Source organism: Dermacentor andersoni, chromosome 3, assembly GCF_023375885.2.
Source record: "Dermacentor andersoni chromosome 3, qqDerAnde1_hic_scaffold, whole genome shotgun sequence".
Taxonomy (NCBI): Eukaryota; Metazoa; Arthropoda; class Arachnida; order Ixodida; family Ixodidae; genus Dermacentor; species Dermacentor andersoni.
The window spans coordinates 147,398,835-147,543,013 of NC_092816.1; the positions used below are offsets into that span (position 1 = coordinate 147,398,835).

The window sequence follows — 144,179 nt, forward strand, 5'->3', positions numbered from 1 at the left end:
AGGTGTCCCCAGGACGGCTTCACCAAACCAAACAGAGCACAAACATCTCGAGGGTATATCCCTTTCCGGACACAGAAGCCGTAAAACCTGGCCCGGCATGTGGCTTCGACGATGTGGGAAACAAGAACTTCGGTGACAGAGGATTGCAGAGGATACACAGAAAAGGAGTTGCCCAGTGTACGAGAAATGAATTCTAGAAGAGTTGACTGTTGGGCTAGTTGGTCGTCCATATTTGAAGTAGTAGCTTAGCGCAAAAAAGCACAGACACAAGGAAGACAGACAAGGACAAGCGCTACTCACAACTGTTTAATGGAAGGAAGGATAGTACATATGTATATATATCCTCTTGTCACGCATGCGCCTACCAAGCAGAAGAGAAGCCAGTACATGCACATCAAAGGCGGTTGCGCAAGAAGTTAAATTCGGCATCCAGTAATGTGATCGAAGGCTCACTCACACATCTATTTCTATTCATCTTGATAAAGAAGGCCTCAAGTGCGAGCCTGGAAGACGCGTTGCCGCTCCTGCCAAGAATAGTTGTCGCAGAAAATCGAGCGTCGCAAACACACGCGGTGACATGAGCCACCAAATGTGCGCCCTTATCCTCTTTTTTCTTTAGTTTTTGCGCATGTTCCCTTAAACGGTCATTCACACAACGCTCAGTTTGTCCAATGTAAAGCTGCCCACAAGGGTGCAAGGGAATTGCATAAACAACCCCTCTGGAGCACTCAACAAAGGGCTTCTCATGCCTCGTGCGGCAGCCCCGCCTGCTCTTACAGCAAACTCGAGAACACAGCTTCGAAAGCCTGTTGGGTGCAGAGAAAACCAGAGGAATACCATGACGGTTAGCAACCTTTTTAAGGTTGTGTGACACCTTGTGTACATAAGGAATAGCCTCTGGTCTTACCTTCGGTCGTTCGACCTCTGCGCTCGCCCTTCGTGCTCCAAGCTTAACTTTTTGCAGAAGAGACTCTACTATAGCATTGACGACCGTCAAAGGGAAACCAGCTGCCAAAAGGCGTCCAACTTGGTTCGTAAAACTAGACCGCATTTGGTGTGCGCACGATTTCCGCAAAGCCGATTCCAAGCAAAGACTACCAACTGCTCGCTTCACCACTTTAGAGTGTGCGGAATCGTACGGCAGCAATTGCTTCATGGCTCGCGGTTGATAGGACCAGCAGACATGGCCAACTTCAAAAGACAGTTTTAAATCTAAGAACTGTAGGCCTGTGTCGTCAGGAAGTTCATGGGTAAATACAAGCCCTTGGCCTTGGTTGTTAAAAGCTTCTAAAATAAAAGCAAGGGATGTAAAGTCACCCTTATTGTTTAAAAGCACTAAAAAATCATCAACATACCTAAAGACTTTTAAAACCTGCCCCCCATTAAAAACCTGCTCTAAAGACCTATCAACAAAAGACAAAAAAATGTCGCACAAAATAGGAGCAACACAAGACCCAATACACACTCCCCGGCGTTGCAGATATGGCTGCTCGTTGTAAAGTATAAAAGTCACACTTAAATAAAACTCGAGCAATGTTAAAAAGCTGTCCTCTGAAAGGCCCGCCGAGTGCTGGAAGTCGACCACGTCGTTGTATTCAAAACATTCCCTTAAGGAAACGAGAAGCTTGTCCTGACGAATTGAGTAGAAAAGATCTTCTACGTCAACGGAAAAACCATACTTAATGCCGTCATTACACTTTACAAATTGCGCGACCTCCGAAGAACTTTTAACACGGAAAGGGTCATCCACTTGTAGCGTCTTAAGCTTATTCAAAAGAAAAAGGCTCACGCAATGCTGCCACGCCCCGCGCTCGCTAACGATAGTTCTGAAAGGAATATCGGGCTTGTGCGTTTTCGCGGTAAAGAACACGGTCAAACAGCTTTCTTTGCTATTCTTGATACCTTTAGCAAGGGTGGTCAAGTTCAAACTTCTGCAGAACTCGATGAAGTTCGACTTGACTCTAACTGCACTCTTACTAATGGGAACGAAATTCTTATTCACCGCTGCCTGCGCTTTTTCGTCAAACCGACCTTTTGGCAACACAACAAACCCTCCTTCCTTATCTGACTGCAACAGCATAAGCTCATTTTGCTTGAAATACTTTACGACACCTTCTAAGCTCTTTTTAGCATGAACGTCTGAAGCCCTGCTTGAACACCTTGAGATAGAGTAAAGTCCCTCCTTCAGACACTGGTCATGGTCCTCTTGGCTACACCTTGCAGAGACGTCTCGGTTAAGACCTACCAGGTCATGGGGCCGGACGGAGGGTGGAACGGCATACTTCGGACCTTTTTCCAGTAGCCTGGAAACGTCCCCGGGGAGTGAAACTTGGTCTAAAACGACCACCGGTTTTCCCTGTGCACGATTGGCGGTCGATGACCTCAGAAGGAAGCTCAGCATAGTCCTCCACCTTGTCTCCGTGATATGAGCCGCAAGTTTTCTAAACTCACGCAGCTTACTGCTTGCTAGCCAATCCGGATTACCGTAGTGGCACAACACGCGCAACCAGTCTTGCAGAAGTCGGACTTGGCGCCAGAGCTCAGACTTCAATAGTTTGCAAAGCCTCTTGAGGTGTCCCCAGGACGGCTTCACCAAACCAAACAGAGCACAAACATCTCGAGGGTATATCCCTTTCCGGACACAGAAGCCGTAAAACCTGGCCCGGCATGTGGCTTCGACGATGTGGGAAACAAGAACTTCGGTGACAGAGGATTGCAGAGGATACACAGAAAAGGAGTTGCCCAGTGTACGAGAAATGAATTCTAGAAGAGTTGACTGTTGGGCTAGTTGGTCGTCCATATTTGAAGTAGTAGCTTAGCGCAAAAAAGCACAGACACAAGGAAGACAGACAAGGACAAGCGCTACTCACAACTGTTTAATGGAAGGAAGGATAGTACATATGTATATATATCCTCTTGTCACGCATGCGCCTACCAAGCAGAAGAGAAGCCAGTACATGCACATCAAAGGCGGTTGCGCAAGAAGTTAAATTCGGCATCCAGTAATGTGATCGAAGGCTCACTCACACATCTATTTCTATTCATCTTGATAAAGAAGGCCTCAAGTGCGAGCCTGGAAGACGCGTTGCCGCTCCTGCCAAGAATAGTTGTCGCAGAAAATCGAGCGTCGCAACCACACGCGGTGACATGAGCCACCAAATGTGCGCCCTTATCCTCTTTTTTCTTTAGTTTTTGCGCATGTTCCCTTAAACGGTCATTCACACAACGCTCAGTTTGTCCAATGTAAAGCTGCCCACAAGGGTGCAAGGGAATTGCATAAACAACCCCTCTGGAGCACTCAACAAAGGGCTTCTCATGCCTCGTGCGGCAGCCCCGCCTGCTCTTACAGCAAACTCGAGAACACAGCTTCGAAAGCTTGTTGGGTGCAGAGAAAACCAGAGGAATACCATGACGGTTAGCAACCTTTTTAAGGTTGTGTGACACCTTGTGTACATAAGGAATAACCTCTGGTCTTACCTTCGGTCGTTCGACCTCTGCGCTCGCCCTTCGTGCTCCAAGCTTAACTTTTTGCAGAAGAGACTCTACTATAGCATTGACGACCGTCAAAGGGAAACCAGCTGCCAAAAGGCGTCCAACTTGGTTCGTAAAACTAGACCGCATTTGGTGTGCGCACGATTTCCGCAAAGCCGATTCCAAGCAAAGACTACCAACTGCTCGCTTCACCACTTTAGAGTGTGCGGAATCGTACGGCAGCAATTGCTTCATGGCTCGCGGTTGATAGGACCAGCAGACATGGCCAACTTCAAAAGACAGTTTTAAATCTAAGAACTGTAGGCCTGTGTCGTCAGGAAGTTCATGGGTAAATACAAGCCCTTGGCCTTGGTTGTTAAAAGCTTCTAAAATAAAAGCAAGGGATGTAAAGTCACCCTTATTGTTTAAAAGCACTAAAAAATCATCAACATACCTAAAGACTTTTAAAACCTGCCCCCCATTAAAAACCTGCTCTAAAGACCTATCAACAAAAGACAAAAAAATGTCGCACAAAATAGGAGCAACACAAGACCCAATACACACTCCCCGGCGTTGCAGATATGGCTGCTCGTTGTAAAGTATAAAAGTCACACTTAAATAAAACTCGAGCAATGTTAAAAAGCTGTCCACTGAAAGGCCCGCCGAGTTCTGGAAGTCGACCACGTCGTTGTATTCAAAACATTCCCTTAAGGAAACGAGAAGCTTGTCCTGAGGAATTGAGTAGAACAGATCTTCTACGTCAACGGAAAAACCATACTTAATGCCGTCATTACACTTTACAAATTGCGCGACCTCCGAAGAACTTTTAACACGGAAAGGGTCATCCACTTGTAGCGTCTTAAGCTTATTCAAAAGAAAAAGGCTCACGCAATGCTGCCACGGCTTCTGTGTCCGGAAAGGGATATACCCTCGAGATGTTTGTGCTCTGTTTGGTTTGGTGAAGCCGTCCTGGGGACACCTCAAGAGGCTTTGCAAACTATTGAAGTCTGAGCTCTGGCGCCAAGTCCGACTTCTGCAAGACTGGTTGCGCGTGTTGTGCCACTACGGTAATCCGGATTGGCTAGCAAGCAGTAAGCTGCGTGAGTTTAGAAAACTTGCGGCTCATATCACGGAGACAAGGTGGAGGACTATGCTGAGCTTCCTTCTGAGGTCATCGACCGCCAATCGTGCACAGGGAAAACCGGTGGTCGTTTTAGACCAAGTTTCACTCCCCGGGGACGTTTCCAGGCTACTGGAAAAAGGTCCGAAGTATGCCGTTCCACCCTCCGTCCGGCCCCATGACCTGGTAGGTCTTAACCGAGACGTCTCTGCAAGGTGTAGCCAAGAGGACCATGACCAGTGTCTGAAGGAGGGACTTTACTCTATCTCAAGGTGTTCAAGCAGGGCTTCAGACGTTCATGCTAAAAAGAGCTTAGAAGGTGTCGTAAAGTATTTCAAGCAAAATGAGCTTATGCTGTTGCAGTCAGATAAGGAAGGAGGGTTTGTTGTGTTGCCAAAAGGTCGGTTTGACGAAAAAGCGCAGGCAGCGGTGAATAAGAATTTCGTTCCCATTAGTAAGAGTGCAGTTAGAGTCAAGTCGAACTTCATCGAGTTCTGCAGAAGTTTGAACTTGACCACCCTTGCTAAAGGTATCAAGAATAGCAAAGAAAGCTGTTTGACCGTGTTCTTTACCGCGAAAACGCACAAGCCCGATATTCCTTTCAGAACTATCGTTAGCGAGCGCGGGGCGTGGCAGCATTGCGTGAGCCTTTTTCTTTTGAATAAGCTTAAGACGCTACAAGTGGATGACCCTTTCCGTGTTAAAAGTTCTTCGGAGGTCGCGCAATTTGTAAAGTGTAATGACGGCATTAAGTATGGTTTTTCCGTTGACGTAGAAGATCTTTTCTACTCAATTCCTCAGGACAAGCTTCTCGTTTCCTTAAGGGAATGTTTTGAATACAACGACGTGTTCGACTTCCAGAACTCGGCGGGCCTTTCAGTGGACAGCTTTTTAACATTGCTCGAGTTTTATTTAAGTGTGACTTTTATACTTTACAACGAGCAGCCATATCTGCAACGCCGGGGAGTGTGTATTGGGTCTTGTGTTGCTCCTATTTTGCGCGACATTTTTTTGTCTTTTGGTGATAGGTCTTTAGAGCAGGTTTTTAATGGGGGGCAGGTTTTAAAAGTCTTTAGGTATGTTGATGATTTTTTAGTGCTTTTAAACAATAAGGGTGACTTTACATCCCTTGCTTTTATTTTAGAAGCTTTTAACAACCAAGGCCAAGGGCTTGTATTTACCCATGAACTTCCTGACGACACAGGCCTACAGTTCTTAGATTTAAAACTGTCTTTTGAAGTTGGCCATGTCTGCTGGTCCTATCAACCGCGAGCTATGAAGCAATTGCTGCCGTACGATTCCGCACACTCTAAAGTGGTGAAGCGAGCAGTTGGTAGTCTTTGCTTGGAATCGGCTTTGCGGAAATCGTGCGCACACCAAATGCGGTCTAGTTTTACGAACCAAGTTGGACGCCTTTTGGCAGCTGGTTTCCCTTTGACGGTCGTCAATGCTATAGTATGAGTCTCTTCTGCAAAAAGTTAAGCTTGGAGCACGAAGGGCGAGCGCAGAGGTCGAACGACCGAAGGTAAGACCAGAGGTTATTCCTTATGTACACAAGGTGTCACACAACCTTAAAAAGGTTGCTAACCGTCATGGTATTCCTCTGGTTTTCTCTGCACCCAACAAGCTTTCGAAGCTGTGTTCTCGAGTTTGCTGTGAGAGCAGGCGGGGCTGCCGCACGAGGCATGAGAAGCCCTTTGTTGAGTGCTCCAGAGGGGTTGTTTATGCAATTCCCTTGCACCCTTGTGGGCAGCGTTACATTGGACAAACTGAGCGTTGTGTGAATGACCGTTTAAGGGAACATGCGCAAAAACTAAAGAAAAAAGAGGATAAGGGCGCACATTTGGTGGCTCATGTCACCGCGTGTGGTTGCGACGCTCGATTTTCTGCGACAACCATTCTTGGCAGGAGCGGCAACGCGTCTTCCAGGCTCGCACTTGAGGCCTTCTTTATCAAGATGAATTTCTAGAAATAGATGTGTGAGTGAGCCTTCGATCACATTACTGGATGCCGAATTTAACTTCTTGCGCAACCGCCTTTGATGTGCATGTACTGGCTTCTCTTCTGCTTGGTAGGCGCATGCGTGACAAGAGGATATATATACATATGTACTATCCTTCCTTCCATTAAACAGTTGTGAGTAGCGCTTGTCCTTGTCTGTCTTCCTTGTGTCTGTGCTTTTTTGCGCTAAGCTACTACTTCAAATATGGACGACCAACTAGCCCAACAGTCAACTCTTCGTCAACAGTTTCAGGGAAAGTAGAGATGTTGGATCCTAAGCCGATTGCGTAATTTACCGTGTCCCATCATTTTTTCTTGTATTTACATCCGCCTGCTTCAAGAGTGATGAATAACATTGTTTTTCTTTCCCTTTCCCTAATTGGAAACATAGATAGATTTAGATAGCGTTTAAATTGAGTTATGTAATGTTCCTTTGATCTCAACTGTTACCATTTGTGGCACCATTGATCCTTATCTTTTTACAACATTAATATTCCAGTATTCATCCAAGGACAATTAATTTGGCTAGCTGTATTTTTTAAGGGTCGGCATAGAGCGCCGTTCAACGGCATTTTTAATTATATCTAGAAATTTCATGTACTCGGTGTCAACGTGTTTATCACATGCCGTAATGAAATATGTTCGTTCTAATATTCCACGCAGCCGGACGTAGTCTATCGTACTCAGCATTTTACTCTGTACCGAATGCAGTGTTTTTCAATAGCAAAAATAATGGATGAATGGTCTGCAATCAACTCACCTCAAGGACCAGCCTGCGCACCTTATGTAATATGACACATGATGTGATCTACTGTGTAGTTGAGGTATTGGGGCGCGAGTTGCTTCTGTTTAAAAGTTTTCTCCGAAATTATTCATGCAGTTTTGAAAGCTTACACTTCTACACCACGCTGCAACGGATCTGTGCGCCGACAACGGCGCGCGCAGGGGCGCCTTACATTTTACTAACAGTAACGCTACTACGCTCAGTCGGCCATAGCGGTAACGCCAAATACCCTTGTTCATCGATATCTGCGTCACTGAACAACGTAAGTCTTCCTTTTGATCTCAATAGTAGGCCCTGCCCAAACGGACAAGGCCTCTCAAAAATTGGCCTATAGGCTCATTGGAGTGTCCCTCCCCACGGTAATCTTTAGTAAAAGGCGAAAGATTAATACGTGGATTTGAGGAGAGACCTGAGCGATGAAATTACCTATGCTTACCTTGGCTGGTCTCCAAAATGGGGTCGCTTACTTGGCCAAGCGAACGTTCAAGCTTTTCTCAAATTTGCATGCTTAAAACTCAACTCTCCTTATTCTTTAGCAAGTATATAGCTGACTGGGCTTTTCTACGTGTACTTCTTAATAGAGAAATATTACATATTGCCATATTCACGTTTAAAATCTAATAACATATTAAAAATAGCCCGGATTGCTTGCACTGCACGCCTGCCATTTTTCATGCGCAGCAGTTGCCATCTGGTGTTGAACATCGAAGTTTTAAACGCGTGTGGAGGACTTCTTTTTTAACCGAATACTTTTATTATTAGTTCTAAAAGACAATACACACGCAGTTGGTCCCACCCATAGCCTCCAAGGCTAGTGATGGGTCCGCAAACTAAACAAATACAATAATATTAGCAGACTTTTTGATGAATGGGCTCAATCACAACACACTTCAGTAAAACGCAAGAAAATTGGCAAGCTTAAGTATATAACTTTGTGGTATATTCGACCGAAGCAGAAAGTCCAAGGAATGTCCAACGCACCGACAGGGCATCAAAAATAAAAACGAGCTGTTTCTTGTTTTGTAAATTCATTTACACGCTTCTCCATTCCAACATATTTCCATAGAAATCAGGAAAAGATGTTTTAACGATGCGAATCATTCATTTCTTTCCATTACTTCGTTTGGAACTTCATTACACACGTAGGCTCCTTTATATTGTCCAGGTCTATGGATGTAGGTATTATGAGAAGGCGGGAAAGTAAATAGACTGTTTGTAGCGGCTCTTGTTTGTTTCATTGATAATCTGAATATAGTAAGGGACAGCTCGTTATTGGACCTTATTTATTGTATTTCCTACTTCAGCTATCTTGAATTTATATGAAATATGTACGGGTGACATGCATGGCTGCTCAAAAAGTAGCATACTGGCGTGAGTACTTCTTGAATAATTTATTATACGAAAAACACGTTACTGAAGGCGACAAACATGGTCTAAATATGTTTTGTATGTCCTGCCAGTCGTTTGCAGGCAATGGCATAAATCGCCGAGCACAAGTGAGAAATACAGAACGCGTGAAATCAAAAGTCCAAAGCACTCTCTAGCCCTTAGTAATACATGGCAGCCATGACTTAATTTGGAGCAGACATTAATAATTTGCTGTTTCCAGTGCATATCAGACTGAAACACAGCACCAAGATATTGCTTGCATTGCGACACGCTGAGCTCATTCTTGTTGTTAATAGTTGATGCAACGTGGTCATATATTTATGTTATTCGCGAGTGAAACACGGTGTACTTTATTTTCTGGTTATAGTCAGCTTATTACTTATGTACCATTGTGATACTTCGCTAAGTTCTTAATTTTACATTTCAGTTCCTCCAAGTTATCGCCTGTGGAAAGTAATCCAGTGTCATCGGCATGCATAATAGATTCAGAATCCTTCAGACCTGACGGAAGATCGTTATTATGAAAAAAAAAAAAAAAAAAAACAGAGGCTCAGCACGGAACCTTGCAGAACACAGAAAATAGTGCTCTGCGGTAGAGAGGTTAGATTGTTTACAGCAACATATTGTTTCCTATTTGAAAAATAACTTTTAATTAGATTAGAAATATTTCTTTTCAGACCCTAAGCTTCCGATTTCTGTTGCTGTATTGTCTGATCTACCGTATCGAAAGCTTTGGATACATCTAAGTAAACTACTATGGCAAGTTTGTTACCATTCAGTGCAGTATTTATGATTTGTGTACGAACAATAACTGCGGAAAACGTAGATGTTTAGGGCCTGAAGCCATGCTGATTAGCACAGATGATGTCATATTAGCCTTTAAAAATTTTGTATACGCTTTCAAAGTACCTTTACAAAAACTGTATTGATTGCATTTAGCAGCGATATCGGCCCGCACTTTTCTATGTCGGATCGTTCACCGCTTTTAAAGATAGGTATGACCTCCTTCACCTGCAGTCCGACAGGATACACTCCATTTCCCAACGTATGGTTTAAGATATGCAGTAGATGGATTCCCAGTATATCGAAGTTGTTTTTTATCAGCCTAACAGGTAATGCTTCTGCCGCCTTAGCGACTGAAAGGTTGCTTACTGTTGTAACTAATTCTTGAATTTGTATGTGAGGCAATGCAAAAGTGTTGTTGTCACGCTCTTACATTTTCCCTTAAGGAACGTCAGCATGTACCTTAGGCCCTACGGAGGCAAAATAGGCACAATATGATTCAGCTGTACCTTCGTCAACAGTTTCAGGGAAAGTAGAGATGTTGGATCCTAAGCCGATTGCGTAATTTACCGTGTCCCATCATTTTTTCTTGTATTTACATCCGCCTGCTTCAAGAGTGATGAATAACATTGTTTTTCTTTCCCTTTCCCTAATTGGAAACATAGATAGATTTAGATAGCGTTTAAATTGAGTTATGTAATGTTCCTTTGATCTCAACTGTTACCATTTGTGGTACCATTGATCCTTATCTTTTTACAACATTAATATTCCAGTATTCATCCAAGGACAATTAATTTGGCTAGCTGTATTTTTTAAGGGTCGGCATAGAGCGCCGTTCAACGGCATTTTTAATTATATCTAGAAATTTCATGTACTCGGTGTCAACGTGTTTATCACATGCCGTAATGTAATATGTTCGTTCTAATATTCCACGCAGCCGGACATAGTCTATCGTACTCAGCATTTTACTCTGTACCGAATGCAGTGTTTTTCAATAGCAAAAATAATGGATGAATGGTCTGCAATCAACTCACCTCAAGGACCAGCCTGCGCACCTTATGTAACATGACACATGATGTGATCTACTGTGTAGTTGAGGTATTGGGGCGCGAGTTGCTTCTGTTTAAAAGTTTTCTCCGAAATTATTCATGCAGTTTTGAAAGCTTACACTTCTACACCACGCTGCAACGGATCTGTGCGCCGACAACGGCGCGCGCAGGGGCGCCTTACATTTTACTAACAGTAACGCTACTACGCTCAGTCGGCCATAGCGGTAACGCCAAATACCCTTGTTCATCGATATCTGCGTCACTGAACAACGTAAGTCTTCCTTTTGATCTCAATAGTAGGCCCTGCCCAAACGGACAAGGCCTCTCAAAAATTGGCCTATAGGCTCATTGGAGTGTCCCTCCCCACGGTAATCTTTAGTAAAAGGCGAAAGATTAATACGTGGATTTGAGGAGAGACCTGAGCGATGAAATTACCTATGCTTACCTTGGCTGGTCTCCAAAATGGGGTCGCTTACTTGGCCAAGCGAACGTTCAAGCTTTTCTCAAATTTGCATGCTTAAAACTCAACTCTCCTTATTCTTTAGCAAGTATATAGCTGACTGGGCTTTTCTACGTGTACTTCTTAATAGAGAAATATTACATATTGCCATATTCACGTTTAAAATCTAATAACATATTAAAAATAGCCCGGATTGCTTGCACTGCACGCCTGCCATTTTTCATGCGCAGCAGTCGCCATCTGGTGTTGAACATCGAAGTTTTAAACGCGTGTGGAGGACTTCTTTTTTAACCGAATACTTTTATTATTAGTTCTAAAAGACAATACACACGCAGTTGGTCCCACCCATAGCCTCCAAGGCTAGTGATGGGTCCGCAAACTAAACAAATACAATAATATTAGCAGACTTTTTGATGAATGGGCTCAATCACAACACACTTCAGTAAAACGCAAGAAAATTGGCAAGCTTAAGTATATAACTTTGTGGTATATTCGACCGAAGCAGAAAGTCCAAGGAATGTCCAACGCACCGACAGGGCATCAAAAATAAAAACGAGCTGTTTCTTGTTTTGTAAATTCATTTACACGCTTCTCCATTCCAACATATTTCCATAGAAATCAGGAAAAGATGTTTTAACGATGCGAATCATTCATTTCTTTCCATTACTTCGTTTGGAACTTCATTACACACGTAGGCTCCTTTATATTGTCCAGGTCTATGGATGTAGGTATTATGAGAAGGCGGGAAAGTAAATAGACTGTTTGTAGCGGCTCTTGTTTGTTTCATTGATAATCTGAATATAGTAAGGGACAGCTCGTTATTGGACCTTATTTATTGTATTTCCTACTTCAGCTATCTTGAATTTATATGAAATATGTACGGGTGACATGCATGGCTGCTCAAAAAGTAGCATACTGGCGTGAGTACTTCTTGAATAATTTATTATACGAAAAACACGTTACTGAAGGCGACAAACATGGTCTAAATATGTTTTGTATGTCCTGCCAGTCGTTTGCAGGCAATGGCATAAATCGCCGAGCACAAGTGAGAAATACAGAACGCGTGAAATCAAAAGTCCAAAGCACTCTCTAGCCCTTAGTAATACATGGCAGCCATGACTTAATTTGGAGCAGACATTAATAATTTGCTGTTTCCAGTGCATATCAGACTGAAACACAGCACCAAGATATTGCTTGCATTGCGACACGCTGAGCTCATTCTTGTTGTTAATAGTTGATGCAACGTGGTCATATATTTATGTTATTCGCGAGTGAAACACGGTGTACTTTATTTTCTGGTTATAGTCAGCTTATTACTTATGTACCATTGTGATACTTCGCTAAGTTCTTAATTTTACATTTCAGTTCCTCCAAGTTATCGCCTGTGGAAAGTAATCCAGTGTCATCGGCATGCATAATAGATTCAGAATCCTTCAGACCTGACGGAAGATCGTTATTATGAAAAAAAAAAAAAAAAACAGAGGCTCAGCACGGAACCTTGCAGAACACAGAAAATAGTGCTCTGCGGTAGAGAGGTTAGATTGTTTACAGCAACATATTGTTTCCTATTTGAAAAATAACTTTTAATTAGATTAGAAATATTTCTTTTCAGACCCTAAGCTTCCGATTTCTGTTGCTGTATTGTCTGATCTACCGTATCGAAAGCTTTGGATACATCTAAGTAAACTACTATGGCAAGTTTGTTACCATTCAGTGCAGTATTTATGATTTGTGTACGAACAATAACTGCGGAAAACGTAGATGTTTAGGGCCTGAAGCCATGCTGATTAGCACAGATGATGTCATATTAGCCTTTAAAAATTTTGTATACGCTTTCAAAGTACCTTTACAAAAACTGTATTGATTGCATTTAGCAGCGATATCGGCCCGCACTTTTCTATGTCGGATCGTTCACCGCTTTTAAAGATAGGTATGACCTCCTTCACCTGCAGTCCGACAGGATACACTCCATTTCCCAACGTATGGTTTAAGATATGCAGTAGATGGATTCCCAGTATATCGAAGTTGTTTTTTATCAGCCTAACAGGTAATGCTTCTGCCGCCTTAGCGACTGAAAGGTTGCTTACTGTTGTAACTAATTCTTGAATTTGTATGTGAGGCAATGCAAAAGTGTTGTTGTCACGCTCTTACATTTTCCCTTAAGGAACGTCAGCATGTACCTTAGGCCCTACGGAGGCAAAATAGGCACAATATGATTCAGCTGTACCTTCGTCAACAGTTTCAGGGAAAGTAGAGATGTTGGATCCTAAGCCGATTGCGTAATTTACCGTGTCCCATCATTTTTTCTTGTATTTACATCCGCCTGCTTCAAGAGTGATGAATAACATTGTTTTTCTTTCCCTTTCCCTAATTGGAAACATAGATAGATTTAGATAGCGTTTAAATTGAGTTATGTAATGTTCCTTTGATCTCAACTGTTACCATTTGTGGTACCATTGATCCTTATCTTTTTACAACATTAATATTCCAGTATTCATCCAAGGACAATTAATTTGGCTAGCTGTATTTTTTAAGGGTCGGCATAGAGCGCCGTTCAACGGCATTTTTAATTATATCTAGAAATTTCATGTACTCGGTGTCAACGTGTTTATCACATGCCGTAATGTAATATGTTCGTTCTAATATTCCACGCAGCCGGACATAGTCTATCGTACTCAGCATTTTACTCTGTACCGAATGCAGTGTTTTTCAATAGCAAAAATAATGGATGAATGGTCTGCAATCAACTCACCTCAAGGACCAGCCTGCGCACCTTATGTAACATGACACATGATGTGATCTACTGTGTAGTTGAGGTATTGGGGCGCGAGTTGCTTCTGTTTAAAAGTTTTCTCCGAAATTATTCATGCAGTTTTGAAAGCTTACACTTCTACACCACGCTGCAACGGATCTGTGCGCCGACAACGGCGCGCGCAGGGGCGCCTTACATTTTACTAACAGTAACGCTACTACGCTCAGTCGGCCATAGCGGTAACGCCAAATACCCTTGTTCATCGATATCTGCGTCACTGAACAACGTAAGTCTTCCTTTTGATCTCAATAGTAGGCCCTGCCCAAACGGACAAGGCCTCTCAAAAATTGGCCTATAGGCTCATTGGAGTGTCCCTCCCCACGGTAATCTTTAGTAAAAGGCGAAAGATTAATACGTGGATTTGAGGAGAGACCTGAGCGATGAAATTACCTATGCTTACCTTGGCTGGTCTCCAAAATGGGGTCGCTTACTTGGCCAAGCGAACGTTCAAGCTTTTCTCAAATTTGCATGCTTAAAACTCAACTCTCCTTATTCTTTAGCAAGTATATAGCTGACTGGGCTTTTCTACGTGTACTTCTTAATAGAGAAATATTACATATTGCCATATTCACGTTTAAAATCTAATAACATATTAAAAATAGCCCGGATTGCTTGCACTGCACGCCTGCCATTTTTCATGCGCAGCAGTCGCCATCTGGTGTTGAACATCGAAGTTTTAAACGCGTGTGGAGGACTTCTTTTTTAACCGAATACTTTTATTATTAGTTCTAAAAGACAATACACACGCAGTTGGTCCCACCCATAGCCTCCAAGGCTAGTGATGGGTCCGCAAACTAAACAAATACAATAATATTAGCAGACTTTTTGATGAATGGGCTCAATCACAACACACTTCAGTAAAACGCAAGAAAATTGGCAAGCTTAAGTATATAACTTTGTGGTATATTCGACCGAAGCAGAAAGTCCAAGGAATGTCCAACGCACCGACAGGGCATCGAAAATAAAAACGAGCTGTTTCTTGTTTTGTAAATTCATTTACACGCTTCTCCATTCCAACATATTTCCATAGAAATCAGGAAAAGATGTTTTAACGATGCGAATCATTCATTTCTTTCCATTACTTCGTTTGGAACTTCATTACACACGTAGGCTCCTTTATATTGTCCAGGTCTATGGATGTAGGTATTATGAGAAGGCGGGAAAGTAAATAGACTGTTTGTAGCGGCTCTTGTTTGTTTCATTGATAATCTGAATATAGTAAGGGACAGCTCGTTATTGGACCTTATTTATTGTATTTCCTACTTCAGCTATCTTGAATTTATATGAAATATGTACGGGTGACATGCATGGCTGCTCAAAAAGTAGCATACTGGCGTGAGTACTTCTTGAATAATTTATTATACGAAAAACACGTTACTGAAGGCGACAAACATGGTCTAAATATGTTTTGTATGTCCTGCCAGTCATTTGCAGGCAATGGCATAAATCGCCGAGCACAAGTGAGAAATACAGAACGCGTGAAATCAAAAGTCCAAAGCACTCTCTAGCCCTTAGTAATACATGGCAGCCATGACTTAATTTGGAGCAGACATTAATAATTTGCTGTTTCCAGTGCATATCAGACTGAAACACAGCACCAAGATATTGCTTGCATTGCGACACGCTGAGCTCATTCTTGTTGTTAATAGTTGATGCAACGTGGTCATATATTTATGTTATTCGCGAGTGAAACACGGTGTACTTTATTTTCTGGTTATAGTCAGCTTATTACTTATGTACCATTGTGATACTTCGCTAAGTTCTTAATTTTACATTTCAGTTCCTCCAAGTTATCGCCTGTGGAAAGTAATCCAGTGTCATCGGCATGCATAATAGATTCAGAATCCTTCAGACCTGACGGAAGATCGTTATTATGAAAAAAAAAAAAAAAACAGAGGCTCAGCACGGAACCTTGCAGAACACAGAAAATAGTGCTCTGCGGTAGAGAGGTTAGATTGTTTACAGCAACATATTGTTTCCTATTTGAAAAATAACTTTTAATTAGATTAGAAATATTTCTTTTCAGACCCTAAGCTTCCGATTTCTGTTGCTGTATTGTCTGATCTACCGTATCGAAAGCTTTGGATACATCTAAGTAAACTACTATGGCAAGTTTGTTACCATTCAGTGCAGTATTTATGATTTGTGTACGAACAATAACTGCGGAAAACGTAGATGTTTAGGGCCTGAAGCCATGCTGATTAGCACAGATGATGTCATATTAGCCTTTAAAAATTTTGTATACGCTTTCAAAGTACCTTTACAAAAACTGTATTGATTGCATTTAGCAGCGATATCGGCCCGCACTTTTCTATGTCGGATCGTTCACCGCTTTTAAAGATAGGTATCACCTCCTTCACCTGCAGTCCGACAGGATACACTCCATTTCCCAACGTATGGTTTAAGATATGCAGTAGATGGATTCCCAGTATATCGAAGTTGTTTTTTATCAGCCTAACAGGTAATGCTTCTGCCGCCTTAGCGACTGAAAGGTTGCTTACTGTTGTAACTAATTCTTGAATTTGTATGTGAGGCAATGCAAAAGTGTTGTTGTCACGCTCTTACATTTTCCCTTAAGGAACGTCAGCATGTACCTTAGGCCCTACGGAGGCAAAATAGGCACAATATGATTCAGCTGTACCTTCGTCAACAGTTTCAGGGAAAGTAGAGATGTTGGATCCTAAGCCGATTGCGTAATTTACCGTGTCCCATCATTTTTTCTTGTATTTACATCCGCCTGCTTCAAGAGTGATGAATAACATTGTTTTTCTTTCCCTTTCCCTAATTGGAAACATAGATAGATTTAGATAGCGTTTAAATTGAGTTATGTAATGTTCCTTTGATCTCAACTGTTACCATTTGTGGTACCATTGATCCTTATCTTTTTACAACATTAATATTCCAGTATTCATCCAAGGACAATTAATTTGGCTAGCTGTATTTTTTAAGGGTCGGCATAGAGCGCCGTTCAACGGCATTTTTAATTATATCTAGAAATTTCATGTACTCGGTGTCAACGTGTTTATCACATGCCGTAATGTAATATGTTCGTTCTAATATTCCACGCAGCCGGACATAGTCTATCGTACTCAGCATTTTACTCTGTACCGAATGCAGTGTTTTTCAATAGCAAAAATAATGGATGAATGGTCTGCAATCAACTCACCTCAAGGACCAGCCTGCGCACCTTATGTAACATGACACATGATGTGATCTACTGTGTAGTTGAGGTATTGGGGCGCGAGTTGCTTCTGTTTAAAAGTTTTCTCCGAAATTATTCATGCAGTTTTGAAAGCTTACACTTCTACACCACGCTGCAACGGATCTGTGCGCCGACAACGGCGCGCGCAGGGGCGCCTTACATTTTACTAACAGTAACGCTACTACGCTCAGTCGGCCATAGCGGTAACGCCAAATACCCTTGTTCATCGATATCTGCGTCACTGAACAACGTAAGTCTTCCTTTTGATCTCAATAGTAGGCCCTGCCCAAACGGACAAGGCCTCTCAAAAATTGGCCTATAGGCTCATTGGAGTGTCCCTCCCCACGGTAATCTTTAGTAAAAGGCGAAAGATTAATACGTGGATTTGAGGAGAGACCTGAGCGATGAAATTACCTATGCTTACCTTGGCTGGTCTCCAAAATGGGGTCGCTTACTTGGCCAAGCGAACGTTCAAGCTTTTCTCAAATTTGCATGCTTAAAACTCAACTCTCCTTATTCTTTAGCAAGTATATAGCTGACTGGGCTTTTCTACGTGTACTTCTTAATAGAGAAATATTACATATTGCCATATTCACGTTTAAAATCTAATAACATATTAAAAATAGCCCGGATTGCTTGCACTGCACGCCTGCCATTTTTCATGCGCAGCAGTCGCCATCTGGTGTTGAACATCGAAGTTTTAAACGCGTGTGGAGGACTTCTTTTTTAACCGAATACTTTTATTATTAGTTCTAAAAGACAATACACACGCAGTTGGTCCCACCCATAGCCTCCAAGGCTAGTGATGGGTCCGCAAACTAAACAAATACAATAATATTAGCAGACTTTTTGATGAATGGGCTCAATCACAACACACTTCAGTAAAACGCAAGAAAATTGGCAAGCTTAAGTATATAACTTTGTCGTATATTCGACCGAAGCAGAAAGTCCAAGGAATGTCCAACGCACCGACAGGGCATCGAAAATAAAAACGAGCTGTTTCTTGTTTTGTAAATTCATTTACACGCTTCTCCATTCCAACATATTTCCATAGAAATCAGGAAAAGATGTTTTAACGATGCGAATCATTCATTTCTTTCCATTACTTCGTTTGGAACTTCATTACAGACGTAGGCTCCTTTATATTGTCCAGGTCTATGGATGTAGGTATTATGAGAAGGCGGGAAAGTAAATAGACTGTTTGTAGCGGCTCTTGTTTGTTTCATTGATAATCTGAATATAGTAAGGGACAGCTCGTTATTGGACCTTATTTATTGTATTTCCTACTTCAGCTATCTTGAATTTATATGAAATATGTACGGGTGACATGCATGGCTGCTCAAAAAGTAGCATACTGGCGTGAGTACTTCTTGAATAATTTATTATACGAAAAACACGTTACTGAAGGCGACAAACATGGTCTAAATATGTTTTGTATGTCCTGCCAGTCATTTGCAGGCAATGGCATAAATCGCCGAGCACAAGTGAGAAATACAGAACGCGTGAAATCAAAAGTCCAAAGCACTCTCTAGCCCTTAGTAATACATGGCAGCCATGACTTAATTTGGAGCAGACATTAATAATTTGCTGTTTCCAGTGCATATCAGACTGAAACACAGCACCAAGATATTGCTTGCATTGCGACACGCTGAGCTCATTCTTGTTGTTAATAGTTGATGCAACGTGGTCATATATTTATGTTATTCGCGAGTGAAACACGGTGTACTTTATTTTCTGGTTATAGTCAGCTTATTACTTATGTACCATTGTGATACTTCGCTAAGTTCTTAATTTTACATTTCAGTTCCTCCAAGTTATCGCCTGTGGAAAGTAATCCAGTGTCATCGGCATGCATAATAGATTCAGAATCCTTCAGACCTGACGGAAGATCGTTATTATGAAAAAAAAAAAAAAAACAGAGGCTCAGCACGGAACCTTGCAGAACACAGAAAATAGTGCTCTGCGGTAGAGAGGTTAGATTGTTTACAGCAACATATTGTTTCCTATTTGAAAAATAACTTTTAATTAGATTAGAAATATTTCTTTTCAGACCCTAAGCTTCCGATTTCTGTTGCTGTATTGTCTGATCTACCGTATCGAAAGCTTTGGATACATCTAAGTAAACTACTATGGCAAGTTTGTTACCATTCAGTGCAGTATTTATGATTTGTGTACGAACAATAACTGCGGAAAACGTAGATGTTTAGGGCCTGAAGCCATGCTGATTAGCACAGATGATGTCATATTAGCCTTTAAAAATTTTGTATACGCTTTCAAAGTACCTTTACAAAAACTGTATTGATTGCATTTAGCAGCGATATCGGCCCGCACTTTTCTATGTCGGATCGTTCACCGCTTTTAAAGATAGGTATCACCTCCTTCACCTGCAGTCCGACAGGATACACTCCATTTCCCAACGTATGGTTTAAGATATGCAGTAGATGGATTCCCAGTATATCGAAGTTGTTTTTTATCAGCCTAACAGGTAATGCTTCTGCCGCCTTAGCGACTGAAAGGTTGCTTACTGTTGTAACTAATTCTTGAATTTGTATGTGAGGCAATGCAAAAGTGTTGTTGTCACGCTCTTACATTTTCCCTTAAGGAACGTCAGCATGTACCTTAGGCCCTACGGAGGCAAAATAGGCACAATATGATTCAGCTGTACCTTCGTCAACAGTTTCAGGGAAAGTAGAGATGTTGGATCCTAAGCCGATTGCGTAATTTACCGTGTCCCATCATTTTTTCTTGTATTTACATCCGCCTGCTTCAAGAGTGATGAATAACATTGTTTTTCTTTCCCTTTCCCTAATTGGAAACATAGATAGATTTAGATAGCGTTTAAATTGAGTTATGTAATGTTCCTTTGATCTCAACTGTTACCATTTGTGGTACCATTGATCCTTATCTTTTTACAACATTAATATTCCAGTATTCATCCAAGGACAATTAATTTGGCTAGCTGTATTTTTTAAGGGTCGGCATAGAGCGCCGTTCAACGGCATTTTTAATTATATCTAGAAATTTCATGTACTCGGTGTCAACGTGTTTATCACATGCCGTAATGTAATATGTTCGTTCTAATATTCCACGCAGCCGGACATAGTCTATCGTACTCAGCATTTTACTCTGTACCGAATGCAGTGTTTTTCAATAGCAAAAATAATGGATGAATGGTCTGCAATCAACTCACCTCAAGGACCAGCCTGCGCACCTTATGTAATATGACACATGATGTGATCTACTGTGTAGTTGAGGTATTGGGGCGCGAGTTGCTTCTGTTTAAAAGTTTTCTCCGAAATTATTCATGCAGTTTTGAAAGCTTACACTTCTACACCACGCTGCAACGGATCTGTGCGCCGACAACGGCGCGCGCAGGGGCGCCTTACATTTTACTAACAGTAACGCTACTACGCTCAGTCGGCCATAGCGGTAACGCCAAATACCCTTGTTCATCGATATCTGCGTCACTGAACAACGTAAGTCTTCCTTTTGATCTCAATAGTAGGCCCTGCCCAAACGGACAAGGCCTCTCAAAAATTGGCCTATAGGCTCATTGGAGTGTCCCTCCCCACGGTAATCTTTAGTAAAATGCGAAAGATTAATACGTGGATTTGAGGAGAGACCTGAGCGATCAAATTACCTATGCTTACCTTGGCTGGTCTCCAAAATGGGGTCGCTTACTTGGCCAAGCGAACGTTCAAGCTTTTCTCAAATTTGCATGCTTAAAACTCAACTCTCCTTATTCTTTAGCAAGTATATAGCTGACTGGGCTTTTCTACGTGTACTTCTTAATAGAGAAATATTACATATTGCCATATTCACGTTTAAAATCTAATAACATATTAAAAATAGCCCGGATTGCTTGCACTGCACGCCTGCCATTTTTCATGCGCAGCAGTCGCCATCTGGTGTTGAACATCGAAGTTTTAAACGCGTGTGGAGGACTTCTTTTTTAACCGAATACTTTTATTATTAGTTCTAAAAGACAATACACACGCAGTTGGTCCCACCCATAGCCTCCAAGGCTAGTGATGGGTCCGCAAACTAAACAAATACAATAATATTAGCAGACTTTTTGATGAATGGGCTCAATCACAACACACTTCAGTAAAACGCAAGAAAATTGGCAAGCTTAAGTATATAACTTTGTGGTATATTCGACCGAAGCAGAAAGTCCAAGGAATGTCCAACGCACCGACAGGGCATCGAAAATAAAAACGAGCTGTTTCTTGTTTTGTAAATTCATTTACACGCTTCTCCATTCCAACATATTTCCATAGAAATCAGGAAAAGATGTTTTAACGATGCGAATCATTCATTTCTTTCCATTACTTCGTTTGGAACTTCATTACACACGTAGGCTCCTTTATATTGTCCAGGTCTATGGATGTAGGTATTATGAGAAGGCGGGAAAGTAAATAGACTGTTTGTAGCGGCTCTTGTTTGTTTCATTGATAATCTGAATATAGTAAGGGACAGCTCGTTATTGGACCTTATTTATTGTATTTCCTACTTCAGCTATCTTGAATTTATATGAAATATGTACGGGTGACATGCATGGCTGCTCAAAAAGTAGCATACTGGCGTGAGTACTTCTTGAATAATTTATTATACGAAAAACACGTTACTGAAGGCGACAAACATGGTCTAAATATGTTTTGTATGTCCTGCCAGTCATTTGCAGGCAATGGCATAAATCGCCGAGCACAAGTGAGAAATACAGAACGCGTGAAATCAAAAGTCCAAAGCACTCTCTAGCCCTTAGTAATACATGGCAGCCATGACTTAATTTGGAGCAGACATTAATAATTTGCTGTTTCCAGTGCATATCAGACTGAAACACAGCACCAAGATATTGCTTGCATTGCGACACGCTGAGCTCATTCTTGTTGTTAATAGTTGATGCAACGTGGTCATATATTTATGTTATTCGCGAGTGAAACACGGTGTACTTTATTTTCTGGTTATAGTCAGCTTATTACTTATGTACCATTGTGATACTTCGCTAAGTTCTTAATTTTACATTTCAGTTCCTCCAAGTTATCGCCTGTGGAAAGTAATCCAGTGTCATCGGCATGCATAATAGATTCAGAATCCTTCAGACCTGACGGAAGATCGTTATTATGAAAAAAAAAAAAAACAGAGGCTCAGCACGGAACCTTGCAGAACACAGAAAATAGTGCTCTGCGGTAGAGAGGTTAGATTGTTTACAGCAACATATTGTTTCCTATTTGAAAAATAACTTTTAATTAGATTAGAAATATTTCTTTTCAGACCCTAAGCTTCCGATTTCTGTTGCTGTATTGTCTGATCTACCGTATCGAAAGCTTTGGATACATCTAAGTAAACTACTATGGCAAGTTTGTTACCATTCAGTGCAGTATTTATGATTTGTGTACGAACAATAACTGCGGAAAACGTAGATGTTTAGGGCCTGAAGCCATGCTGATTAGCACAGATGATGTCATATTAGCCTTTAAAAATTTTGTATACGCTTTCAAAGTACCTTTACAAAAACTGTATTGATTGCATTTAGCAGCGATATCGGCCCGCACTTTTCTATGTCGGATCGTTCACCGCTTTTAAAGATAGGTATCACCTCCTTCACCTGCAGTCCGACAGGATACACTCCATTTCCCAACGTATGGTTTAAGATATGCAGTAGATGGATTCCCAGTATATCGAAGTTGTTTTTTATCAGCCTAACAGGTAATGCTTCTGCCGCCTTAGCGACTGAAAGGTTGCTTACTGTTGTAACTAATTCTTGAATTTGTATGTGAGGCAATGCAAAAGTGTTGTTGTCACGCTCTTACATTTTCCCTTAAGGAACGTCAGCATGTACCTTAGGCCCTACGGAGGCAAAATAGGCACAATATGATTCAGCTGTACCTTCTTCGTCAACAGTTTCAGGGAAAGTAGAGATGTTGGATCCTAAGCCGATTGCGTAATTTACCGTGTCCCATCATTTTTTCTTGTATTTACATCCGCCTGCTTCAAGAGTGATGAATAACATTGTTTTTCTTTCCCTTTCCCTAATTGGAAACATAGATAGATTTAGATAGCGTTTAAATTGAGTTATGTAATGTTCCTTTGATCTCAACTGTTACCATTTGTGGTACCATTGATCCTTATCTTTTTACAACATTAATATTCCAGTATTCATCCAAGGACAATTAATTTGGCTAGCTGTATTTTTTAAGGGTCGGCATAGAGCGCCGTTCAACGGCATTTTTAATTATATCTAGAAATTTCATGTACTCGGTGTCAACGTGTTTATCACATGCCGTAATGTAATATGTTCGTTCTAATATTCCACGCAGCCGGACATAGTCTATCGTACTCAGCATTTTACTCTGTACCGAATGCAGTGTTTTTCAATAGCAAAAATAATGGATGAATGGTCTGCAATCAACTCACCTCAAGGACCAGCCTGCGCACCTTATGTAATATGACACATGATGTGATCTACTGTGTAGTTGAGGTATTGGGGCGCGAGTTGCTTCTGTTTAAAAGTTTTCTCCGAAATTATTCATGCAGTTTTGAAAGCTTACACTTCTACACCACGCTGCAACGGATCTGTGCGCCGACAACGGCGCGCGCAGGGGCGCCTTACATTTTACTAACAGTAACGCTACTACGCTCAGTCGGCCATAGCGGTAACGCCAAATACCCTTGTTCATCGATATCTGCGTCACTGAACAACGTAAGCCTTCCTTTTGATCTCAATAGTAGGCCCTGCCCAAACGGACAAGGCCTCTCAAAAATTGGCCTATAGGCTCATTGGAGTGTCCCTCCCCACGGTAATCTTTAGTAAAAGGCGAAAGATTAATACGTGGATTTGAGGAGAGACCTGAGCGATGAAATTACCTATGCTTACCTTGGCTGGTCTCCAAAATGGGGTCGCTTACTTGGCCAAGCGAACGTTCAAGCTTTTCTCAAATTTGCATGCTTAAAACTCAACTCTCCTTATTCTTTAGCAAGTATATAGCTGACTGGGCTTTTCTACGTGTACTTCTTAATAGAGAAATATTACATATTGCCATATTCACGTTTAAAATCTAATAACATATTAAAAATAGCCCGGATTGCTTGCACTGCACGCCTGCCATTTTTCATGCGCAGCAGTCGCCATCTGGTGTTGAACATCGAAGTTTTAAACGCGTGTGGAGGACTTCTTTTTTAACCGAATACTTTTATTATTAGTTCTAAAAGACAATACACACGCAGTTGGTCCCACCCATAGCCTCCAAGGCTAGTGATGGGTCCGCAAACTAAACAAATACAATAATATTAGCAGACTTTTTGATGAATGGGCTCAATCACAACACACTTCAGTAAAACGCAAGAAAATTGGCAAGCTTAAGTATATAACTTTGTCGTATATTCGACCGAAGCAGAAAGTCCAAGGAATGTCCAACGCACCGACAGGGCATCGAAAATAAAAACGAGCTGTTTCTTGTTTTGTAAATTCATTTACACGCTTCTCCATTCCAACATATTTCCATAGAAATCAGGAAAAGATGTTTTAACGATGCGAATCATTCATTTCTTTCCATTACTTCGTTTGGAACTTCATTACAGACGTAGGCTCCTTTATATTGTCCAGGTCTATGGATGTAGGTATTATGAGAAGGCGGGAAAGTAAATAGACTGTTTGTAGCGGCTCTTGTTTGTTTCATTGATAATCTGAATATAGTAAGGGACAGCTCGTTATTGGACCTTATTTATTGTATTTCCTACTTCAGCTATCTTGAATTTATATGAAATATGTACGGGTGACATGCATGGCTGCTCAAAAAGTAGCATACTGGCGTGAGTACTTCTTGAATAATTTATTATACGAAAAACACGTTACTGAAGGCGACAAACATGGTCTAAATATGTTTTGTATGTCCTGCCAGTCATTTGCAGGCAATGGCATAAATCGCCGAGCACAAGTGAGAAATACAGAACGCGTGAAATCAAAAGTCCAAAGCACTCTCTAGCCCTTAGTAATACATGGCAGCCATGACTTAATTTGGAGCAGACATTAATAATTTGCTGTTTCCAGTGCATATCAGACTGAAACACAGCACCAAGATATTGCTTGCATTGCGACACGCTGAGCTCATTCTTGTTGTTAATAGTTGATGCAACGTGGTCATATATTTATGTTATTCGCGAGTGAAACACGGTGTACTTTATTTTCTGGTTATAGTCAGCTTATTACTTATGTACCATTGTGATACTTCGCTAAGTTCTTAATTTTACATTTCAGTTCCTCCAAGTTATCGCCTGTGGAAAGTAATCCAGTGTCATCGGCATGCATAATAGATTCAGAATCCTTCAGACCTGACGGAAGATCGTTATTATGAAAAAAAAAAAAAAAAAACAGAGGCTCAGCACGGAACCTTGCAGAACACAGAAAATAGTGCTCTGCGGTAGAGAGGTTAGATTGTTTACAGCAACATATTGTTTCCTATTTGAAAAATAACTTTTAATTAGATTAGAAATATTTCTTTTCAGACCCTAAGCTTCCGATTTCTGTTGCTGTATTGTCTGATCTACCGTATCGAAAGCTTTGGATACATCTAAGTAAACTACTATGGCAAGTTTGTTACCATTCAGTGCAGTATTTATGATTTGTGTACGAACAATAACTGCGGAAAACGTAGATGTTTAGGGCCTGAAGCCATGCTGATTAGCACAGATGATGTCATATTAGCCTTTAAAAATTTTGTATACGCTTTCAAAGTACCTTTACAAAAACTGTATTGATTGCATTTAGCAGCGATATCGGCCCGCACTTTTCTATGTCGGATCGTTCACCGCTTTTAAAGATAGGTATGACCTCCTTCACCTGCAGTCCGACAGGATACACTCCATTTCCCAACGTATGGTTTAAGATATGCAGTAGATGGATTCCCAGTATATCGAAGTTGTTTTTTATCAGCCTAACAAGTAATGCTTCTGCCGCCTTAGCGACTGAAAGGTTGCTTACTGTTGTAACTAATTCTTGAATTTGTATGTGAGGCAATGCAAAAGTGTTGTTGTCACGCTCTTACATTTTCCCTTAAGGAACGTCAGCATGTACCTTAGGCCCTACGGAGGCAAAATAGGCACAATATGATTCAGCTGTACCTTCGTCCACAGTTTCAGGGAAAGTAGAGATGTTGGATCCTAAGCCGATTGCGTAATTTACCGTGTCCCATCATTTTTTCTTGTATTTACATCCGCCTGCTTCAAGAGTGATGAATAACATTGTTTTTCTTTCCCTTTCCCTAATTGGAAACATAGATAGATTTAGATAGCGTTTAAATTGAGTTATGTAATGTTCCTTTGATCTCAACTGTTACCATTTGTGGTACCATTGATCCTTATCTTTTTACAACATTAATATTCCAGTATTCATCCAAGGACAATTAATTTGGCTAGCTGTATTTTTTAAGGGTCGGCATAGAGCGCCGTTCAACGGCATTTTTAATTATATCTAGAAATTTCATGTACTCGGTGTCAAGGTGTTTATCACATGCCGTAATGAAATATGTTCGTTCTAATATTCCACGCAGCCGGACGTAGTCTATCGTACTCAGCATTTTACTCAGTACCGAATGCAGTGTTTTTCAATAGCAAAAATAATGGATGAATGGTCTGCAATCAACTCACCTCAAGGACCAGCCTGCGCACCTTATGTAATATGACACATGATGTGATCTACTGTGTAGTTGAGGTATTGGGGCGCGAGTTGCTTCTGTTTAAAAGTTTTCTCCGAAATTATTCATGCAGTTTTGAAAGCTTACACTTCTACACCACGCTGCAACGGATCTGTGCGCCGACAACGGCGCGCGCAGGGGCGCCTCACATTTTACTAACAGTAACGCTACTACGCTCAGTCGGCCATAGCGGTAACGCCAAATACCCTTGTTCATCGATATCTGCGTCACTGAACAACGTAAGTCTTCCTTTTGATCTCAATAGTAGGCCCTGCCCAAACGGACAAGGCTCATTGGAGTGTCCCTCCCCACGGTAATCTTTAGTAAAAAGGCGAAAAGATTAATACGTGGATTTGAGGAGAGACCTGAGCGATGAAATTACCTATGCTTACCTTGGCTGGTCTCCAAAATGGGGTCGCTTACTTGGCCAAGCGAACGTTCAAGCTTTTCTCAAATTTGCATGCTTAAAACTCAACTCTCCTTATTCTTTAGCAAGTATATAGCTGACTGGGCTTTTCTACGTGTACTTCTTAATAGAGAAATATTACATATTGCCATATTCACGTTTAAAATCTAATAACATATTAAAAATAGCCCGGATTGCTTGCACTGCACGCCTGCCATTTTTCATGCGCAGCAGTCGCCATCTGGTGTTGAACATCGAAGTTTTAAACGCGTGTGGAGGACTTCTTTTTTAACCGAATACTTTTATTATTAGTTCTAAAAGACAATACACACGCAGTTGGTCCCACCCATAGCCTCCAAGGCTAGTGATGGGTCCGCAAACTAAACAAATACAATAATATTAGCAGACTTTTTGATGAACGGGCTCAATCACAACACACTTCAGTAAAACGCAAGAAAATTGGCAAGCTTAAGTATATAACTTTGTGGTATATTCGACCGAAGCAGAAAGTCCAAGGAATGTCCAACGCACCGACAGGGCATCGAAAATAAAAACGAGCTGTTTCTTGTTTTGTAAATTCATTTACACGCTTCTCCATTCCAACATATTTCCATAGAAATCAGGAAAAGATGTTTTAACGATGCGAATCATTCATTTCTTTCCATTACTTCGTTTGGAACTTCATTACACACGTAGGCTCCTTTATATTGTCCAGGTCTATGGATGTAGGTATTATGAGAAGGCGGGAAAGTAAATAGACTGTTTGTAGCGGCTCTTGTTTGTTTCATTGATAATCTGAATATAGTAAGGGACAGCTCGTTATTGGACCTTATTTATTGTATTTCCTACTTCAGCTATCTTGAATTTATATGAAATATGTACGGGTGACATGCATGGCTGCTCAAAAAGTAGCATACTGGCGTGAGTACTTCTTGAATAATTTATTATACGAAAAACACGTTACTGAAGGCGACAAACATGGTCTAAATATGTTTTGTATGTCCTGCCAGTCGTTTGCAGGCAATGGCATAAATCGCCGAGCACAAGTGAGAAATACAGAACGCGTGAAATCAAAAGTCCAAAGCACTCTCTAGCCCTTAGTAATACATGGCAGCCATGACTTAATTTGGAGCAGACATTAATAATTTGCTGTTTCCAGTGCATATCAGACTGAAACACAGCACCAAGATATTGCTTGCATTGCGACACGCTGAGCTCATTCTTGTTGTTAATAGTTGATGCAACGTGGTCATATATTTATGTTATTCGCGAGTGAAACACGGTGTACTTTATTTTCTGGTTATAGTCAGCTTATTACTTATGTACCATTGTGATACTTCGCTAAGTTCTTAATTTTACATTTCAGTTCCTCCAAGTTATCGCCTGTGGAAAGTAATCCAGTGTCATCGGCATGCATAATAGATTCAGAATCCTTCAGACCTGACGGAAGATCGTTATTATGAAAAAAAAAAAAAAAACAGAGGCTCAGCACGGAACCTTGCAGAACACAGAAAATAGTGCTCTGCGGTAGAGAGGTTAGATCGTTTACAGCAACGTATTGTTTCCTATTTGAAAAATAACTTTTAATTAGATTAGAAATATTTCTTTTCAGACCCTAAGCTTCCGATTTCTGTTGCTGTATTGTCTGATCTACCGTATCGAAAGCTTTGGATACATCTAAGTAAACTACTATGGCAAGTTTGTTACCATTCAGTGCAGTATTTATGATTTGTGTACGAACAATAACTGCGGAAAACGTAGATGTTTAGGGCCTGAAGCCATGCTGATTAGCACAGATGATGTCATATTAGCCTTTAAAAATTTTGTATACGCTTTCAAAGTACCTTTACAAAAACTGTATTGATTGCATTTAGCAGCGATATCGGCCCGCACTTTTCTATGTCCGATCGTTCACCGCTTTTAAAGATAGGTATGACCTCCTTCACCTGCAGTCCGACAGGATACACTCCATTTCCCAACGTATGGTTTAAGATATGCAGTAGATGGATTCCCAGTATATCGAAGTTGTTTTTTATCAGCCTAACAGGTAATGCTTCTGCCGCCTTAGCGACTGAAAGGTTGCTTACTGTTGTAACTAATTCTTGAATTTGTATGTGAGGCAATGCAAAAGTGTTGTTGTCACGCTCTTACATTTTCCCTTAAGGAACGTCAGCATGTACCTTAGGCCCTACGGAGGCAAAATAGGCACAATATGATTCAGCTGTACCTTCGTCAACATTTTTGAAGTAGTAGCTTAGCGCAAAAAAGCACAGACACAAGGAAGACAGACAAGGACAAGCGCTTCTCACAACTGTTTAATGGAAGGAAGGATAGTACATATGTATATATATCCTCTTGTCACGCATGCGCCTACCAAGCAGAAGAGAAGCCAGTACATGCACATCAAAGGCGGTTGCGCAAGAAGTTAAATTCGGCATCCAGTAATGTGATCGAAGGCTCACTCACACATCTATTTCTATTCATCTTGATAAAGAATGCCTCAAGTGCGAGCCTGGAAGACGCGTTGCCGCTCCTGCCAAGAATAGTTGTCGCAGAAAATCGAGCGTCGCAACCACACGCGGTGACATGAGCCACCAAATGTGCGCCCTTATCCTCTTTTTTCTTTAGTTTTTGCGCATGTTCCCTTAAACGGTCATTCACACAACGCTCAGTTTGTCCAATGTAAAGCTGCCCACAAGGGTGCAAGGGAATTGCATAAACAACCCCTCTGGAGCACTCAACAAAGGGCTTCTCATGCCTCGTGCGGCAGCCCCGCCTGCTCTTACAGCAAACTCGAGAACACAGCTTCGAAAGCTTGTTGGGTGCAGAGAAAACCAGAGGAATACCATGACGGTTAGCAACCTTTTTAAGGTTGTGTGACACCTTGTGTACATAAGGAATAACCTCTGGTCTTACCTTCGGTCGTTCGACCTCTGCGCTCGCCCTTCGTGCTCCAAGCTTAACTTTTTGCAGAAGAGACTCTACTATAGCATTGACGACCGTCAAAGGGAAACCAGCTGCCAAAAGGCGTCCAACTTGGTTCGTAAAACTAGACCGCATTTGGTGTGCGCACGATTTCCGCAAAGCCGATTCCAAGCAAAGACTACCAACTGCTCGCTTCACCACTTTAGAGTGTGCGGAATCGTACGGCAGCAATTGCTTCATGGCTCGCGGTTGATAGGACCAGCAGACATGGCCAACTTCAAAAGACAGTTTTAAATCTAAGAACTGTAGGCCTGTGTCGTCAGGAAGTTCATGGGTAAATACAAGCCCTTGGCCTTGGTTGTTAAAAGCTTCTAAAATAAAAGCAAGGGATGTAAAGTCACCCTTATTGTTTAAAAGCACTAAAAAATCATCAACATACCTAAAGACTTTTAAAACCTGCCCCCCATTAAAAACCTGCTCTAAAGACCTATCAACAAAAGACAAAAAAATGTCGCACAAAATAGGAGCAACACAAGACCCAATACACACTCCCCGGCGTTGCACATATGGCTGCTCGTTGTAAAGTATAAAAGTCACACTTAAATAAAACTCGAGCAATGTTAAAAAGCTGTCCTCTGAAAGGCCCGCCGAGTGCTGGAAGTCGACCACGTCGTTGTATTCAAAACATTCCCTTAAGGAAACGAGAAGCTTGTCCTGACGAATTGAGTAGAAAAGATCTTCTACGTCAACGGAAAAACCATACTTAATGCCGTCATTACACTTTACAAATTGCGCGACCTCCGAAGAACTTTTAACACGGAAAGGGTCATCCACTTGTAGCGTCTTAAGCTTATTCAAAAGAAAAAGGCTCACGCAATGCTGCCACGCCCCGCGCTCGCTAACGATAGTTCTGAAAGGAATATCGGGCTTGTGCGTTTTCGCGGTAAAGAACACGGTCAAACAGCTTTCTTTGCTATTCTTGATACCTTTAGCAAGGGTGGTCAAGTTCAAACTTCTGCAGAACTCGATGAAGTTCGACTTGACTCTAACTGCACTCTTACTAATGGGAACGAAATTCTTATTCACCGCTGCCTGCGCTTTTTCGTCAAACCGACCTTTTGGCAACACAACAAACCCTCCTTCCTTATCTGACTGCAACAGCATAAGCTCATTTTGCTTGAAATACTTTACGACACCTTCTAAGCTCTTTTTAGCATGAACGTCTGAAGCCCTGCTTGAACACCTTGAGATAGAGTAAAGTCCCTCCTTCAGACACTGGTCATGGTCCTCTTGGCTACACCTTGCAGAGACGTCTCGGTTAAGACCTACCAGGTCATGGGGCCGGACGGAGGGTGGAACGGCATACTTCGGACCTTTTTCCAGTAGCCTGGAAACGTCCCCGGGGAGTGAAACTTGGTCTAAAACGACCACCGGTTTTCCCTGTGCACGATTGGCGGTCGATGACCTCAGAAGGAAGCTCAGCATAGTCCTCCACCTTGTCTCCGTGATATGAGCCGCAAGTTTTCTAAACTCACGCAGCTTACTGCTTGCTAGCCAATCCGGATTACCGTAGTGGAACAACACGCGCAACCAGTCTTGCAGAAGTCGGACTTGGCGCCAGAGCTCAGACTTCAATAGTTTGCAAAGCCTCTTGAGGTGTCCCCAGGACGGCTTCACCAAACCAAACAGAGCACAAACATCTCGAGGGTATATCCCTTTCCGGACACAGAAGCCGTAAAACCTGGCCCGGCATGTGGCTTCGACGATGTGGGAAACAAGAACTTCGGTGACAGAGGATTGCAGAGGATACACAGAAAAGGAGTTGCCCAGTGTACGAGAAATGAATTCTAGAAGAGTTGACTGTTGGGCTAGTTGGTCGTCCATATTTGAAGTAGTAGCTTAGCGCAAAAAGCACAGACACAAGGAAGACAGACAAGGACAAGCGCTACTCACAACTGTTTAATGGAAGGAAGGATAGTACATATGTATATATATCCTCTTGTCACGCATGCGCCTACCAAGCAGAAGAGAAGCCAGTACATGCACATCAAAGGCGGTTGCGCAAGAAGTTAAATTCGTCATCCAGCAATGTGATCGAAGGCTCACTCACACATCTATTTCTATTCATCTTGATAAAGAAGGCCTCAAGTGCGAGCCTGGAAGACGCGTTGCCGCTCCTGCCAAGAATAGTTGTCGCAGAAAATCGAGCGTCGCAACCACACGCGGTGACATGAGCCACCAAATGTGCGCCCTTATCCTCTTTTTTCTTTAGTTTTTGCGCATGTTCCCTTAAACGGTCATTCACACAACGCTCAGTTTGTCCAATGTAAAGCTGCCCACAAGGGTGCAAGGGAATTGCATAAACAACCCCTCTGGAGCACTCATCAAAGGGCTTCTCATGCCTCGTGCGGCAGCCCCGCCTGCTCTTACAGCAAACTCGAGAACACAGCTTCGAAAGCTTGTTGGGTGCAGAGAAAACCAGAGGAATACCATGACGGTTAGCAACCTTTTTAAGGTTGTGTGACACCTTGTGTACATAAGGAATAACCTCTGGTCTTACCTTCGGTCGTTCGACCTCTGCGCTCGCCCTTCGTGCTCCAAGCTTAACTTTTTGCAGAAGAGACTCTACTATAGCATTGACGACCGTCAAAGGGAAACCAGCTGCCAAAAGGCGTCCAACTTGGTTCGTAAAACTAGACCGCATTTGGTGTGCGCACGATTTCCGCAAAGCCGATTCCAAGCAAAGACTACCAACTGCTCGCTTCACCACTTTAGAGTGTGCGGAATCGTACGGCAGCAATTGCTTCATGGCTCGCGGTTGATAGGACCAGCAGACATGGCCAACTTCAAAAGACAGTTTTAAATCTAAGAACTGTAGGCCTGTGTCGTCAGGAAGTTCATGGGTAAATACAAGCCCTTGGCCTTGGTTGTTAAAAGCTTCTAAAATAAAAGCAAGGGATGTAAAGTCACCCTTATTGTTTAAAAGCACTAAAAAATCATCAACATACCTAAAGACTTTTAAAACCTGCCCGCCATTAAAAACCTGCTCTAAAGACCTATCAACAAAAGACAAAAAAATGTCGCACAAAATAGGAGCAACACAAGACCCAATACACACTCCCCGGCGTTGCAGATATGGCTGCTCGTAGTAAAGTATAAAAGTCACACTTAAATAAAACTCGAGCAATGTTAAAAAGCTGTCCACTGAAAGGCCCGCCGAGTTCTGGAAGTCGACCACGTCGTTGTATTCAAAACATTCCCTTAAGGAAACGAGAAGCTTGTCCTGAGGAATTGAGTAGAAAAGATCTTCTACGTCAACGGAAAAACCATACTTAATGCCGTCATTACACTTTACAAATTGCGCGACCTCCGAAGAACTTTTAACACGGAAAGGGTCATCCACTTGTAGCGTCTTAAGCTTATTCAAAAGAAAAAGGCTCACGCAATGCTGCCACGGCTTCTGTGTCCGGAAAGGGATATACCCTCGAGATGTTTGTGCTCTGTTTGGTTTGGTGAAGCCGTCCTGGGGACACCTCAAGAGGCTTTGCAAACTATTGAAGTCTGAGCTCTGGCGCCAAGTCCGACTTCTGCAAGACTGGTTGCGCGTGTTGTGCCACTACGGTAATCCGGATTGGCTAGCAAGCAGTAAGCTGCGTGAGTTTAGAAAACTTGCGGCTCATATCACGGAGACAAGGTGGAGGACTATGCTGAGCTTCCTTCTGAGGTCATCGACCGCCAATCGTGCACAGGGAAAACCGGTGGTCGTTTTAGACCAAGTTTCACTCCCCGGGGACGTTTCCAGGCTACTGGAAAAAGGTCCGAAGTATGCCGTTCCACCCTCCGTCCGGCCCCATGACCTGGTAGGTCTTAACCGAGACGTCTCTGCAAGGTGTAGCCAAGAGGACCATGACCAGTGTCTGAAGGAGGGACTTTACTCTATCTCAAGGTGTTCAAGCAGGGCTTCAGACGTTCATGCTAAAAAGAGCTTAGAAGGTGTCGTAAAGTATTTCAAGCAAAATGAGCTTATGCTGTTGCAGTCAGATAAGGAAGGAGGGTTTGTTGTGTTGCCAAAAGGTCGGTTTGACGAAAAAGCGCAGGCAGCGGTGAATAAGAATTTCGTTCCCATTAGTAAGAGTGCAGTTAGAGTCAAGTCGAACTTCATCGAGTTCTGCAGAAGTTTGAACTTGACCACCCTTGCTAAAGGTATCAAGAATAGCAAAGAAAGCTGTTTGACCGTGTTCTTTACCGCGAAAACGCACAAGCCCGATATTCCTTTCAGAACTATCGTTAGCGAGCGCGGGGCGTGGCAGCATTGCGTGAGCCTTTTTCTTTTGAATAAGCTTAAGACGCTACAAGTGGATGACCCTTTCCGTGTTAAAAGTTCTTCGGAGGTCGCGCAATTTGTAAAGTGTAATGACGGCATTAAGTATGGTTTTTCCGTTGACGTAGAAGATCTTTTCTACTCAATTCCTCAGGACAAGCTTCTCGTTTCCTTAAGGGAATGTTTTGAATACAACGACGTGTTCGACTTCCAGAACTCGGCGGGCCTTTCAGTGGACAGCTTTTTAACATTGCTCGAGTTTTATTTAAGTGTGACTTTTATACTTTACAACGAGCAGCCATATCTGCAACGCCGGGGAGTGTGTATTGGGTCTTGTGTTGCTCCTATTTTGTGCGACATTTTTTGGTCTTTTGGTGATAGGTCTTTAGAGCAGGTTTTTAATGGGGGGCAGGTTTTAAAAGTCTTTAGGTATGTTGATGATTTTTTAGTGCTTTTAAACAATAAGGGTGACTTTACATCCCTTGCTTTTATTTTAGAAGCTTTTAACAACCAAGGCCAAGGGCTTGTATTTACCCATGAACTTCCTGACGACACAGGCCTACAGTTCTTAGATTTAAAACTGTCTTTTGAAGTTGGCCATGTCTGCTGGTCCTATCAACCGCGAGCCATGAAGCAATTGCTGCCGTACGATTCCGCACACTCTAAAGTGGTGAAGCGAGCAGTTGGTAGTCTTTGCTTGGAATCGGCTTTGCGGAAATCGTGCGCACACCAAATGCGGTCTAGTTTTACGAACCAAGTTGGACGCCTTTTGGCAGCTGGTTTCCCTTTGACGGTCGTCAATGCTATAGTAGAGTCTCTTCTGCAAAAAGTTAAGCTTGGAGCACGAAGGGCGAGCGCAGAGGTCGAACGACCGAAGGTAAGACCAGAGGTTATTCCTTATGTACACAAGGTGTCACACAACCTTAAAAAGGTTGCTAACCGTCATGGTATTCCTCTGGTTTTCTCTGCACCCAACAAGCTTTCGAAGCTGTGTTCTCGAGTTTGCTGTAAGAGCAGGCGGGGCTGCCGCACGAGGCATGAGAAGCCCTTTGTTGAGTGCTCCAGAGGGGTTGTTTATGCAATTCCCTTGCACCCTTGTGGGCAGCTTTACATTGGACAAACTGAGCGTTGTGTGAATGACCGTTTAAGGGAACATGCGCAAAAACTAAAGAAAAAAGAGGATAAGGGCGCACATTTGGTGGCTCATGTCACCGCGTGTGGTTGCGACGCTCGATTTTCTGCGACAACTATTCTTGGCAGGAGCGGCAACGCGTCTTCCAGGCTCGCACTTGAGGCCTTCTTTATCAAGATGAATTTCTAGAAATAGATGTGTGAGTGAGCCTTCGATCACATTACTGGATGCCGAATTTAACTTCTTGCGCAACCGCCTTTGATGTGCATGTACTGGCTTCTCTTCTGCTTGGTAGGCGCATGCGTGACAAGAGGATATATATACATATGTACTATCCTTCCTTCCATTAAACAGTTGTGAGTAGCGCTTGTCCTTGTCTGTCTTCCTTGTGTCTGTGCTTTTTTGCGCTAAGCTACTACTTCAAATATGGACGACCAACTAGCCCAACAGTCAACTCTTCGTCAACAGTTTCAGGGAAAGTAGAGATGTTGGATCCTAAGCCGATTGCGTAATTTACCGTGTCCCATCATTTTTTCTTGTATTTACATCCGCCTGCTTCAAGAGTGATGAATAACATTGTTTTTCTTTCCCTTTCCCTAATTGGAAACATAGATAGATTTAGATAGCGTTTAAATTGAGTTATGTAATGTTCCTTTGATCTCAACTGTTACCATTTGTGGCACCATTGATCCTTATCTTTTTACAACATTAATATTCCAGTATTCATCCAAGGACAATTAATTTGGCTAGCTGTATTTTTTAAGGGTCGGCATAGAGCGCCGTTCAACGGCATTTTTAATTATATCTAGAAATTTCATGTACTCGGTGTCAACGTGTTTATCACATGCCGTAATGAAATATGTTCGTTCTAATATTCCACGCAGCCGGACGTAGTCTATCGTACTCAGCATTTTACTCTGTACCGAATGCAGTGTTTTTCAATAGCAAAAATAATGGATGAATGGTCTGCAATCAACTCACCTCAAGGACCAGCCTGCGCACCTTATGTAATATGACACATGATGTGATCTACTGTGTAGTTGAGGTATTGGGGCGCGAGTTGCTTCTGTTTAAAAGTTTTCTCCGAAATTATTCATGCAGTTTTGAAAGCTTACACTTCTACACCACGCTGCAACGGATCCGTGCGCCGACAACGGCGCGCGCAGGGGCGCCTTACATTTTACTAACAGTAACGCTACTACGCTCAGTCGGCCATAGCGGTAACGCCAAATACCCTTGTTCATCGATATCTGCGTCACTGAACAACGTAAGTCTTCCTTTTGATCTCAATAGTAGGCCCTGCCCAAACGGACAAGGCCTCTCAAAAATTGGCCTATAGGCTCATTGGAGTGTCCCTCCCCACGGTAATCTTTAGTAAAAGGCGAAAGATTAATACGTGGATTTGAGGAGACCTGAGCGATGAAATTACCTATGCTTACCTTGGCTGGTCTCCAAAATGGGGTCGCTTACTTGGCCAAGCGAACGTTCAAGCTTTTCTCAAATTTGCATGCTTAAAACTCAACTCTCCTTATTCTTTAGCAAGTATATAGCTGACTGGGCTTTTCTACGTGTACTTCTTAATAGAGAAATATTACATATTGCCATATTCACGTTTAAAATCTAATAACATATTAAAAATAGCCCGGATTGCTTGCACTGCACGCCTGCCATTTTTCATGCGCAGCAGTCGCCATCTGGTGTTGAACATCGAAGTTTTAAACGCGTGTGGAGGACTTCTTTTTTAACCGAATACTTTTATTATTAGTTCTAAAAGACAATACACACGCAGTTGGTCCCACCCATAGCCTCCAAGGCTAGTGATGGGTCCGCAAACTAAACAAATACAATAATATTAGCAGACTTTTTGATGAATGGGCTCAATCACAACACACTTCAGTAAAACGCAAGAAAATTGGCAAGCTTAAGTATATAACTTTGTGGTATATTCGACCGAAGCAGAAAGTCCAAGGAATGTCCAACGCACCGACAGGGCATCGAAAATAAAAACGAGCTGTTTCTTGTTTTGTAAATTCATTTACACGCTTCTCCATTCCAACATATTTCCATAGAAATCAGGAAAAGATGTTTTAACGATGCGAATCATTCATTTCTTTCCATTACTTCGTTTGGAACTTCATTACACACGTAGGCTCCTTTATATTGTCCAGGTCTATGGATGTAGGTATTATGAGAAGGCGGGAAAGTAAATAGACTGTTTGTAGCGGCTCTTGTTTGTTTCATTGATAATCTGAATATAGTAAGGGACAGCTCGTTATTGGACCTTATTTATTGTATTTCCTACTTCAGCTATCTTGAATTTATATGAAATATGTACGGGTGACATGCATGGCTGCTCAAAAAGTAGCATACTGGCGTGAGTACTTCTTGAATAATTTATTATACGAAAAACACGTTACTGAAGGCGACAAACATGGTCTAAATATGTTTTGTATGTCCTGCCAGTCGTTTGCAGGCAATGGCATAAATCGCCGAGCACAAGTGAGAAATACAGAACGCGTGAAATCAAAAGTCCAAAGCACTCTCTAGCCCTTAGTAATACATGGCAGCCATGACTTAATTTGGAGCAGACATTAATAATTTGCTGTTTCCAGTGCATATCAGACTGAAACACAGCACCAAGATATTGCTTGCATTGCGACACGCTGAGCTCATTCTTGTTGTTAATAGTTGATGCAACGTGGTCATATATTTATGTTATTCGCGAGTGAAACACGGTGTACTTTATTTTCTGGTTATAGTCAGCTTATTACTTATGTACCATTGTGATACTTCGCTAAGTTCTTAATTTTACATTTCAGTTCCTCCAAGTTATCGCCTGTGGAAAGTAATCCAGTGTCATCGGCATGCATAATAGATTCAGAATCCTTCAGACCTGACGGAAGATCGTTATTATAAAAAAAAAAAAAAAACAGAGGCTCAGCACGGAACCTTGCAGAACACAGAAAATAGTGCTCTTTGGTAGAGAGGTTAGATTGTTTACAGCAACATATTGTTTCCTATTTGAAAAATAACTTTTAATTAGATTAGAAATATTTCTTTTCAGACCCTAAGCTTCCGATTTCTGTTGCTGTATTGTCTGATCTACCGTATCGAAAGCTTTGGATACATCTAAGTAAACTACTATGGCAAGTTTGTTACCATTCAGTGCAGTATTTATGATTTGTGTACGAACAATAACTGCGGAAAACGTAGATGTTTAGGGCCTGAAGCCATGCTGATTAGCACAGATGATGTCATATTAGCCTTTAAAAATTTTGTATACGCTTTCAAAGTACCTTTACAAAAACTGTATTGATTGCATTTAGCAGCGATATCGGCCCGCACTTTTCTATGTCGGATCGTTCACCGCTTTTAAAGATAGGTATGACCTCCTTCACCTGCAGTCCGACAGGATACACTCCATTTCCCAACGTATGGTTTAAGATATGCAGTAGATGGATTCCCAGTATATCGAAGTTGTTTTTTATCAGCCTAACAGGTAATGCTTCTGCCGCCTTAGCGACTGAAAGGTTGCTTACTGTTGTAACTAATTCTTGAATTTGTATGTGAGGCAATGCAAAAGTGTTGTTGTCACGCTCTTACATTTTCCCTTAAGGAACGTCAGCATGTACCTTAGGCCCTACGGAGGCAAAATAGGCACAATATGATTCAGCTGTACCTTCGTCAACAGTTTCAGGGAAAGTAGAGATGTTGGATCCTAAGCCGATTGCGTAATTTACCGTGTCCCATCATTTTTTCTTGTATTTACATCCGCCTGCTTCAAGAGTGATGAATAACATTGTTTTTCTTTCCCTTTCCCTAATTGGAAACATAGATAGATTTAGATAGCGTTTAAATTGAGTTATGTAATGTTCCTTTGATCTCAACTGTTACCATTTGTGGTACCATTGATCCTTATCTTTTTACAACATTAATATTCCAGTATTCATCCAAGGACAATTAATTTGGCTAGCTGTATTTTTTAAGGGTCGGCATAGAGCGCCGTTCAACGGCATTTTTAATTATATCTAGAAATTTCATGTACTCGGTGTCAACGTGTTTATCACATGCCGTAATGAAATATGTTCGTTCTAATATTCCACGCAGCCGGACGTAGTCTATCGTACTCAGCATTTTACTCTGTACCGAATGCAGTGTTTTTCAATAGCAAAAATAATGGATGAATGGTCTGCAATCAACTCACCTCAAGGACCAGCCTGCGCACCTTATGTAATATGACACATGATGTGATCTACTGTGTAGTTGAGGTATTTGGGCGCGAGTTGCTTCTGTTTAAAAGTTTTCTCCGAAATTATTCATGCAGTTTTGAAAGCTTACACTTCTACACCACGCTGCAACGGATCTGTGCGCCGACAACGGCGCGCGCAGGGGCGCCTTACATTTTACTAACAGTAACGCTACTACGCTCAGTCGGCCATAGCGGTAACGCCAAATACCCTTGTTCATCGATATCTGCGTCACTGAACAACGTAAGTCTTCCTTTTGATCTCAATAGTAGGCCCTGCCCAAACGGACAAGGCCTCTCAAAAATTGGCCTATAGGCTCATTGGAGTGTCCCTCCCCACGGTAATCTTTAGTAAAAGGCGAAAGATTAATACGTGGATTTGAGGAGAGACCTGAGCGATGAAATTACCTATGCTTACCTTGGCTGGTCTCCAAAATGGGGTCGCTTACTTGGCCAAGCGAACGTTCAAGCTTTTCTCAAATTTGCATGCTTAAAACTCAACTCTCCTTATTCTTTAGCAAGTATATAGCTGACTGGGCTTTTCTACGTGTACTTCTTAATAGAGAAATATTACATATTGCCATATTCACGTTTAAAATCTAATAACATATTAAAAATAGCCCGGATTGCTTGCACTGCACGCCTGCCATTTTTCATGCGCAGCAGTCGCCATCTGGTGTTGAACATCGAAGTTTTAAACGCGTGTGGAGGACTTCTTTTTTAACCGAATACTTTTATTATTAGTTCTAAAAGACAATACACACGCAGTTGGTCCCACCCATAGCCTCCAAGGCTAGTGATGGGTCCGCAAACTAAACAAATACAATAATATTAGCAGACTTTTTGATGAATGGGCTCAATCACAACACACTTCAGTAAAACGCAAGAAAATTGGCAAGCTTAAGTATATAACTTTGTGGTATATTCGACCGAAGCAGAAAGTCCAAGGAATGTCCAACGCACCGACAGGGCATCGAAAATAAAAACGAGCTGTTTCTTGTTTTGTAAATTCATTTACACGCTTCTCCATTCCAACATATTTCCATAGAAATCAGGAAAAGATGTTTTAACGATGCGAATCATTCATTTCTTTCCATTACTTCGTTTGGAACTTCATTACACACGTAGGCTCCTTTATATTGTCCAGGTCTATGGATGTAGGTATTATGAGAAGGCGGGAAAGTAAATAGACTGTTTGTAGCGGCTCTTGTTTGTTTCATTGATAATCTGAATATAGTAAGGGACAGCTCGTTATTGGACCTTATTTATTGTATTTCCTACTTCAGCTATCTTGAATTTATATGAAATATGTACGGGTGACATGCATGGCTGCTCAAAAAGTAGCATACTGGCGTGAGTACTTCTTGAATAATTTATTATACGAAAAACACGTTACTGAAGGCGACAAACATGGTCTAAATATGTTTTGTATGTCCTGCCAGTCGTTTGCAGGCAATGGCATAAATCGCCGAGCACAAGTGAGAAATACAGAACGCGTGAAATCAAAAGTCCAAAGCACTCTCTAGCCCTTAGTAATACATGGCAGCCATGACTTAATTTGGAGCAGACATTAATAATTTGCTGTTTCCAGTGCATATCAGACTGAAACACAGCACCAAGATATTGCTTGCATTGCGACACGCTGAGCTCATTCTTGTTGTTAATAGTTGATGCAACGTGGTCATATATTTATGTTATTCGCGAGTGAAACACGGTGTACTTTATTTTCTGGTTATAGTCAGCTTATTACTTATGTACCATTGTGATACTTCGCTAAGTTCTTAATTTTACATTTCAGTTCCTCCAAGTTATCGCCTGTGGAAAGTAATCCAGTGTCATCGGCATGCATAATAGATTCAGAATCCTTCAGACCTGACGGAAGATCGTTATTATAAAAAAAAAAAAAAAACAGAGGCTCAGCACGGAACCTTGCAGAACACAGAAAATAGTGCTCTTTGGTAGAGAGGTTAGATTGTTTACAGCAACATATTGTTTCCTATTTGAAAAATAACTTTTAATTAGATTAGAAATATTTCTTTTCAGACCCTAAGCTTCCGATTTCTGTTGCTGTATTGTCTGATCTACCGTATCGAAAGCTTTGGATACATCTAAGTAAACTACTATGGCAAGTTTGTTACCATTCAGTGCAGTATTTATGATTTGTGTACGAACAATAACTGCGGAAAACGTAGATGTTTAGGGCCTGAAGCCATGCTGATTAGCACAGATGATGTCATATTAGCCTTTAAAAATTTTGTATACGCTTTCAAAGTACCTTTACAAAAACTGTATTGATTGCATTTAGCAGCGATATCGGCCCGCACTTTTCTATGTCGGATCGTTCACCGCTTTTAAAGATAGGTATGACCTCCTTCACCTGCAGTCCGACAGGATACACTCCATTTCCCAACGTATGGTTTAAGATATGCAGTAGATGGATTCCCAGTATATCGAAGTTGTTTTTTATCAGCCTAACAGGTAATGCTTCTGCCGCCTTAGCGACTGAAAGGTTGCTTACTGTTGTAACTAATTCTTGAATTTGTATGTGAGGCAATGCAAAAGTGTTGTTGTCACGCTCTTACATTTTCCCTTAAGGAACGTCAGCATGTACCTTAGGCCCTACGGAGGCAAAATAGGCACAATATGATTCAGCTGTACCTTCGTCAACAGTTTCAGGGAAAGTAGAGATGTTGGATCCTAAGCCGATTGCGTAATTTACCGTGTCCCATCATTTTTTCTTGTATTTACATCCGCCTGCTTCAAGAGTGATGAATAACATTGTTTTTCTTTCCCTTTCCCTAATTGGAAACATAGATAGATTTAGATAGCGTTTAAATTGAGTTATGTAATGTTCCTTTGATCTCAACTGTTACCATTTGTGGTACCATTGATCCTTATCTTTTTACAACATTAATATTCCAGTATTCATCCAAGGACAATTAATTTGGCTAGCTGTATTTTTTAAGGGTCGGCATAGAGCGCCGTTCAACGGCATTTTTAATTATATCTAGAAATTTCATGTACTCGGTGTCAACGTGTTTATCACATGCCGTAATGAAATATGTTCGTTCTAATATTCCACGCAGCCGGACGTAGTCTATCGTACTCAGCATTTTACTCTGTACCGAATGCAGTGTTTTTCAATAGCAAAAATAATGGATGAATGGTCTGCAATCAACTCACCTCAAGGACCAGCCTGCGCACCTTATGTAATATGACACATGATGTGATCTACTGTGTAGTTGAGGTATTTGGGCGCGAGTTGCTTCTGTTTAAAAGTTTTCTCCGAAATTATTCATGCAGTTTTGAAAGCTTACACTTCTACACCACGCTGCAACGGATCTGTGCGCCGACAACGGCGCGCGCAGGGGCGCCTTACATTTTACTAACAGTAACGCTACTACGCTCAGTCGGCCATAGCGGTAACGCCAAATACCCTTGTTCATCGATATCTGCGTCACTGAACAACGTAAGTCTTCCTTTTGATCTCAATAGTAGGCCCTGCCCAAACGGACAAGGCCTCTCAAAAATTGGCCTATAGGCTCATTGGAGTGTCCCTCCCCACGGTAATCTTTAGTAAAAGGCGAAAGATTAATACGTGGATTTGAGGAGAGACCTGAGCGATGAAATTACCTATGCTTACCTTGGCTGGTCTCCAAAATGGGGTCGCTTACTTGGCCAAGCGAACGTTCAAGCTTTTCTCAAATTTGCATGCTTAAAACTCAACTCTCCTTATTCTTTAGCAAGTATATAGCTGACTGGGCTTTTCTACGTGTACTTCTTAATAGAGAAATATTACATATTGCCATATTCACGTTTAAAATCTAATAACATATTAAAAATAGCCCGGATTGCTTGCACTGCACGCCTGCCATTTTTCATGCGCAGCAGTCGCCATCTGGTGTTGAACATCGAAGTTTTAAACGCGTGTGGAGGACTTCTTTTTTAACCGAATACTTTTATTATTAGTTCTAAAAGACAATACACACGCAGTTGGTCCCACCCATAGCCTCCAAGGCTAGTGATGGGTCCGCAAACTAAACAAATACAATAATATTAGCAGACTTTTTGATGAATGGGCTCAATCACAACACACTTCAGTAAAACGCAAGAAAATTGGCAAGCTTAAGTATATAACTTTGTGGTATATTCGACCGAAGCAGAAAGTCCAAGGAATGTCCAACGCACCGACAGGGCATCGAAAATAAAAACGAGCTGTTTCTTGTTTTGTAAATTCATTTACACGCTTCTCCATTCCAACATATTTCCATAGAAATCAGGAAAAGATGTTTTAACGATGCGAATCATTCATTTCTTTCCATTACTTCGTTTGGAACTTCATTACACACGTAGGCTCCTTTATATTGTCCAGGTCTATGGATGTAGGTATTATGAGAAGGCGGGAAAGTAAATAGACTGTTTGTAGCGGCTCTTGTTTGTTTCATTGATAATCTGAATATAGTAAGGGACAGCTCGTTATTGGACCTTATTTATTGTATTTCCTACTTCAGCTATCTTGAATTTATATGAAATATGTACGGGTGACATGCATGGCTGCTCAAAAAGTAGCATACTGGCGTGAGTACTTCTTGAATAATTTATTATACGAAAAACACGTTACTGAAGGCGACAAACATGGTCTAAATATGTTTTGTATGTCCTGCCAGTCGTTTGCAGGCAATGGCATAAATCGCCGAGCACAAGTGAGAAATACAGAACGCGTGAAATCAAAAGTCCAAAGCACTCTCTAGCCCTTAGTAATACATGGCAGCCATGACTTAATTTGGAGCAGACATTAATAATTTGCTGTTTCCAGTGCATATCAGACTGAAACACAGCACCAAGATATTGCTTGCATTGCGACACGCTGAGCTCATTCTTGTTGTTAATAGTTGATGCAACGTGGTCATATATTTATGTTATTCGCGAGTGAAACACGGTGTACTTTATTTTCTGGTTATAGTCAGCTTATTACTTATGTACCATTGTGATACTTCGCTAAGTTCTTAATTTTACATTTCAGTTCCTCCAAGTTATCGCCTGTGGAAAGTAATCCAGTGTCATCGGCATGCATAATAGATTCAGAATCCTTCAGACCTGACGGAAGATCGTTATTATAAAAAAAAAAAAAAAACAGAGGCTCAGCACGGAACCTTGCAGAACACAGAAAATAGTGCTCTTTGGTAGAGAGGTTAGATTGTTTACAGCAACATATTGTTTCCTATTTGAAAAATAACTTTTAATTAGATTAGAAATATTTCTTTTCAGACCCTAAGCTTCCGATTTCTGTTGCTGTATTGTCTGATCTACCGTATCGAAAGCTTTGGATACATCTAAGTAAACTACTATGGCAAGTTTGTTACCATTCAGTGCAGTATTTATGATTTGTGTACGAACAATAACTGCGGAAAACGTAGATGTTTAGGGCCTGAAGCCATGCTGATTAGCACAGATGATGTCATATTAGCCTTTAAAAATTTTGTATACGCTTTCAAAGTACCTTTACAAAAACTGTATTGATTGCATTTAGCAGCGATATCGGCCCGCACTTTTCTATGTCGGATCGTTCACCGCTTTTAAAGATAGGTATGACCTCCTTCACCTGCAGTCCGACAGGATACACTCCATTTCCCAACGTATTGTTTAAGATATGCAGTAGATGGATTCCCAGTATATCGAAGTTGTTTTTTATCAGCCTAACAGGTAATGCTTCTGCCGCCTTAGCGACTGAAAGGTTGCTTACTGTTGTAACTAATTCTTGAATTTGTATGTGAGGCAATGCAAAAGTGTTGTTGTCACGCTCTTACATTTTCCCTTAAGGAACGTCAGCATGTACCTTAGGCCCTACGGAGGCAAAATAGGCACAATATGATTCAGCTGTACCTTCGTCAACAGTTTCAGGGAAAGTAGAGATGTTGGATCCTAAGCCGATTGCGTAATTTACCGTGTCCCATCATTTTTTCTTGTATTTACATCCGCCTGCTTCAAGAGTGATGAATAACATTGTTTTTCTTTCCCTTTCCCTAATTGGAAACATAGATAGATTTAGATAGCGTTTAAATTGAGTTATGTAATGTTCCTTTGATCTCAACTGTTACCATTTGTGGTACCATTGATCCTTATCTTTTTACAACATTAATATTCCAGTATTCATCCAAGGACAATTAATTTGGCTAGCTGTATTTTTTAAGGGTCGGCATAGAGCGCCGTTCAACGGCATTTTTAATTATATCTAGAAATTTCATGTACTCGGTGTCAACGTGTTTATCACATGCCGTAATGAAATATGTTCGTTCTAATATTCCACGCAGCCGGACGTAGTCTATCGTACTCAGCATTTTACTCTGTACCGAATGCAGTGTTTTTCAATAGCAAAAATAATGGATGAATGGTCTGCAATCAACTCACCTCAAGGACCAGCCTGCGCACCTTATGTAATATGACACATGATGTGATCTACTGTGTAGTTGAGGTATTTGGGCGCGAGTTGCTTCTGTTTAAAAGTTTTCTCCGAAATTATTCATGCAGTTTTGAAAGCTTACACTTCTACACCACGCTGCAACGGATCTGTGCGCCGACAACGGCGCGCGCAGGGGCGCCTTACATTTTACTAACAGTAACGCTACTACGCTCAGTCGGCCATAGCGGTAACGCCAAATACCCTTGTTCATCGATATCTGCGTCACTGAACAACGTAAGTCTTCCTTTTGATCTCAATAGTAGGCCCTGCCCAAACGGACAAGGCCTCTCAAAAATTGGCCTATAGGCTCATTGGAGTGTCCCTCCCCACGGTAATCTTTAGTAAAAGGCGAAAGATTAATACGTGGATTTGAGGAGAGACCTGAGCGATGAAATTACCTATGCTTACCTTGGCTGGTCTCCAAAATGGGGTCGCTTACTTGGCCAAGCGAACGTTCAAGCTTTTCTCAAATTTGCATGCTTAAAACTCAACTCTCCTTATTCTTTAGCAAGTATATAGCTGACTGGGCTTTTCTACGTGTACTTCTTAATAGAGAAATATTACATATTGCCATATTCACGTTTAAAATCTAATAACATATTAAAAATAGCCCGGATTGCTTGCACTGCACGCCTGCCATTTTTCATGCGCAGCAGTCGCCATCTGGTGTTGAACATCGAAGTTTTAAACGCGTGTGGAGGACTTCTTTTTTAACCGAATACTTTTATTATTAGTTCTAAAAGACAATACACACGCAGTTGGTCCCACCCATAGCCTCCAAGGCTAGTGATGGGTCCGCAAACTAAACAAATACAATAATATTAGCAGACTTTTTGATGAATGGGCTCAATCACAACACACTTCAGTAAAACGCAAGAAAATTGGCAAGCTTAAGTATATAACTTTGTGGTATATTCGACCGAAGCAGAAAGTCCAAGGAATGTCCAACGCACCGACAGGGCATCGAAAATAAAAACGAGCTGTTTCTTGTTTTGTAAATTCATTTACACGCTTCTCCATTCCAACATATTTCCATAGAAATCAGGAAAAGATGTTTTAACGATGCGAATCATTCATTTCTTTCCATTACTTCGTTTGGAACTTCATTACACACGTAGGCTCCTTTATATTGTCCAGGTCTATGGATGTAGGTATTATGAGAAGGCGGGAAAGTAAATAGACTGTTTGTAGCGGCTCTTGTTTGTTTCATTGATAATCTGAATATAGTAAGGGACAGCTCGTTATTGGACCTTATTTATTGTATTTCCTACTTCAGCTATCTTGAATTTATATGAAATATGTACGGGTGACATGCATGGCTGCTCAAAAAGTAGCATACTGGCGTGAGTACTTCTTGAATAATTTATTATACGAAAAACACGTTACTGAAGGCGACAAACATGGTCTAAATATGTTTTGTATGTCCTGCCAGTCGTTTGCAGGCAATGGCATAAATCGCCGAGCACAAGTGAGAAATACAGAACGCGTGAAATCAAAAGTCCAAAGCACTCTCTAGCCCTTAGTAATACATGGCAGCCATGACTTAATTTGGAGCAGACATTAATAATTTGCTGTTTCCAGTGCATATCAGACTGAAACACAGCACCAAGATATTGCTTGCATTGCGACACGCTGAGCTCATTCTTGTTGTTAATAGTTGATGCAACGTGGTCATATATTTATGTTATTCGCGAGTGAAACACGGTGTACTTTATTTTCTGGTTATAGTCAGCTTATTACTTATGTACCATTGTGATACTTCGCTAAGTTCTTAATTTTACATTTCAGTTCCTCCAAGTTATCGCCTGTGGAAAGTAATCCAGTGTCATCGGCATGCATAATAGATTCAGAATCCTTCAGACCTGACGGAAGATCGTTATTATAAAAAAAAAAAAAAACAGAGGCTCAGCACGGAACCTTGCAGAACACAGAAAATAGTGCTCTTTGGTAGAGAGGTTAGATTGTTTACAGCAACATATTGTTTCCTATTTGAAAAATAACTTTTAATTAGATTAGAAATATTTCTTTTCAGACCCTAAGCTTCCGATTTCTGTTGCTGTATTGTCTGATCTACCGTATCGAAAGCTTTGGATACATCTAAGTAAACTACTATGGCAAGTTTGTTACCATTCAGTGCAGTATTTATGATTTGTGTACGAACAATAACTGCGGAAAACGTAGATGTTTAGGGCCTGAAGCCATGCTGATTAGCACAGATGATGTCATATTAGCCTTTAAAAATTTTGTATACGCTTTCAAAGTACCTTTACAAAAACTGTATTGATTGCATTTAGCAGCGATATCGGCCCGCACTTTTCTATGTCGGATCGTTCACCGCTTTTAAAGATAGGTATGACCTCCTTCACCTGCAGTCCGACAGGATACACTCCATTTCCCAACGTATGGTTTAAGATATGCAGTAGATGGATTCCCAGTATATCGAAGTTGTTTTTTATCAGCCTAACAGGTAATGCTTCTGCCGCCTTAGCGACTGAAAGGTTGCTTACTGTTGTAACTAATTCTTGAATTTGTATGTGAGGCAATGCAAAAGTGTTGTTGTCACGCTCTTACATTTTCCCTTAAGGAACGTCAGCATGTACCTTAGGCCCTACGGAGGCAAAATAGGCACAATATGATTCAGCTGTACCTTCTTCGTCAACAGTTTCAGGGAAAGTAGAGATGTTGGATCCTAAGCCGATTGCGTAATTTACCGTGTCCCATCATTTTTTCTTGTATTTACATCCGCCTGCTTCAAGAGTGATGAATAACATTGTTTTTCTTTCCCTTTCCCTAATTGGAAACATAGATAGATTTAGATAGCGTTTAAATTGAGTTATGTAATGTTCCTTTGATCTCAACTGTTACCATTTGTGGTACCATTGATCCTTATCTTTTTACAACATTAATATTCCAGTATTCATCCAAGGACAATTAATTTGGCTAGCTGTATTTTTTAAGGGTCGGCATAGAGCGCCGTTCAACGGCATTTTTAATTATATCTAGAAATTTCATGTACTCGGTGTCAACGTGTTTATCACATGCCGTAATGTAATATGTTCGTTCTAATATTCCACGCAGCCGGACATAGTCTATCGTACTCAGCATTTTACTCTGTACCGAATGCAGTGTTTTTCAATAGCAAAAATAATGGATGAATGGTCTGCAATCAACTCACCTCAAGGACCAGCCTGCGCACCTTATGTAATATGACACATGATGTGATCTACTGTGTAGTTGAGGTATTGGGGCGCGAGTTGCTTCTGTTTAAAAGTTTTCTCCGAAATTATTCATGCAGTTTTGAAAGCTTACACTTCTACACCACGCTGCAACGGATCTGTGCGCCGACAACGGCGCGCGCAGGGGCGCCTTACATTTTACTAACAGTAACGCTACTACGCTCAGTCGGCCATAGCGGTAACGCCAAATACCCTTGTTCATCGATATCTGCGTCACTGAACAACGTAAGCCTTCCTTTTGATCTCAATAGTAGGCCCTGCCCAAACGGACAAGGCCTCTCAAAAATTGGCCTATAGGCTCATTGGAGTGTCCCTCCCCACGGTAATCTTTAGTAAAAGGCGAAAGATTAATACGTGGATTTGAGGAGAGACCTGAGCGATGAAATTACCTATGCTTACCTTGGCTGGTCTCCAAAATGGGGTCGCTTACTTGGCCAAGCGAACGTTCAAGCTTTTCTCAAATTTGCATGCTTAAAACTCAACTCTCCTTATTCTTTAGCAAGTATATAGCTGACTGGGCTTTTCTACGTGTACTTCTTAATAGAGAAATATTACATATTGCCATATTCACGTTTAAAATCTAATAACATATTAAAAATAGCCCGGATTGCTTGCACTGCACGCCTGCCATTTTTCATGCGCAGCAGTCGCCATCTGGTGTTGAACATCGAAGTTTTAAACGCGTGTGGAGGACTTCTTTTTTAACCGAATACTTTTATTATTAGTTCTAAAAGACAATACACACGCAGTTGGTCCCACCCATAGCCTCCAAGGCTAGTGATGGGTCCGCAAACTAAACAAATACAATAATATTAGCAGACTTTTTGATGAATGGGCTCAATCACAACACACTTCAGTAAAACGCAAGAAAATTGGCAAGCTTAAGTATATAACTTTGTCGTATATTCGACCGAAGCAGAAAGTCCAAGGAATGTCCAACGCACCGACAGGGCATCGAAAATAAAAACGAGCTGTTTCTTGTTTTGTAAATTCATTTACACGCTTCTCCATTCCAACATATTTCCATAGAAATCAGGAAAAGATGTTTTAACGATGCGAATCATTCATTTCTTTCCATTACTTCGTTTGGAACTTCATTACAGACGTAGGCTCCTTTATATTGTCCAGGTCTATGGATGTAGGTATTATGAGAAGGCGGGAAAGTAAATAGACTGTTTGTAGCGGCTCTTGTTTGTTTCATTGATAATCTGAATATAGTAAGGGACAGCTCGTTATTGGACCTTATTTATTGTATTTCCTACTTCAGCTATCTTGAATTTATATGAAATATGTACGGGTGACATGCATGGCTGCTCAAAAAGTAGCATACTGGCGTGAGTACTTCTTGAATAATTTATTATACGAAAAACACGTTACTGAAGGCGACAAACATGGTCTAAATATGTTTTGTATGTCCTGCCAGTCATTTGCAGGCAATGGCATAAATCGCCGAGCACAAGTGAGAAATACAGAACGCGTGAAATCAAAAGTCCAAAGCACTCTCTAGCCCTTAGTAATACATGGCAGCCATGACTTAATTTGGAGCAGACATTAATAATTTGCTGTTTCCAGTGCATATCAGACTGAAACACAGCACCAAGATATTGCTTGCATTGCGACACGCTGAGCTCATTCTTGTTGTTAATAGTTGATGCAACGTGGTCATATATTTATGTTATTCGCGAGTGAAACACGGTGTACTTTATTTTCTGGTTATAGTCAGCTTATTACTTATGTACCATTGTGATACTTCGCTAAGTTCTTAATTTTACATTTCAGTTCCTCCAAGTTATCGCCTGTGGAAAGTAATCCAGTGTCATCGGCATGCATAATAGATTCAGAATCCTTCAGACCTGACGGAAGATCGTTATTATGAAAAAAAAAAAAAAAAAACAGAGGCTCAGCACGGAACCTTGCAGAACACAGAAAATAGTGCTCTGCGGTAGAGAGGTTAGATTGTTTACAGCAACATATTGTTTCCTATTTGAAAAATAACTTTTAATTAGATTAGAAATATTTCTTTTCAGACCCTAAGCTTCCGATTTCTGTTGCTGTATTGTCTGATCTACCGTATCGAAAGCTTTGGATACATCTAAGTAAACTACTATGGCAAGTTTGTTACCATTCAGTGCAGTATTTATGATTTGTGTACGAACAATAACTGCGGAAAACGTAGATGTTTAGGGCCTGAAGCCATGCTGATTAGCACAGATGATGTCATATTAGCCTTTAAAAATTTTGTATACGCTTTCAAAGTACCTTTACAAAAACTGTATTGATTGCATTTAGCAGCGATATCGGCCCGCACTTTTCTATGTCGGATCGTTCACCGCTTTTAAAGATAGGTATGACCTCCTTCACCTGCAGTCCGACAGGATACACTCCATTTCCCAACGTATGGTTTAAGATATGCAGTAGATGGATTCCCAGTATATCGAAGTTGTTTTTTATCAGCCTAACAAGTAATGCTTCTGCCGCCTTAGCGACTGAAAGGTTGCTTACTGTTGTAACTAATTCTTGAATTTGTATGTGAGGCAATGCAAAAGTGTTGTTGTCACGCTCTTACATTTTCCCTTAAGGAACGTCAGCATGTACCTTAGGCCCTACGGAGGCAAAATAGGCACAATATGATTCAGCTGTACCTTCGTCCACAGTTTCAGGGAAAGTAGAGATGTTGGATCCTAAGCCGATTGCGTAATTTACCGTGTCCCATCATTTTTTCTTGTATTTACATCCGCCTGCTTCAAGAGTGATGAATAACATTGTTTTTCTTTCCCTTTCCCTAATTGGAAACATAGATAGATTTAGATAGCGTTTAAATTGAGTTATGTAATGTTCCTTTGATCTCAACTGTTACCATTTGTGGTACCATTGATCCTTATCTTTTTACAACATTAATATTCCAGTATTCATCCAAGGACAATTAATTTGGCTAGCTGTATTTTTTAAGGGTCGGCATAGAGCGCCGTTCAACGGCATTTTTAATTATATCTAGAAATTTCATGTACTCGGTGTCAAGGTGTTTATCACATGCCGTAATGAAATATGTTCGTTCTAATATTCCACGCAGCCGGACGTAGTCTATCGTACTCAGCATTTTACTCAGTACCGAATGCAGTGTTTTTCAATAGCAAAAATAATGGATGAATGGTCTGCAATCAACTCACCTCAAGGACCAGCCTGCGCACCTTATGTAATATGACACATGATGTGATCTACTGTGTAGTTGAGGTATTGGGGCGCGAGTTGCTTCTGTTTAAAAGTTTTCTCCGAAATTATTCATGCAGTTTTGAAAGCTTACACTTCTACACCACGCTGCAACGGATCTGTGCGCCGACAACGGCGCGCGCAGGGGCGCCTCACATTTTACTAACAGTAACGCTACTACGCTCAGTCGGCCATAGCGGTAACGCCAAATACCCTTGTTCATCGATATCTGCGTCACTGAACAACGTAAGTCTTCCTTTTGATCTCAATAGTAGGCCCTGCCCAAACGGACAAGGCTCATTGGAGTGTCCCTCCCCACGGTAATCTTTAGTAAAAAGGCGAAAAGATTAATACGTGGATTTGAGGAGAGACCTGAGCGATGAAATTACCTATGCTTACCTTGGCTGGTCTCCAAAATGGGGTCGCTTACTTGGCCAAGCGAACGTTCAAGCTTTTCTCAAATTTGCATGCTTAAAACTCAACTCTCCTTATTCTTTAGCAAGTATATAGCTGACTGGGCTTTTCTACGTGTACTTCTTAATAGAGAAATATTACATATTGCCATATTCACGTTTAAAATCTAATAACATATTAAAAATAGCCCGGATTGCTTGCACTGCACGCCTGCCATTTTTCATGCGCAGCAGTCGCCATCTGGTGTTGAACATCGAAGTTTTAAACGCGTGTGGAGGACTTCTTTTTTAACCGAATACTTTTATTATTAGTTCTAAAAGACAATACACACGCAGTTGGTCCCACCCATAGCCTCCAAGGCTAGTGATGGGTCCGCAAACTAAACAAATACAATAATATTAGCAGACTTTTTGATGAACGGGCTCAATCACAACACACTTCAGTAAAACGCAAGAAAATTGGCAAGCTTAAGTATATAACTTTGTGGTATATTCGACCGAAGCAGAAAGTCCAAGGAATGTCCAACGCACCGACAGGGCATCGAAAATAAAAACGAGCTGTTTCTTGTTTTGTAAATTCATTTACACGCTTCTCCATTCCAACATATTTCCATAGAAATCAGGAAAAGATGTTTTAACGATGCGAATCATTCATTTCTTTCCATTACTTCGTTTGGAACTTCATTACACACGTAGGCTCCTTTATATTGTCCAGGTCTATGGATGTAGGTATTATGAGAAGGCGGGAAAGTAAATAGACTGTTTGTAGCGGCTCTTGTTTGTTTCATTGATAATCTGAATATAGTAAGGGACAGCTCGTTATTGGACCTTATTTATTGTATTTCCTACTTCAGCTATCTTGAATTTATATGAAATATGTACGGGTGACATGCATGGCTGCTCAAAAAGTAGCATACTGGCGTGAGTACTTCTTGAATAATTTATTATACGAAAAACACGTTACTGAAGGCGACAAACATGGTCTAAATATGTTTTGTATGTCCTGCCAGTCGTTTGCAGGCAATGGCATAAATCGCCGAGCACAAGTGAGAAATACAGAACGCGTGAAATCAAAAGTCCAAAGCACTCTCTAGCCCTTAGTAATACATGGCAGCCATGACTTAATTTGGAGCAGACATTAATAATTTGCTGTTTCCAGTGCATATCAGACTGAAACACAGCACCAAGATATTGCTTGCATTGCGACACGCTGAGCTCATTCTTGTTGTTAATAGTTGATGCAACGTGGTCATATATTTATGTTATTCGCGAGTGAAACACGGTGTACTTTATTTTCTGGTTATAGTCAGCTTATTACTTATGTACCATTGTGATACTTCGCTAAGTTCTTAATTTTACATTTCAGTTCCTCCAAGTTATCGCCTGTGGAAAGTAATCCAGTGTCATCGGCATGCATAATAGATTCAGAATCCTTCAGACCTGACGGAAGATCGTTATTATGAAAAAAAAAAAAAAAACAGAGGCTCAGCACGGAACCTTGCAGAACACAGAAAATAGTGCTCTGCGGTAGAGAGGTTAGATCGTTTACAGCAACGTATTGTTTCCTATTTGAAAAATAACTTTTAATTAGATTAGAAATATTTCTTTTCAGACCCTAAGCTTCCGATTTCTGTTGCTGTATTGTCTGATCTACCGTATCGAAAGCTTTGGATACATCTAAGTAAACTACTATGGCAAGTTTGTTACCATTCAGTGCAGTATTTATGATTTGTGTACGAACAATAACTGCGGAAAACGTAGATGTTTAGGGCCTGAAGCCATGCTGATTAGCACAGATGATGTCATATTAGCCTTTAAAAATTTTGTATACGCTTTCAAAGTACCTTTACAAAAACTGTATTGATTGCATTTAGCAGCGATATCGGCCCGCACTTTTCTATGTCCGATCGTTCACCGCTTTTAAAGATAGGTATGACCTCCTTCACCTGCAGTCCGACAGGATACACTCCATTTCCCAACGTATGGTTTAAGATATGCAGTAGATGGATTCCCAGTATATCGAAGTTGTTTTTTATCAGCCTAACAGGTAATGCTTCTGCCGCCTTAGCGACTGAAAGGTTGCTTACTGTTGTAACTAATTCTTGAATTTGTATGTGAGGCAATGCAAAAGTGTTGTTGTCACGCTCTTACATTTTCCCTTAAGGAACGTCAGCATGTACCTTAGGCCCTACGGAGGCAAAATAGGCACAATATGATTCAGCTGTACCTTCGTCAACATTTTTGAAGTAGTAGCTTAGCGCAAAAAAGCACAGACACAAGGAAGACAGACAAGGACAAGCGCTTCTCACAACTGTTTAATGGAAGGAAGGATAGTACATATGTATATATATCCTCTTGTCACGCATGCGCCTACCAAGCAGAAGAGAAGCCAGTACATGCACATCAAAGGCGGTTGCGCAAGAAGTTAAATTCGGCATCCAGTAATGTGATCGAAGGCTCACTCACACATCTATTTCTATTCATCTTGATAAAGAATGCCTCAAGTGCGAGCCTGGAAGACGCGTTGCCGCTCCTGCCAAGAATAGTTGTCGCAGAAAATCGAGCGTCGCAACCACACGCGGTGACATGAGCCACCAAATGTGCGCCCTTATCCTCTTTTTTCTTTAGTTTTTGCGCATGTTCCCTTAAACGGTCATTCACACAACGCTCAGTTTGTCCAATGTAAAGCTGCCCACAAGGGTGCAAGGGAATTGCATAAACAACCCCTCTGGAGCACTCAACAAAGGGCTTCTCATGCCTCGTGCGGCAGCCCCGCCTGCTCTTACAGCAAACTCGAGAACACAGCTTCGAAAGCTTGTTGGGTGCAGAGAAAACCAGAGGAATACCATGACGGTTAGCAACCTTTTTAAGGTTGTGTGACACCTTGTGTACATAAGGAATAACCTCTGGTCTTACCTTCGGTCGTTCGACCTCTGCGCTCGCCCTTCGTGCTCCAAGCTTAACTTTTTGCAGAAGAGACTCTACTATAGCATTGACGACCGTCAAAGGGAAACCAGCTGCCAAAAGGCGTCCAACTTGGTTCGTAAAACTAGACCGCATTTGGTGTGCGCACGATTTCCGCAAAGCCGATTCCAAGCAAAGACTACCAACTGCTCGCTTCACCACTTTAGAGTGTGCGGAATCGTACGGCAGCAATTGCTTCATGGCTCGCGGTTGATAGGACCAGCAGACATGGCCAACTTCAAAAGACAGTTTTAAATCTAAGAACTGTAGGCCTGTGTCGTCAGGAAGTTCATGGGTAAATACAAGCCCTTGGCCTTGGTTGTTAAAAGCTTCTAAAATAAAAGCAAGGGATGTAAAGTCACCCTTATTGTTTAAAAGCACTAAAAAATCATCAACATACCTAAAGACTTTTAAAACCTGCCCCCCATTAAAAACCTGCTCTAAAGACCTATCAACAAAAGACAAAAAAATGTCGCACAAAATAGGAGCAACACAAGACCCAATACACACTCCCCGGCGTTGCACATATGGCTGCTCGTTGTAAAGTATAAAAGTCACACTTAAATAAAACTCGAGCAATGTTAAAAAGCTGTCCTCTGAAAGGCCCGCCGAGTGCTGGAAGTCGACCACGTCGTTGTATTCAAAACATTCCCTTAAGGAAACGAGAAGCTTGTCCTGACGAATTGAGTAGAAAAGATCTTCTACGTCAACGGAAAAACCATACTTAATGCCGTCATTACACTTTACAAATTGCGCGACCTCCGAAGAACTTTTAACACGGAAAGGGTCATCCACTTGTAGCGTCTTAAGCTTATTCAAAAGAAAAAGGCTCACGCAATGCTGCCACGCCCCGCGCTCGCTAACGATAGTTCTGAAAGGAATATCGGGCTTGTGCGTTTTCGCGGTAAAGAACACGGTCAAACAGCTTTCTTTGCTATTCTTGATACCTTTAGCAAGGGTGGTCAAGTTCAAACTTCTGCAGAACTCGATGAAGTTCGACTTGACTCTAACTGCACTCTTACTAATGGGAACGAAATTCTTATTCACCGCTGCCTGCGCTTTTTCGTCAAACCGACCTTTTGGCAACACAACAAACCCTCCTTCCTTATCTGACTGCAACAGCATAAGCTCATTTTGCTTGAAATACTTTACGACACCTTCTAAGCTCTTTTTAGCATGAACGTCTGAAGCCCTGCTTGAACACCTTGAGATAGAGTAAAGTCCCTCCTTCAGACACTGGTCATGGTCCTCTTGGCTACACCTTGCAGAGACGTCTCGGTTAAGACCTACCAGGTCATGGGGCCGGACGGAGGGTGGAACGGCATACTTCGGACCTTTTTCCAGTAGCCTGGAAACGTCCCCGGGGAGTGAAACTTGGTCTAAAACGACCACCGGTTTTCCCTGTGCACGATTGGCGGTCGATGACCTCAGAAGGAAGCTCAGCATAGTCCTCCACCTTGTCTCCGTGATATGAGCCGCAAGTTTTCTAAACTCACGCAGCTTACTGCTTGCTAGCCAATCCGGATTACCGTAGTGGAACAACACGCGCAACCAGTCTTGCAGAAGTCGGACTTGGCGCCAGAGCTCAGACTTCAATAGTTTGCAAAGCCTCTTGAGGTGTCCCCAGGACGGCTTCACCAAACCAAACAGAGCACAAACATCTCGAGGGTATATCCCTTTCCGGACACAGAAGCCGTAAAACCTGGCCCGGCATGTGGCTTCGACGATGTGGGAAACAAGAACTTCGGTGACAGAGGATTGCAGAGGATACACAGAAAAGGAGTTGCCCAGTGTACGAGAAATGAATTCTAGAAGAGTTGACTGTTGGGCTAGTTGGTCGTCCATATTTGAAGTAGTAGCTTAGCGCAAAAAGCACAGACACAAGGAAGACAGACAAGGACAAGCGCTACTCACAACTGTTTAATGGAAGGAAGGATAGTACATATGTATATATATCCTCTTGTCACGCATGCGCCTACCAAGCAGAAGAGAAGCCAGTACATGCACATCAAAGGCGGTTGCGCAAGAAGTTAAATTCGTCATCCAGCAATGTGATCGAAGGCTCACTCACACATCTATTTCTATTCATCTTGATAAAGAAGGCCTCAAGTGCGAGCCTGGAAGACGCGTTGCCGCTCCTGCCAAGAATAGTTGTCGCAGAAAATCGAGCGTCGCAACCACACGCGGTGACATGAGCCACCAAATGTGCGCCCTTATCCTCTTTTTTCTTTAGTTTTTGCGCATGTTCCCTTAAACGGTCATTCACACAACGCTCAGTTTGTCCAATGTAAAGCTGCCCACAAGGGTGCAAGGGAATTGCATAAACAACCCCTCTGGAGCACTCATCAAAGGGCTTCTCATGCCTCGTGCGGCAGCCCCGCCTGCTCTTACAGCAAACTCGAGAACACAGCTTCGAAAGCTTGTTGGGTGCAGAGAAAACCAGAGGAATACCATGACGGTTAGCAACCTTTTTAAGGTTGTGTGACACCTTGTGTACATAAGGAATAACCTCTGGTCTTACCTTCGGTCGTTCGACCTCTGCGCTCGCCCTTCGTGCTCCAAGCTTAACTTTTTGCAGAAGAGACTCTACTATAGCATTGACGACCGTCAAAGGGAAACCAGCTGCCAAAAGGCGTCCAACTTGGTTCGTAAAACTAGACCGCATTTGGTGTGCGCACGATTTCCGCAAAGCCGATTCCAAGCAAAGACTACCAACTGCTCGCTTCACCACTTTAGAGTGTGCGGAATCGTACGGCAGCAATTGCTTCATGGCTCGCGGTTGATAGGACCAGCAGACATGGCCAACTTCAAAAGACAGTTTTAAATCTAAGAACTGTAGGCCTGTGTCGTCAGGAAGTTCATGGGTAAATACAAGCCCTTGGCCTTGGTTGTTAAAAGCTTCTAAAATAAAAGCAAGGGATGTAAAGTCACCCTTATTGTTTAAAAGCACTAAAAAATCATCAACATACCTAAAGACTTTTAAAACCTGCCCGCCATTAAAAACCTGCTCTAAAGACCTATCAACAAAAGACAAAAAAATGTCGCACAAAATAGGAGCAACACAAGACCCAATACACACTCCCCGGCGTTGCAGATATGGCTGCTCGTAGTAAAGTATAAAAGTCACACTTAAATAAAACTCGAGCAATGTTAAAAAGCTGTCCACTGAAAGGCCCGCCGAGTTCTGGAAGTCGACCACGTCGTTGTATTCAAAACATTCCCTTAAGGAAACGAGAAGCTTGTCCTGAGGAATTGAGTAGAAAAGATCTTCTACGTCAACGGAAAAACCATACTTAATGCCGTCATTACACTTTACAAATTGCGCGACCTCCGAAGAACTTTTAACACGGAAAGGGTCATCCACTTGTAGCGTCTTAAGCTTATTCAAAAGAAAAAGGCTCACGCAATGCTGCCACGGCTTCTGTGTCCGGAAAGGGATATACCCTCGAGATGTTTGTGCTCTGTTTGGTTTGGTGAAGCCGTCCTGGGGACACCTCAAGAGGCTTTGCAAACTATTGAAGTCTGAGCTCTGGCGCCAAGTCCGACTTCTGCAAGACTGGTTGCGCGTGTTGTGCCACTACGGTAATCCGGATTGGCTAGCAAGCAGTAAGCTGCGTGAGTTTAGAAAACTTGCGGCTCATATCACGGAGACAAGGTGGAGGACTATGCTGAGCTTCCTTCTGAGGTCATCGACCGCCAATCGTGCACAGGGAAAACCGGTGGTCGTTTTAGACCAAGTTTCACTCCCCGGGGACGTTTCCAGGCTACTGGAAAAAGGTCCGAAGTATGCCGTTCCACCCTCCGTCCGGCCCCATGACCTGGTAGGTCTTAACCGAGACGTCTCTGCAAGGTGTAGCCAAGAGGACCATGACCAGTGTCTGAAGGAGGGACTTTACTCTATCTCAAGGTGTTCAAGCAGGGCTTCAGACGTTCATGCTAAAAAGAGCTTAGAAGGTGTCGTAAAGTATTTCAAGCAAAATGAGCTTATGCTGTTGCAGTCAGATAAGGAAGGAGGGTTTGTTGTGTTGCCAAAAGGTCGGTTTGACGAAAAAGCGCAGGCAGCGGTGAATAAGAATTTCGTTCCCATTAGTAAGAGTGCAGTTAGAGTCAAGTCGAACTTCATCGAGTTCTGCAGAAGTTTGAACTTGACCACCCTTGCTAAAGGTATCAAGAATAGCAAAGAAAGCTGTTTGACCGTGTTCTTTACCGCGAAAACGCACAAGCCCGATATTCCTTTCAGAACTATCGTTAGCGAGCGCGGGGCGTGGCAGCATTGCGTGAGCCTTTTTCTTTTGAATAAGCTTAAGACGCTACAAGTGGATGACCCTTTCCGTGTTAAAAGTTCTTCGGAGGTCGCGCAATTTGTAAAGTGTAATGACGGCATTAAGTATGGTTTTTCCGTTGACGTAGAAGATCTTTTCTACTCAATTCCTCAGGACAAGCTTCTCGTTTCCTTAAGGGAATGTTTTGAATACAACGACGTGTTCGACTTCCAGAACTCGGCGGGCCTTTCAGTGGACAGCTTTTTAACATTGCTCGAGTTTTATTTAAGTGTGACTTTTATACTTTACAACGAGCAGCCATATCTGCAACGCCGGGGAGTGTGTATTGGGTCTTGTGTTGCTCCTATTTTGTGCGACATTTTTTGGTCTTTTGGTGATAGGTCTTTAGAGCAGGTTTTTAATGGGGGGCAGGTTTTAAAAGTCTTTAGGTATGTTGATGATTTTTTAGTGCTTTTAAACAATAAGGGTGACTTTACATCCCTTGCTTTTATTTTAGAAGCTTTTAACAACCAAGGCCAAGGGCTTGTATTTACCCATGAACTTCCTGACGACACAGGCCTACAGTTCTTAGATTTAAAACTGTCTTTTGAAGTTGGCCATGTCTGCTGGTCCTATCAACCGCGAGCCATGAAGCAATTGCTGCCGTACGATTCCGCACACTCTAAAGTGGTGAAGCGAGCAGTTGGTAGTCTTTGCTTGGAATCGGCTTTGCGGAAATCGTGCGCACACCAAATGCGGTCTAGTTTTACGAACCAAGTTGGACGCCTTTTGGCAGCTGGTTTCCCTTTGACGGTCGTCAATGCTATAGTAGAGTCTCTTCTGCAAAAAGTTAAGCTTGGAGCACGAAGGGCGAGCGCAGAGGTCGAACGACCGAAGGTAAGACCAGAGGTTATTCCTTATGTACACAAGGTGTCACACAACCTTAAAAAGGTTGCTAACCGTCATGGTATTCCTCTGGTTTTCTCTGCACCCAACAAGCTTTCGAAGCTGTGTTCTCGAGTTTGCTGTAAGAGCAGGCGGGGCTGCCGCACGAGGCATGAGAAGCCCTTTGTTGAGTGCTCCAGAGGGGTTGTTTATGCAATTCCCTTGCACCCTTGTGGGCAGCTTTACATTGGACAAACTGAGCGTTGTGTGAATGACCGTTTAAGGGAACATGCGCAAAAACTAAAGAAAAAAGAGGATAAGGGCGCACATTTGGTGGCTCATGTCACCGCGTGTGGTTGCGACGCTCGATTTTCTGCGACAACTATTCTTGGCAGGAGCGGCAACGCGTCTTCCAGGCTCGCACTTGAGGCCTTCTTTATCAAGATGAATTTCTAGAAATAGATGTGTGAGTGAGCCTTCGATCACATTACTGGATGCCGAATTTAACTTCTTGCGCAACCGCCTTTGATGTGCATGTACTGGCTTCTCTTCTGCTTGGTAGGCGCATGCGTGACAAGAGGATATATATACATATGTACTATCCTTCCTTCCATTAAACAGTTGTGAGTAGCGCTTGTCCTTGTCTGTCTTCCTTGTGTCTGTGCTTTTTTGCGCTAAGCTACTACTTCAAATATGGACGACCAACTAGCCCAACAGTCAACTCTTCGTCAACAGTTTCAGGGAAAGTAGAGATGTTGGATCCTAAGCCGATTGCGTAATTTACCGTGTCCCATCATTTTTTCTTGTATTTACATCCGCCTGCTTCAAGAGTGATGAATAACATTGTTTTTCTTTCCCTTTCCCTAATTGGAAACATAGATAGATTTAGATAGCGTTTAAATTGAGTTATGTAATGTTCCTTTGATCTCAACTGTTACCATTTGTGGCACCATTGATCCTTATCTTTTTACAACATTAATATTCCAGTATTCATCCAAGGACAATTAATTTGGCTAGCTGTATTTTTTAAGGGTCGGCATAGAGCGCCGTTCAACGGCATTTTTAATTATATCTAGAAATTTCATGTACTCGGTGTCAACGTGTTTATCACATGCCGTAATGAAATATGTTCGTTCTAATATTCCACGCAGCCGGACGTAGTCTATCGTACTCAGCATTTTACTCTGTACCGAATGCAGTGTTTTTCAATAGCAAAAATAATGGATGAATGGTCTGCAATCAACTCACCTCAAGGACCAGCCTGCGCACCTTATGTAATATGACACATGATGTGATCTACTGTGTAGTTGAGGTATTGGGGCGCGAGTTGCTTCTGTTTAAAAGTTTTCTCCGAAATTATTCATGCAGTTTTGAAAGCTTACACTTCTACACCACGCTGCAACGGATCCGTGCGCCGACAACGGCGCGCGCAGGGGCGCCTTACATTTTACTAACAGTAACGCTACTACGCTCAGTCGGCCATAGCGGTAACGCCAAATACCCTTGTTCATCGATATCTGCGTCACTGAACAACGTAAGTCTTCCTTTTGATCTCAATAGTAGGCCCTGCCCAAACGGACAAGGCCTCTCAAAAATTGGCCTATAGGCTCATTGGAGTGTCCCTCCCCACGGTAATCTTTAGTAAAAGGCGAAAGATTAATACGTGGATTTGAGGAGACCTGAGCGATGAAATTACCTATGCTTACCTTGGCTGGTCTCCAAAATGGGGTCGCTTACTTGGCCAAGCGAACGTTCAAGCTTTTCTCAAATTTGCATGCTTAAAACTCAACTCTCCTTATTCTTTAGCAAGTATATAGCTGACTGGGCTTTTCTACGTGTACTTCTTAATAGAGAAATATTACATATTGCCATATTCACGTTTAAAATCTAATAACATATTAAAAATAGCCCGGATTGCTTGCACTGCACGCCTGCCATTTTTCATGCGCAGCAGTCGCCATCTGGTGTTGAACATCGAAGTTTTAAACGCGTGTGGAGGACTTCTTTTTTAACCGAATACTTTTATTATTAGTTCTAAAAGACAATACACACGCAGTTGGTCCCACCCATAGCCTCCAAGGCTAGTGATGGGTCCGCAAACTAAACAAATACAATAATATTAGCAGACTTTTTGATGAATGGGCTCAATCACAACACACTTCAGTAAAACGCAAGAAAATTGGCAAGCTTAAGTATATAACTTTGTGGTATATTCGACCGAAGCAGAAAGTCCAAGGAATGTCCAACGCACCGACAGGGCATCGAAAATAAAAACGAGCTGTTTCTTGTTTTGTAAATTCATTTACACGCTTCTCCATTCCAACATATTTCCATAGAAATCAGGAAAAGATGTTTTAACGATGCGAATCATTCATTTCTTTCCATTACTTCGTTTGGAACTTCATTACACACGTAGGCTCCTTTATATTGTCCAGGTCTATGGATGTAGGTATTATGAGAAGGCGGGAAAGTAAATAGACTGTTTGTAGCGGCTCTTGTTTGTTTCATTGATAATCTGAATATAGTAAGGGACAGCTCGTTATTGGACCTTATTTATTGTATTTCCTACTTCAGCTATCTTGAATTTATATGAAATATGTACGGGTGACATGCATGGCTGCTCAAAAAGTAGCATACTGGCGTGAGTACTTCTTGAATAATTTATTATACGAAAAACACGTTACTGAAGGCGACAAACATGGTCTAAATATGTTTTGTATGTCCTGCCAGTCGTTTGCAGGCAATGGCATAAATCGCCGAGCACAAGTGAGAAATACAGAACGCGTGAAATCAAAAGTCCAAAGCACTCTCTAGCCCTTAGTAATACATGGCAGCCATGACTTAATTTGGAGCAGACATTAATAATTTGCTGTTTCCAGTGCATATCAGACTGAAACACAGCACCAAGATATTGCTTGCATTGCGACACGCTGAGCTCATTCTTGTTGTTAATAGTTGATGCAACGTGGTCATATATTTATGTTATTCGCGAGTGAAACACGGTGTACTTTATTTTCTGGTTATAGTCAGCTTATTACTTATGTACCATTGTGATACTTCGCTAAGTTCTTAATTTTACATTTCAGTTCCTCCAAGTTATCGCCTGTGGAAAGTAATCCAGTGTCATCGGCATGCATAATAGATTCAGAATCCTTCAGACCTGACGGAAGATCGTTATTATAAAAAAAAAAAAAAAACAGAGGCTCAGCACGGAACCTTGCAGAACACAGAAAATAGTGCTCTTTGGTAGAGAGGTTAGATTGTTTACAGCAACATATTGTTTCCTATTTGAAAAATAACTTTTAATTAGATTAGAAATATTTCTTTTCAGACCCTAAGCTTCCGATTTCTGTTGCTGTATTGTCTGATCTACCGTATCGAAAGCTTTGGATACATCTAAGTAAACTACTATGGCAAGTTTGTTACCATTCAGTGCAGTATTTATGATTTGTGTACGAACAATAACTGCGGAAAACGTAGATGTTTAGGGCCTGAAGCCATGCTGATTAGCACAGATGATGTCATATTAGCCTTTAAAAATTTTGTATACGCTTTCAAAGTACCTTTACAAAAACTGTATTGATTGCATTTAGCAGCGATATCGGCCCGCACTTTTCTATGTCGGATCGTTCACCGCTTTTAAAGATAGGTATGACCTCCTTCACCTGCAGTCCGACAGGATACACTCCATTTCCCAACGTATGGTTTAAGATATGCAGTAGATGGATTCCCAGTATATCGAAGTTGTTTTTTATCAGCCTAACAGGTAATGCTTCTGCCGCCTTAGCGACTGAAAGGTTGCTTACTGTTGTAACTAATTCTTGAATTTGTATGTGAGGCAATGCAAAAGTGTTGTTGTCACGCTCTTACATTTTCCCTTAAGGAACGTCAGCATGTACCTTAGGCCCTACGGAGGCAAAATAGGCACAATATGATTCAGCTGTACCTTCGTCAACAGTTTCAGGGAAAGTAGAGATGTTGGATCCTAAGCCGATTGCGTAATTTACCGTGTCCCATCATTTTTTCTTGTATTTACATCCGCCTGCTTCAAGAGTGATGAATAACATTGTTTTTCTTTCCCTTTCCCTAATTGGAAACATAGATAGATTTAGATAGCGTTTAAATTGAGTTATGTAATGTTCCTTTGATCTCAACTGTTACCATTTGTGGTACCATTGATCCTTATCTTTTTACAACATTAATATTCCAGTATTCATCCAAGGACAATTAATTTGGCTAGCTGTATTTTTTAAGGGTCGGCATAGAGCGCCGTTCAACGGCATTTTTAATTATATCTAGAAATTTCATGTACTCGGTGTCAACGTGTTTATCACATGCCGTAATGAAATATGTTCGTTCTAATATTCCACGCAGCCGGACGTAGTCTATCGTACTCAGCATTTTACTCTGTACCGAATGCAGTGTTTTTCAATAGCAAAAATAATGGATGAATGGTCTGCAATCAACTCACCTCAAGGACCAGCCTGCGCACCTTATGTAATATGACACATGATGTGATCTACTGTGTAGTTGAGGTATTTGGGCGCGAGTTGCTTCTGTTTAAAAGTTTTCTCCGAAATTATTCATGCAGTTTTGAAAGCTTACACTTCTACACCACGCTGCAACGGATCTGTGCGCCGACAACGGCGCGCGCAGGGGCGCCTTACATTTTACTAACAGTAACGCTACTACGCTCAGTCGGCCATAGCGGTAACGCCAAATACCCTTGTTCATCGATATCTGCGTCACTGAACAACGTAAGTCTTCCTTTTGATCTCAATAGTAGGCCCTGCCCAAACGGACAAGGCCTCTCAAAAATTGGCCTATAGGCTCATTGGAGTGTCCCTCCCCACGGTAATCTTTAGTAAAAGGCGAAAGATTAATACGTGGATTTGAGGAGAGACCTGAGCGATGAAATTACCTATGCTTACCTTGGCTGGTCTCCAAAATGGGGTCGCTTACTTGGCCAAGCGAACGTTCAAGCTTTTCTCAAATTTGCATGCTTAAAACTCAACTCTCCTTATTCTTTAGCAAGTATATAGCTGACTGGGCTTTTCTACGTGTACTTCTTAATAGAGAAATATTACATATTGCCATATTCACGTTTAAAATCTAATAACATATTAAAAATAGCCCGGATTGCTTGCACTGCACGCCTGCCATTTTTCATGCGCAGCAGTCGCCATCTGGTGTTGAACATCGAAGTTTTAAACGCGTGTGGAGGACTTCTTTTTTAACCGAATACTTTTATTATTAGTTCTAAAAGACAATACACACGCAGTTGGTCCCACCCATAGCCTCCAAGGCTAGTGATGGGTCCGCAAACTAAACAAATACAATAATATTAGCAGACTTTTTGATGAATGGGCTCAATCACAACACACTTCAGTAAAACGCAAGAAAATTGGCAAGCTTAAGTATATAACTTTGTGGTATATTCGACCGAAGCAGAAAGTCCAAGGAATGTCCAACGCACCGACAGGGCATCGAAAATAAAAACGAGCTGTTTCTTGTTTTGTAAATTCATTTACACGCTTCTCCATTCCAACATATTTCCATAGAAATCAGGAAAAGATGTTTTAACGATGCGAATCATTCATTTCTTTCCATTACTTCGTTTGGAACTTCATTACACACGTAGGCTCCTTTATATTGTCCAGGTCTATGGATGTAGGTATTATGAGAAGGCGGGAAAGTAAATAGACTGTTTGTAGCGGCTCTTGTTTGTTTCATTGATAATCTGAATATAGTAAGGGACAGCTCGTTATTGGACCTTATTTATTGTATTTCCTACTTCAGCTATCTTGAATTTATATGAAATATGTACGGGTGACATGCATGGCTGCTCAAAAAGTAGCATACTGGCGTGAGTACTTCTTGAATAATTTATTATACGAAAAACACGTTACTGAAGGCGACAAACATGGTCTAAATATGTTTTGTATGTCCTGCCAGTCGTTTGCAGGCAATGGCATAAATCGCCGAGCACAAGTGAGAAATACAGAACGCGTGAAATCAAAAGTCCAAAGCACTCTCTAGCCCTTAGTAATACATGGCAGCCATGACTTAATTTGGAGCAGACATTAATAATTTGCTGTTTCCAGTGCATATCAGACTGAAACACAGCACCAAGATATTGCTTGCATTGCGACACGCTGAGCTCATTCTTGTTGTTAATAGTTGATGCAACGTGGTCATATATTTATGTTATTCGCGAGTGAAACACGGTGTACTTTATTTTCTGGTTATAGTCAGCTTATTACTTATGTACCATTGTGATACTTCGCTAAGTTCTTAATTTTACATTTCAGTTCCTCCAAGTTATCGCCTGTGGAAAGTAATCCAGTGTCATCGGCATGCATAATAGATTCAGAATCCTTCAGACCTGACGGAAGATCGTTATTATAAAAAAAAAAAAAAAACAGAGGCTCAGCACGGAACCTTGCAGAACACAGAAAATAGTGCTCTTTGGTAGAGAGGTTAGATTGTTTACAGCAACATATTGTTTCCTATTTGAAAAATAACTTTTAATTAGATTAGAAATATTTCTTTTCAGACCCTAAGCTTCCGATTTCTGTTGCTGTATTGTCTGATCTACCGTATCGAAAGCTTTGGATACATCTAAGTAAACTACTATGGCAAGTTTGTTACCATTCAGTGCAGTATTTATGATTTGTGTACGAACAATAACTGCGGAAAACGTAGATGTTTAGGGCCTGAAGCCATGCTGATTAGCACAGATGATGTCATATTAGCCTTTAAAAATTTTGTATACGCTTTCAAAGTACCTTTACAAAAACTGTATTGATTGCATTTAGCAGCGATATCGGCCCGCACTTTTCTATGTCGGATCGTTCACCGCTTTTAAAGATAGGTATGACCTCCTTCACCTGCAGTCCGACAGGATACACTCCATTTCCCAACGTATGGTTTAAGATATGCAGTAGATGGATTCCCAGTATATCGAAGTTGTTTTTTATCAGCCTAACAGGTAATGCTTCTGCCGCCTTAGCGACTGAAAGGTTGCTTACTGTTGTAACTAATTCTTGAATTTGTATGTGAGGCAATGCAAAAGTGTTGTTGTCACGCTCTTACATTTTCCCTTAAGGAACGTCAGCATGTACCTTAGGCCCTACGGAGGCAAAATAGGCACAATATGATTCAGCTGTACCTTCGTCAACAGTTTCAGGGAAAGTAGAGATGTTGGATCCTAAGCCGATTGCGTAATTTACCGTGTCCCATCATTTTTTCTTGTATTTACATCCGCCTGCTTCAAGAGTGATGAATAACATTGTTTTTCTTTCCCTTTCCCTAATTGGAAACATAGATAGATTTAGATAGCGTTTAAATTGAGTTATGTAATGTTCCTTTGATCTCAACTGTTACCATTTGTGGTACCATTGATCCTTATCTTTTTACAACATTAATATTCCAGTATTCATCCAAGGACAATTAATTTGGCTAGCTGTATTTTTTAAGGGTCGGCATAGAGCGCCGTTCAACGGCATTTTTAATTATATCTAGAAATTTCATGTACTCGGTGTCAACGTGTTTATCACATGCCGTAATGAAATATGTTCGTTCTAATATTCCACGCAGCCGGACGTAGTCTATCGTACTCAGCATTTTACTCTGTACCGAATGCAGTGTTTTTCAATAGCAAAAATAATGGATGAATGGTCTGCAATCAACTCACCTCAAGGACCAGCCTGCGCACCTTATGTAATATGACACATGATGTGATCTACTGTGTAGTTGAGGTATTTGGGCGCGAGTTGCTTCTGTTTAAAAGTTTTCTCCGAAATTATTCATGCAGTTTTGAAAGCTTACACTTCTACACCACGCTGCAACGGATCTGTGCGCCGACAACGGCGCGCGCAGGGGCGCCTTACATTTTACTAACAGTAACGCTACTACGCTCAGTCGGCCATAGCGGTAACGCCAAATACCCTTGTTCATCGATATCTGCGTCACTGAACAACGTAAGTCTTCCTTTTGATCTCAATAGTAGGCCCTGCCCAAACGGACAAGGCCTCTCAAAAATTGGCCTATAGGCTCATTGGAGTGTCCCTCCCCACGGTAATCTTTAGTAAAAGGCGAAAGATTAATACGTGGATTTGAGGAGAGACCTGAGCGATGAAATTACCTATGCTTACCTTGGCTGGTCTCCAAAATGGGGTCGCTTACTTGGCCAAGCGAACGTTCAAGCTTTTCTCAAATTTGCATGCTTAAAACTCAACTCTCCTTATTCTTTAGCAAGTATATAGCTGACTGGGCTTTTCTACGTGTACTTCTTAATAGAGAAATATTACATATTGCCATATTCACGTTTAAAATCTAATAACATATTAAAAATAGCCCGGATTGCTTGCACTGCACGCCTGCCATTTTTCATGCGCAGCAGTCGCCATCTGGTGTTGAACATCGAAGTTTTAAACGCGTGTGGAGGACTTCTTTTTTAACCGAATACTTTTATTATTAGTTCTAAAAGACAATACACACGCAGTTGGTCCCACCCATAGCCTCCAAGGCTAGTGATGGGTCCGCAAACTAAACAAATACAATAATATTAGCAGACTTTTTGATGAATGGGCTCAATCACAACACACTTCAGTAAAACGCAAGAAAATTGGCAAGCTTAAGTATATAACTTTGTGGTATATTCGACCGAAGCAGAAAGTCCAAGGAATGTCCAACGCACCGACAGGGCATCGAAAATAAAAACGAGCTGTTTCTTGTTTTGTAAATTCATTTACACGCTTCTCCATTCCAACATATTTCCATAGAAATCAGGAAAAGATGTTTTAACGATGCGAATCATTCATTTCTTTCCATTACTTCGTTTGGAACTTCATTACACACGTAGGCTCCTTTATATTGTCCAGGTCTATGGATGTAGGTATTATGAGAAGGCGGGAAAGTAAATAGACTGTTTGTAGCGGCTCTTGTTTGTTTCATTGATAATCTGAATATAGTAAGGGACAGCTCGTTATTGGACCTTATTTATTGTATTTCCTACTTCAGCTATCTTGAATTTATATGAAATATGTACGGGTGACATGCATGGCTGCTCAAAAAGTAGCATACTGGCGTGAGTACTTCTTGAATAATTTATTATACGAAAAACACGTTACTGAAGGCGACAAACATGGTCTAAATATGTTTTGTATGTCCTGCCAGTCGTTTGCAGGCAATGGCATAAATCGCCGAGCACAAGTGAGAAATACAGAACGCGTGAAATCAAAAGTCCAAAGCACTCTCTAGCCCTTAGTAATACATGGCAGCCATGACTTAATTTGGAGCAGACATTAATAATTTGCTGTTTCCAGTGCATATCAGACTGAAACACAGCACCAAGATATTGCTTGCATTGCGACACGCTGAGCTCATTCTTGTTGTTAATAGTTGATGCAACGTGGTCATATATTTATGTTATTCGCGAGTGAAACACGGTGTACTTTATTTTCTGGTTATAGTCAGCTTATTACTTATGTACCATTGTGATACTTCGCTAAGTTCTTAATTTTACATTTCAGTTCCTCCAAGTTATCGCCTGTGGAAAGTAATCCAGTGTCATCGGCATGCATAATAGATTCAGAATCCTTCAGACCTGACGGAAGATCGTTATTATAAAAAAAAAAAAAAAACAGAGGCTCAGCACGGAACCTTGCAGAACACAGAAAATAGTGCTCTTTGGTAGAGAGGTTAGATTGTTTACAGCAACATATTGTTTCCTATTTGAAAAATAACTTTTAATTAGATTAGAAATATTTCTTTTCAGACCCTAAGCTTCCGATTTCTGTTGCTGTATTGTCTGATCTACCGTATCGAAAGCTTTGGATACATCTAAGTAAACTACTATGGCAAGTTTGTTACCATTCAGTGCAGTATTTATGATTTGTGTACGAACAATAACTGCGGAAAACGTAGATGTTTAGGGCCTGAAGCCATGCTGATTAGCACAGATGATGTCATATTAGCCTTTAAAAATTTTGTATACGCTTTCAAAGTACCTTTACAAAAACTGTATTGATTGCATTTAGCAGCGATATCGGCCCGCACTTTTCTATGTCGGATCGTTCACCGCTTTTAAAGATAGGTATGACCTCCTTCACCTGCAGTCCGACAGGATACACTCCATTTCCCAACGTATTGTTTAAGATATGCAGTAGATGGATTCCCAGTATATCGAAGTTGTTTTTTATCAGCCTAACAGGTAATGCTTCTGCCGCCTTAGCGACTGAAAGGTTGCTTACTGTTGTAACTAATTCTTGAATTTGTATGTGAGGCAATGCAAAAGTGTTGTTGTCACGCTCTTACATTTTCCCTTAAGGAACGTCAGCATGTACCTTAGGCCCTACGGAGGCAAAATAGGCACAATATGATTCAGCTGTACCTTCGTCAACAGTTTCAGGGAAAGTAGAGATGTTGGATCCTAAGCCGATTGCGTAATTTACCGTGTCCCATCATTTTTTCTTGTATTTACATCCGCCTGCTTCAAGAGTGATGAATAACATTGTTTTTCTTTCCCTTTCCCTAATTGGAAACATAGATAGATTTAGATAGCGTTTAAATTGAGTTATGTAATGTTCCTTTGATCTCAACTGTTACCATTTGTGGTACCATTGATCCTTATCTTTTTACAACATTAATATTCCAGTATTCATCCAAGGACAATTAATTTGGCTAGCTGTATTTTTTAAGGGTCGGCATAGAGCGCCGTTCAACGGCATTTTTAATTATATCTAGAAATTTCATGTACTCGGTGTCAACGTGTTTATCACATGCCGTAATGAAATATGTTCGTTCTAATATTCCACGCAGCCGGACGTAGTCTATCGTACTCAGCATTTTACTCTGTACCGAATGCAGTGTTTTTCAATAGCAAAAATAATGGATGAATGGTCTGCAATCAACTCACCTCAAGGACCAGCCTGCGCACCTTATGTAATATGACACATGATGTGATCTACTGTGTAGTTGAGGTATTTGGGCGCGAGTTGCTTCTGTTTAAAAGTTTTCTCCGAAATTATTCATGCAGTTTTGAAAGCTTACACTTCTACACCACGCTGCAACGGATCTGTGCGCCGACAACGGCGCGCGCAGGGGCGCCTTACATTTTACTAACAGTAACGCTACTACGCTCAGTCGGCCATAGCGGTAACGCCAAATACCCTTGTTCATCGATATCTGCGTCACTGAACAACGTAAGTCTTCCTTTTGATCTCAATAGTAGGCCCTGCCCAAACGGACAAGGCCTCTCAAAAATTGGCCTATAGGCTCATTGGAGTGTCCCTCCCCACGGTAATCTTTAGTAAAAGGCGAAAGATTAATACGTGGATTTGAGGAGAGACCTGAGCGATGAAATTACCTATGCTTACCTTGGCTGGTCTCCAAAATGGGGTCGCTTACTTGGCCAAGCGAACGTTCAAGCTTTTCTCAAATTTGCATGCTTAAAACTCAACTCTCCTTATTCTTTAGCAAGTATATAGCTGACTGGGCTTTTCTACGTGTACTTCTTAATAGAGAAATATTACATATTGCCATATTCACGTTTAAAATCTAATAACATATTAAAAATAGCCCGGATTGCTTGCACTGCACGCCTGCCATTTTTCATGCGCAGCAGTCGCCATCTGGTGTTGAACATCGAAGTTTTAAACGCGTGTGGAGGACTTCTTTTTTAACCGAATACTTTTATTATTAGTTCTAAAAGACAATACACACGCAGTTGGTCCCACCCATAGCCTCCAAGGCTAGTGATGGGTCCGCAAACTAAACAAATACAATAATATTAGCAGACTTTTTGATGAATGGGCTCAATCACAACACACTTCAGTAAAACGCAAGAAAATTGGCAAGCTTAAGTATATAACTTTGTGGTATATTCGACCGAAGCAGAAAGTCCAAGGAATGTCCAACGCACCGACAGGGCATCGAAAATAAAAACGAGCTGTTTCTTGTTTTGTAAATTCATTTACACGCTTCTCCATTCCAACATATTTCCATAGAAATCAGGAAAAGATGTTTTAACGATGCGAATCATTCATTTCTTTCCATTACTTCGTTTGGAACTTCATTACACACGTAGGCTCCTTTATATTGTCCAGGTCTATGGATGTAGGTATTATGAGAAGGCGGGAAAGTAAATAGACTGTTTGTAGCGGCTCTTGTTTGTTTCATTGATAATCTGAATATAGTAAGGGACAGCTCGTTATTGGACCTTATTTATTGTATTTCCTACTTCAGCTATCTTGAATTTATATGAAATATGTACGGGTGACATGCATGGCTGCTCAAAAAGTAGCATACTGGCGTGAGTACTTCTTGAATAATTTATTATACGAAAAACACGTTACTGAAGGCGACAAACATGGTCTAAATATGTTTTGTATGTCCTGCCAGTCGTTTGCAGGCAATGGCATAAATCGCCGAGCACAAGTGAGAAATACAGAACGCGTGAAATCAAAAGTCCAAAGCACTCTCTAGCCCTTAGTAATACATGGCAGCCATGACTTAATTTGGAGCAGACATTAATAATTTGCTGTTTCCAGTGCATATCAGACTGAAACACAGCACCAAGATATTGCTTGCATTGCGACACGCTGAGCTCATTCTTGTTGTTAATAGTTGATGCAACGTGGTCATATATTTATGTTATTCGCGAGTGAAACACGGTGTACTTTATTTTCTGGTTATAGTCAGCTTATTACTTATGTACCATTGTGATACTTCGCTAAGTTCTTAATTTTACATTTCAGTTCCTCCAAGTTATCGCCTGTGGAAAGTAATCCAGTGTCATCGGCATGCATAATAGATTCAGAATCCTTCAGACCTGACGGAAGATCGTTATTATAAAAAAAAAAAAAAAACAGAGGCTCAGCACGGAACCTTGCAGAACACAGAAAATAGTGCTCTTTGGTAGAGAGGTTAGATTGTTTACAGCAACATATTGTTTCCTATTTGAAAAATAACTTTTAATTAGATTAGAAATATTTCTTTTCAGACCCTAAGCTTCCGATTTCTGTTGCTGTATTGTCTGATCTACCGTATCGAAAGCTTTGGATACATCTAAGTAAACTACTATGGCAAGTTTGTTACCATTCAGTGCAGTATTTATGATTTGTGTACGAACAATAACTGCGGAAAACGTAGATGTTTAGGGCCTGAAGCCATGCTGATTAGCACAGATGATGTCATATTAGCCTTTAAAAATTTTGTATACGCTTTCAAAGTACCTTTACAAAAACTGTATTGATTGCATTTAGCAGCGATATCGGCCCGCACTTTTCTATGTCGGATCGTTCACCGCTTTTAAAGATAGGTATGACCTCCTTCACCTGCAGTCCGACAGGATACACTCCATTTCCCAACGTATTGTTTAAGATATGCAGTAGATGGATTCCCAGTATATCGAAGTTGTTTTTTATCAGCCTAACAGGTAATGCTTCTGCCGCCTTAGCGACTGAAAGGTTGCTTACTGTTGTAACTAATTCTTGAATTTGTATGTGAGGCAATGCAAAAGTGTTGTTGTCACGCTCTTACATTTTCCCTTAAGGAACGTCAGCATGTACCTTAGGCCCTACGGAGGCAAAATAGGCACAATATGATTCAGCTGTACCTTCGTCAACAGTTTCAGGGAAAGTAGAGATGTTGGATCCTAAGCCGATTGCGTAATTTACCGTGTCCCATCATTTTTTCTTGTATTTACATCCGCCTGCTTCAAGAGTGATGAATAACATTGTTTTTCTTTCCCTTTCCCTAATTGGAAACATAGATAGATTTAGATAGCGTTTAAATTGAGTTATGTAATGTTCCTTTGATCTCAACTGTTACCATTTGTGGTACCATTGATCCTTATCTTTTTACAACATTAATATTCCAGTATTCATCCAAGGACAATTAATTTGGCTAGCTGTATTTTTTAAGGGTCGGCATAGAGCGCCGTTCAACGGCATTTTTAATTATATCTAGAAATTTCATGTACTCGGTGTCAACGTGTTTATCACATGCCGTAATGAAATATGTTCGTTCTAATATTCCACGCAGCCGGACGTAGTCTATCGTACTCAGCATTTTACTCTGTACCGAATGCAGTGTTTTTCAATAGCAAAAATAATGGATGAATGGTCTGCAATCAACTCACCTCAAGGACCAGCCTGCGCACCTTATGTAATATGACACATGATGTGATCTACTGTGTAGTTGAGGTATTTGGGCGCGAGTTGCTTCTGTTTAAAAGTTTTCTCCGAAATTATTCATGCAGTTTTGAAAGCTTACACTTCTACACCACGCTGCAACGGATCTGTGCGCCGACAACGGCGCGCGCAGGGGCGCCTTACATTTTACTAACAGTAACGCTACTACGCTCAGTCGGCCATAGCGGTAACGCCAAATACCCTTGTTCATCGATATCTGCGTCACTGAACAACGTAAGTCTTCCTTTTGATCTCAATAGTAGGCCCTGCCCAAACGGACAAGGCCTCTCAAAAATTGGCCTATAGGCTCATTGGAGTGTCCCTCCCCACGGTAATCTTTAGTAAAAGGCGAAAGATTAATACGTGGATTTGAGGAGAGACCTGAGCGATGAAATTACCTATGCTTACCTTGGCTGGTCTCCAAAATGGGGTCGCTTACTTGGCCAAGCGAACGTTCAAGCTTTTCTCAAATTTGCATGCTTAAAACTCAACTCTCCTTATTCTTTAGCAAGTATATAGCTGACTGGGCTTTTCTACGTGTACTTCTTAATAGAGAAATATTACATATTGCCATATTCACGTTTAAAATCTAATAACATATTAAAAATAGCCCGGATTGCTTGCACTGCACGCCTGCCATTTTTCATGCGCAGCAGTCGCCATCTGGTGTTGAACATCGAAGTTTTAAACGCGTGTGGAGGACTTCTTTTTTAACCGAATACTTTTATTATTAGTTCTAAAAGACAATACACACGCAGTTGGTCCCACCCATAGCCTCCAAGGCTAGTGATGGGTCCGCAAACTAAACAAATACAATAATATTAGCAGACTTTTTGATGAATGGGCTCAATCACAACACACTTCAGTAAAACGCAAGAAAATTGGCAAGCTTAAGTATATAACTTTGTGGTATATTCGACCGAAGCAGAAAGTCCAAGGAATGTCCAACGCACCGACAGGGCATCGAAAATAAAAACGAGCTGTTTCTTGTTTTGTAAATTCATTTACACGCTTCTCCATTCCAACATATTTCCATAGAAATCAGGAAAAGATGTTTTAACGATGCGAATCATTCATTTCTTTCCATTACTTCGTTTGGAACTTCATTACACACGTAGGCTCCTTTATATTGTCCAGGTCTATGGATGTAGGTATTATGAGAAGGCGGGAAAGTAAATAGACTGTTTGTAGCGGCTCTTGTTTGTTTCATTGATAATCTGAATATAGTAAGGGACAGCTCGTTATTGGACCTTATTTATTGTATTTCCTACTTCAGCTATCTTGAATTTATATGAAATATGTACGGGTGACATGCATGGCTGCTCAAAAAGTAGCATACTGGCGTGAGTACTTCTTGAATAATTTATTATACGAAAAACACGTTACTGAAGGCGACAAACATGGTCTAAATATGTTTTGTATGTCCTGCCAGTCGTTTGCAGGCAATGGCATAAATCGCCGAGCACAAGTGAGAAATACAGAACGCGTGAAATCAAAAGTCCAAAGCACTCTCTAGCCCTTAGTAATACATGGCAGCCATGACTTAATTTGGAGCAGACATTAATAATTTGCTGTTTCCAGTGCATATCAGACTGAAACACAGCACCAAGATATTGCTTGCATTGCGACACGCTGAGCTCATTCTTGTTGTTAATAGTTGATGCAACGTGGTCATATATTTATGTTATTCGCGAGTGAAACACGGTGTACTTTATTTTCTGGTTATAGTCAGCTTATTACTTATGTACCATTGTGATACTTCGCTAAGTTCTTAATTTTACATTTCAGTTCCTCCAAGTTATCGCCTGTGGAAAGTAATCCAGTGTCATCGGCATGCATAATAGATTCAGAATCCTTCAGACCTGACGGAAGATCGTTATTATAAAAAAAAAAAAAAACAGAGGCTCAGCACGGAACCTTGCAGAACACAGAAAATAGTGCTCTTTGGTAGAGAGGTTAGATTGTTTACAGCAACATATTGTTTCCTATTTGAAAAATAACTTTTAATTAGATTAGAAATATTTCTTTTCAGACCCTAAGCTTCCGATTTCTGTTGCTGTATTGTCTGATCTACCGTATCGAAAGCTTTGGATACATCTAAGTAAACTACTATGGCAAGTTTGTTACCATTCAGTGCAGTATTTATGATTTGTGTACGAACAATAACTGCGGAAAACGTAGATGTTTAGGGCCTGAAGCCATGCTGATTAGCACAGATGATGTCATATTAGCCTTTAAAAATTTTGTATACGCTTTCAAAGTACCTTTACAAAAACTGTATTGATTGCATTTAGCAGCGATATCGGCCCGCACTTTTCTATGTCGGATCGTTCACCGCTTTTAAAGATAGGTATGACCTCCTTCACCTGCAGTCCGACAGGATACACTCCATTTCCCAACGTATGGTTTAAGATATGCAGTAGATGGATTCCCAGTATATCGAAGTTGTTTTTTATCAGCCTAACAGGTAATGCTTCTGCCGCCTTAGCGACTGAAAGGTTGCTTACTGTTGTAACTAATTCTTGAATTTGTATGTGAGGCAATGCAAAAGTGTTGTTGTCACGCTCTTACATTTTCCCTTAAGGAACGTCAGCATGTACCTTAGGCCCTACGGAGGCAAAATAGGCACAATATGATTCAGCTGTACCTTCGTCAACAGTTTCAGGGAAAGTAGAGATGTTGGATCCTAAGCCGATTGCGTAATTTACCGTGTCCCATCATTTTTTCTTGTATTTACATCCGCCTGCTTCAAGAGTGATGAATAACATTGTTTTTCTTTCCCTTTCCCTAATTGGAAACATAGATAGATTTAGATAGCGTTTAAATTGAGTTATGTAATGTTCCTTTGATCTCAACTGTTACCATTTGTGGTACCATTGATCCTTATCTTTTTACAACATTAATATTCCAGTATTCATCCAAGGACAATTAATTTGGCTAGCTGTATTTTTTAAGGGTCGGCATAGAGCGCCGTTCAACGGCATTTTTAATTATATCTAGAAATTTCATGTACTCGGTGTCAACGTGTTTATCACATGCCGTAATGAAATATGTTCGTTCTAATATTCCACGCAGCCGGACGTAGTCTATCGTACTCAGCATTTTACTCTGTACCGAATGCAGTGTTTTTCAATAGCAAAAATAATGGATGAATGGTCTGCAATCAACTCACCTCAAGGACCAGCCTGCGCACCTTATGTAATATGACACATGATGTGATCTACTGTGTAGTTGAGGTATTTGGGCGCGAGTTGCTTCTGTTTAAAAGTTTTCTCCGAAATTATTCATGCAGTTTTGAAAGCTTACACTTCTACACCACGCTGCAACGGATCTGTGCGCCGACAACGGCGCGCGCAGGGGCGCCTTACATTTTACTAACAGTAACGCTACTACGCTCAGTCGGCCATAGCGGTAACGCCAAATACCCTTGTTCATCGATATCTGCGTCACTGAACAACGTAAGTCTTCCTTTTGATCTCAATAGTAGGCCCTGCCCAAACGGACAAGGCCTCTCAAAAATTGGCCTATAGGCTCATTGGAGTGTCCCTCCCCACGGTAATCTTTAGTAAAAGGCGAAAGATTAATACGTGGATTTGAGGAGAGACCTGAGCGATGAAATTACCTATGCTTACCTTGGCTGGTCTCCAAAATGGGGTCGCTTACTTGGCCAAGCGAACGTTCAAGCTTTTCTCAAATTTGCATGCTTAAAACTCAACTCTCCTTATTCTTTAGCAAGTATATAGCTGACTGGGCTTTTCTACGTGTACTTCTTAATAGAGAAATATTACATATTGCCATATTCACGTTTAAAATCTAATAACATATTAAAAATAGCCCGGATTGCTTGCACTGCACGCCTGCCATTTTTCATGCGCAGCAGTCGCCATCTGGTGTTGAACATCGAAGTTTTAAACGCGTGTGGTGGACTTCTTTTTTAACCGAATACTTTTATTATTAGTTCTAAAAGACAATACACACGCAGTTGGTCCCACCCATAGCCTCCAAGGCTAGTGATGGGTCCGCAAACTAAACAAATACAATAATATTAGCAGACTTTTTGATGAATGGGCTCAATCACAACACACTTCAGTAAAACGCAAGAAAATTGGCAAGCTTAAGTATATAACTTTGTGGTATATTCGACCGAAGCAGAAAGTCCAAGGAATGTCCAACGCACCGACAGGGCATCGAAAATAAAAACGAGCTGTTTCTTGTTTTGTAAATTCATTTACACGCTTCTCCATTCCAACATATTTCCATAGAAATCAGGAAAAGATGTTTTAACGATGCGAATCATTCATTTCTTTCCATTACTTCGTTTGGAACTTCATTACACACGTAGGCTCCTTTATATTGTCCAGGTCTATGGATGTAGGTATTATGAGAAGGCGGGAAAGTAAATAGACTGTTTGTTGCGGCTCTTGTTTGTTTCATTGATAATCTGAATATAGTAAGGGACAGCTCGTTATTGGACCTTATTTATTGTATTTCCTACTTCAGCTATCTTGAATTTATATGAAATATGTACGGGTGACATGCATGGCTGCTCAAAAAGTAGCATACTGGCGTGAGTACTTCTTGAATAATTTATTATACGAAAAACACGTTACTGAAGGCGACAAACATGGTCTAAATATGTTTTGTATGTCCTGCCAGTCGTTTGCAGGCAATGGCATAAATCGCCGAGCACAAGTGAGAAATACAGAACGCGTGAAATCAAAAGTCCAAAGCACTCTCTAGCCCTTAGTAATACATGGCAGCCATGACTTAATTTGGAGCAGACATTAATAATTTGCTGTTTCCAGTGCATATCAGACTGAAACACAGCACCAAGATATTGCTTGCATTGCGACACGCTGAGCTCATTCTTGTTGTTAATAGTTGATGCAACGTGGTCATATATTTATGTTATTCGCGAGTGAAACACGGTGTACTTTATTTTCTGGTTATAGTCAGCTTATTACTTATGTACCATTGTGATACTTCGCTAAGTTCTTAATTTTACATTTCAGTTCCTCCAAGTTATCGCCTGTGGAAAGTAATCCAGTGTCATCGGCATGCATAATAGATTCAGAATCCTTCAGACCTGACGGAAGATCGTTATTATGAAAAAAAAAAAAAAAAAACAGAGGCTCAGCACGGAACCTTGCAGAACACAGAAAATAGTGCTCTGCGGTAGAGAGGTTAGATTGTTTACAGCAACGTATTGTTTCCTATTTGAAAAATAACTTTTAATTAGATTAGAAATATTTCTTTTCAGACCCTAAGCTTCCGATTTCTGTTGCTGTATTGTCTGATCTACCGTATCGAAAGCTTTGGATACATCTAAGTAAACTACTATGGCAAGTTTGTTACCATTCAGTGCAGTATTTATGATTTGTGTACGAACAATAACTGCGGAAAACGTAGATGTTTAGGGCCTGAAGCCATGCTGATTAGCACAGATGATGTCATATTAGCCTTTAAAAATTTTGTATACGCTTTCAAAGTACCTTTACAAAAACTGTATTGATTGCATTTAGCAGCGATATCGGCCCGCACTTTTCTATGTCGGATCGTTCACCGCTTTTAAAGATAGGTATCACCTCCTTCACCTGCAGTCCGACAGGATACACTCCATTTCCCAACGTATGGTTTAAGATATGCAGTAGATGGATTCCCAGTATATCGAAGTTGTTTTTTATCAGCCTAACAGGTAATGCTTCTGCCGCCTTAGCGACTGAAAGGTTGCTTACTGTTGTAACTAATTCTTGAATTTGTATGTGAGGCAATGCAAAAGTGTTGTTGTCACGCTCTTACATTTTCCCTTAAGGAACGTCAGCATGTACCTTAGGCCCTACGGAGGCAAAATAGGCACAATATGATTCAGCTGTACCTTCGTCAACAGTTTCAGGGAAAGTAGAGATGTTGGATCCTAAGCCGATTGCGTAATTTACCGTGTCCCATCATTTTTTCTTGTATTTACATCCGCCTGCTTCAAGAGTGATGAATAACATTGTTTTTCTTTCCCTTTCCCTAATTGGAAACATAGATAGATTTAGATAGCGTTTAAATTGAGTTATGTAATGTTCCTTTGATCTCAACTGTTACCATTTGTGGTACCATTGATCCTTATCTTTTTACAACATTAATATTCCAGTATTCATCCAAGGACAATTAATTTGGCTAGCTGTATTTTTTAAGGGTCGGCATAGAGCGCCGTTCAACGGCATTTTTAATTATATCTAGAAATTTCATGTACTCGGTGTCAACGTGTTTATCACATGCCGTAATGAAATATGTTCGTTCTAATATTCCACGCAGCCGGACGTAGTCTATCGTACTCAGCATTTTACTCTGTACCGAATGCAGTGTTTTTCAATAGCAAAAATAATGGATGAATGGTCTGCAATCAACTCACCTCAAGGACCAGCCTGCGCACCTTATGTAATATGACACATGATGTGATCTACTGTGTAGTTGAGGTATTGGGGCGCGAGTTGCTTCTGTTTAAAAGTTTTCTCCGAAATTATTCATGCAGTTTTGAAAGCTTACACTTCTACACCACGCTGCAACGGATCTGTGCGCCGACAACGGCGCGCGCAGGGGCGCCTTACATTTTACTAACAGTAACGCTACTACGCTCAGTCGGCCATAGCGGTAACGTCAAATACCCTTGTTCATCGATATCTGCGTCACTGAACAACGTAAGTCTTCCTTTTGATCTCAATAGTAGGCCCTGCCCAAACGGACAAGGCCTCTCAAAAATTGGCCTATAGGCTCATTGGAGTGTCCCTCCCCACGGTAATCTTTAGTAAAAGGCGAAAGATTAATACGTGGATTTGAGGAGAGACCTGAGCGATGAAATTACCTATGCTTACCTTGGCTGGTCTCCAAAATGGGGTCGCTTACTTGGCCAAGCGAACGTTCAAGCTTTTCTCAAATTTGCATGCTTAAAACTCAACTCTCCTTATTCTTTAGCAAGTATATAGCTGACTGGGCTTTTCTACGTGTACTTCTTAATAGAGAAATATTACATATTGCCATATTCACGTTTAAAATCTAATAACATATTAAAAATAGCCCGGATTGCTTGCACTGCACGCCTGCCATTTTTCATGCGCAGCAGTCGCCATCTGGTGTTGAACATCGAAGTTTTAAACGCGTGTGGAGGACTTCTTTTTTAACCGAATACTTTTATTATTAGTTCTAAAAGACAATACACACGCAGTTGGTCCCACCCATAGCCTCCAAGGCTAGTGATGGGTCCGCAAACTAAACAAATACAATAATATTAGCAGACTTTTTGATGAATGGGCTCAATCACAACACACTTCAGTAAAACGCAAGAAAATTGGCAAGCTTAAGTATATAACTTTGTGGTATATTCGACCGAAGCAGAAAGTCCAAGGAATGTCCAACGCACCGACAGGGCATCGAAAATAAAAACGAGCTGTTTCTTGTTTTGTAAATTCATTTACACGCTTCTCCATTCCAACATATTTCCATAGAAATCAGGAAAAGATGTTTTAACGATGCGAATCATTCATTTCTTTCCATTACTTCGTTTGGAACTTCATTACACACGTAGGCTCCTTTATATTGTCCAGGTCTATGGATGTAGGTATTATGAGAAGGCGGGAAAGTAAATAGACTGTTTGTAGCGGCTCTTGTTTGTTTCATTGATAATCTGAATATAGTAAGGGACAGCTCGTTATTGGACCTTATTTATTGTATTTCCTACTTCAGCTATCTTGAATTTATATGAAATATGTACGGGTGACATGCATGGCTGCTCAAAAAGTAGCATACTGGCGTGAGTACTTCTTGAATAATTTATTATACGAAAAACACGTTACTGAAGGCGACAAACATGGTCTAAATATGTTTTGTATGTCCTGCCAGTCGTTTGCAGGCAATGGCATAAATCGCCGAGCACAAGTGAGAAATACAGAACGCGTGAAATCAAAAGTCCAAAGCACTCTCTAGCCCTTAGTAATACATGGCAGCCATGACTTAATTTGGAGCAGACATTAATAATTTGCTGTTTCCAGTGCATATCAGACTGAAACACAGCACCAAGATATTGCTTGCATTGCGACACGCTGAGCTCATTCTTGTTGTTAATAGTTGATGCAACGTGGTCATATATTTATGTTATTCGCGAGTGAAACACGGTGTACTTTATTTTCTGGTTATAGTCAGCTTATTACTTATGTACCATTGTGATACTTCGCTAAGTTCTTAATTTTACATTTCAGTTCCTCCAAGTTATCGCCTGTGGAAAGTAATCCAGTGTCATCGGCATGCATAATAGATTCAGAATCCTTCAGACCTGACGGAAGATCGTTATTATGAAAAAAAAAAAAAAAAAAAAAACAGAGGCTCAGCACGGAACCTTGCAGAACACAGAAAATAGTGCTCTGCGGTAGAGAGGTTAGATTGTTTACAGCAAAATATTGTTTCCTATTTGAAAAATAACTTTTAATTAGATTAGAAATATTTCTTTTCAGACCCCAAGCTTCCGATTTCTGTTGCTGTATTGTCTGATCTACCGTATCGAAAGCTTTGGATACATCTAAGTAAACTACTATGGCAAGTTTGTTACCATTCAGTGCAGTATTTATGATTTGTGTACGAACAATAACTGCGGAAAACGTAGATGTTTAGGGCCTGAAGCCATGCTGATTAGCACAGATGATGTCATATTAGCCTTTAAAAATTTTGTATACGCTTTCAAAGTACCTTTACAAAAACTGTATTGATTGCATTTAGCAGCGATATCGGCCCGCACTTTTCTATGTCGGATCGTTCACCGCTTTTAAAGATAGGTATGACCTCCTTCACCTGCAGTCCGACAGGATACACTCCATTTCCCAACGTATGGTTTAAGATATGCAGTAGATGCATTCCCAGTATATCGAAGTTGTTTTTTATCAGCCTAACAGGTAATGCTTCTGCCGCCTTAGCGACTGAAAGGTTGCTTACTGTTGTAACTAATTCTTGAATTTGTATGTGAGGCAATGCAAAAGTGTTGTTGTCACGCTCTTACATTTTCCCTTAAGGAACGTCAGCATGTACCTTAGGCCCTACGGAGGCAAAATAGGCACAATATGATTCAGCTGTACCTTCGTCAACATTTTTGAAGTAGTAGCTTAGCGCAAAAAAGCACAGACACAAGGAAGACAGACAAGGACAAGCGCTACTCACAACTGTTTAATGGAAGGAAGGATAGTACATATGTATATATATCCTCTTGTCACGCATGCGCCTACCAAGCAGAAGAGAAGCCAGTACATGCACATCAAAGGCGGTTGCGCAAGAAGTTAAATTCGGCATCCAGTAATGTGATCGAAGGCTCACTCACACATCTATTTCTATTCATCTTGATAAAGAAGGCCTCAAGTGCGAGCCTGGAAGACGCGTTGCCGCTCCTGCCAAGAATAGTTGTCGCAGAAAATCGAGCGTCGCAACCACACGCGGTGACATGAGCCACCAAATGTGCGCCCTTATCCTCTTTTTTCTTTAGTTTTTGCGCATGTTCCCTTAAACGGTCATTCACACAACGCTCAGTTTGTCCAATGTAAAGCTGCCCACAAGGGTGCAAGGGAATTGCATAAACAACCCCTCTGGAGCACTCAACAAAGGGCTTCTCATGCCTCGTGCGGCAGCCCCGCCTGCTCTTACAGCAAACTCGAGAACACAGCTTCGAAAGCTTGTTGGGTGCAGAGAAAACCAGAGGAATACCATGACGGTTAGCAACCTTTTTAAGGTTGTGTGACACCTTGTGTACATAAGGAATAACCTCTGGTCTTACCTTCGGTCGTTCGACCTCTGCGCTCGCCCTTCGTGCTCCAAGCTTAACTTTTTGCAGAAGAGACTCTACTATAGCATTGACGACCGTCAAAGGGAAACCAGCTGCCAAAAGGCGTCCAACTTGGTTCGTAAAACTAGACCGCATTTGGTGTGCGCACGATTTCCGCAAAGCCGATTCCAAGCAAAGACTACCAACTGCTCGCTTCACCACTTTAGAGTGTGCGGAATCGTACGGCAGCAATTGCTTCATGGCTCGCGGTTGATAGGACCAGCAGACATGGCCAACTTCAAAAGACAGTTTTAAATCTAAGAACTGTAGGCCTGTGTCGTCAGGAAGTTCATGGGTAAATACAAGCCCTTGGCCTTGGTTGTTAAAAGCTTCTAAAATAAAAGCAAGGGATGTAAAGTCACCCTTATTGTTTAAAAGCACTAAAAAATCACCAACATACCTAAAGACTTTTAAAACCTGCCCCCCATTAAAAACCTGCTCTAAAGACCTATCAACAAAAGACAAAAAAATGTCGCACAAGATAGGAGCAACACAAGACCCAATACACACTCCCCGGCGTTGCAGATATGGCTGCTCGTTGTAAAGTATAAAAGTCACACTTAAATAAAACTCGAGCAATGTTAAAAAGCTGTCCACTGAAAGGCCCGCCGGGTGCTGGAAGTCGACCACGTCGTTGTATTCAAAACATTCCCTTAAGGAAACGAGAAGCTTGTCCTGAGGAATTGAGTAGAAAAGATCTTCTACGTCAACGGAAAAACCATACTTAATGCCGTCATTACACTTTACAAATTGCGCGACCTCCGAAGAACTTTTAACACGGAAAGGGTCATCCACTTGTAGCGTCTTAAGCTTATTCAAAAGAAAAAGGCTCACGCAATGCTGCCACGCCCCGCGCTCGCTAACGATAGTTCTGAAAGGAATATCGGGCTTGTGCGTTTTCGCGGTAAAGAACACGGTCAAACAGCTTTCTTTGCTATTCTTGATACCTTTAGCAAGGGTGGTCAAGTTCAAACTTCTGCAGAACTCGATGAAGTTCGACTTGACTCTAACTGCACTCTTACTAATGGGAACGAAATTCTTATTCACCGCTGCCTGCGCTTTTTCGTCAAACCGACCTTTTGGCAACACAACAAACCCTCCTTCCTTATCTGACTGCAACAGCATAAGCTCATTTTGCTTGAAATACTTTACGACACCTTCTAAGCTCTTTTTAGCATGAACGTCTGAAGCCCTGCTTGAACACCTTGAGATAGAGTAAAGTCCCTCCTTCAGACACTGGTCATGGTCCTCTTGGCTACACCTTGCAGAGACGTCTCGGTTAAGACCTACCAGGTCATGGGGCCGGACGGAGGGTGGAACGGCATACTTCGGACCTTTTTCCAGTAGCCTGGAAACGTCCCCGGGGAGTGAAACTTGGTCTAAAACGACCACCGGTTTTCCCTGTGCACGATTGGCGGTCGATGACCTCAGAAGGAAGCTCAGCATAGTCCTCCACCTTGTCTCCGTGATATGAGCCGCAAGTTTTCTAAACTCACGCAGCTTACTGCTTGCTAGCCAATCCGGATTACCGTAGTGGCACAACACGCGCAACCAGTCTTGCAGAAGTCGGACTTGGCGCCAGAGCTCAGACTTCAATAGTTTGCAAAGCCTCTTGAGGTGTCCCCAGGACGGCTTCACCAAACCAAACAGAGCACAAACATCTCGAGGGTATATCCCTTTCCGGACACAGAAGCCGTAAAACCTGGCCCGGCATGTGGCTTCGACGATGTGGGAAACAAGAACTTCGGTGACAGAGGATTGCAGAGGATACACAGAAAAGGAGTTGCCCAGTGTACGAGAAATGAATTCTAGAAGAGTTGACTGTTGGGCTAGTTGGTCGTCCATATTTGAAGTAGTAGCTTAGCGCAAAAAGCACAGACACAAGGAAGACAGACAAGGACAAGCGCTACTCACAACTGTTTAATGGAAGGAAGGATAGTACATATGTATATATATCCTCTTGTCACGCATGCGCCTACCAAGCAGAAGAGAAGCCAGTACATGCACATCAAAGGCGGTTGCGCAAGAAGTTAAATTCGTCATCCAGCAATGTGATCGAAGGCTCACTCACACATCTATTTCTATTCATCTTGATAAAGAAGGCCTCAAGTGCGAGCCTGGAAGACGCGTTGCCGCTCCTGCCAAGAATAGTTGTCGCAGAAAATCGAGCGTCGCAACCACACGCGGTGACATGAGCCACCAAATGTGCGCCCTTATCCTCTTTTTTCTTTAGTTTTTGCGCATGTTCCCTTAAACGGTCATTCACACAACGCTCAGTTTGTCCAATGTAAAGCTGCCCACAAGGGTGCAAGGGAATTGCATAAACAACCCCTCTGGAGCACTCATCAAAGGGCTTCTCATGCCTCGTGCGGCAGCCCCGCCTGCTCTTACAGCAAACTCGAGAACACAGCTTCGAAAGCTTGTTGGGTGCAGAGAAAACCAGAGGAATACCATGACGGTTAGCAACCTTTTTAAGGTTGTGTGACACCTTGTGTACATAAGGAATAACCTCTGGTCTTACCTTCGGTCGTTCGACCTCTGCGCTCGCCCTTCGTGCTCCAAGCTTAACTTTTTGCAGAAGAGACTCTACTATAGCATTGACGACCGTCAAAGGGAAACCAGCTGCCAAAAGGCGTCCAACTTGGTTCGTAAAACTAGACCGCATTTGGTGTGCGCACGATTTCCGCAAAGCCGATTCCAAGCAAAGACTACCAACTGCTCGCTTCACCACTTTAGAGTGTGCGGAATCGTACGGCAGCAATTGCTTCATGGCTCGCGGTTGATAGGACCAGCAGACATGGCCAACTTCAAAAGACAGTTTTAAATCTAAGAACTGTAGGCCTGTGTCGTCAGGAAGTTCATGGGTAAATACAAGCCCTTGGCCTTGGTTGTTAAAAGCTTCTAAAATAAAAGCAAGGGATGTAAAGTCACCCTTATTGTTTAAAAGCACTAAAAAATCATCAACATACCTAAAGACTTTTAAAACCTGCCCGCCATTAAAAACCTGCTCTAAAGACCTATCAACAAAAGACAAAAAAATGTCGCACAAAATAGGAGCAACACAAGACCCAATACACACTCCCCGGCGTTGCAGATATGGCTGCTCGTAGTAAAGTATAAAAGTCACACTTAAATAAAACTCGAGCAATGTTAAAAAGCTGTCCACTGAAAGGCCCGCCGAGTTCTGGAAGTCGACCACGTCGTTGTATTCAAAACATTCCCTTAAGGAAACGAGAAGCTTGTCCTGAGGAATTGAGTAGAAAAGATCTTCTACGTCAACGGAAAAACCATACTTAATGCCGTCATTACACTTTACAAATTGCGCGACCTCCGAAGAACTTTTAACACGGAAAGGGTCATCCACTTGTAGCGTCTTAAGCTTATTCAAAAGAAAAAGGCTCACGCAATGCTGCCACGGCTTCTGTGTCCGGAAAGGGATATACCCTCGAGATGTTTGTGCTCTGTTTGGTTTGGTGAAGCCGTCCTGGGGACACCTCAAGAGGCTTTGCAAACTATTGAAGTCTGAGCTCTGGCGCCAAGTCCGACTTCTGCAAGACTGGTTGCGCGTGTTGTGCCACTACGGTAATCCGGATTGGCTAGCAAGCAGTAAGCTGCGTGAGTTTAGAAAACTTGCGGCTCATATCACGGAGACAAGGTGGAGGACTATGCTGAGCTTCCTTCTGAGGTCATCGACCGCCAATCGTGCACAGGGAAAACCGGTGGTCGTTTTAGACCAAGTTTCACTCCCCGGGGACGTTTCCAGGCTACTGGAAAAAGGTCCGAAGTATGCCGTTCCACCCTCCGTCCGGCCCCATGACCTGGTAGGTCTTAACCGAGACGTCTCTGCAAGGTGTAGCCAAGAGGACCATGACCAGTGTCTGAAGGAGGGACTTTACTCTATCTCAAGGTGTTCAAGCAGGGCTTCAGACGTTCATGCTAAAAAGAGCTTAGAAGGTGTCGTAAAGTATTTCAAGCAAAATGAGCTTATGCTGTTGCAGTCAGATAAGGAAGGAGGGTTTGTTGTGTTGCCAAAAGGTCGGTTTGACGAAAAAGCGCAGGCAGCGGTGAATAAGAATTTCGTTCCCATTAGTAAGAGTGCAGTTAGAGTCAAGTCGAACTTCATCGAGTTCTGCAGAAGTTTGAACTTGACCACCCTTGCTAAAGGTATCAAGAATAGCAAAGAAAGCTGTTTGACCGTGTTCTTTACCGCGAAAACGCACAAGCCCGATATTCCTTTCAGAACTATCGTTAGCGAGCGCGGGGCGTGGCAGCATTGCGTGAGCCTTTTTCTTTTGAATAAGCTTAAGACGCTACAAGTGGATGACCCTTTCCGTGTTAAAAGTTCTTCGGAGGTCGCGCAATTTGTAAAGTGTAATGACGGCATTAAGTATGGTTTTTCCGTTGACGTAGAAGATCTTTTCTACTCAATTCCTCAGGACAAGCTTCTCGTTTCCTTAAGGGAATGTTTTGAATACAACGACGTGTTCGACTTCCAGAACTCGGCGGGCCTTTCAGTGGACAGCTTTTTAACATTGCTCGAGTTTTATTTAAGTGTGACTTTTATACTTTACAACGAGCAGCCATATCTGCAACGCCGGGGAGTGTGTATTGGGTCTTGTGTTGCTCCTATTTTGTGCGACATTTTTTGGTCTTTTGGTGATAGGTCTTTAGAGCAGGTTTTTAATGGGGGGCAGGTTTTAAAAGTCTTTAGGTATGTTGATGATTTTTTAGTGCTTTTAAACAATAAGGGTGACTTTACATCCCTTGCTTTTATTTTAGAAGCTTTTAACAACCAAGGCCAAGGGCTTGTATTTACCCATGAACTTCCTGACGACACAGGCCTACAGTTCTTAGATTTAAAACTGTCTTTTGAAGTTGGCCATGTCTGCTGGTCCTATCAACCGCGAGCCATGAAGCAATTGCTGCCGTACGATTCCGCACACTCTAAAGTGGTGAAGCGAGCAGTTGGTAGTCTTTGCTTGGAATCGGCTTTGCGGAAATCGTGCGCACACCAAATGCGGTCTAGTTTTACGAACCAAGTTGGACGCCTTTTGGCAGCTGGTTTCCCTTTGACGGTCGTCAATGCTATAGTAGAGTCTCTTCTGCAAAAAGTTAAGCTTGGAGCACGAAGGGCGAGCGCAGAGGTCGAACGACCGAAGGTAAGACCAGAGGTTATTCCTTATGTACACAAGGTGTCACACAACCTTAAAAAGGTTGCTAACCGTCATGGTATTCCTCTGGTTTTCTCTGCACCCAACAAGCTTTCGAAGCTGTGTTCTCGAGTTTGCTGTAAGAGCAGGCGGGGCTGCCGCACGAGGCATGAGAAGCCCTTTGTTGAGTGCTCCAGAGGGGTTGTTTATGCAATTCCCTTGCACCCTTGTGGGCAGCTTTACATTGGACAAACTGAGCGTTGTGTGAATGACCGTTTAAGGGAACATGCGCAAAAACTAAAGAAAAAAGAGGATAAGGGCGCACATTTGGTGGCTCATGTCACCGCGTGTGGTTGCGACGCTCGATTTTCTGCGACAACTATTCTTGGCAGGAGCGGCAACGCGTCTTCCAGGCTCGCACTTGAGGCCTTCTTTATCAAGATGAATTTCTAGAAATAGATGTGTGAGTGAGCCTTCGATCACATTACTGGATGCCGAATTTAACTTCTTGCGCAACCGCCTTTGATGTGCATGTACTGGCTTCTCTTCTGCTTGGTAGGCGCATGCGTGACAAGAGGATATATATACATATGTACTATCCTTCCTTCCATTAAACAGTTGTGAGTAGCGCTTGTCCTTGTCTGTCTTCCTTGTGTCTGTGCTTTTTTGCGCTAAGCTACTACTTCAAATATGGACGACCAACTAGCCCAACAGTCAACTCTTCGTCAACAGTTTCAGGGAAAGTAGAGATGTTGGATCCTAAGCCGATTGCGTAATTTACCGTGTCCCATCATTTTTTCTTGTATTTACATCCGCCTGCTTCAAGAGTGATGAATAACATTGTTTTTCTTTCCCTTTCCCTAATTGGAAACATAGATAGATTTAGATAGCGTTTAAATTGAGTTATGTAATGTTCCTTTGATCTCAACTGTTACCATTTGTGGCACCATTGATCCTTATCTTTTTACAACATTAATATTCCAGTATTCATCCAAGGACAATTAATTTGGCTAGCTGTATTTTTTAAGGGTCGGCATAGAGCGCCGTTCAACGGCATTTTTAATTATATCTAGAAATTTCATGTACTCGGTGTCAACGTGTTTATCACATGCCGTAATGAAATATGTTCGTTCTAATATTCCACGCAGCCGGACGTAGTCTATCGTACTCAGCATTTTACTCTGTACCGAATGCAGTGTTTTTCAATAGCAAAAATAATGGATGAATGGTCTGCAATCAACTCACCTCAAGGACCAGCCTGCGCACCTTATGTAATATGACACATGATGTGATCTACTGTGTAGTTGAGGTATTGGGGCGCGAGTTGCTTCTGTTTAAAAGTTTTCTCCGAAATTATTCATGCAGTTTTGAAAGCTTACACTTCTACACCACGCTGCAACGGATCCGTGCGCCGACAACGGCGCGCGCAGGGGCGCCTTACATTTTACTAACAGTAACGCTACTACGCTCAGTCGGCCATAGCGGTAACGCCAAATACCCTTGTTCATCGATATCTGCGTCACTGAACAACGTAAGTCTTCCTTTTGATCTCAATAGTAGGCCCTGCCCAAACGGACAAGGCCTCTCAAAAATTGGCCTATAGGCTCATTGGAGTGTCCCTCCCCACGGTAATCTTTAGTAAAAGGCGAAAGATTAATACGTGGATTTGAGGAGACCTGAGCGATGAAATTACCTATGCTTACCTTGGCTGGTCTCCAAAATGGGGTCGCTTACTTGGCCAAGCGAACGTTCAAGCTTTTCTCAAATTTGCATGCTTAAAACTCAACTCTCCTTATTCTTTAGCAAGTATATAGCTGACTGGGCTTTTCTACGTGTACTTCTTAATAGAGAAATATTACATATTGCCATATTCACGTTTAAAATCTAATAACATATTAAAAATAGCCCGGATTGCTTGCACTGCACGCCTGCCATTTTTCATGCGCAGCAGTCGCCATCTGGTGTTGAACATCGAAGTTTTAAACGCGTGTGGAGGACTTCTTTTTTAACCGAATACTTTTATTATTAGTTCTAAAAGACAATACACACGCAGTTGGTCCCACCCATAGCCTCCAAGGCTAGTGATGGGTCCGCAAACTAAACAAATACAATAATATTAGCAGACTTTTTGATGAATGGGCTCAATCACAACACACTTCAGTAAAACGCAAGAAAATTGGCAAGCTTAAGTATATAACTTTGTGGTATATTCGACCGAAGCAGAAAGTCCAAGGAATGTCCAACGCACCGACAGGGCATCGAAAATAAAAACGAGCTGTTTCTTGTTTTGTAAATTCATTTACACGCTTCTCCATTCCAACATATTTCCATAGAAATCAGGAAAAGATGTTTTAACGATGCGAATCATTCATTTCTTTCCATTACTTCGTTTGGAACTTCATTACACACGTAGGCTCCTTTATATTGTCCAGGTCTATGGATGTAGGTATTATGAGAAGGCGGGAAAGTAAATAGACTGTTTGTAGCGGCTCTTGTTTGTTTCATTGATAATCTGAATATAGTAAGGGACAGCTCGTTATTGGACCTTATTTATTGTATTTCCTACTTCAGCTATCTTGAATTTATATGAAATATGTACGGGTGACATGCATGGCTGCTCAAAAAGTAGCATACTGGCGTGAGTACTTCTTGAATAATTTATTATACGAAAAACACGTTACTGAAGGCGACAAACATGGTCTAAATATGTTTTGTATGTCCTGCCAGTCGTTTGCAGGCAATGGCATAAATCGCCGAGCACAAGTGAGAAATACAGAACGCGTGAAATCAAAAGTCCAAAGCACTCTCTAGCCCTTAGTAATACATGGCAGCCATGACTTAATTTGGAGCAGACATTAATAATTTGCTGTTTCCAGTGCATATCAGACTGAAACACAGCACCAAGATATTGCTTGCATTGCGACACGCTGAGCTCATTCTTGTTGTTAATAGTTGATGCAACGTGGTCATATATTTATGTTATTCGCGAGTGAAACACGGTGTACTTTATTTTCTGGTTATAGTCAGCTTATTACTTATGTACCATTGTGATACTTCGCTAAGTTCTTAATTTTACATTTCAGTTCCTCCAAGTTATCGCCTGTGGAAAGTAATCCAGTGTCATCGGCATGCATAATAGATTCAGAATCCTTCAGACCTGACGGAAGATCGTTATTATAAAAAAAAAAAAAAAACAGAGGCTCAGCACGGAACCTTGCAGAACACAGAAAATAGTGCTCTTTGGTAGAGAGGTTAGATTGTTTACAGCAACATATTGTTTCCTATTTGAAAAATAACTTTTAATTAGATTAGAAATATTTCTTTTCAGACCCTAAGCTTCCGATTTCTGTTGCTGTATTGTCTGATCTACCGTATCGAAAGCTTTGGATACATCTAAGTAAACTACTATGGCAAGTTTGTTACCATTCAGTGCAGTATTTATGATTTGTGTACGAACAATAACTGCGGAAAACGTAGATGTTTAGGGCCTGAAGCCATGCTGATTAGCACAGATGATGTCATATTAGCCTTTAAAAATTTTGTATACGCTTTCAAAGTACCTTTACAAAAACTGTATTGATTGCATTTAGCAGCGATATCGGCCCGCACTTTTCTATGTCGGATCGTTCACCGCTTTTAAAGATAGGTATGACCTCCTTCACCTGCAGTCCGACAGGATACACTCCATTTCCCAACGTATGGTTTAAGATATGCAGTAGATGGATTCCCAGTATATCGAAGTTGTTTTTTATCAGCCTAACAGGTAATGCTTCTGCCGCCTTAGCGACTGAAAGGTTGCTTACTGTTGTAACTAATTCTTGAATTTGTATGTGAGGCAATGCAAAAGTGTTGTTGTCACGCTCTTACATTTTCCCTTAAGGAACGTCAGCATGTACCTTAGGCCCTACGGAGGCAAAATAGGCACAATATGATTCAGCTGTACCTTCGTCAACAGTTTCAGGGAAAGTAGAGATGTTGGATCCTAAGCCGATTGCGTAATTTACCGTGTCCCATCATTTTTTCTTGTATTTACATCCGCCTGCTTCAAGAGTGATGAATAACATTGTTTTTCTTTCCCTTTCCCTAATTGGAAACATAGATAGATTTAGATAGCGTTTAAATTGAGTTATGTAATGTTCCTTTGATCTCAACTGTTACCATTTGTGGTACCATTGATCCTTATCTTTTTACAACATTAATATTCCAGTATTCATCCAAGGACAATTAATTTGGCTAGCTGTATTTTTTAAGGGTCGGCATAGAGCGCCGTTCAACGGCATTTTTAATTATATCTAGAAATTTCATGTACTCGGTGTCAACGTGTTTATCACATGCCGTAATGAAATATGTTCGTTCTAATATTCCACGCAGCCGGACGTAGTCTATCGTACTCAGCATTTTACTCTGTACCGAATGCAGTGTTTTTCAATAGCAAAAATAATGGATGAATGGTCTGCAATCAACTCACCTCAAGGACCAGCCTGCGCACCTTATGTAATATGACACATGATGTGATCTACTGTGTAGTTGAGGTATTTGGGCGCGAGTTGCTTCTGTTTAAAAGTTTTCTCCGAAATTATTCATGCAGTTTTGAAAGCTTACACTTCTACACCACGCTGCAACGGATCTGTGCGCCGACAACGGCGCGCGCAGGGGCGCCTTACATTTTACTAACAGTAACGCTACTACGCTCAGTCGGCCATAGCGGTAACGCCAAATACCCTTGTTCATCGATATCTGCGTCACTGAACAACGTAAGTCTTCCTTTTGATCTCAATAGTAGGCCCTGCCCAAACGGACAAGGCCTCTCAAAAATTGGCCTATAGGCTCATTGGAGTGTCCCTCCCCACGGTAATCTTTAGTAAAAGGCGAAAGATTAATACGTGGATTTGAGGAGAGACCTGAGCGATGAAATTACCTATGCTTACCTTGGCTGGTCTCCAAAATGGGGTCGCTTACTTGGCCAAGCGAACGTTCAAGCTTTTCTCAAATTTGCATGCTTAAAACTCAACTCTCCTTATTCTTTAGCAAGTATATAGCTGACTGGGCTTTTCTACGTGTACTTCTTAATAGAGAAATATTACATATTGCCATATTCACGTTTAAAATCTAATAACATATTAAAAATAGCCCGGATTGCTTGCACTGCACGCCTGCCATTTTTCATGCGCAGCAGTCGCCATCTGGTGTTGAACATCGAAGTTTTAAACGCGTGTGGAGGACTTCTTTTTTAACCGAATACTTTTATTATTAGTTCTAAAAGACAATACACACGCAGTTGGTCCCACCCATAGCCTCCAAGGCTAGTGATGGGTCCGCAAACTAAACAAATACAATAATATTAGCAGACTTTTTGATGAATGGGCTCAATCACAACACACTTCAGTAAAACGCAAGAAAATTGGCAAGCTTAAGTATATAACTTTGTGGTATATTCGACCGAAGCAGAAAGTCCAAGGAATGTCCAACGCACCGACAGGGCATCGAAAATAAAAACGAGCTGTTTCTTGTTTTGTAAATTCATTTACACGCTTCTCCATTCCAACATATTTCCATAGAAATCAGGAAAAGATGTTTTAACGATGCGAATCATTCATTTCTTTCCATTACTTCGTTTGGAACTTCATTACACACGTAGGCTCCTTTATATTGTCCAGGTCTATGGATGTAGGTATTATGAGAAGGCGGGAAAGTAAATAGACTGTTTGTAGCGGCTCTTGTTTGTTTCATTGATAATCTGAATATAGTAAGGGACAGCTCGTTATTGGACCTTATTTATTGTATTTCCTACTTCAGCTATCTTGAATTTATATGAAATATGTACGGGTGACATGCATGGCTGCTCAAAAAGTAGCATACTGGCGTGAGTACTTCTTGAATAATTTATTATACGAAAAACACGTTACTGAAGGCGACAAACATGGTCTAAATATGTTTTGTATGTCCTGCCAGTCGTTTGCAGGCAATGGCATAAATCGCCGAGCACAAGTGAGAAATACAGAACGCGTGAAATCAAAAGTCCAAAGCACTCTCTAGCCCTTAGTAATACATGGCAGCCATGACTTAATTTGGAGCAGACATTAATAATTTGCTGTTTCCAGTGCATATCAGACTGAAACACAGCACCAAGATATTGCTTGCATTGCGACACGCTGAGCTCATTCTTGTTGTTAATAGTTGATGCAACGTGGTCATATATTTATGTTATTCGCGAGTGAAACACGGTGTACTTTATTTTCTGGTTATAGTCAGCTTATTACTTATGTACCATTGTGATACTTCGCTAAGTTCTTAATTTTACATTTCAGTTCCTCCAAGTTATCGCCTGTGGAAAGTAATCCAGTGTCATCGGCATGCATAATAGATTCAGAATCCTTCAGACCTGACGGAAGATCGTTATTATAAAAAAAAAAAAAAAACAGAGGCTCAGCACGGAACCTTGCAGAACACAGAAAATAGTGCTCTTTGGTAGAGAGGTTAGATTGTTTACAGCAACATATTGTTTCCTATTTGAAAAATAACTTTTAATTAGATTAGAAATATTTCTTTTCAGACCCTAAGCTTCCGATTTCTGTTGCTGTATTGTCTGATCTACCGTATCGAAAGCTTTGGATACATCTAAGTAAACTACTATGGCAAGTTTGTTACCATTCAGTGCAGTATTTATGATTTGTGTACGAACAATAACTGCGGAAAACGTAGATGTTTAGGGCCTGAAGCCATGCTGATTAGCACAGATGATGTCATATTAGCCTTTAAAAATTTTGTATACGCTTTCAAAGTACCTTTACAAAAACTGTATTGATTGCATTTAGCAGCGATATCGGCCCGCACTTTTCTATGTCGGATCGTTCACCGCTTTTAAAGATAGGTATGACCTCCTTCACCTGCAGTCCGACAGGATACACTCCATTTCCCAACGTATTGTTTAAGATATGCAGTAGATGGATTCCCAGTATATCGAAGTTGTTTTTTATCAGCCTAACAGGTAATGCTTCTGCCGCCTTAGCGACTGAAAGGTTGCTTACTGTTGTAACTAATTCTTGAATTTGTATGTGAGGCAATGCAAAAGTGTTGTTGTCACGCTCTTACATTTTCCCTTAAGGAACGTCAGCATGTACCTTAGGCCCTACGGAGGCAAAATAGGCACAATATGATTCAGCTGTACCTTCGTCAACAGTTTCAGGGAAAGTAGAGATGTTGGATCCTAAGCCGATTGCGTAATTTACCGTGTCCCATCATTTTTTCTTGTATTTACATCCGCCTGCTTCAAGAGTGATGAATAACATTGTTTTTCTTTCCCTTTCCCTAATTGGAAACATAGATAGATTTAGATAGCGTTTAAATTGAGTTATGTAATGTTCCTTTGATCTCAACTGTTACCATTTGTGGTACCATTGATCCTTATCTTTTTACAACATTAATATTCCAGTATTCATCCAAGGACAATTAATTTGGCTAGCTGTATTTTTTAAGGGTCGGCATAGAGCGCCGTTCAACGGCATTTTTAATTATATCTAGAAATTTCATGTACTCGGTGTCAACGTGTTTATCACATGCCGTAATGAAATATGTTCGTTCTAATATTCCACGCAGCCGGACGTAGTCTATCGTACTCAGCATTTTACTCTGTACCGAATGCAGTGTTTTTCAATAGCAAAAATAATGGATGAATGGTCTGCAATCAACTCACCTCAAGGACCAGCCTGCGCACCTTATGTAATATGACACATGATGTGATCTACTGTGTAGTTGAGGTATTTGGGCGCGAGTTGCTTCTGTTTAAAAGTTTTCTCCGAAATTATTCATGCAGTTTTGAAAGCTTACACTTCTACACCACGCTGCAACGGATCTGTGCGCCGACAACGGCGCGCGCAGGGGCGCCTTACATTTTACTAACAGTAACGCTACTACGCTCAGTCGGCCATAGCGGTAACGCCAAATACCCTTGTTCATCGATATCTGCGTCACTGAACAACGTAAGTCTTCCTTTTGATCTCAATAGTAGGCCCTGCCCAAACGGACAAGGCCTCTCAAAAATTGGCCTATAGGCTCATTGGAGTGTCCCTCCCCACGGTAATCTTTAGTAAAAGGCGAAAGATTAATACGTGGATTTGAGGAGAGACCTGAGCGATGAAATTACCTATGCTTACCTTGGCTGGTCTCCAAAATGGGGTCGCTTACTTGGCCAAGCGAACGTTCAAGCTTTTCTCAAATTTGCATGCTTAAAACTCAACTCTCCTTATTCTTTAGCAAGTATATAGCTGACTGGGCTTTTCTACGTGTACTTCTTAATAGAGAAATATTACATATTGCCATATTCACGTTTAAAATCTAATAACATATTAAAAATAGCCCGGATTGCTTGCACTGCACGCCTGCCATTTTTCATGCGCAGCAGTCGCCATCTGGTGTTGAACATCGAAGTTTTAAACGCGTGTGGAGGACTTCTTTTTTAACCGAATACTTTTATTATTAGTTCTAAAAGACAATACACACGCAGTTGGTCCCACCCATAGCCTCCAAGGCTAGTGATGGGTCCGCAAACTAAACAAATACAATAATATTAGCAGACTTTTTGATGAATGGGCTCAATCACAACACACTTCAGTAAAACGCAAGAAAATTGGCAAGCTTAAGTATATAACTTTGTGGTATATTCGACCGAAGCAGAAAGTCCAAGGAATGTCCAACGCACCGACAGGGCATCGAAAATAAAAACGAGCTGTTTCTTGTTTTGTAAATTCATTTACACGCTTCTCCATTCCAACATATTTCCATAGAAATCAGGAAAAGATGTTTTAACGATGCGAATCATTCATTTCTTTCCATTACTTCGTTTGGAACTTCATTACACACGTAGGCTCCTTTATATTGTCCAGGTCTATGGATGTAGGTATTATGAGAAGGCGGGAAAGTAAATAGACTGTTTGTAGCGGCTCTTGTTTGTTTCATTGATAATCTGAATATAGTAAGGGACAGCTCGTTATTGGACCTTATTTATTGTATTTCCTACTTCAGCTATCTTGAATTTATATGAAATATGTACGGGTGACATGCATGGCTGCTCAAAAAGTAGCATACTGGCGTGAGTACTTCTTGAATAATTTATTATACGAAAAACACGTTACTGAAGGCGACAAACATGGTCTAAATATGTTTTGTATGTCCTGCCAGTCGTTTGCAGGCAATGGCATAAATCGCCGAGCACAAGTGAGAAATACAGAACGCGTGAAATCAAAAGTCCAAAGCACTCTCTAGCCCTTAGTAATACATGGCAGCCATGACTTAATTTGGAGCAGACATTAATAATTTGCTGTTTCCAGTGCATATCAGACTGAAACACAGCACCAAGATATTGCTTGCATTGCGACACGCTGAGCTCATTCTTGTTGTTAATAGTTGATGCAACGTGGTCATATATTTATGTTATTCGCGAGTGAAACACGGTGTACTTTATTTTCTGGTTATAGTCAGCTTATTACTTATGTACCATTGTGATACTTCGCTAAGTTCTTAATTTTACATTTCAGTTCCTCCAAGTTATCGCCTGTGGAAAGTAATCCAGTGTCATCGGCATGCATAATAGATTCAGAATCCTTCAGACCTGACGGAAGATCGTTATTATAAAAAAAAAAAAAAACAGAGGCTCAGCACGGAACCTTGCAGAACACAGAAAATAGTGCTCTTTGGTAGAGAGGTTAGATTGTTTACAGCAACATATTGTTTCCTATTTGAAAAATAACTTTTAATTAGATTAGAAATATTTCTTTTCAGACCCTAAGCTTCCGATTTCTGTTGCTGTATTGTCTGATCTACCGTATCGAAAGCTTTGGATACATCTAAGTAAACTACTATGGCAAGTTTGTTACCATTCAGTGCAGTATTTATGATTTGTGTACGAACAATAACTGCGGAAAACGTAGATGTTTAGGGCCTGAAGCCATGCTGATTAGCACAGATGATGTCATATTAGCCTTTAAAAATTTTGTATACGCTTTCAAAGTACCTTTACAAAAACTGTATTGATTGCATTTAGCAGCGATATCGGCCCGCACTTTTCTATGTCGGATCGTTCACCGCTTTTAAAGATAGGTATGACCTCCTTCACCTGCAGTCCGACAGGATACACTCCATTTCCCAACGTATGGTTTAAGATATGCAGTAGATGGATTCCCAGTATATCGAAGTTGTTTTTTATCAGCCTAACAGGTAATGCTTCTGCCGCCTTAGCGACTGAAAGGTTGCTTACTGTTGTAACTAATTCTTGAATTTGTATGTGAGGCAATGCAAAAGTGTTGTTGTCACGCTCTTACATTTTCCCTTAAGGAACGTCAGCATGTACCTTAGGCCCTACGGAGGCAAAATAGGCACAATATGATTCAGCTGTACCTTCGTCAACAGTTTCAGGGAAAGTAGAGATGTTGGATCCTAAGCCGATTGCGTAATTTACCGTGTCCCATCATTTTTTCTTGTATTTACATCCGCCTGCTTCAAGAGTGATGAATAACATTGTTTTTCTTTCCCTTTCCCTAATTGGAAACATAGATAGATTTAGATAGCGTTTAAATTGAGTTATGTAATGTTCCTTTGATCTCAACTGTTACCATTTGTGGTACCATTGATCCTTATCTTTTTACAACATTAATATTCCAGTATTCATCCAAGGACAATTAATTTGGCTAGCTGTATTTTTTAAGGGTCGGCATAGAGCGCCGTTCAACGGCATTTTTAATTATATCTAGAAATTTCATGTACTCGGTGTCAACGTGTTTATCACATGCCGTAATGAAATATGTTCGTTCTAATATTCCACGCAGCCGGACGTAGTCTATCGTACTCAGCATTTTACTCTGTACCGAATGCAGTGTTTTTCAATAGCAAAAATAATGGATGAATGGTCTGCAATCAACTCACCTCAAGGACCAGCCTGCGCACCTTATGTAATATGACACATGATGTGATCTACTGTGTAGTTGAGGTATTTGGGCGCGAGTTGCTTCTGTTTAAAAGTTTTCTCCGAAATTATTCATGCAGTTTTGAAAGCTTACACTTCTACACCACGCTGCAACGGATCTGTGCGCCGACAACGGCGCGCGCAGGGGCGCCTTACATTTTACTAACAGTAACGCTACTACGCTCAGTCGGCCATAGCGGTAACGCCAAATACCCTTGTTCATCGATGTCTGCGTCACTGAACAACGTAAGTCTTCCTTTTGATCTCAATAGTAGGCCCTGCCCAAACGGACAAGGCCTCTCAAAAATTGGCCTATAGGCTCATTGGAGTGTCCCTCCCCACGGTAATCTTTAGTAAAAGGCGAAAGATTAATACGTGGATTTGAGGAGAGACCTGAGCGATGAAATTACCTATGCTTACCTTGGCTGGTCTCCAAAATGGGGTCGCTTACTTGGCCAAGCGAACGTTCAAGCTTTTCTCAAATTTGCATGCTTAAAACTCAACTCTCCTTATTCTTTAGCAAGTATATAGCTGACTGGGCTTTTCTACGTGTACTTCTTAATAGAGAAATATTACATATTGCCATATTCACGTTTAAAATCTAATAACATATTAAAAATAGCCCGGATTGCTTGCACTGCACGCCTGCCATTTTTCATGCGCAGCAGTCGCCATCTGGTGTTGAACATCGAAGTTTTAAACGCGTGTGGTGGACTTCTTTTTTAACCGAATACTTTTATTATTAGTTCTAAAAGACAATACACACGCAGTTGGTCCCACCCATAGCCTCCAAGGCTAGTGATGGGTCCGCAAACTAAACAAATACAATAATATTAGCAGACTTTTTGATGAATGGGCTCAATCACAACACACTTCAGTAAAACGCAAGAAAATTGGCAAGCTTAAGTATATAACTTTGTGGTATATTCGACCGAAGCAGAAAGTCCAAGGAATGTCCAACGCACCGACAGGGCATCGAAAATAAAAACGAGCTGTTTCTTGTTTTGTAAATTCATTTACACGCTTCTCCATTCCAACATATTTCCATAGAAATCAGGAAAAGATGTTTTAACGATGCGAATCATTCATTTCTTTCCATTACTTCGTTTGGAACTTCATTACACACGTAGGCTCCTTTATATTGTCCAGGTCTATGGATGTAGGTATTATGAGAAGGCGGGAAAGTAAATAGACTGTTTGTTGCGGCTCTTGTTTGTTTCATTGATAATCTGAATATAGTAAGGGACAGCTCGTTATTGGACCTTATTTATTGTATTTCCTACTTCAGCTATCTTGAATTTATATGAAATATGTACGGGTGACATGCATGGCTGCTCAAAAAGTAGCATACTGGCGTGAGTACTTCTTGAATAATTTATTATACGAAAAACACGTTACTGAAGGCGACAAACATGGTCTAAATATGTTTTGTATGTCCTGCCAGTCGTTTGCAGGCAATGGCATAAATCGCCGAGCACAAGTGAGAAATACAGAACGCGTGAAATCAAAAGTCCAAAGCACTCTCTAGCCCTTAGTAATACATGGCAGCCATGACTTAATTTGGAGCAGACATTAATAATTTGCTGTTTCCAGTGCATATCAGACTGAAACACAGCACCAAGATATTGCTTGCATTGCGACACGCTGAGCTCATTCTTGTTGTTAATAGTTGATGCAACGTGGTCATATATTTATGTTATTCGCGAGTGAAACACGGTGTACTTTATTTTCTGGTTATAGTCAGCTTATTACTTATGTACCATTGTGATACTTCGCTAAGTTCTTAATTTTACATTTCAGTTCCTCCAAGTTATCGCCTGTGGAAAGTAATCCAGTGTCATCGGCATGCATAATAGATTCAGAATCCTTCAGACCTGACGGAAGATCGTTATTATGAAAAAAAAAAAAAAAAAACAGAGGCTCAGCACGGAACCTTGCAGAACACAGAAAATAGTGCTCTGCGGTAGAGAGGTTAGATTGTTTACAGCAACGTATTGTTTCCTATTTGAAAAATAACTTTTAATTAGATTAGAAATATTTCTTTTCAGACCCTAAGCTTCCGATTTCTGTTGCTGTATTGTCTGATCTACCGTATCGAAAGCTTTGGATACATCTAAGTAAACTACTATGGCAAGTTTGTTACCATTCAGTGCAGTATTTATGATTTGTGTACGAACAATAACTGCGGAAAACGTAGATGTTTAGGGCCTGAAGCCATGCTGATTAGCACAGATGATGTCATATTAGCCTTTAAAAATTTTGTATACGCTTTCAAAGTACCTTTACAAAAACTGTATTGATTGCATTTAGCAGCGATATCGGCCCGCACTTTTCTATGTCGGATCGTTCACCGCTTTTAAAGATAGGTATCACCTCCTTCACCTGCAGTCCGACAGGATACACTCCATTTCCCAACGTATGGTTTAAGATATGCAGTAGATGGATTCCCAGTATATCGAAGTTGTTTTTTATCAGCCTAACAGGTAATGCTTCTGCCGCCTTAGCGACTGAAAGGTTGCTTACTGTTGTAACTAATTCTTGAATTTGTATGTGAGGCAATGCAAAAGTGTTGTTGTCACGCTCTTACATTTTCCCTTAAGGAACGTCAGCATGTACCTTAGGCCCTACGGAGGCAAAATAGGCACAATATGATTCAGCTGTACCTTCGTCAACAGTTTCAGGGAAAGTAGAGATGTTGGATCCTAAGCCGATTGCGTAATTTACCGTGTCCCATCATTTTTTCTTGTATTTACATCCGCCTGCTTCAAGAGTGATGAATAACATTGTTTTTCTTTCCCTTTCCCTAATTGGAAACATAGATAGATTTAGATAGCGTTTAAATTGAGTTATGTAATGTTCCTTTGATCTCAACTGTTACCATTTGTGGTACCATTGATCCTTATCTTTTTACAACATTAATATTCCAGTATTCATCCAAGGACAATTAATTTGGCTAGCTGTATTTTTTAAGGGTCGGCATAGAGCGCCGTTCAACGGCATTTTTAATTATATCTAGAAATTTCATGTACTCGGTGTCAACGTGTTTATCACATGCCGTAATGAAATATGTTCGTTCTAATATTCCACGCAGCCGGACGTAGTCTATCGTACTCAGCATTTTACTCTGTACCGAATGCAGTGTTTTTCAATAGCAAAAATAATGGATGAATGGTCTGCAATCAACTCACCTCAAGGACCAGCCTGCGCACCTTATGTAATATGACACATGATGTGATCTACTGTGTAGTTGAGGTATTGGGGCGCGAGTTGCTTCTGTTTAAAAGTTTTCTCCGAAATTATTCATGCAGTTTTGAAAGCTTACACTTCTACACCACGCTGCAACGGATCTGTGCGCCGACAACGGCGCGCGCAGGGGCGCCTTACATTTTACTAACAGTAACGCTACTACGCTCAGTCGGCCATAGCGGTAACGTCAAATACCCTTGTTCATCGATATCTGCGTCACTGAACAACGTAAGTCTTCCTTTTGATCTCAATAGTAGGCCCTGCCCAAACGGACAAGGCCTCTCAAAAATTGGCCTATAGGCTCATTGGAGTGTCCCTCCCCACGGTAATCTTTAGTAAAAGGCGAAAGATTAATACGTGGATTTGAGGAGAGACCTGAGCGATGAAATTACCTATGCTTACCTTGGCTGGTCTCCAAAATGGGGTCGCTTACTTGGCCAAGCGAACGTTCAAGCTTTTCTCAAATTTGCATGCTTAAAACTCAACTCTCCTTATTCTTTAGCAAGTATATAGCTGACTGGGCTTTTCTACGTGTACTTCTTAATAGAGAAATATTACATATTGCCATATTCACGTTTAAAATCTAATAACATATTAAAAATAGCCCGGATTGCTTGCACTGCACGCCTGCCATTTTTCATGCGCAGCAGTCGCCATCTGGTGTTGAACATCGAAGTTTTAAACGCGTGTGGAGGACTTCTTTTTTAACCGAATACTTTTATTATTAGTTCTAAAAGACAATACACACGCAGTTGGTCCCACCCATAGCCTCCAAGGCTAGTGATGGGTCCGCAAACTAAACAAATACAATAATATTAGCAGACTTTTTGATGAATGGGCTCAATCACAACACACTTCAGTAAAACGCAAGAAAATTGGCAAGCTTAAGTATATAACTTTGTGGTATATTCGACCGAAGCAGAAAGTCCAAGGAATGTCCAACGCACCGACAGGGCATCGAAAATAAAAACGAGCTGTTTCTTGTTTTGTAAATTCATTTACACGCTTCTCCATTCCAACATATTTCCATAGAAATCAGGAAAAGATGTTTTAACGATGCGAATCATTCATTTCTTTCCATTACTTCGTTTGGAACTTCATTACACACGTAGGCTCCTTTATATTGTCCAGGTCTATGGATGTAGGTATTATGAGAAGGCGGGAAAGTAAATAGACTGTTTGTAGCGGCTCTTGTTTGTTTCATTGATAATCTGAATATAGTAAGGGACAGCTCGTTATTGGACCTTATTTATTGTATTTCCTACTTCAGCTATCTTGAATTTATATGAAATATGTACGGGTGACATGCATGGCTGCTCAAAAAGTAGCATACTGGCGTGAGTACTTCTTGAATAATTTATTATACGAAAAACACGTTACTGAAGGCGACAAACATGGTCTAAATATGTTTTGTATGTCCTGCCAGTCGTTTGCAGGCAATGGCATAAATCGCCGAGCACAAGTGAGAAATACAGAACGCGTGAAATCAAAAGTCCAAAGCACTCTCTAGCCCTTAGTAATACATGGCAGCCATGACTTAATTTGGAGCAGACATTAATAATTTGCTGTTTCCAGTGCATATCAGACTGAAACACAGCACCAAGATATTGCTTGCATTGCGACACGCTGAGCTCATTCTTGTTGTTAATAGTTGATGCAACGTGGTCATATATTTATGTTATTCGCGAGTGAAACACGGTGTACTTTATTTTCTGGTTATAGTCAGCTTATTACTTATGTACCATTGTGATACTTCGCTAAGTTCTTAATTTTACATTTCAGTTCCTCCAAGTTATCGCCTGTGGAAAGTAATCCAGTGTCATCGGCATGCATAATAGATTCAGAATCCTTCAGACCTGACGGAAGATCGTTATTATGAAAAAAAAAAAAAAAAAAAAAACAGAGGCTCAGCACGGAACCTTGCAGAACACAGAAAATAGTGCTCTGCGGTAGAGAGGTTAGATTGTTTACAGCAAAATATTGTTTCCTATTTGAAAAATAACTTTTAATTAGATTAGAAATATTTCTTTTCAGACCCCAAGCTTCCGATTTCTGTTGCTGTATTGTCTGATCTACCGTATCGAAAGCTTTGGATACATCTAAGTAAACTACTATGGCAAGTTTGTTACCATTCAGTGCAGTATTTATGATTTGTGTACGAACAATAACTGCGGAAAACGTAGATGTTTAGGGCCTGAAGCCATGCTGATTAGCACAGATGATGTCATATTAGCCTTTAAAAATTTTGTATACGCTTTCAAAGTACCTTTACAAAAACTGTATTGATTGCATTTAGCAGCGATATCGGCCCGCACTTTTCTATGTCGGATCGTTCACCGCTTTTAAAGATAGGTATGACCTCCTTCACCTGCAGTCCGACAGGATACACTCCATTTCCCAACGTATGGTTTAAGATATGCAGTAGATGCATTCCCAGTATATCGAAGTTGTTTTTTATCAGCCTAACAGGTAATGCTTCTGCCGCCTTAGCGACTGAAAGGTTGCTTACTGTTGTAACTAATTCTTGAATTTGTATGTGAGGCAATGCAAAAGTGTTGTTGTCACGCTCTTACATTTTCCCTTAAGGAACGTCAGCATGTACCTTAGGCCCTACGGAGGCAAAATAGGCACAATATGATTCAGCTGTACCTTCGTCAACATTTTTGAAGTAGTAGCTTAGCGCAAAAAAGCACAGACACAAGGAAGACAGACAAGGACAAGCGCTACTCACAACTGTTTAATGGAAGGAAGGATAGTACATATGTATATATATCCTCTTGTCACGCATGCGCCTACCAAGCAGAAGAGAAGCCAGTACATGCACATCAAAGGCGGTTGCGCAAGAAGTTAAATTCGGCATCCAGTAATGTGATCGAAGGCTCACTCACACATCTATTTCTATTCATCTTGATAAAGAAGGCCTCAAGTGCGAGCCTGGAAGACGCGTTGCCGCTCCTGCCAAGAATAGTTGTCGCAGAAAATCGAGCGTCGCAACCACACGCGGTGACATGAGCCACCAAATGTGCGCCCTTATCCTCTTTTTTCTTTAGTTTTTGCGCATGTTCCCTTAAACGGTCATTCACACAACGCTCAGTTTGTCCAATGTAAAGCTGCCCACAAGGGTGCAAGGGAATTGCATAAACAACCCCTCTGGAGCACTCAACAAAGGGCTTCTCATGCCTCGTGCGGCAGCCCCGCCTGCTCTTACAGCAAACTCGAGAACACAGCTTCGAAAGCTTGTTGGGTGCAGAGAAAACCAGAGGAATACCATGACGGTTAGCAACCTTTTTAAGGTTGTGTGACACCTTGTGTACATAAGGAATAACCTCTGGTCTTACCTTCGGTCGTTCGACCTCTGCGCTCGCCCTTCGTGCTCCAAGCTTAACTTTTTGCAGAAGAGACTCTACTATAGCATTGACGACCGTCAAAGGGAAACCAGCTGCCAAAAGGCGTCCAACTTGGTTCGTAAAACTAGACCGCATTTGGTGTGCGCACGATTTCCGCAAAGCCGATTCCAAGCAAAGACTACCAACTGCTCGCTTCACCACTTTAGAGTGTGCGGAATCGTACGGCAGCAATTGCTTCATGGCTCGCGGTTGATAGGACCAGCAGACATGGCCAACTTCAAAAGACAGTTTTAAATCTAAGAACTGTAGGCCTGTGTCGTCAGGAAGTTCATGGGTAAATACAAGCCCTTGGCCTTGGTTGTTAAAAGCTTCTAAAATAAAAGCAAGGGATGTAAAGTCACCCTTATTGTTTAAAAGCACTAAAAAATCACCAACATACCTAAAGACTTTTAAAACCTGCCCCCCATTAAAAACCTGCTCTAAAGACCTATCAACAAAAGACAAAAAAATGTCGCACAAGATAGGAGCAACACAAGACCCAATACACACTCCCCGGCGTTGCAGATATGGCTGCTCGTTGTAAAGTATAAAAGTCACACTTAAATAAAACTCGAGCAATGTTAAAAAGCTGTCCACTGAAAGGCCCGCCGGGTGCTGGAAGTCGACCACGTCGTTGTATTCAAAACATTCCCTTAAGGAAACGAGAAGCTTGTCCTGAGGAATTGAGTAGAAAAGATCTTCTACGTCAACGGAAAAACCATACTTAATGCCGTCATTACACTTTACAAATTGCGCGACCTCCGAAGAACTTTTAACACGGAAAGGGTCATCCACTTGTAGCGTCTTAAGCTTATTCAAAAGAAAAAGGCTCACGCAATGCTGCCACGCCCCGCGCTCGCTAACGATAGTTCTGAAAGGAATATCGGGCTTGTGCGTTTTCGCGGTAAAGAACACGGTCAAACAGCTTTCTTTGCTATTCTTGATACCTTTAGCAAGGGTGGTCAAGTTCAAACTTCTGCAGAACTCGATGAAGTTCGACTTGACTCTAACTGCACTCTTACTAATGGGAACGAAATTCTTATTCACCGCTGCCTGCGCTTTTTCGTCAAACCGACCTTTTGGCAACACAACAAACCCTCCTTCCTTATCTGACTGCAACAGCATAAGCTCATTTTGCTTGAAATACTTTACGACACCTTCTAAGCTCTTTTTAGCATGAACGTCTGAAGCCCTGCTTGAACACCTTGAGATAGAGTAAAGTCCCTCCTTCAGACACTGGTCATGGTCCTCTTGGCTACACCTTGCAGAGACGTCTCGGTTAAGACCTACCAGGTCATGGGGCCGGACGGAGGGTGGAACGGCATACTTCGGACCTTTTTCCAGTAGCCTGGAAACGTCCCCGGGGAGTGAAACTTGGTCTAAAACGACCACCGGTTTTCCCTGTGCACGATTGGCGGTCGATGACCTCAGAAGGAAGCTCAGCATAGTCCTCCACCTTGTCTCCGTGATATGAGCCGCAAGTTTTCTAAACTCACGCAGCTTACTGCTTGCTAGCCAATCCGGATTACCGTAGTGGCACAACACGCGCAACCAGTCTTGCAGAAGTCGGACTTGGCGCCAGAGCTCAGACTTCAATAGTTTGCAAAGCCTCTTGAGGTGTCCCCAGGACGGCTTCACCAAACCAAACAGAGCACAAACATCTCGAGGGTATATCCCTTTCCGGACACAGAAGCCGTAAAACCTGGCCCGGCATGTGGCTTCGACGATGTGGGAAACAAGAACTTCGGTGACAGAGGATTGCAGAGGATACACAGAAAAGGAGTTGCCCAGTGTACGAGAAATGAATTCTAGAAGAGTTGACTGTTGGGCTAGTTGGTCGTCCATATTTGAAGTAGTAGCTTAGCGCAAAAAAGCACAGACACAAGGAAGACAGACAAGGACAAGCGCTACTCACAACTGTTTAATGGAAGGAAGGATAGTACATATGTATATATATCCTCTTGTCACGCATGCGCCTACCAAGCAGAAGAGAAGCCAGTACATGCACATCAAAGGCGGTTGCGCAAGAAGTTAAATTCGGCATCCAGTAATGTGATCGAAGGCTCACTCACACATCTATTTCTATTCATCTTGATAAAGAAGGCCTCAAGTGCGAGCCTGGAAGACGCGTTGCCGCTCCTGCCAAGAATAGTTGTCGCAGAAAATCGAGCGTCGCAACCACACGCGGTGACATGAGCCACCAAATGTGCGCCCTTATCCTCTTTTTTCTTTAGTTTTTGCGCATGTTCCCTTAAACGGCCATTCACACAACGCTCAGTTTGTCCAATGTAAAGCTGCCCACAAGGGTGCAAGGGAATTGCATAAACAACCCCTCTGGAGCACTCAACAAAGGGCTTCTCATGCCTCGTGCGGCAGCCCCGCCTGCTCTTACAGCAAACTCGAGAACACAGCTTCGAAAGCTTGTTGGGTGCAGAGAAAACCAGAGGAATACCATGACGGTTAGCAACCTTTTTAAGGTTGTGTGACACCTTGTGTACATAAGGAATAACCTCTGGTCTTACCTTCGGTCGTTCGACCTCTGCGCTCGCCCTTCGTGCTCCAAGCTTAACTTTTTGCAGAAGAGACTCTACTATAGCATTGACGACCGTCAAAGGGAAACCAGCTGCCAAAAGGCGTCCAACTTGGTTCGTAAAACTAGACCGCATTTGGTGTGCGCACGATTTCCGCAAAGCCGATTCCAAGCAAAGACTACCAACTGCTCGCTTCACCACTTTAGAGTGTGCGGAATCGTACGGCAGCAATTGCTTCATGGCTCGCGGTTGATAGGACCAGCAGACATGGCCAACTTCAAAAGACAATTTTAAATCTAAGAACTGTAGGCCTGTGTCGTCAGGAAGTTCATGGGTAAATACAAGCCCTTGGCCTTGGTTGTTAAAAGCTTCTAAAATAAAAGCAAGGGATGTAAAGTCACCCTTATTGTTTAAAAGCACTAAAAAATCATCAACATACCTAAAGACTTTTAAAACCTGCCCGCCATTAAAAACCTGCTCTAAAGACCTATCAACAAAAGACAAAAAAATGTCGCACAAAATAGGAGCAACACAAGACCCAATACACACTCCCCGGCGTTGCAGATATGGCTGCTCGTAGTAAAGTATAAAAGTCACACTTAAATAAAACTCGAGCAATGTTAAAAAGCTGTCCACTGAAAGGCCCGCCGAGTTCTGGAAGTCGACCACGTCGTTGTATTCAAAACATTCCCTTAAGGAAACGAGAAGCTTGTCCTGAGGAATTGAGTAGAAAAGATCTTCTACGTCAACGGAAAAACCATACTTAATGCCGTCATTACACTTTACAAATTGCGCGACCTCCGAAGAACTTTTAACACGGAAAGGGTCATCCACTTGTAGCGTCTTAAGCTTATTCAAAAGAAAAAGGCTCACGCAATGCTGCCACGGCTTCTGTGTCCGGAAAGGGATATACCCTCGAGATGTTTGTGCTCTGTTTGGTTTGGTGAAGCCGTCCTGGGGACACCTCAAGAGGCTTTGCAAACTATTGAAGTCTGAGCTCTGGCGCCAAGTCCGACTTCTGCAAGACTGGTTGCGCGTGTTGTGCCACTACGGTAATCCGGATTGGCTAGCAAGCAGTAAGCTGCGTGAGTTTAGAAAACTTGCGGCTCATATCACGGAGACAAGGTGGAGGACTATGCTGAGCTTCCTTCTGAGGTCATCGACCGCCAATCGTGCACAGGGAAAACCGGTGGTCGTTTTAGACCAAGTTTCACTCCCCGGGGACGTTTCCAGGCTACTGGAAAAAGGTCCGAAGTATGCCGTTCCACCCTCCGTCCGGCCCCATGACCTGGTAGGTCTTAACCGAGACGTCTCTGCAAGGTGTAGCCAAGAGGACCATGACCAGTGTCTGAAGGAGGGACTTTACTCTATCTCAAGGTGTTCAAGCAGGGCTTCAGACGTTCATGCTAAAAAGAGCTTAGAAGGTGTCGTAAAGTATTTCAAGCAAAATGAGCTTATGCTGTTGCAGTCAGATAAGGAAGGAGGGTTTGTTGTGTTGCCAAAAGGTCGGTTTGACGAAAAAGCGCAGGCAGCGGTGAATAAGAATTTCGTTCCCATTAGTAAGAGTGCAGTTAGAGTCAAGTCGAACTTCATCGAGTTCTGCAGAAGTTTGAACTTGACCACCCTTGCTAAAGGTATCAAGAATAGCAAAGAAAGCTGTTTGACCGTGTTCTTTACCGCGAAAACGCACAAGCCCGATATTCCTTTCAGAACTATCGTTAGCGAGCGCGGGGCGTGGCAGCATTGCGTGAGCCTTTTTCTTTTGAATAAGCTTAAGACGCTACAAGTGGATGACCCTTTCCGTGTTAAAAGTTCTTCGGAGGTCGCGCAATTTGTAAAGTGTAATGACGGCATTAAGTATGGTTTTTCCGTTGACGTAGAAGATCTTTTCTACTCAATTCCTCAGGACAAGCTTCTCGTTTCCTTAAGGGAATGTTTTGAATACAACGACGTGTTCGACTTCCAGAACTCGGCGGGCCTTTCAGTGGACAGCTTTTTAACATTGCTCGAGTTTTATTTAAGTGTGACTTTTATACTTTACAACGAGCAGCCATATCTGCAACGCCGGGGAGTGTGTATTGGGTCTTGTGTTGCTCCTATTTTGTGCGACATTTTTTTGTCTTTTGGAGATAGGTCTTTAGAGCAGGTTTTTAATGGGGGGCAGGTTTTAAAAGTCTTTAGGTATGTTGATGATTTTTTAGTGCTTTCAAACAATAAGGGTGACTTTACATCCCTTGCTTTTATTTTAGAAGCTTTTAACAACCAAGGCCAAGGGCTTGTATTTACCCATGAACTTCCTGACGACACAGGCCTACAGTTCTTAGATTTAAAACTGTCTTTTGAAGTTGGCCATGTCTGCTGGTCCTATCAACCGCGAGCCATGAAGCAATTGCTGCCGTACGATTCCGCACACTCTAAAGTGGTGAAGCGAGCAGTTGGTAGTCTTTGCTTGGAATCGGCTTTGCGGAAATCGTGCGCGCACCAAATGCGGTCTAGTTTTACGAACCAAGTTGGACGCCTTTTGGCAGCTGGTTTCCCTTTGACGGTCGTCAATGCTATAGTATGAGTCTCTTCTGCAAAAAGTTAAGCTTGGAGCACGAAGGGCGAGCGCAGAGGTCGAACGACCGAAGGTAAGACCAGAGGTTATTCCTTATGTACACAAGGTGTCACACAACCTTAAAAAGGTTGCTAACCGTCATGGTATTCCTCTGGTTTTCTCTGCACCCAACAAGCTTTCGAAGCTGTGTTCTCGAGTTTGCTGTAAGAGCAGGCGGGGCTGCCGCACGAGGCATGAGAAGCCCTTTGTTGAGTGCTCCAGAGGGGTTGTTTATGCAATTCCCTTGCACCCTTGTGGGCAGCTTTACATTGGACAAACTGAGCGTTGTGTGAATGACCGTTTAAGGGAACATGCGCAAAAACTAAAGAAAAAAGAGGATAAGGGCGCACATTTGGTGGCTCATGTCACCGCGTGTGGTTGCGACGCTCGATTTTCTGCGACAACTATTCTTGGCAGGAGCGGCAACGCGTCTTCCGGGCTCGCACTTGAGGCCTTCTTTATCAAGATGAATAGAAATAGATGTGTGAGTGAGCCTTCGATCACATTACTGGATGCCGAATTTAACTTCTTGCGCAACCGCCTTTGATGTGCATGTACTGGCTTCTCTTCTGCTTGGTAGGCGCATGCGTGACAAGAGGATATATATACATATGTACTATCCTTCCTTCCATTAAACAGTTGTGAGTAGCGCTTGTCCTTGTCTGTCTTCCTTGTGTCTGTGCTTTTTTGCGCTAAGCTACTACTTCAAATATGGACGACCAACTAGCCCAACAGTCAACTCTTCGTCAACAGTTTCAGGGAAAGTAGAGATGTTGGATCCTAAGCCGATTGCGTAATTTACCGTGTCCCATCATTTTTTCTTGTATTTACATCCGCCTGCTTCAAGAGTGATGAATAACATTGTTTTTCTTTCCCTTTCCCTAATTGGAAACATAGATAGATTTAGATAGCGTTTAAATTGAGTTATGTAATGTTCCTTTGATCTCAACTGTTACCATTTGTGGTACCATTGATCCTTATCTTTTTACAACATTAATATTCCAGTATTCATCCAAGGACAATTAATTTGGCTAGCTGTATTTTTTAAGGGTCGGCATAGAGCGCCGTTCAACGGCATTTTTAATTATATCTAGAAATTTCATGTACTCGGTGTCAACGTGTTTATCACATGCCGTAATGAAATATGTTCGTTCTAATATTCCACGCAGCCGGACGTAGTCTATCGTACTCAGCATTTTACTCTGTACCGAATGCAGTGTTTTTCAATAGCAAAAATAATGGATGAATGGTCTGCAATCAACTCACCTCAAGGACCAGCCTGCGCACCTTATGTAATATGACACATGATGTGATCTACTGTGTAGTTGAGGTATTGGGGCGCGAGTTGCTTCTGTTTAAAAGTTTTCTCCGAAATTATTCATGCAGTTTTGAAAGCTTACACTTCTACACCACGCTGCAACGGATCTGTGCGCCGACAACGGCGCGCGCAGGGGCGCCTTACATTTTACTAACAGTAACGCTACTACGCTCAGTCGGCCATAGCGGTAACGCCAAATACCCTTGTTCATCGATATCTGCGTCACTGAACAACGTAAGTCTTCCTTTTGATCTCAATAGTAGGCCCTGCCCAAACGGCGAAAGATTAATACGTGGATTTGAGGAGAGACCTGAGCGATGAAATTACCTATGCTTACCTTGGCTGGTCTCCAAAATGGGGTCGCTTACTTGGCCAAGCGAACGTTCAAGCTTTTCTCAAATTTTCATGCTTAAAACTCAACTCTCCTTATTCTTTAGCAAGTATATAGCTGACTGGGCTTTTCTACGTGTACTTCTTAATAGAGAAATATTACATATTGCCATATTCACGTTTAAAATCTAATAACATATTAAAAATAGCCCGGATTGCTTGCACTGCACGCCTGCCATTTTTCATGCGCAGCAGTCGCCATCTGGTGTTGAACATCGAAGTTTTAAACGCGTGTGGAGGACTTCTTTTTTAACCGAATACTTTTATTATTAGTTCTAAAAGACAATACACACGCAGTTGGTCCCACCCATAGCCTCCAAGGCTAGTGATGGGTCCGCAAACTAAACAAATACAATAATATTAGCAGACTTTTTGATGAATGGGCTCAATCACAACACACTTCAGTAAAACGCAAGAAAATTGGCAAGCTTAAGTATATAACTTTGTGGTATATTCGACCGAAGCAGAAAGTCCAAGGAATGTCCAACGCACCGACAGGGCATCGAAAATAAAAACGAGCTGTTTCTTGTTTTGTAAATTCATTTACACGCTTCTCCATTTCAACATATTTCCATAGAAATCAGGAAAAGATGTTTTAACGATGCGAATCATTCATTTCTTTCCATTACTTCGTTTGGAACTTCATTACACACGTAGGCTCCTTTATATTGTCCAGGTCTATGGATGTAGGTATTATGAGAAGGCGGGAAAGTAAATAGACTGTTTGTAGCGGCTCTTGTTTGTTTCATTGATAATCTGAATATAGTAAGGGACAGCTCGTTATTGGACCTTATTTATTGTATTTCCTACTTCAGCTATCTTGAATTTATATGAAATGTGTACGGGTGACATGCATGGCTGCTCAAAAAGTAGCATACTGGCGTGAGTACTTCTTGAATAATTTATTATACGAAAAACACGTTACTGAAGGCGACAAACATGGTCTAAATATGTTTTGTATGTCCTGCCAGTCGTTTGCAGGCAATGGCATAAATCGCCGAGCACAAGTGAGAAATACAGAACGCGTGAAATCAAAAGTCCAAAGCACTCTCTAGCCCTTAGTAATACATGGCAGCCATGACTTAATTTGGAGCAGACATTAATAATTTGCTGTTTCCAGTGCATATCAGACTGAAACACAGCACCAAGATATTGCTTGCATTGCGACACGCTGAGCTCATTCTTGTTGTTAATAGTTGATGCAACGTGGTCATATATTTATGTTATTCGCGAGTGAAACACGGTGTACTTTAGTTTCTGGTTATAGTCAGCTTATTACTTATGTACCATTGTGATACTTCGCTAAGTTCTTAATTTTACATTTCAGTTCCTCCAAGTTATCGCCTGTGGAAAGTAATCCAGTGTCATCGGCATGCATAATAGATTCAGAATCCTTCAGACCTGACGGAAGATCGTTATTATGAAAAAAAAAAAAAAAACAGAGGCTCAGCACGGAACCTTGCAGAATACAGAAAATAGTGCTCTGCGGTAGAGAGGTTAGATTGTTTACAGCAACATATTGTTTCCTATTTGAAAAATAACTTTTAATTAGATTAGAAATATTTCTTTTCAGACCCTAAGCTTCCGATTTCTGTTGCTGTATTGTCTGATCTACCGTATCGAAAGCTTTGGATACATCTAAGTAAACTACTATGGCAAGTTTGTTACCATTCAGTGCAGTATTTATGATTTGTGTACGAACAATAACTGCGGAAAACGTAGATGTTTAGGGCCTGAAGCCATGCTGATTAGCACAGATGATGTCATATTAGCCTTTAAAAATTTTGTATACGCTTTCAAAGTACCTTTACAAAAACTGTATTGATTGCATTTAGCAGCGATATCGGCCCGCACTTTTCTATGTCGGATCGTTCACCGCTTTTAAAGATAGGTATCACCTCCTTCACCTGCAGTCTGACAGGATACACTCCATTTCCCAACGTATGGTTTAAGATATGCAGTAGATGGATTCCCAGTATATCGAAGTTGTTTTTTATCAGCCTAACAGGTAATGCTTCTGCCGCCTTAGCGACTGAAAGGTTGCTTACTGTTGTAACTAATTCTTGAATTTGTATGTGAGGCAATGCAAAAGTGTTGTTGTCACGCTCTTACATTTTCCCTTAAGGAACGTCAGCATGTACCTTAGGCCCTACGGAGGCAAAATAGGCACAATATGATTCAGCTGTACCTTCGTCAACAGTTTCAGGGAAAGTAGAGATGTTGGATCCTAAGCCGATTGCGTAATTTACCGTGTCCCATCATTTTTTCTTGTATTTACATCCGCCTGCTTCAAGAGTGATGAATAACATTGTTTTTCTTTCCCTTTCCCTAATTGGAAACATAGATAGATTTAGATAGCGTTTAAATTGAGTTATGTAATGTTTCTTTGATCTCAACTGTTACCATTTGTGGTACCATTGATCCTTATCTTTTTACAACATTAATATTCCAGTATTCATCCAAGGACAATTAATTTGGCTAGCTGTATTTTTTAAGGGTCGGCATAGAGCGCCGTTCAACGGCATTTTTAATTATATCTAGAAATTTCATGTACTCGGTGTCAACGTGTTTATCACATGCCGTAATGAAATATGTTCGTTCTAATATTCCACGCAGCCGGACGTAGTCTATCGTACTCAGCATTTTACTCTGTACCGAATGCAGTGTTTTTCAATAGCAAAAATAATGGATGAATGGTCTGCAATCAACTCACCTCAAGGACCAGCCTGCGCACCTTATGTAATATGACACATGATGTGATCTACTGTGTAGTTGAGGTATTGGGGCGCGAGTTGCTTCTGTTTAAAAGTTTTCTCCGAAATTATTCATGCGGTTTTGAAAGCTTACACTTCTACACCACGCTGCAACGGATCTGTGCGCCGACAACGGCGCGCGCAGGGGCGCCTTACATCTTACTAACAGTAACGCTACTACGCTCAGTCGGCCATAGCGGTAACGCCAAATACCCTTGTTCATCGATATCTGCGTCACTGAACAACGTAAGTCTTCCTTTTGATCTCAATAGTAGGCCCTGCCCAAACGGACAAGGCCTCTCAAAAATTGGCCTATAGGCTCATTGGAGTGTCCCTCCCCACGGTAATCTTTAGTAAAAGGCGAAAGATTAATACGTGGATTTGAGGAGTGACCTGAGCGATGAAATTACCTATGCTTACCTTGGCTGGTCTCCAAAATGGGGTCGCTTACTTGGCCAAGCGAACGTTCAAGCTTTTCTCAAATTTGCATGCTTAAAACTCAACTCTCCTTATTCTTTAGCAAGTATATAGCTGACTGGGCTTTTCTACGTGTACTTCTTAATAGAGAAATATTACATATTGCCATATTCACGTTTAAAATCTAATGACATATTAAAAATAGCCCGGATTGCTTGCACTGCACGCCTGCCATTTTTCATGCGCAGCAGTCGCCATCTGGTGTTGAACATCGAAGTTTTAAACGCGTGTGGAGGACTTCTTTTTTAACCGAATACTTTTATTATTAGTTCTAAAAGACAATACACACGCAGTTAGTCCCACCCATAGCCTCCAAGGCTAGTGATGGGTCCGCAAACTAAACAAATACAATAATATTAGCAGACTTTTTGATGAATGGGCTCAATCACAACACACTTCAGTAAAACGCAAGAAAATTGGCAAGCTTAAGTATATAACTTTGTGGTATATTCGACCGAAGCAGAAAGTCCAAGGAATGTCCAACGCACCGACAGGGCATCGAAAATAAAAACGAGCTGTTTCTTGTTTTGTAAATTCATTTACACGCTTCTCCATTCCAACATATTTCCATAGAAATCAGGAAAAGATGTTTTAACGATGCGAATCATTCATTTCTTTCCATTACTTCGTTTGGAACTTCATTACACACGTAGGCTCCTTTATATTGTCCAGGTCTATGGATGTAGGTATTATGAGAAGGCGGGAAAGTAAATAGACTGTTTGTAGCGGCTCTTGTTTGTTTCATTGATAATCTGAATATAGTAAGGGACAGCTCGTTATTGGACCTTATTTATTGTATTTCCTACTTCAGCTATCTTGAATTTATATGAAATATGTACGGGTGACATGCATGGCTGCTCAAAAAGTAGCATACTGGCGTGAGTACTTCTTGAATAATTTATTATACGAAAAACACGTTACTGAAGGCGACAAACATGGTCTAAATATGTTTTGTATGTCCTGCCAGTCGTTTGCAGGCAATGGCATAAATCGCCGAGCACAAGTGAGAAGTACAGAACGCGTGAAATCAAAAGTCCAAAGCACTCTCTAGCCCTTAGTAATACATGGCAGCCATGACTTAATTTGGAGCAGACATTAATAATTTGCTGTTTCCAGTGCATATCAGACTGAAACACAGCACCAAGATATTGCTTGCATTGCGACACGCTGAGCTCATTCTTGTTGTTAATAGTTGATGCAACGTGGTCATATATTTATGTTATTCGCGAGTGAAACACGGTGTACTTTATTTTCTGGTTATAGTCAGCTTATTACTTATGTACCATTGTGATACTTCGCTAAGTTCTTAATTTTACATTTCAGTTCCTCCAAGTTATCGCCTGTGGAAAGTAATCCAGTGTCATCGGCATGCATAATAGATTCAGAATCCTTCAGACCTGACGGAAGATCGTTATTATGAAAAAAAAAAAAACAGAGGCTCAGCACGGAACCTTGCAGAACACAGAAAATAGTGCTCTGCGGTAGAGAGGTTAGATTGTTTACAGCAAAATATTGTTTCCTATTTGAAAAATAACTTTTAATTAGATTAGAAATATTTCTTTTCAGACCCTAAGCTTCCGATTTCTGTTGCTGTATTGTCTGATCTACCGTATCGAAAGCTTTGGATACATCTAAGTAAACTACTATGGCAAGTTTGTTACCATTCAGTGCAGTATTTATGATTTGTGTACGAACAATAACTGCGGAAAACGTAGATGTTTAGGGCCTGAAGCCATGCTGATTAGCACAGATGATGTCATATTAGCCTTTAAAAATTTTGTATACGCTTTCAAAGTACCTTTACAAAAACTGTATTGATTGCATTTAGCAGCGATATCGGCCCGCACTTTTCTATGTCGGATCGTTCACCGTATTTAAAGATAGGCATGACCTCCTTCACCTGCAGTCCGACAGGATACACTCCATTTCCCAACGTATGGTTTAAGATATGCAGTAGATGGATTCCCAGTATATCGAAGTTGTTTTTTATCAGCCTAACAGGTAATGCTTCTGCCGCCTTAGCGACTGAAAGGTTGCTTACTGTTGTAACTAATTCTTGAATTTGTATGTGAGGCAATGCAAAAGTGTTGTTGTCACGCTCTTACATTTTCCCTTAAGGAACGTCAGCATGTACCTTAGGCCCTACGGAGGCAAAATAGGCACAATATGATTCAGCTGTACCTTCGTCAACATTTTTGAAGTAGTAGCTTAGCGCAAAAAAGCACAGACACAAGGAAGACAGACAAGGACAAGCGCTACTCACAACTGTTTAATGGAAGGAAGGATAGTACATATGTATATATATCCTCTTGTCACGCATGCGCCTACCAAGCAGAAGAGAAGCCAGTACATGCACATCAAAGGCGGTTGCGCAAGAAGTTAAATTCGGCATCCAGTAATGTGATCGAAGGCTCACTCACACATCTATTTCTAGAAATTCATCTTGATAAAGAAGGCCTCAAGTGCGAGCCTGGAAGACGCGTTGCCGCTCCTGCCAAGAATAGTTGTCGCAGAAAATCGAGCGTCGCAACCACACGCGGTGACATGAGCCACCAAATGTGCGCCCTTATCCTCTTTTTTCTTTAGTTTTTGCGCATGTTCCCTTAAACGGTCATTCACACAACGCTCAGTTTGTCCAATGTAAAGCTGCCCACAAGGGTGCAAGGGAATTGCATAAACAACCCCTCTGGAGCACTCAACAAAGGGCTTCTCATGCCTCGTGCGGCAGCCCCGCCTGCTCTTACAGCAAACTCGAGAACACAGCTTCGAAAGCTTGTTGGGTGCAGAGAAAACCAGAGGAATACCATGACGGTTAGCAACCTTTTTAAGGTTGTGTGACACCTTGTGTACATAAGGAATAACCTCTGGTCTTACCTTCGGTCGTTCGACCTCTGCGCTCGCCCTTCGTGCTCCAAGCTTAACTTTTTGCAGAAGAGACTCTACTATAGCATTGACGACCGTCAAAGGGAAACCAGCTGCCAAAAGGCGTCCAACTTGGTTCGTAAAACTAGACCGCATTTGGTGTGCGCACGATTTCCGCAAAGCCGATTCCAAGCAAAGACTACCAACTGCTCGCTTCACCACTTTAGAGTGTGCGGAATCGTACGGCAGCAATTGCTTCATGGCTCGCGGTTGATAGGACCAGCAGACATGGCCAACTTCAAAAGACAGTTTTAAATCTAAGAACTGTAGGCCTGTGTCGTCAGGAAGTTCATGGGTAAATACAAGCCCTTGGCCTTGGTTGTTAAAAGCTTCTAAAATAAAAGCAAGGGATGTAAAGTCACCCTTATTGTTTAAAAGCACTAAAAAATCATCAACATACCTAAAGACTTTTAAAACCTGCCCCCCATTAAAAACCTGCTCTAAAGACCTATCAACAAAAGACAAAAAAATGTCGCACAAAATAGGAGCAACACAAGACCCAATACACACTCCCCGGCGTTGCAGATATGGCTGCTCGTTGTAAAGTATAAAAGTCACACTTAAATAAAACTCGAGCAATGTTAAAAAGCTGTCCACTGAAAGGCCCGCCGAGTTCTGGAAGTCGAACACGTCGTTGTATTCAAAACATTCCCTTAAGGAAACGAGAAGCTTGTCCTGAGGAATTGAGTAGAAAAGATCTTCTACGTCAACGGAAAAACCATACTTAATGCCGTCATTACACTTTACAAATTGCGCGACCTCCGAAGAACTTTTAACACGGAAAGGGTCATCCACTTGTAGCGTCTTAAGCTTATTCAAAAGAAAAAGGCTCACGCAATGCTGCCACGCCCCGCGCTCGCTAACGATAGTTCTGAAAGGAATATCGGGCTTGTGCGTTTTCGCGGTAAAGAACACGGTCAAACAGCTTTCTTTGCTATTCTTGATACCTTTAGCAAGGGTGGTCAAGTTCAAACTTCTGCAGAACTCGATGAAGTTCGACTTGACTCTAACTGCACTCTTACTAATGGGAACGAAATTCTTATTCACCGCTGCCTGCGCTTTTTCGTCAAACCGACCTTTTGGCAACACAACAAACCCTCCTTCCTTATCTGACTGCAACAGCATAAGCTCATTTTGCTTGAAATACTTTACGACACCTTCTAAGCTCTTTTTAGCATGAACGTCTGAAGCCCTGCTTGAACACCTTGAGATAGAGTAAAGTCCCTCCTTCAGACACTGGTCATGGTCCTCTTGGCTACACCTTGCAGAGACGTCTCGGTTAAGACCTACCAGGTCATGGGGCCGGACGGAGGGTGGAACGGCATACTTCGGACCTTTTTCCAGTAGCCTGGAAACGTCCCCGGGGAGTGAAACTTGGTCTAAAACGACCACCGGTTTTCCCTGTGCACGATTGGCGGTCGATGACCTCAGAAGGAAGCTCAGCATAGTCCTCCACCTTGTCTCCGTGATATGAGCCGCAAGTTTTCTAAACTCACGCAGCTTACTGCTTGCTAGCCAATCCGGATTACCGTAGTGGCACAACACGCGCAACCAGTCTTGCAGAAGTCGGACTTGGCGCCAGAGCTCAGACTTCAATAGTTTGCAAAGCCTCTTGAGGTGTCCCCAGGACGGCTTCACCAAACCAAACAGAGCACAAACATCTCGAGGGTATATCCCTTTCCGGACACAGAAGCCGTAAAACCTAGCCCGGCATGTGGCTTCGACGATGTGGGAAACAAGAACTTCGGTGACAGAGGATTGCAGAGGATACACAGAAAAGGAGTTGCCCAGTGTACGAGAAATGAATTCTAGAAGAGTTGACTGTTGGGCTAGTTGGTCGTCCATATTTGAAGTAGTAGCTTAGCGCAAAAAAGCACAGACACAAGGAAGACAGACAAGGACAAGCGCTACTCACAACTGTTTAATGGAAGGAAGGATAGTACATATGTATATATATCCTCTTGTCACGCATGCGCCTACCAAGCAGAAGAGAAGCCAGTACATGCACATCAAAGGCGGTTGCGCAAGAAGTTAAATTCGGCATCCAGTAATGTGATCGAAGGCTCACTCACACATCTATTTCTATTCATCTTGATAAAGAAGGCCTCAAGTGCGAGCCTGGAAGACGCGTTGCCGCTCCTGCCAAGAATAGTAGTCGCAGAAAATCGAGCGTCGCAACCACACGCGGTGACATGAGCCACCAAATGTGCGCCCTTATCCTCTTTTTTCTTTAGTTTTTGCGCATGTTCCCTTAAACGGCCATTCACACAACGCTCAGTTTGTCCAATGTAAAGCTGCCAACAAGGGTGCAAGGGAATTGCATAAACAACCCCTCTGGAGCACTCAACAAAGGGCTTCTCATGCCTCGTGCGGCAGCCCCGCCTGCTCTTACAGCAAACTCGAGAACACAGCTTCGAAAGCTTGTTGGGTGCAGAGAAAACCAGAGGAATACCATGACGGTTAGCAACCTTTTTAAGGTTGTGTGACACCTTGTGTACATAAGGAATAACCTCTGGTCTTACCTTCGGTCGTTCGACCTCTGCGCTCGCCCTTCGTGCTCCAAGCTTAACTTTTTGCAGAAGAGACTCTACTATAGCATTGACGACCGTCAAAGGGAAACCAGCTGCCAAAAGGCGTCCAACTTGGTTCGTAAAACTAGACCGCATTTGGTGTGCGCACGATTTCCGCAAAGCCGATTCCAAGCAAAGACTACCAACTGCTCGCTTCACCACTTTAGAGTGTGCGGAATCGTACGGCAGCAATTGCTTCATGGCTCGCGGTTGATAGGACCAGCAGACATGGCCAACTTCAAAAGACAATTTTAAATCTAAGAACTGTAGGCCTGTGTCGTCAGGAAGTTCATGGGTAAATACAAGCCCTTGGCCTTGGTTGTTAAAAGCTTCTAAAATAAAAGCAAGGGATGTAAAGTCACCCTTATTGTTTAAAAGCACTAAAAAATCATCAACATACCTAAAGACTTTTAAAACCTGCCCGCCATTAAAAACCTGCTCTAAAGACCTATCAACAAAAGACAAAAAAATGTCGCACAAAATAGGAGCAACACAAGACCCAATACACACTCCCCGGCGTTGCAGATATGGCTGCTCGTAGTAAAGTATAAAAGTCACACTTAAATAAAACTCGAGCAATGTTAAAAAGCTGTCCACTGAAAGGCCCGCCGAGTTCTGGAAGTCGACCACGTCGTTGTATTCAAAACATTCCCTTAAGGAAACGAGAAGCTTGTCCTGAGGAATTGAGTAGAAAAGATCTTCTACGTCAACGGAAAAACCATACTTAATGCCGTCATTACACTTTACAAATTGCGCGACCTCCGAAGAACTTTTAACACGGAAAGGGTCATCCACTTGTAGCGTCTTAAGCTTATTCAAAAGAAAAAGGCTCACGCAATGCTGCCACGGCTTCTGTGTCCGGAAAGGGATATACCCTCGAGATGTTTGTGCTCTGTTTGGTTTGGTGAAGCCGTCCTGGGGACACCTCAAGAGGCTTTGCAAACTATTGAAGTCTGAGCTCTGGCGCCAAGTCCGACTTCTGCAAGACTGGTTGCGCGTGTTGTGCCACTACGGTAATCCGGATTGGCTAGCAAGCAGTAAGCTGCGTGAGTTTAGAAAACTTGCGGCTCATATCACGGAGACAAGGTGGAGGACTATGCTGAGCTTCCTTCTGAGGTCATCGACCGCCAATCGTGCACAGGGAAAACCGGTGGTCGTTTTAGACCAAGTTTCACTCCCCGGGGACGTTTCCAGGCTACTGGAAAAAGGTCCGAAGTATGCCGTTCCACCCTCCGTCCGGCCCCATGACCTGGTAGGTCTTAACCGAGACGTCTCTGCAAGGTGTAGCCAAGAGGACCATGACCAGTGTCTGAAGGAGGGACTTTACTCTATCTCAAGGTGTTCAAGCAGGGCTTCAGACGTTCATGCTAAAAAGAGCTTAGAAGGTGTCGTAAAGTATTTCAAGCAAAATGAGCTTATGCTGTTGCAGTCAGATAAGGAAGGAGGGTTTGTTGTGTTGCCAAAAGGTCGGTTTGACGAAAAAGCGCAGGCAGCGGTGAATAAGAATTTCGTTCCCATTAGTAAGAGTGCAGTTAGAGTCAAGTCGAACTTCATCGAGTTCTGCAGAAGTTTGAACTTGACCACCCTTGCTAAAGGTATCAAGAATAGCAAAGAAAGCTGTTTGACCGTGTTCTTTACCGCGAAAACGCACAAGCCCGATATTCCTTTCAGAACTATCGTTAGCGAGCGCGGGGCGTGGCAGCATTGCGTGAGCCTTTTTCTTTTGAATAAGCTTAAGACGCTACAAGTGGATGACCCTTTCCGTGTTAAAAGTTCTTCGGAGGTCGCGCAATTTGTAAAGTGTAATGACGGCATTAAGTATGGTTTTTCCGTTGACGTAGAAGATCTTTTCTACTCAATTCCTCAGGACAAGCTTCTCGTTTCCTTAAGGGAATGTTTTGAATACAACGACGTGTTCGACTTCCAGAACTCGGCGGGCCTTTCAGTGGACAGCTTTTTAACATTGCTCGAGTTTTATTTAAGTGTGACTTTTATACTTTACAACGAGCAGCCATATCTGCAACGCCGGGGAGTGTGTATTGGGTCTTGTGTTGCTCCTATTTTGTGCGACATTTTTTTGTCTTTTGGAGATAGGTCTTTAGAGCAGGTTTTTAATGGGGGGCAGGTTTTAAAAGTCTTTAGGTATGTTGATGATTTTTTAGTGCTTTCAAACAATAAGGGTGACTTTACATCCCTTGCTTTTATTTTAGAAGCTTTTAACAACCAAGGCCAAGGGCTTGTATTTACCCATGAACTTCCTGACGACACAGGCCTACAGTTCTTAGATTTAAAACTGTCTTTTGAAGTTGGCCATGTCTGCTGGTCCTATCAACCGCGAGCCATGAAGCAATTGCTGCCGTACGATTCCGCACACTCTAAAGTGGTGAAGCGAGCAGTTGGTAGTCTTTGCTTGGAATCGGCTTTGCGGAAATCGTGCGCACACCAAATGCGGTCTAGTTTTACGAACCAAGTTGGACGCCTTTTGGCAGCTGGTTTCCCTTTGACGGTCGTCAATGCTATAGTATGAGTCTCTTCTGCAAAAAGTTAAGCTTGGAGCACGAAGGGCGAGCGCAGAGGTCGAACGACCGAAGGTAAGACCAGAGGTTATTCCTTATGTACACAAGGTGTCACACAACCTTAAAAAGGTTGCTAACCGTCATGGTATTCCTCTGGTTTTCTCTGCACCCAACAAGCTTTCGAAGCTGTGTTCTCGAGTTTGCTGTAAGAGCAGGCGGGGCTGCCGCACGAGGCATGAGAAGCCCTTTGTTGAGTGCTCCAGAGGGGTTGTTTATGCAATTCCCTTGCACCCTTGTGGGCAGCTTTACATTGGACAAACTGAGCGTTGTGTGAATGACCGTTTAAGGGAACATGCGCAAAAACTAAAGAAAAAAGAGGATAAGGGCGCACATTTGGTGGCTCATGTCACCGCGTGTGGTTGCGACGCTCGATTTTCTGCGACAACTATTCTTGGCAGGAGCGGCAACGCGTCTTCCGGGCTCGCACTTGAGGCCTTCTTTATCAAGATGAATAGAAATAGATGTGTGAGTGAGCCTTCGATCACATTACTGGATGCCGAATTTAACTTCTTGCGCAACCGCCTTTGATGTGCATGTACTGGCTTCTCTTCTGCTTGGTAGGCGCATGCGTGACAAGAGGATATATATACATATGTACTATCCTTCCTTCCATTAAACAGTTGTGAGTAGCGCTTGTCCTTGTCTGTCTTCCTTGTGTCTGTGCTTTTTTGCGCTAAGCTACTACTTCAAATATGGACGACCAACTAGCCCAACAGTCAACTCTTCGTCAACAGTTTCAGGGAAAGTAGAGATGTTGGATCCTAAGCCGATTGCGTAATTTACCGTGTCCCATCATTTTTTCTTGTATTTACATCCGCCTGCTTCAAGAGTGATGAATAACATTGTTTTTCTTTCCCTTTCCCTAATTGGAAACATAGATAGATTTAGATAGCGTTTAAATTGAGTTATGTAATGTTCCTTTGATCTCAACTGTTACCATTTGTGGTACCATTGATCCTTATCTTTTTACAACATTAATATTCCAGTATTCATCCAAGGACAATTAATTTGGCTAGCTGTATTTTTTAAGGGTCGGCATAGAGCGCCGTTCAACGGCATTTTTAATTATATCTAGAAATTTCATGTACTCGGTGTCAACGTGTTTATCACATGCCGTAATGAAATATGTTCGTTCTAATATTCCACGCAGCCGGACGTAGTCTATCGTACTCAGCATTTTACTCTGTACCGAATGCAGTGTTTTTCAATAGCAAAAATAATGGATGAATGGTCTGCAATCAACTCACCTCAAGGACCAGCCTGCGCACCTTATGTAATATGACACATGATGTGATCTACTGTGTAGTTGAGGTATTGGGGCGCGAGTTGCTTCTGTTTAAAAGTTTTCTCCGAAATTATTCATGCAGTTTTGAAAGCTTACACTTCTACACCACGCTGCAACGGATCTGTGCGCCGACAACGGCGCGCGCAGGGGCGCCTTACATTTTACTAACAGTAACGCTACTACGCTCAGTCGGCCATAGCGGTAACGCCAAATACCCTTGTTCATCGATATCTGCGTCACTGAACAACGTAAGTCTTCCTTTTGATCTCAATAGTAGGCCCTGCCCAAACGGACAAGGCCTCTCAAAAATTGGCCTATAGGCTCATTGGAGTGTCCCTCCCCACGGTAATCTTTAGTAAAAGGCGAATAAGGAATTTTATTCGTGACTAGGGTACATCATTCAGGTTCCAGTCAGTTTACAATCGTCAAGGTCACAGACAGGTTCCGGGCAAATTCAAACACACTGTTTCACATGGTGAAATTCAAACAAACTATTTCACATGGTCCATTCCAAGAATGAGTTTACAAGAATGTGGCAGGTTCTATATCCCTGCCATAGGCACAAACAGCACACTTCATGTCTTGCGCAACCCGTCGATTGGGGCACACTGAAATTTCACTCTGCCATGCGTGAGTGCAATAAACGGGCATGACCACTTCTTAAGAAACTCTTCCTCGCCCAAGAAGAAGAGCTCTGTCTCTAAATGGTCAATTACTATAGTGTACATTCTTGAGAGCAGCCTCCACTGGTTTTTGCGGGGCTTACCCTGATTGACAGCGAGACCCCTGTTCTCCCACAGCACGAATAAACCAACTGCTATCAAGAGCCGGGCCACGTGGTTATGCGGGCAAGGTCCTTGGTTAACAAACCTTTGGATCTTTAGACAGGCATACGCCTTCCCCAACAACGTCCAAAACGTTTTTGCTACCTGACAGAAGAGCAAGGCGTGTTTGTTGTCTTCGTGTGATTTACAGTTAACACATTGTTCACTTTTGGTGTAGTGCCACTTGTACATACGGTCCGCTGTTGGTAAGACGGACCAACCAAAGCGCCAGGCGACATCCTGAATGTCGCCCGGTAACCAGCTGGGGGTTAGCAAGACCCATGGGAATTGTGTTTTGCTCGTGTCGTTTACCGAAGTTAGCAAGAGTTCTTGTGCTAGTTCCGTGTTGTGCACCTCCAAGAGGGGTGTTTCTAATCGCAGAGAAGAGATTCTCTTGAAAATGCCTATGACATGCCTATAGAAGGCTGGAGGGTTCACCGCTTTAGGACCTGTTACCTGTGCCTGAGAAAACAGGCGACCTTGAACACCCAGGAAGTAGCAAGCTAGCTTCCTTGCTGGGTGGTCCGGACTCAATTGTAGTACTCTCAGTGTGGTCTTAAGAGCGAAAATATCTGCCAAAACAACCACTGAGGGAATGTTCCAGCCGCCTTTCTCTCTTGGCAGGCCAAGATTCTCGTACTTCACCAAGGCTGTCTTGGCATTCCAGAAAAAACGTATTATCTGCGACTTCACTTGTCTGGCTATCTGGTACGGTACGACCACAGAGTTGGCCAAAAACCACAGGCGGCCTGTAAGAACGCCCATTACGAGGAACCTTCGTACAGCGAAGGGAAAGCTGAACTTGAGGGCGTGGGACACCTCCTCTTTGAAAGAGTGGAGTTCCGTCTTCCAGCTCTCGACTGATGGACCCTTTGCATTGTACTCGATCCCTAGTATGCGAATCCTATTTACCACTTTAACACCATGCAGCGTTGTTGGTGTTGACGAGTGCAGACAGAGCGACTTACTTTTCTGGATATTAAGTTTCGCGCCTGAGATGGAGGCGTACTCTGCGAACACTCCTAGGGCTACGCCTAGGCTGTCTTCGTCTCTGTGATAAACCGTCACGTCGTCAGCATATGCCGTGACTTTTACGGAACAGTTGCCTGGGAGCTGTAACCCCAGCACGCTCTTGTGTTTTTCTATTTGCAACAGGAATGGTTCAATCGTCAAGGCGAAAAGCAATGGTGAAAGCGGACAGCCTTGTCGCACGCCGCGTGAAACCTGGAAGGACGCTACTATCTCCTGATTCATCGTCAGGTCGCTGCCGATATCATTGTACAGTTCCATGATCAGGTACACAAACTGCCTGGGAAACCCAAAGGCTAGTAATACCGCAAATATGTATGTGTGTTCCACCCTGTCAAAGGCTTGAGCTTGGTCGAGAGAAGTTAGCCACCCTCTGGCTTGTCTTGCCCCAGTGTACTCTATTATGTCCCTGTTAAGCATGTTTAGGGTTTGGACATTCCGCCCTGAGACGGAGCAGGATTGCCAAGAATGTATTAACGATGGCATGATCTCCTGCACTCGCATCGTCAGTACGGTGGTCAGCAGCTTGTAGTCGGTGCCCAGCAACGTGATGGGGCGCCAATTACGTGGATCCTCGAGGCCTTCTTCCGATTTGGGAAGTAAAATGATCCTTCCCTGCCTAAACGATTGCGGGAGAGTGTGCGTACTTATGAACTTATTGAGGACTTCACACAACTTCGGGCCTATGAGGTCCCAAAAAGTGGAGTAAAATTCAGCTGTAAGGCCGTCGAGACCTGGTGCTGAGCCTTAATGCAGGTGGTGTAATGCTCGCGAGAGCTCCTCTAATGAGATTGGAGTAACCAGGTAACAGTACTCCTCAGGTGAGAGCTGTGGCAGGTCCGCCAAGAAAGGATGGCCGAGTACACTATCTAACTTGAGCTTAAGCTCGTGGGTAGAGAGATTCTCAAAATGTGCGTGAAACCTTAAAATGTCCTGTTGACTGAAGTCCTTATTTTTTATCCGACTCAATCTGCGACTGCTTACATAGTTAAGCACTTCAGGGTGAGAGCTTGGTAAATGCCTGGCTGGAAATGAAGAAACAGAAGACGTTAAATTCCTCAGCCGCGTTAATCTCGTCTTAAGGTCGTTCAAGTAGGTCTTCATTAACAGTGTGGACGGTTGGCCCCGCTGTACGATCCGGATGCGATGCAATGTATGTCTTATCAAGTCGGAGTGCCTGTGCTTAAGCTTCTTTCCTTCATCTGTGCAGATCTCCCTCCATGATCGTTTGAGCTCGTCCCAGTTTCCTGTGTTCATCGTCGCCGCTAAGCGGTTACGGAGACTGGCCATGGCAGTTTCGTCGTGGAAAAGCTTATTATCCACTCGCCACAGGTGAGAAAAGAATACTCTATCTTTCATTTCGCAGATCAACTGCACCGGTCTGTGGTCCGAGATGTCTAAGGCGAACGGGGGAAGCTCCACTGCCTTGCAGTCCACGATCGAGGAGATCAAAGAAGGAGACGCATAAGCGCGGTCCAAGCGAGCCTGTACATCACCCCGGCTCCACGTGTGTTGAAACATTTGACCGTGTCGTAACACGTATGCGTCTGCTAGATTAAACTGCTGTACCAGTTTCTGGAGTTCAGAAATGTATGTGTCAACCCGCTCTTTAGAAGGGCCTGATCTGTCTGTGAGATTATTGAGAACACAGTTAAAGTCTCCTGTAAGTATGAAATGTTTCCGTTCCAGGAACAAAGGGTTCAGCTGTTTATAGAAGCTGGCCATTGCCGGGCTTCGAAGTGGTGCATAAATGTTTATAAGTCGGAATTTTTCTGTTTGGTACTCGAAGTCGAGTACCACCATGCGACCCTCGGGGTCGAAACTGAAATGGCATCCGTTTAGAAGTGACCAATTAAATATTATAACACCGGCCCCGCACGCTTCATGTGTGGGGAACGAGAAGAACCCTTTGGCCCGGAATTGCCTCTCAAGGCTCTTCACTTTCGCTATGGAGTCTATGTTCGTTTCCTGCAGACATAGAATGTCGCAGTGTAATTTTCTGGCGGCTCTTGCCACTGTTTTCTGCTTAGCTGTGCTGCTAAGTCCCCTGACATTCCACGAAACTATATTTAATGGCATGGTCTTGTAAAAAAGGAGACTAAATTACGGTGCAGACCTTTACGTGTTTATGTGACCTTAATTCGATTTTAATATGTGGGCCATCCCGGATAGTTTTAGGTTTATATGCCATTACCTGACTTGGTCGACTGTCAGTTAATAGGCGTGATTCATGTAAGAGAAGCATTCCCCTGCTACCAGAAGAGCTCGTGCCCTTTGATGTGGGGTGTGCGTCATGGCAAGGCGGAACTGCAAGCCGGTCATAATAATACGCATGTGGCAACATGCCTGTTGCCTAAAGAATACACAATTTAACAACTTGGGTATGCATTGGTGGGTGGCATAACCCTGAACACTGTACGAAGATGAAATGTTCAAAAAGTAAAGGATGGCCGATTGCGCGCTACGATCGCCGGCCCACCACTGTGCCCCACTATGCACATGACAATGAAATACATGTTGCAACATACCTGTTGCCTAAAACACACGTCCACGTAATACACAATGCAACAATCATGGCACACTTTGATGGGTGGCTTAACCCTCTATACCAAAGGATGATGCAATATTGAGAAAAAAAAGAAGGATGCCCGGTTGCGCGCTACGGCCGCCGGCATATCGGTGTGTGCCACTAGGCACATGACAATAATACGCATGTTGCAACATACCTGTTGCCTAAAAACACATTCACATACTACAGAATTCAAAAATCATGGCGCGCATTGAGGGGTGGCTTAACCCTCTACACTAAACGATGATACAATGTTGAAAAATAAAGGATAGGCCGGTTGCGCGCTGCGACTGCCGACCCACTAGAGTGTCCGGGGCGCGTGTATACCACGGCGAGCATCGGTTGCCCCGCGTGCCTTCACGGCCAGCTGTTGCATTGTGGCGCAGAAACAATAATGATGAATATGTATTCTGGACGCTAAACTTGCGTCTATCCGCAGCCGCGCTGGGAACACGTGCCACGCAAGTGGGCCCGAACAAAACAGTTTCGCCAGTGAACAGGGTGCGCCCCACACAAAATGTCAAAAAAAAAAAAAAAAAGAAAAGAAAAAAAAAAAAAAAAGGAAGGCTCGGCATCCGTTCGATGACAGCGGGGTCACGCCCGCACAAGTGACAAACTGCAAGGTAAAAACACGCCACGGGCAAGACGAGCATTTTGACGCGGACACGCGTCTATGTTGTTGCTTCCGCGCATGGAACACCCTCTACGTGGACAAAGATGCTACGTGAACGTGCAGGCAATGCCACGCCGGTCAGGGCAGCCATACCCCATGCTCGCTCAGCCAGCCGAGCCGCCACTCCCGCCCCAAGAGAGCAGCGTTGCACGAAAGATAAACCCGCTCCGACGAGCGAGACATCGAAAAGACGCGCCCACAGACAGCCCTCGCCGTATGCCCTCCTAAGCGGCGGCGAGAACACAACCGTACAGGTAACTAGTTGAACCACTAGAAGAAAGGCCGTTGACTTCTCAGCGCGTCCGGCGCCGCTACGGGCTGGCCACGCAACCGAGGACGGAACAGTAGTCATAGGCTTAACTACGGACGTGGTACACAATCTGCCGTGAACAGAAAAAGACGAAAGCATCTTTGTCGCTCACGTACCTAATAAAAGTCACTGTCGTCCGCATCCATTGCGTCGACAGACCCTGGTTCACTGTCACGTCGCCCGGGCGTTAGGTCTGTCCATTCCGTAGCGGACCAGTCCAACCGCCGTTCACCACTGTCGTCGCGCCTAGGTTTCTTGGCACTCCCGTGCGGCCGCTCCGTTCCGTGTTCCGCCGAGACTGAGGGAGTCACGGTGCTGCCGTGGCCGAGTGGCTCCGGCTGCTGGCGTACATCGCTGTGCGCTGCTCGGCTGTCTCCGGGGCGTGAGTCGCGCCTGCGCAGGTCGTCGCTGCTCTCGCCCCTCGGGGATTCTGGCGCTTCCTCGTCTATGACGAGCGCGCTCGGCTCGTCTGATGACGACGTCGACGACGTTTCGGTTTCCAGCAAGGTCGTCGCGTCGGTGCTCGCCTCGGAACCTCGTCGGGCGCCCCGCCTGTCCCCCCGTTCTCGCCGCCCCTTGGGGCTACTTCGTGTTACTAGTAGAACGGCTGCCTGTTGCTGGGTAACAGGCTCTGTACGAGGAAGCTGGTCCTGAGCTTGGGCGTCTTCCTCGCCCCCTGCTTCCTGGCCCGACTGCTCGATCGAAACGCTGCTTCGCCTTGTTTCGGTTTTGGCGCGGGGGCCAGTGGTGACCTCTTGCCCATCTTCATCGCCTGTTTTGTCCCACCATTGGCTCGAACTTCCGTCGGCGTCCTTCCGTTGTTCCGTGTCCGCTCGACTCGAACCAGGCGTCGGCCCGATGCTCTGCTGCCTCACGCCTTCCTGGGAGGGCGTGTGTCCGCTGTCGCCATCTTGTGCTCCCTTTCGGGTGCTACCGCCGCCACGGGATGCGGCTGCGGCGCCGCTTTCTGGCTGGACGCTGTCGTGCTGGCTTGGCGTCTTGATGCCGTCGGTATCTTGCGGACCTTGCGGTTCCGTCCTCGGAACGAGGTCCTGCGACGTGGGACCGTGTTCCGCCCCTTCCCTACCGTTGCAGCTCCTCTGTAGGGACCGGGGCGCTGCCTTCAGCGGCGTGAACTTCCGCTGCGTCCTCTCGGCCTCCGGGGCCCTTCCGAGCGGCGGGAAGTCGTCCACTTCCATTGCTGCCATGCTATACGATTTTCGGGCGGTGCAATCCACGCTTGCGTGCGCGCCACCACAGCGGCGACACGCGAGCGAACAGGTCTCCTCTGGGTGCCCAAAGATGCCGCACCGTCGACAGAACGGTGTCTCGCACTGCGCTTTGTAGTGTCCCTCCTGGCTGCAACGGCGGCACAGCCGGCGGACACCTCTGTACTCAAACGTGGCACGATGACCACTCACCCGGGCGAAGTTCGGGAGGGGGTTGTCGTGTTTCATGTTCATCTTGAGGTACCTTGTACCTGTGCGTATACTGGGCCGGTCTTTATACCGGGCTTCCTCTATTTTCAGGGTGGTTCCATAGATCTTCAAACTCTCGGCTACTTCGTTGTCTGAAATGTAGCTCGGGAGGTACATGCAGGTGACGCTGGCGACTTGGCGTGCCACGGGGACTAGGGCGACAGCTTGGTTTCCGAGGCGGAGACCGCCTACTTCGAGAAGCTTGTGGACTGCGGGTGCAGAGTTGATACCGACTTGAAAGTCGAACGCTCCAAGGTGCTGGACGCTGTAGATCTCGTTGACCGTGACAAGGGCCTCAACGGCGTCGATAACTTCGTCCACGGACGTACCCGGTGGCGACCGGACGTTGAAAAAGTGATGCTTCGGCGGTGGCATGGCGACGATGACCCCGCGTGCCGCCCTCGCGCGGGCACGATGCGACTGGGTTCTGGCGGCAAAAAACTGGCTTGGTACGTGGATTTGAGGAGAGACCTGAGCGATGAAATTACCTATGCTTACCTTGGCTGGTCTCCAAAATGGGGTCGCTTACTTGGCCAAGCGAACGTTCAAGCTTTTCTCAAATTTTCATGCTTAAAACTCAACTCTCCTTATTCTTTAGCAAGTATATAGCTGACTGGGCTTTTCTACGTGTACTTCTTAATAGAGAAATATTACATATTGCCATATTCACGTTTAAAATCTAATAACATATTAAAAATAGCCCGGATTGCTTGCACTGCACGCCTGCCATTTTTCATGCGCAGCAGTCGCCATCTGGTGTTGAACATCGAAGTTTTAAACGCGTGTGGAGGACTTCTTTTTTAACCGAATACTTTTATTATTAGTTCCAAAAGACAATACACTCGCAGTTGGTCCCACCCATAGCCTCCAAGGCTAGTGATGGGTCCGCAAACTAAACAAATACAATAATATTAGCAGACTTTTTGATGAATGGGCTCAATCACAACACACTTCAGTAAAACGCAAGAAAATTGGCAAGCTTAAGTATATAACTTTGTGGTATATTCGACCGAAGCAGAAAGTCCAAGGAATGTCCAACGCACCGACAGGGCATCGAAAATAAAAACGAGCTGTTTCTTGTTTTGTAAATTCATTTACACGCTTCTCCATTTCAACATATTTCCATAGAAATCAGGAAAAGATGTTTTAACGATGCGAATCATTCATTTCTTTCCATTACTTCGTTTGGAACTTCATTACACACGTAGGCTCCTTTATATTGTCCAGGTCTATGGATGTAGGTATTATGAGAAGGCGGGAAAGTAAATAGACTGTTTGTAGCGGCTCTTGTTTGTTTCATTGATAATCTGAATATAGTAAGGGACAGCTCGTTATTGGACCTTATTTATTGTATTTCCTACTTCAGCTATCTTGAATTTATATGAAATGTGTACGGGTGACATGCATGGCTGCTCAAAAAGTAGCATACTGGCGTGAGTACTTCTTGAATAATTTATTATACGAAAAACACGTTACTGAAGGCGACAAACATGGTCTAAATATGTTTTGTATGTCCTGCCAGTCGTTTGCAGGCAATGGCATAAATCGCCGAGCACAAGTGAGAAATACAGAACGCGTGAAATCAAAAGTCCAAAGCACTCTCTAGCCCTTAGTAATACATGGCAGCCATGACTTAATTTGGAGCAGACATTAATAATTTGCTGTTTCCAGTGCATATCAGACTGAAACACAGCACCAAGATATTGCTTGCATTGCGACACGCTGAGCTCATTCTTGTTGTTAATAGTTGATGCAACGTGGTCATATATTTATGTTATTCGCGAGTGAAACACGGTGTACTTTAGTTTCTGGTTATAGTCAGCTTATTACTTATGTACCATTGTGATACTTCGCTAAGTTCTTAATTTTACATTTCAGTTCCTCCAAGTTATCGCCTGTGGAAAGTAATCCAGTGTCATCGGCATGCATAATAGATTCAGAATCCTTCAGACCTGACGGAAGATCGTTATTATGAAAAAAAAAAAAAAAAACAGAGGCTCAGCACGGAACCTTGCAGAATACAGAAAATAGTGCTCTGCGGTAGAGAGGTTAGATTGTTTACAGCAACATATTGTTTCCTATTTGAAAAATAACTTTTAATTAGATTAGAAATATTTCTTTTCAGACCCTAAGCTTCCGATTTCTGTTGCTGTATTGTCTGATCTACCGTATCGAAAGCTTTGGATACATCTAAGTAAACTACTATGGCAAGTTTGTTACCATTCAGTGCAGTATTTATGATTTGTGTACGAACAATAACTGCGGAAAACGTAGATGTTTAGGGCCTGAAGCCATGCTGATTAGCACAGATGATGTCATATTAGCCTTTAAAAATTTTGTATACGCTTTCAAAGTACCTTTACAAAAACTGTATTGATTGCATTTAGCAGCGAATCGGGCCCGCACTTTTCTATGTCGGATCGTTCACCGCTTTTAAAGATAGGTATCACCTCCTTCACCTGCAGTCTGACAGGATACACTCCATTTCCCAACGTATGGTTTAAGATATGCAGTAGATGGATTCCCAGTATATCGAAGTTGTTTTTTATCAGCCTAACAGGTAATGCTTCTGCCGCCTTAGCGACTGAAAGGTTGCTTACTGTTGTAACTAATTCTTGAATTTGTATGTGAGGCAATGCAAAAGTGTTGTTGTCACGCTCTTACATTTTCCCTTAAGGAACGTCAGCATGTACCTTAGGCCCTACGGAGGCAAAATAGGCACAATATGATTCAGCTGTACCTTCGTCAACAGTTTCAGGGAAAGTAGAGATGTTGGATCCTAAGCCGATTGCGTAATTTACCGTGTCCCATCATTTTTTCTTGTATTTACATCCGCCTGCTTCAAGAGTGATGAATAACATTGTTTTTCTTTCCCTTTCCCTAATTGGAAACATAGATAGATTTAGATAGCGTTTAATTGAGTTATGTAATGTTTCTTTGATCTCAACTGTTACCATTTGTGGTACCATTGATCCTTATCTTTTTACAACATTAATATTCCAGTATTCATCCAAGGACAATTAATTTGGCTAGCTGTATTTTTTAAGGGTCGGCATAGAGCGCCGTTCAACGGCATTTTTAATTATATCTAGAAATTTCATGTACTCGGTGTCAACGTGTTTATCACATGCCGTAATGAAATATGTTCGTTCTAATATTCCACGCAGCCGGACGTAGTCTATCGTACTCAGCATTTTACTCTGTACCGAATGCAGTGTTTTTCAATAGCAAAAATAATGGATGAATGGTCTGCAATCAACTCACCTCAAGGACCAGCCTGCGCACCTTATGTAATATGACACATGATGTGATCTACTGTGTAGTTGAGGTATTGGGGCGCGAGTTGCTTCTGTTTAAAAGTTTTCTCCGAAATTATTCATGCGGTTTTGAAAGCTTACACTTCTACACCACGCTGCAACGGATCTGTGCGCCGACAACGGCGCGCGCAGGGGCGCCTTACATCTTACTAACAGTAACGCTACTACGCTCAGTCGGCCATAGCGGTAACGCCAAATACCCTTGTTCATCGATATCTGCGTCACTGAACAACGTAAGTCTTCCTTTTGATCTCAATAGTAGGCCCTGCCCAAACGGACAAGGCCTCTCAAAAATTGGCCTATAGGCTCATTGGAGTGTCCCTCCCCACGGTAATCTTTAGTAAAAGGCGAAAGATTAATACGTGGATTTGAGGAGTGACCTGAGCGATGAAATTACCTATGCTTACCTTGTCTGGTCTCCAAAATGGGGTCGCTTACTTGGCCAAGCGAACGTTCAAGCTTTTCTCAAATTTGCATGCTTAAAACTCAACTCTCCTTATTCTTTAGCAAGTATATAGCTGACTGGGCTTTTCTACGTGTACTTCTTAATAGAGAAATATTACATATTGCCATATTCACGTTTAAAATCTAATGACATATTAAAAATAGCCCGGATTGCTTGCACTGCACGCCTGCCATTTTTCATGCGCAGCAGTCGCCATCTGGTGTTGAACATCGAAGTTTTAAACGCGTGTGGAGGACTTCTTTTTTAACCGAATACTTTTATTATTAGTTCTAAAAGACAATACACACGCAGTTAGTCCCACCCATAGCCTCCAAGGCTAGTGATGGGTCCGCAAACTAAACAAATACAATAATATTAGCAGACTTTTTGATGAATGGGCTCAATCACAACACACTTCAGTAAAACGCAAGAAAATTGGCAAGCTTAAGTATATAACTTTGTGGTATATTCGACCGAAGCAGAAAGTCCAAGGAATGTCCAACGCACCGACAGGGCATCGAAAATAAAAACGAGCTGTTTCTTGTTTTGTAAATTCATTTACACGCTTCTCCATTCCAACATATTTCCATAGAAATCAGGAAAAGATGTTTTAACGATGCGAATCATTCATTTCTTTCCATTACTTCGTTTGGAACTTCATTACACACGTAGGCTCCTTTATATTGTCCAGGTCTATGGATGTAGGTATTATGAGAAGGCGGGAAAGTAAATAGACTGTTTGTAGCGGCTCTTGTTTGTTTCATTGATAATCTGAATATAGTAAGGGACAGCTCGTTATTGGACCTTATTTATTGTATTTCCTACTTCAGCTATCTTGAATTTATATGAAATATGTACGGGTGACATGCATGGCTGCTCAAAAAGTAGCATACTGGCGTGAGTACTTCTTGAATAATTTATTATACGAAAAACACGTTACTGAAGGCGACAAACATGGTCTAAATATGTTTTGTATGTCCTGCCAGTCGTTTGCAGGCAATGGCATAAATCGCCGAGCACAAGTGAGAAGTACAGAACGCGTGAAATCAAAAGTCCAAAGCACTCTCTAGCCCTTAGTAATACATGGCAGCCATGACTTAATTTGGAGCAGACATTAATAATTTGCTGTTTCCAGTGCATATCAGACTGAAACACAGCACCAAGATATTGCTTGCATTGCGACACGCTGAGCTCATTCTTGTTGTTAATAGTTGATGCAACGTGGTCATATATTTATGTTATTCGCGAGTGAAACACGGTGTACTTTATTTTCTGGTTATAGTCAGCTTATTACTTATGTACCATTGTGATACTTCGCTAAGTTCTTAATTTTACATTTCAGTTCCTCCAAGTTATCGCCTGTGGAAAGTAATCCAGTGTCATCGGCATGCATAATAGATTCAGAATCCTTCAGACCTGACGGAAGATCGTTATTATGAAAAAAAAAAAAACAGAGGCTCAGCACGGAACCTTGCAGAACACAGAAAATAGTGCTCTGCGGTAGAGAGGTTAGATTGTTTACAGCAAAATATTGTTTCCTATTTGAAAAATAACTTTTAATTAGATTAGAAATATTTCTTTTCAGACCCTAAGCTTCCGATTTCTGTTGCTGTATTGTCTGATCTACCGTATCGAAAGCTTTGGATACATCTAAGTAAACTACTATGGCAAGTTTGTTACCATTCAGTGCAGTATTTATGATTTGTGTACGAACAATAACTGCGGAAAACGTAGATGTTTAGGGCCTGAAGCCATGCTGATTAGCACAGATGATGTCATATTAGCCTTTAAAAATTTTGTATACGCTTTCAAAGTACCTTTACAAAAACTGTATTGATTGCATTTAGCAGCGATATCGGCCCGCACTTTTCTATGTCGGATCGTTCACCGTATTTAAAGATAGGCATGACCTCCTTCACCTGCAGTCCGACAGGATACACTCCATTTCCCAACGTATGGTTTAAGATATGCAGTAGATGGATTCCCAGTATATCGAAGTTGTTTTTTATCAGCCTAACAGGTAATGCTTCTGCCGCCTTAGCGACTGAAAGGTTGCTTACTGTTGTAACTAATTCTTGAATTTGTATGTGAGGCAATGCAAAAGTGTTGTTGTCACGCTCTTACATTTTCCCTTAAGGAACGTCAGCATGTACCTTAGGCCCTACGGAGGCAAAATAGGCACAATATGATTCAGCTGTACCTTCGTCAACATTTTTGAAGTAGTAGCTTAGCGCAAAAAAGCACAGACACAAGGAAGACAGACAAGGACAAGCGCTACTCACAACTGTTTAATGGAAGGAAGGATAGTACATATGTATATATATCCTCTTGTCACGCATGCGCCTACCAAGCAGAAGAGAAGCCAGTACATGCACATCAAAGGCGGTTGCGCAAGAAGTTAAATTCGGCATCCAGTAATGTGATCGAAGGCTCACTCACACATCTATTTCTAGAAATTCATCTTGATAAAGAAGGCCTCAAGTGCGAGCCTGGAAGACGCGTTGCCGCTCCTGCCAAGAATAGTTGTCGCAGAAAATCGAGCGTCGCAACCACACGCGGTGACATGAGCCACCAAATGTGCGCCCTTATCCTCTTTTTTCTTTAGTTTTTGCGCATGTTCCCTTAAACGGTCATTCACACAACGCTCAGTTTGTCCAATGTAAAGCTGCCCACAAGGGTGCAAGGGAATTGCATAAACAACCCCTCTGGAGCACTCAACAAAGGGCTTCTCATGCCTCGTGCGGCAGCCCCGCCTGCTCTTACAGCAAACTCGAGAACACAGCTTCGAAAGCTTGTTGGGTGCAGAGAAAACCAGAGGAATACCATGACGGTTAGCAACCTTTTTAAGGTTGTGTGACACCTTGTGTACATAAGGAATAACCTCTGGTCTTACCTTCGGTCGTTCGACCTCTGCGCTCGCCCTTCGTGCTCCAAGCTTAACTTTTTGCAGAAGAGACTCTACTATAGCATTGACGACCGTCAAAGGGAAACCAGCTGCCAAAAGGCGTCCAACTTGGTTCGTAAAACTAGACCGCATTTGGTGTGCGCACGATTTCCGCAAAGCCGATTCCAAGCAAAGACTACCAACTGCTCGCTTCACCACTTTAGAGTGTGCGGAATCGTACGGCAGCAATTGCTTCATGGCTCGCGGTTGATAGGACCAGCAGACATGGCCAACTTCAAAAGACAGTTTTAAATCTAAGAACTGTAGGCCTGTGTCGTCAGGAAGTTCATGGGTAAATACAAGCCCTTGGCCTTGGTTGTTAAAAGCTTCTAAAATAAAAGCAAGGGATGTAAAGTCACCCTTATTGTTTAAAAGCACTAAAAAATCATCAACATACCTAAAGACTTTTAAAACCTGCCCCCCATTAAAAACCTGCTCTAAAGACCTATCAACAAAAGACAAAAAAATGTCGCACAAAATAGGAGCAACACAAGACCCAATACACACTCCCCGGCGTTGCAGATATGGCTGCTCGTTGTAAAGTATAAAAGTCACACTTAAATAAAACTCGAGCAATGTTAAAAAGCTGTCCACTGAAAGGCCCGCCGAGTTCTGGAAGTCGAACACGTCGTTGTATTCAAAACATTCCCTTAAGGAAACGAGAAGCTTGTCCTGAGGAATTGAGTAGAAAAGATCTTCTACGTCAACGGAAAAACCATACTTAATGCCGTCATTACACTTTACAAATTGCGCGACCTCCGAAGAACTTTTAACACGGAAAGGGTCATCCACTTGTAGCGTCTTAAGCTTATTCAAAAGAAAAAGGCTCACGCAATGCTGCCACGCCCCGCGCTCGCTAACGATAGTTCTGAAAGGAATATCGGGCTTGTGCGTTTTCGCGGTAAAGAACACGGTCAAACAGCTTTCTTTGCTATTCTTGATACCTTTAGCAAGGGTGGTCAAGTTCAAACTTCTGCAGAACTCGATGAAGTTCGACTTGACTCTAACTGCACTCTTACTAATGGGAACGAAATTCTTATTCACCGCTGCCTGCGCTTTTTCGTCAAACCGACCTTTTGGCAACACAACAAACCCTCCTTCCTTATCTGACTGCAACAGCATAAGCTCATTTTGCTTGAAATACTTTACGACACCTTCTAAGCTCTTTTTAGCATGAACGTCTGAAGCCCTGCTTGAACACCTTGAGATAGAGTAAAGTCCCTCCTTCAGACACTGGTCATGGTCCTCTTGGCTACACCTTGCAGAGACGTCTCGGTTAAGACCTACCAGGTCATGGGGCCGGACGGAGGGTGGAACGGCATACTTCGGACCTTTTTCCAGTAGCCTGGAAACGTCCCCGGGGAGTGAAACTTGGTCTAAAACGACCACCGGTTTTCCCTGTGCACGATTGGCGGTCGATGACCTCAGAAGGAAGCTCAGCATAGTCCTCCACCTTGTCTCCGTGATATGAGCCGCAAGTTTTCTAAACTCACGCAGCTTACTGCTTGCTAGCCAATCCGGATTACCGTAGTGGCACAACACGCGCAACCAGTCTTGCAGAAGTCGGACTTGGCGCCAGAGCTCAGACTTCAATAGTTTGCAAAGCCTCTTGAGGTGTCCCCAGGACGGCTTCACCAAACCAAACAGAGCACAAACATCTCGAGGGTATATCCCTTTCCGGACACAGAAGCCGTAAAACCTAGCCCGGCATGTGGCTTCGACGATGTGGGAAACAAGAACTTCGGTGACAGAGGATTGCAGAGGATACACAGAAAAGGAGTTGCCCAGTGTACGAGAAATGAATTCTAGAAGAGTTGACTGTTGGGCTAGTTGGTCGTCCATATTTGAAGTAGTAGCTTAGCGCAAAAAAGCACAGACACAAGGAAGACAGACAAGGACAAGCGCTACTCACAACTGTTTAATGGAAGGAAGGATAGTACATATGTATATATATCCTCTTGTCACGCATGCGCCTACCAAGCAGAAGAGAAGCCAGTACATGCACATCAAAGGCGGTTGCGCAAGAAGTTAAATTCGGCATCCAGTAATGTGATCGAAGGCTCACTCACACATCTATTTCTATTCATCTTGATAAAGAAGGCCTCAAGTGCGAGCCTGGAAGACGCGTTGCCGCTCCTGCCAAGAATAGTAGTCGCAGAAAATCGAGCGTCGCAACCACACGCGGTGACATGAGCCACCAAATGTGCGCCCTTATCCTCTTTTTTCTTTAGTTTTTGCGCATGTTCCCTTAAACGGCCATTCACACAACGCTCAGTTTGTCCAATGTAAAGCTGCCAACAAGGGTGCAAGGGAATTGCATAAACAACCCCTCTGGAGCACTCAACAAAGGGCTTCTCATGCCTCGTGCGGCAGCCCCGCCTGCTCTTACAGCAAACTCGAGAACACAGCTTCGAAAGCTTGTTGGGTGCAGAGAAAACCAGAGGAATACCATGACGGTTAGCAACCTTTTTAAGGTTGTGTGACACCTTGTGTACATAAGGAATAACCTCTGGTCTTACCTTCGGTCGTTCGACCTCTGCGCTCGCCCTTCGTGCTCCAAGCTTAACTTTTTGCAGAAGAGACTCTACTATAGCATTGACGACCGTCAAAGGGAAACCAGCTGCCAAAAGGCGTCCAACTTGGTTCGTAAAACTAGACCGCATTTGGTGTGCGCACGATTTCCGCAAAGCCGATTCCAAGCAAAGACTACCAACTGCTCGCTTCACCACTTTAGAGTGTGCGGAATCGTACGGCAGCAATTGCTTCATGGCTCGCGGTTGATAGGACCAGCAGACATGGCCAACTTCAAAAGACAATTTTAAATCTAAGAACTGTAGGCCTGTGTCGTCAGGAAGTTCATGGGTAAATACAAGCCCTTGGCCTTGGTTGTTAAAAGCTTCTAAAATAAAAGCAAGGGATGTAAAGTCACCCTTATTGTTTAAAAGCACTAAAAAATCATCAACATACCTAAAGACTTTTAAAACCTGCCCGCCATTAAAAACCTGCTCTAAAGACCTATCAACAAAAGACAAAAAAATGTCGCACAAAATAGGAGCAACACAAGACCCAATACACACTCCCCGGCGTTGCAGATATGGCTGCTCGTAGTAAAGTATAAAAGTCACACTTAAATAAAACTCGAGCAATGTTAAAAAGCTGTCCACTGAAAGG

The 144,179-nt window shown here is 42.2% G+C and overlaps 27 pseudogenes; all 27 read right to left on the bottom strand.

Annotated features, from left to right (window-relative positions):
- Positions 1–7,670: 7,670 nt before the first annotated feature.
- LOC140216868 (U5 spliceosomal RNA) lies at positions 7,671–7,793 on the bottom strand (annotated as a pseudogene).
- Positions 7,794–10,900: 3,107 nt separating this feature from the next.
- LOC140216869 (U5 spliceosomal RNA) lies at positions 10,901–11,023 on the bottom strand (annotated as a pseudogene).
- Positions 11,024–14,127: 3,104 nt separating this feature from the next.
- On the bottom strand, positions 14,128–14,250 carry LOC140216870 (U5 spliceosomal RNA; annotated as a pseudogene).
- A 3,103-nt stretch (positions 14,251–17,353) lies between these two features.
- On the bottom strand, positions 17,354–17,476 carry LOC140216871 (U5 spliceosomal RNA; annotated as a pseudogene).
- A 3,103-nt stretch (positions 17,477–20,579) lies between these two features.
- On the bottom strand, positions 20,580–20,702 carry LOC140216893 (U5 spliceosomal RNA; annotated as a pseudogene).
- Positions 20,703–23,806: 3,104 nt separating this feature from the next.
- LOC140216872 (U5 spliceosomal RNA) lies at positions 23,807–23,929 on the bottom strand (annotated as a pseudogene).
- Positions 23,930–27,015: 3,086 nt separating this feature from the next.
- LOC140216897 (U5 spliceosomal RNA) lies at positions 27,016–27,136 on the bottom strand (annotated as a pseudogene).
- A 9,710-nt stretch (positions 27,137–36,846) lies between these two features.
- On the bottom strand, positions 36,847–36,967 carry LOC140216894 (U5 spliceosomal RNA; annotated as a pseudogene).
- A 3,102-nt stretch (positions 36,968–40,069) lies between these two features.
- LOC140216873 (U5 spliceosomal RNA) lies at positions 40,070–40,192 on the bottom strand (annotated as a pseudogene).
- A 3,102-nt stretch (positions 40,193–43,294) lies between these two features.
- On the bottom strand, positions 43,295–43,417 carry LOC140216874 (U5 spliceosomal RNA; annotated as a pseudogene).
- A 3,102-nt stretch (positions 43,418–46,519) lies between these two features.
- Positions 46,520–46,642, bottom strand: LOC140216875 (U5 spliceosomal RNA; annotated as a pseudogene).
- A 3,104-nt stretch (positions 46,643–49,746) lies between these two features.
- LOC140216876 (U5 spliceosomal RNA) lies at positions 49,747–49,869 on the bottom strand (annotated as a pseudogene).
- A 3,086-nt stretch (positions 49,870–52,955) lies between these two features.
- Positions 52,956–53,076, bottom strand: LOC140216899 (U5 spliceosomal RNA; annotated as a pseudogene).
- A 9,710-nt stretch (positions 53,077–62,786) lies between these two features.
- LOC140216895 (U5 spliceosomal RNA) lies at positions 62,787–62,907 on the bottom strand (annotated as a pseudogene).
- Positions 62,908–66,009: 3,102 nt separating this feature from the next.
- On the bottom strand, positions 66,010–66,132 carry LOC140216877 (U5 spliceosomal RNA; annotated as a pseudogene).
- A 3,102-nt stretch (positions 66,133–69,234) lies between these two features.
- On the bottom strand, positions 69,235–69,357 carry LOC140216878 (U5 spliceosomal RNA; annotated as a pseudogene).
- Positions 69,358–72,459: 3,102 nt separating this feature from the next.
- On the bottom strand, positions 72,460–72,582 carry LOC140216879 (U5 spliceosomal RNA; annotated as a pseudogene).
- Positions 72,583–75,684: 3,102 nt separating this feature from the next.
- On the bottom strand, positions 75,685–75,807 carry LOC140216880 (U5 spliceosomal RNA; annotated as a pseudogene).
- Positions 75,808–78,908: 3,101 nt separating this feature from the next.
- On the bottom strand, positions 78,909–79,031 carry LOC140216881 (U5 spliceosomal RNA; annotated as a pseudogene).
- A 3,105-nt stretch (positions 79,032–82,136) lies between these two features.
- On the bottom strand, positions 82,137–82,259 carry LOC140216882 (U5 spliceosomal RNA; annotated as a pseudogene).
- A 9,716-nt stretch (positions 82,260–91,975) lies between these two features.
- On the bottom strand, positions 91,976–92,096 carry LOC140216896 (U5 spliceosomal RNA; annotated as a pseudogene).
- Positions 92,097–95,198: 3,102 nt separating this feature from the next.
- On the bottom strand, positions 95,199–95,321 carry LOC140216883 (U5 spliceosomal RNA; annotated as a pseudogene).
- Positions 95,322–98,423: 3,102 nt separating this feature from the next.
- Positions 98,424–98,546, bottom strand: LOC140216884 (U5 spliceosomal RNA; annotated as a pseudogene).
- A 3,101-nt stretch (positions 98,547–101,647) lies between these two features.
- Positions 101,648–101,770, bottom strand: LOC140216885 (U5 spliceosomal RNA; annotated as a pseudogene).
- Positions 101,771–104,875: 3,105 nt separating this feature from the next.
- On the bottom strand, positions 104,876–104,998 carry LOC140216886 (U5 spliceosomal RNA; annotated as a pseudogene).
- Positions 104,999–117,867: 12,869 nt separating this feature from the next.
- On the bottom strand, positions 117,868–117,990 carry LOC126520488 (U5 spliceosomal RNA; annotated as a pseudogene).
- A 19,894-nt stretch (positions 117,991–137,884) lies between these two features.
- LOC140216890 (U5 spliceosomal RNA) lies at positions 137,885–138,007 on the bottom strand (annotated as a pseudogene).
- Positions 138,008–144,179: the final 6,172 nt, after the last annotated feature.